Source organism: Juglans regia, chromosome 7, assembly GCF_001411555.2.
Source record: "Juglans regia cultivar Chandler chromosome 7, Walnut 2.0, whole genome shotgun sequence".
Taxonomy (NCBI): Eukaryota; Viridiplantae; Streptophyta; class Magnoliopsida; order Fagales; family Juglandaceae; genus Juglans; species Juglans regia.
Genome location: NC_049907.1, coordinates 42,731,043 through 42,851,805, shown reverse-complemented (window position 1 = coordinate 42,851,805; position 120,763 = coordinate 42,731,043). Strand labels below are relative to the sequence as shown.

General features: G+C 35.2%; 11 protein-coding genes, 2 long non-coding RNA genes and 1 pseudogene across 21 annotated transcripts; 4 read left to right on the top strand and 10 right to left on the bottom strand.

Annotated features, from left to right (window-relative positions):
- Positions 1–15,137: 15,137 nt before the first annotated feature.
- LOC109005428 (dnaJ homolog subfamily B member 6-like) lies at positions 15,138–18,440 on the bottom strand. Of its 4 annotated transcripts, none has more exons than XM_018984366.2 (6): positions 18,026–18,439; positions 17,591–17,684; positions 17,351–17,418; positions 16,749–16,805; positions 15,765–16,016; positions 15,138–15,612 (listed from the first exon to the last, which is right to left on the bottom strand). In XM_018984366.2, exons 1-6 carry the CDS (start codon positions 18,128–18,130, stop codon positions 15,466–15,468), a joined length of 723 nt encoding a protein of 240 aa, XP_018839911.1. In that variant the 5' UTR covers positions 18,131–18,439; the 3' UTR covers positions 15,138–15,465. The 4 variants fall into 4 exon arrangements, with proteins under 4 accessions (XP_018839911.1, XP_018839912.1, XP_018839915.1 ...); XM_018984370.2 differs by having other exon boundaries at positions 15,141–15,616; positions 18,026–18,438; XM_018984367.2 differs by lacking the exon at positions 16,749–16,805 and having other exon boundaries at positions 18,026–18,440.
- Positions 18,441–20,422: 1,982 nt separating this feature from the next.
- LOC109005427 lies at positions 20,423–24,288 on the bottom strand. 4 transcript variants are annotated; one of them, XR_001998466.2, is made up of 7 exons: positions 23,861–24,288; positions 23,303–23,403; positions 22,445–22,636; positions 22,068–22,138; positions 21,818–21,866; positions 21,327–21,375; positions 20,423–20,765 (listed from the first exon to the last, which is right to left on the bottom strand). It is a non-coding gene; the product is annotated as an uncharacterized LOC109005427 (long non-coding RNA). The 4 variants fall into 4 exon arrangements; XR_001998464.2 differs by having other exon boundaries at positions 21,327–21,437; positions 22,445–22,626; XR_001998463.2 differs by having other exon boundaries at positions 22,445–22,626.
- A 4,052-nt stretch (positions 24,289–28,340) lies between these two features.
- On the bottom strand, positions 28,341–31,575 carry LOC109005416. Its single transcript, XR_001998462.2, has 2 exons — positions 31,246–31,575; positions 28,341–28,708 (listed from the first exon to the last, which is right to left on the bottom strand). It is a non-coding gene; the product is annotated as an uncharacterized LOC109005416 (long non-coding RNA).
- Positions 31,576–47,997: 16,422 nt separating this feature from the next.
- Positions 47,998–49,073, bottom strand: LOC109005423 (auxin-responsive protein SAUR78-like). The gene has a single exon (XM_018984363.2). The coding sequence runs from the start codon at positions 48,620–48,622 to the stop codon at positions 48,266–48,268; it is 357 nt and encodes a 118-aa protein (XP_018839908.1). The 5' UTR covers positions 48,623–49,073; the 3' UTR covers positions 47,998–48,265.
- A 2,877-nt stretch (positions 49,074–51,950) lies between these two features.
- LOC109005421 lies at positions 51,951–52,632 on the top strand (annotated as a pseudogene).
- Positions 52,633–53,063: 431 nt separating this feature from the next.
- On the bottom strand, positions 53,064–63,594 carry LOC109005418 (uncharacterized protein C4F10.09c-like). Its single transcript, XM_035692097.1, has 16 exons — positions 62,537–63,594; positions 60,372–60,447; positions 59,832–59,951; positions 59,687–59,762; positions 59,328–59,396; positions 59,115–59,195; positions 58,551–58,622; positions 57,678–57,770; positions 57,215–57,385; positions 56,971–57,054; positions 56,685–56,828; positions 55,575–55,664; positions 55,136–55,218; positions 54,696–55,061; positions 54,175–54,397; positions 53,064–53,990 (listed from the first exon to the last, which is right to left on the bottom strand). Exons 1-16 carry the CDS (start codon positions 63,306–63,308, stop codon positions 53,334–53,336), a joined length of 3,177 nt encoding a protein of 1,058 aa, XP_035547990.1. The 5' UTR covers positions 63,309–63,594; the 3' UTR covers positions 53,064–53,333.
- A 1,037-nt stretch (positions 63,595–64,631) lies between these two features.
- Positions 64,632–67,112, top strand: LOC109005412 (40S ribosomal protein SA). The gene is made up of 5 exons (XM_035692096.1): positions 64,632–64,802; positions 65,246–65,508; positions 65,800–65,997; positions 66,092–66,302; positions 66,788–67,112. The coding sequence occupies exons 1-5, from the start codon at positions 64,661–64,663 to the stop codon at positions 66,880–66,882; spliced, it is 909 nt and encodes a 302-aa protein (XP_035547989.1). The 5' UTR covers positions 64,632–64,660; the 3' UTR covers positions 66,883–67,112.
- Positions 67,113–71,435: 4,323 nt separating this feature from the next.
- On the bottom strand, positions 71,436–72,679 carry LOC109005424 (uncharacterized protein C4F10.09c-like). Its single transcript, XM_018984364.2, has 4 exons — positions 72,669–72,679; positions 72,311–72,379; positions 72,096–72,176; positions 71,436–71,691 (listed from the first exon to the last, which is right to left on the bottom strand). The coding sequence occupies exons 2-4, from the start codon at positions 72,374–72,376 to the stop codon at positions 71,548–71,550; spliced, it is 291 nt and encodes a 96-aa protein (XP_018839909.1). The 5' UTR covers positions 72,377–72,379; positions 72,669–72,679; the 3' UTR covers positions 71,436–71,547.
- A 495-nt stretch (positions 72,680–73,174) lies between these two features.
- On the top strand, positions 73,175–75,842 carry LOC109005425 (40S ribosomal protein SA-like). Its single transcript, XM_035692095.1, has 5 exons — positions 73,175–73,583; positions 74,047–74,309; positions 74,543–74,740; positions 74,832–75,042; positions 75,513–75,842. The coding sequence occupies exons 1-5, from the start codon at positions 73,439–73,441 to the stop codon at positions 75,608–75,610; spliced, it is 915 nt and encodes a 304-aa protein (XP_035547988.1). The 5' UTR covers positions 73,175–73,438; the 3' UTR covers positions 75,611–75,842.
- A 3,127-nt stretch (positions 75,843–78,969) lies between these two features.
- On the top strand, positions 78,970–81,354 carry LOC109005420 (40S ribosomal protein SA-like). 2 transcript variants are annotated; one of them, XM_018984361.2, is made up of 5 exons: positions 78,970–79,325; positions 79,791–80,053; positions 80,287–80,484; positions 80,576–80,786; positions 80,957–81,165. In XM_018984361.2, the coding sequence occupies exons 1-5, from the start codon at positions 79,181–79,183 to the stop codon at positions 81,043–81,045; spliced, it is 906 nt and encodes a 301-aa protein (XP_018839906.1). In that variant the 5' UTR covers positions 78,970–79,180; the 3' UTR covers positions 81,046–81,165. The 2 variants fall into 2 exon arrangements, with proteins under 2 accessions (XP_018839906.1, XP_018839905.1); XM_018984360.2 differs by having other exon boundaries at positions 78,975–79,325; positions 80,951–81,354.
- A 1,958-nt stretch (positions 81,355–83,312) lies between these two features.
- On the bottom strand, positions 83,313–92,391 carry LOC109005419 (phosphoinositide phosphatase SAC2-like). Its single transcript, XM_018984359.2, has 16 exons — positions 92,010–92,391; positions 90,964–91,168; positions 90,714–90,879; positions 89,813–90,035; positions 89,040–89,116; positions 88,502–88,689; positions 88,323–88,420; positions 88,029–88,162; positions 87,809–87,937; positions 87,050–87,419; positions 86,706–86,827; positions 86,452–86,565; positions 85,669–85,848; positions 85,376–85,552; positions 84,638–84,728; positions 83,313–83,959 (listed from the first exon to the last, which is right to left on the bottom strand). Exons 1-16 carry the CDS (start codon positions 92,103–92,105, stop codon positions 83,843–83,845), a joined length of 2,487 nt encoding a protein of 828 aa, XP_018839904.2. The 5' UTR covers positions 92,106–92,391; the 3' UTR covers positions 83,313–83,842.
- A 5,279-nt stretch (positions 92,392–97,670) lies between these two features.
- Positions 97,671–100,576, bottom strand: LOC109022263 (GDSL esterase/lipase 1-like). 2 transcript variants are annotated; one of them, XM_019005124.2, is made up of 5 exons: positions 100,115–100,576; positions 99,809–99,930; positions 98,549–98,773; positions 98,190–98,445; positions 97,671–98,062 (listed from the first exon to the last, which is right to left on the bottom strand). In XM_019005124.2, the coding sequence occupies exons 1-5, from the start codon at positions 100,365–100,367 to the stop codon at positions 97,824–97,826; spliced, it is 1,095 nt and encodes a 364-aa protein (XP_018860669.1). In that variant the 5' UTR covers positions 100,368–100,576; the 3' UTR covers positions 97,671–97,823. The 2 variants fall into 2 exon arrangements, with proteins under 2 accessions (XP_018860669.1, XP_018860670.1); XM_019005125.2 differs by having other exon boundaries at positions 98,549–98,755.
- Positions 100,577–102,371: 1,795 nt separating this feature from the next.
- LOC109005411 (GDSL esterase/lipase 2-like) lies at positions 102,372–104,749 on the bottom strand. The gene is made up of 5 exons (XM_035692093.1): positions 104,385–104,749; positions 104,160–104,281; positions 103,153–103,383; positions 102,786–103,032; positions 102,372–102,701 (listed from the first exon to the last, which is right to left on the bottom strand). Exons 1-5 carry the CDS (start codon positions 104,665–104,667, stop codon positions 102,463–102,465), a joined length of 1,122 nt encoding a protein of 373 aa, XP_035547986.1. The 5' UTR covers positions 104,668–104,749; the 3' UTR covers positions 102,372–102,462.
- A 5,229-nt stretch (positions 104,750–109,978) lies between these two features.
- On the bottom strand, positions 109,979–112,073 carry LOC109020949 (GDSL esterase/lipase 2-like). The gene is made up of 5 exons (XM_035692094.1): positions 111,712–112,073; positions 111,487–111,608; positions 110,793–111,023; positions 110,431–110,677; positions 109,979–110,349 (listed from the first exon to the last, which is right to left on the bottom strand). The coding sequence occupies exons 1-5, from the start codon at positions 111,986–111,988 to the stop codon at positions 110,111–110,113; spliced, it is 1,116 nt and encodes a 371-aa protein (XP_035547987.1). The 5' UTR covers positions 111,989–112,073; the 3' UTR covers positions 109,979–110,110.
- Between the last annotated feature and the right edge of the window lie 8,690 nt (positions 112,074–120,763).

The following is a 120,763-nucleotide window of genomic DNA, read 5'->3' as shown; positions in this document are numbered from 1 at the left end:
CAAATCTATTTGTGGTATGGTTAAATTAACCATGGGGTCGCCGTCGTTGGTAATTTATAACTCCCACCATTAATCTCATCCAGATCTCCATTGTTCGTTAACAACGGGTCAAGATCACAAGCTCTTAATTAATTAACTGCTCGTTTAATTAATATACATGCAAGAAGAAGAATAAGATTAACGTCATACTTGAATTGTGTGTTCAAACTTCAAAGTTTCTGCATCCATTTAATTAATTAATTTGTTTATATATATATATTATATGGATGTTGCTATGTCCATAGATGATTTTTACCGAAATCTTAATCTACCGATCAGACAAAATCTTTTTTTATTTCTTTTATTTTTACTTTCACCATTTTTTAAACTATTTAGATATTTTTTAAAAATAAAAAAATACATATTCATTTAAAAACATTTATTTACTTACTAAGTAAAAAAAAATATTAAAAAAAATTTCGGTGGTCATGCTATTGATGACCACCTTCTATGGAAAAGCATTTTTCTATATATATATATATAGAGAAATAATATTTATAGTTGTGACTGTATAAGCACGCACACTCACTTTGAAAAAAATAAATAAATACGTGATTTACATGAAAAGAAATTAATTTTTTAATAATACACTCTATTTTTTTTCAAAGCGACTGAACGATATTTACACATTCCATAATTATACGTAACATTACTCATAAATCCAACCTCTATCGATCGCCATCATCTTAATTATAGCCATCGGTATTGTAATTTTAGTGGACAAATTTACGCTCATGAATTTTGAAATAACTAATAAAAGATAAATGGAGGAAGTCCACCAAACGAAAAAAAATTGCATATATATATACAAGTCATATGCATGGGTAGTTATGGTACTACATATTAAATAATAAGGTCTCGTTTAAATATAGAAACAGTTTTATTTATTTCATCTTATTTTATTTTATTATTATAATTTTTTTAAATTTTTACATAAAATATAATAAACAATTAATTTTTTCAAATTTTAAAATAATAATAATATTAAAAAATAATATTTTAAAAATATTTTATTTAATTTTTAATTTTTATCTAAAACCATCTCATCTCATATCAATATCCAAACGAGGCCTAATATATCATATACTAGATCGTTTGATAAAGACAATTTAATTTGAATGTAAAAGCACAGACCTAGGTAGGGCTGTACAGGAACCGCCGGAACCGACCGTGAACCGATCAGACCGACCGCCGGAGCACGGAACCGGCCGGAACCGGCAAAGAACCGGTCGGCGGTCGAGAGAAATTGAAGGAAAACCGATATCGGCGGTTCGGCGTCGGTTTGAACCCCTGGAAAACCGCTGAACCGGCCGATCCGGTCTATTTATATATATTTTTAATATATGTATATAAAACGGCGCCGTTTCATTTATTATAAGTGAAACGGCGCCGTTTTAAAGCTTGAAAGTTAAAAAAAAATTAAAATAGAACGGCACCGTTTGGCTTTTAAGCCAAACAGCCAAATGGCGCCGTTTTAAGATGAATTAATAACCCCCCCAGGCCCCTCTTCTTCTTCCCCGCGTCATCTTCTTCCTCCTACCCTCTGCAACTCTCTTCTTCTTCCATGGCAGCGACGGCGAGACAGTTCCTCCTCCTTCACAGAAAACGCCGACGGTGGACCGAAGACCGCGCCGACGCACGTCGAGACCGATATGATCGGTTTTTTATCCCCAAACCATCGATTTCGGCCGGTTCAACCTACCCATAACAGACGTTGGTGGTGTCTCGGTTTTGCACCGAAACCGACATCGAACCCATCGGTGTACAGCCCTAGACCTAGGTTAAATAATATATGATGGCCATCGATATATTTTTAAAAAAAGATAAATTTTTTACGTAGGATATTGACCGAAATATTTTCCATTTTAAAAATAAAAATAAAATAAAAGAAAGAAAGAAAAATTGGGCAGCCAGCCGAAGAAAGAAAGAAAGTCGAGCCGAGAATGAGAAAAGCACCCAGCTAAGCCAAAGTTATCGGAAGCAGGGACTGAGTCAAGTTGTTAGACAGGTGGCCCCCACTAAGCAAATAAATATTTTACACGTCAATGGGATAAGGTTGAAGCAAATCTAGAATCTAGATCCACCAACACTTCGATATTGAGGTCCACCTGATTGGGATGTTGCAATATCCCCTTGTTATTTATTTAAGTGATTATTTATTATTTTTTTAAAATATATATATAATTAATTAATGGTTCCGTGAGTTCAAATATACCTACAAGTTCAAGAAATAATTTTCCTCGTCCTCAAATAGATATTTTGGAATTTTCAAAAAAAAAAAAAAAAAAAAGAGGATATTTTGGGACACATTAATCACTTGTCTTGCTCATTGCTTTACTAATATATTAGAAAGGGCTTCTCTAACTTAATTGGTAAAGTCAAGTTTTTGGCCTTATCGTGACTACAATGCCGAGTTGAAGGCTGAAAAAGATTCAATATAATGTGTCACGTCAATAAATATAATTAATAATGACAAAATTTAAAAGAGAAATAATATTTATAGTCATAAAATATATAAGTGCTGCAAATCTTCATTTAAAAAAATTGAGTAAATATTGACTCGCATGAAAAAATTAATTTTTTTAAAAATAGATCACACTCTTTTTTAAAATAAATATACGATACTTGCATAACCAATAATTATTTCTAACATTACTCAACCTAAAATGTCCTCATGCCCTGAACAATATGATATTTATATGTATGTATACAAATGGTCAAAATGCATGAGAGTCGCTAGGGATTTTCATGCAAAACACTTTTCAATAAATGCATGATAATTGAAACCAATATAAGCATATAACCATACAAAAATTTTATATGCAATTATTTTTTCGTATTTTTTGTGCATTCTACTATTATGATTGGTTGCATCATATTTTTTTAATATAAAATAATTATTTTGATCAATCACATTAGTGAAGTGCGTAAAAATGATTATATTGTAAGAAAATACGACGAAAAAATACCTCAAGCTCAACTTATAAAATTGCTCCACAAATTTCTCCAGATTGACAAATCTCCAATGTTTCCTCTTAGTAATGAAGTGTACTACGTAGTATAAAATTAGAGTAACACTTAATAAATCTACAGCCTAAATATCTTATCAAGAGAGAACAAAAAGAGAGAGTGTTTTTGTATATTTCAGATGATGCCAAAACCAAACTGAGATGAACTATTGATAGTCCATCAACACATGGCTGACCTTCACACTGCAATCAAATTGCAGCCATTGCAAGCTGCAACAACTTGTAACGTATGGCATAACGTTACTCTAGGCAAGAAGGGAGGGGGTTAGCCCACGTGGGAGCCCCTGCTTTACTCTAGACAACAACCGAGATGATCGCAAATCGACCACTGTGTATGTCTTTCTGCTCAACAAAAGCGACATTGTATGGAGCAGCAAGAAACAACCCTGTATAGTTTTATCCACTATGAAGGCAGAATACATAGCTTATTCTGCAGCAGTTCAAGAAGCTGTTTGGTTACAGAGGTTCCTCAAGCATTTAGACATTGGCACGGATACTTTAGATCTGGTGACGATATTTTGTGATAGCATGACAACTCTTGCATATGTTAAGGACTCAAAGTATCAAGGCCTAAGAGAGAATCTGCGGAACAACCGTACTAGATCTGAGATATTTTCAACGAGGTAATATTGTTTCTGCTGTGCATTCTGATCTAATTTTTATAACATTTATATAGCATAATTTATAGCAATATATGTGAGGACGGGACAGACTTATACAAATTTTCTAAAAATCTTACAAACCATGATTGAGACTTGGGTGTAAAATGGGCCAGGATGATTATCTTATTTTCCGTATGAGACATAAATGACTATTATACAAAGAGAACTGGCCATTCGAATATGACAGTTAGCTAGAGATCATCAACTTGCACCTTGAGCTTATAATATCCTAACAATGTTGGCCAACAATATTATTGTTAAATAAATAAAAATTGAGATTTCATTTTTATAAATTAACGTAATTTTATGTAATTTATTAAATCTATTTTATAATAAAATTAATTTTATAATTTGACACACTATATCAATTTACGTGAATTTAATTAAAAAATTTATTCATAGACATAAATAGTCAATAGTAAAGGGAGGGAAAAGAAAACAAAAAATTATATTTATTTACTCTATTATTATTTAATTAGTTGTGATGTGAAGTGCTGGAAAGCAAAAGAGAAAGATACGTATTTTTAACATATATATTAATATATGATAATATGTCATTTTCTATATTTTGTTGACCGGTGGACATATATATACCCACGTAATTTTCCGTTCATAAATGAAAAAGTTACTTTTCTGGGGTAAATACAAACAGCGTGGGTCAGGAGGGAATTGACAATCTATCTCTTTTTAAACTAAATTATTGAGTTCGAGGAAGCGATTAATAGATTATTAGGTTTTCAGATACTTTTAGATATTTTCTTTAAAATATTATTCAAATATAAAATATTTTTTAATTTTAATTTTTGAATTTTTTAATCTAATCATTACAATTTTGTTAAACATCTAAACAAAATAAAAAATAATATAAATTTTTTAAATTTTAAAGCAAAAACTACATTAAAATATTATATTCGTTTTATAATATTTTTATTTAACTTTTTTTTTCTCATTTTTTAAATCTAAATAAAACATCTTAACCCAAACAATTTTATTATTATTCATAAACCGTATCACTACTATTAATAAATAATCTGAAATATTCAATAAGGTATCCAAACGAGCCATTGATCTCATCCCCAGTAGTATTGTAGGATATTAATGGAGACTTGTTCCAAGGGCTTAATGAATACACCATCATTTAAACATTGATCCAAATCATATTTAAGGATATGATGTCTACGTATGTCGTTTTGTGAAATGGGTTCATATTTGACTTATTTTTAAGAATCTTTGAGAAATAAATTTATTTAAAGAAAAAAAAAACTCTTTTGCAAGATAAAATTCTAGATATCAAATGAAGAATCAAATGAGGTGTATAAATATTAAATACGACCACCGAATATAAATAATTATAGAAATTCCAAAAGTCTTGAAAAGTGGAGACCAATGTTTCAAATGGCTTCATATATATATATATATGATCTTTTATGATCATATATATTCCATTGGAGTACTACTCACAACAAAATTATTAAATTAAGATTCCACAAATCTTGAAAAGAACTCGTCTTCAATTAACCAAACCCTAAATATTATTAAAACCACTAAATTTTGCCGAGAATTCTTCAAATTGGATTAATTAAGTAATGGCCCCACAAAGACTTTATTTCCAGGACTCTACATGATGACTCTGAATGAATGTCTTGATCAAATGAGTATAATCTTACACTTAAAATGCACTACCATCCCTAATAATTCAAGTTGGTTAGGTGAAGAAGCGATAGTGAGAGAAAAGGACTGTATATTTGTTTTCAGCAATGTCTTCTTTTGTTGTACATATGTCCCACCCATTTTATTTGTTTCTGGTTGTTTATTAATTATTATGCTGCAGCAGCTAGGCACTAAAATAAATACCAGTTGACAGTACTTAATGTGTAATTGAACATAATTTTTTTTTTTTTTTTAAATGTCATGTTAAAAAATTGAGATAAAATGAGAAGCAAAATTGTTCGGTTTGAGGAGCCTGATTTGTTGGTGTGTCGGTTTGATTTGATGACCCGACCCGACAAGGATACGTTATGTGTGTGTGTGTGTGTTTTTTTAACGGATTTTCAATGAAGTTTGGCCAATGTTCGTTTCGACTTGGGTTGTTGCATAAAAAAAAAATGGTACTGTTTGTGATTCGGGAAGCATTAAATAGAAAATTTGCTCAACGTTCGTGTGACACCTAGCCTGAGTGAAGCTTAGAGAGAGGGTTTGCTCGAGACTTACTCGACATGTTGCTCAAGCGAACATTAGTCAAAGAGTTCGCTCAAATGAATAAAGTAGAAAAGTGAAAGTTAAGGTTTCTACCGTGTGACACTGTAAATATATACTTAATGAACATTATAGTTGGTTCTGAACAGTGAATTTCGTCCCAAAGTGTATTTTGTGATTTCTCAACTAATAAAAATCTATGCAGCTCTGTGGACATAGACACGTTATTGAACCTCATTAATTTTGTGTCGTATAATTGATTTGCTTGTGTTTAATTTTGTTTTATTTGTCATCGTTTTCACAAAAGGAATGGATCCTTTCATGTAGTTGAACCGAACAAAAAAATAATAAAAATAAATAAAGTAATTGTCCGCTTCCCCTTAAAACAACATGAAATGAAGAAGAAAAAGAAAGAACAAAAATGAATAATCATGGATATCAAAAATTACCCTGGACCAATTCATTTGCTTCCAATAACTTTAAAAGTAATAATCGCATTAATAGATAAACATATATACTTCAAATATTAAGAAATTATCTCGAATTATCAAGTACATGTTCTTAAAATGTTATTTATTTTAAGAATAAGGCGGTATTACAATTTTTTTAATAACCCTATGACGAAGAAATACCGCATACATAAATTTCCAGAATCAAACTTATGAGGATTAGACTAGAGAGTTAAAGTAGAAGAAAAATGTTAATATTAATTTTATAAATTATATATAAGAGAATTACATTACCACCCACCACTAAAAACAATTAAAAAAAAAAAAAAGAAGAAAAAAGCTACTTGCACCCTGGGTTGGGGAACCCCCGCATACACGGTCATCCACGTGTATAAAATAAAACGGGGCATTTCGCTTATTCCTAAAACCACAACGATTTGGTTCAAATACGAAGATGAAACACAGGAATGAAGGAGCATAGCTTCAAGAGAAAGCTTTCCTTTCCCACAGAGAACACGAATATCAAGTTTTTCGTGTAGACCGATTTTTTTCGTCTCACTTCTTTGCATCTACTGCGCATCATCTTCTCATCTTCATCTTCTCACTTTTTTCGCAGCACTCTCATTCGTATACCCATGAAACTTAGACGATTTCGGGATCAAGCTTCTCGATAGATGACCAAGAAGACAGGTTCGGCTCATCTACTTGTTCGCATCTTCTAACTCATCTTTTTTTTTTTTTTGGATTTCCCGACCAAGCTGTGGTCGGAAATTTGAAATTTAAGTTTAAACAGAAGCCATTGTTTAGATTTAGGGTTAGGGTTTTCAAATTTCTTTGGTTTGCTTTGCAAGTGAGATCGATTTTGCAAGTAAAATCGATTTTGCAAGTGATGCTACAACTTTTTTCTTTGGTTTGCATTGCAAGTGAGACCGATTTTGGATTTCGGTGTTGGGGGGATCTATAGCAACTAAGACGATTTTAGCGCGGGGGATTTGTAGCTATTGAGACGATTTTGGCGCTGGAAGATCCATAGCAACTTAGACGATTTTGGCATTGGGGATAGGTTTGATTTGCTTCTACCTCTATTTTCATTTTTTTAATATAAATAATATCGGCCACGTCAACGGGTTTCGCAAACGGTACCCAACACCGTGTACCTGTAGCAATATTGAAAAAAAAGAAAGAAAGTGGCGGCCCATCATGGAACCATCCAAAACGGGCCCAAATGGTATCCATAGCCACGGGTCCTAGGGTGGACTACTGCATTTCTAAATGTTTTTTTTTTTAAGGCCATTATATTATGCTTGACACGTCCAAAACTAAAGCACTGAAAAGTTTATTCCTACAAATCGTAAATTCGTAATGAATTAATGAAGGTCTTAAATCTAAGTTTTATTGACTTTGGGCTAATTCTTTCACTCTCACGTTACGTGGGCGATTGGGTCATAATTGGCTGCATTATTTTTTTTATAAATAAAATAACTGTTTTGAACGATCACATCAATAGAGTGCACAATAAGTATACAAAAGTGACTGCATATAAAATTTTTATTTTTGAAATGACTTATTCGAAACTTGTACACCATGTACTCATACAAGCAGTGTTTTAAATTTCGTACCGTACCAGCTGGTACGGCCGAAATTTTTCGTTTTGGCCGTCCGGCCGGTACAGGTATTATATTTGTTCCGTACCGGTTAAAATACCGGCAATTTCGGACTAAATTTCGGCCAGTACCGGCTGATATTTCGGCCTGTATATATATATATATATATTTTTTTTTTCATTTTTTCAAACTACAAAGTTATTTTTTAATCCCTAATTCAGACTAGACTATTTATAATTTATATATATGTATTTATATATAATTTATTTATATATAGATTATTATTTTAAAATATAATTTATATATATATATTTATATATATATAATTTATTTATATATTGACTATCCCGAAACGTTATCCCGAAATGCTATCCCGAAACGGTACCGATACCGAAATATTTCGTTCCAGTACCTTGACCGGTATGACGTCCGGTACGGTATTCAAAACATTGCATACAAGTCCATCAAGCACTGATTCAATATCTAATATATTGTACCTAGCTAGCTAACGCAACAAATATAAAGCACAATCACTATGAAAATATCAATAGAGGAGGAATGTAGATGAATGCACTAATCTTTTCCAAATAGTTGTCAGTATTTTTTAGTGTAGTCTTGATATATTATAATATCAATCTGATGATGTTATGAGTCATAGTCTCAATCAACTCGAATTGGTGGCATTGAACATTGGCATGTAGGATCATTATGATAATGCATTACACATGCACACCATGGAACTAGTTTGTAAAGCAATGCGATCACGATGTTCTCTGGGTTTCCATCGCTTCCCGGGGCGGCATTTTCTGTTCCAAATTTCATATTGTAGCTGTCTTGCATTTCATTTCGAGAAAGGAAAATGCCGAGTAATCTTTTGATTTCGTTCTTTTAGTTTGACTGTTCGTGTGTTTTAGGCTGCTTTTGGTTCCTAAACTCAGCTGAGCTCAGTTGAGTTTAGACTAATTTTAAACTGAGTCTAACATCCAAACACCCAACTCTCAAATACTAAACTCATCTCAACTCAAAACCTTGTTACACGTGGGATCCACAACTTTTTTCAATTTAAAACATCTTTATACGTGGGACCCACAACCTTTTTCACTTTTTCATAAAAAGTAATAGACCCATCTTAACATCGAAGCACACTTTAAACTCAGTTTAGATGAGCCCCACATAATATCATCTACTACTCAACTCACTACTATTCATAAGGAATTCAACTCAGCTCAACATCCAAACGCAGTTTTACTATTATTTTTTCTTGACAGTTAAAAAATTGATTATTAATAAATGTGCATATTTTTTTAAATATTTAAAATATGTTTAAAAAATAATTTAAAAAATAAAAAATAAAAATACACTAGGATGCCCGCCAACTGTACATGCTAAGTAGCCCCTGGCATTGTACTATCCAAAATCTCTGATAATATCACACAATCATCTTATGTTCTTTTTTTCATTTAAAAAAAGTTTTATTCATTTTTAATTAAAAAATCATTGGGCATGAAGTACCAAAGTTTTGAATACCGTACCGGAGGGCGTATCGGTCAAAGTACTGGAATGAAATATTTAGGTACCGGTACCGTTTTGTATACCGTTTCGGAATAATATTTTGGTATCGATATCGTTTCGGTACTAGTACCGTTTTGTGTACCGTTTTGGAATAGTTTATACCTGAATAAATTATGTATACACAAGCATTAACTGTAATCCAAAATAACAACAAAATAAGTCATAAACTCAATACTTCCCAATACAAGTCTTAAGTTTTAAGTTACAACTAACATAAACACCAACATTATCATGATAAAATCATTAACGTCACCACCATCATAAAAAATACTCATCCTCATAAAAAAGACACTAAGGATAAGGATTTGACATGTTACTCAAAATATTTTCATCAATGTCACCACTGTCATCAACATCAACACCAACATTATCATCGTCTTACTCATTTAGTGAAGCTAAGGGCTCCTCAATATTTGCCCAATCAAAATCTTCTCCATCAAGAAGTTCGGATTCTTCACCCATCCATTCTTCCATCAAGTCAATGTTTTCAAGATTGATTGAATGTAAAACATCTCTTCCCTTTTTTATGCTTCTGTTAAAATAAAATCAAATATAAGTGAAATGTTATATATTTTTTAATTGTGAAAAACATTAGTACTAAATTTTTTTTACCTCTCGCAGTTTCAAGTTATAACGAACAAATACTAAGTCATTCAAATGTTTATGCACTAATCTATTTCTCTTCTTCGAATGAATAAAATTAAATGTGCTACTGTTTCTCTCACATCTAGTTGCACTACGACATTGATTTAGTACTTGAACAACAAACCTTTGAAGCGTTGGAACCTCGCAATCAAATTGGATCCACCATGCAACTATAACAATAATGCAATTATAAATTCTTAATTAAATGTAAGTAAAAATAAAATAGGATAAAATTTAAAATACAAAGTCACACTATTTAACCAAGGATATTGATAAATGATAAAAACTGGATTAATCTTATTACGCTGGTGGATTGCTAAAGAATGTCCAAACTCACCTATTGCATTCTTATACAAGTTAAGTTCTGTAATGACATTGTCTTGATTATTGGAATCAAGTTTCATCTTCATAACACAGCTATTGAAGCCTCTTACAACATCTTTTTTATTTTTAAAGTTAGGGCTATAATAAATTTCAGGGTTAAGAAAACAACTCATCACATGTAATGGACTGTGAAAGTTTGAAACTGCTTATTCCATCTATAATCAATGATCATGATGAATGGACTGAATACACTAACTTTATTATTGCATTTTGCTTTTATGTTCTTTTTGGCTCTTTCCATTGCATCATACAAGTATCTCATTGCTGGCTTCTCATCCCCATCAAGTCGTAAAACACGAACTAAAGGCTCACTAACTTTAACAAAAAATTGACATTGAACCCAAAACTCTTTATCTTCTAAAAAGATCACAACTATTTCATTCTCTATATTACTCTTAGAATAACTTGATGCAATTCATTTATCATAAATAAACATTTTTCTGAGTTCTTTCTTAAACAAGAGCAAGCATGGGATACCTAAAAGAATTTGTCACAAATCTTGAAATTGCAAGACGACACAAATCATGACTTTTGGTAAAGTCTTTTCTCATCAATACCAAAATCCAACCATGGTTATAGATGAACTTTGTGATCTATTTTGCCTTTTTTATAGTATCATCAATAAAGGAAAAATGTCTTGAATCAGAAAAATTCTCCAACAATAAGTCTATGCAATGAGCTGCACATGGGGACCAGTAGAAAGAGCTATACTTCTACTGTAACTTTTTTCCTGCAGCTTTATAACTTGCATCATTATCCGTTATGAACTGCACAAGATTCTCGGTTCCAATTTCTTGAACAACCTCATCAAAGATATTAAACAATGTTTCAGCATATTTTCTAAAGCCAGATGTATCAACAGATTTCAAGAACATTGTACATTTCAAACAATAAACTAGAATGTTGATTAATGATTGTTGCTTCCGGTTTGTCCAACCATCTGCCATTAGTGAACAATCGGTCTCATTTCAAATCTTATTAATTTGTTGCAAATAATCTTGAACCTCATCCACAACCATCTTCAACAAATTTCTTCTCAACTCATATAAAGAATGACCCTTAAATCCTGGCCCGATGGCAGTCATGGTATTGATAGCTGATTGATAAAGCTTGGATTGAGCCACATTGAAAGGCAGATTAGCATCATACCGCCAACGTTCTACAACCATCTTTGATTTTACAATTATCTCTTTTGAACACATAAAACTCTTAATTGAAGGTTGGCCCCATGAGTTGTTCTTGGAGCAAAAAATCTACTCAATCCCCCCCACTGACTTTCTAGTTCCAGATTCTTTCGACTTCCCCTTACCTTTTGAAAGCTGAGACTATCCCTCCATACAAATACTATTATCAATATCATCAGACGTTAAATATATATCGCCTCCAATTTCTGACCTTATTTTTCTTTTCTTCTCTTTGCATTTTTCATTTCATCAAGCAATTCCTTCATTTGCCATTTTACATATTCAGAAACCTTTTTACATGCTTATACTTCGCCTAGAATCTCAGCTAGATGATACTTCAACCGAGTGATCCCGCCACCTCTAATTACTTTATTACTATATAAACATTTAGTATTATTTCTTGCCCCTAGCACTGCCCTTGCATGGGCCCATGTTGGATCTTCTGATCTTACATGAGCAAGTGTTGGAGTTAAAGTCATACCACCGGTTGATTAACAACTATACATTTTTAACTATTAAAGTGTAAAAAATTAACACTTATAAGTAAGCAAAATGAAAAAAATAAAAGTCAAAAGAAGTAAGAAACTTAGAAAGATGAACAACAACATTCTGCATTTGAACTAAAATAATTAAAAGCTAATTAAAAGAGAAACAAACAAAGGCCAGGTTTAAAAACTATAAGGCCAATTGCACTACAACATTCAGCATTCTAAGTTTATAAAACGTCAAGTTTCGAGTAGGATACCGTAGAAATAGTGAGATGAACTTTGTTTCGCAATGGATGCAATCCAAATTTCTAACCGAGGCGCAAGGGACATAGACGTTTGGATTCGAAAATGACTTGAGATGACTTGAGATGAGTTGAGATGGATTGTGAATAGTAATGAGATGAGTTGTGAATAGTAGTGAGATTTGTGAGTTAAAGTTGCTGAATAGTAATGAATAGTAGTGAGATGAGTTGAGATGAGCTGGAATGACTTGCGAATCCAAACGTCTCCACGTACACAACATATTTGATTTTCACATTCAGAATTCAAAAGACTCCAAATCTATTAGTGAATAAATTAGAAGATTGGAAGGAATACGTTACTTCATCTACCAATAATGCAACTGGTGCATGCATGCCTCAGTCAAATGTGCAATTCAATCGATGATTCTTCAGTTATGACTTTTTATAATTATTCATGAATATTGAATAAAATTAAAGATCAACGACTATCCATATATATTTTTTAGCTAATTTATTATAACTACAATTGTTGATTGCATCACATCGTATTTAAAAAAAAAAAAAATACATTGTGAGAAAATTGCAATCCTTGACAATCATTCCAAAGCTATAGATACAATGTAGAATTTAAAAACAAACAAACACTATAAAAATATAATCTAAAACATCTTTTTGGTTAATGAAAAAATCAAATTAACAAAAAAATTACTTAAATATCATACCGTCAACGGAAATGACGGCGGACGGCGATGTGCGATGAGACAACGTTGCGAGCTGACAGAGGGGTGAAATTTCAGAGGTCTAGCCATCTAGGACTCGGGTGCTATTGTGCTACTGCCGGTTGAAGGAAGGCTGAAATCAATTTGGACAAAAAAAAAAAAAAAAGTAAACCCTAAGTTATACATGTTACGCGAAAGTCTGAAAAAAATCCCAAAGTATTTACTGAAATTTCGAAAGTGCCATCCAAATAGGCTGCAAAATTACGTACCGGGCGAAATATGTGTTTCGGCCTAGAAATCAAATACTGACCGGTACATCTAGTATTTTGGACGGTATGAAATGAAGATATTACCTATACCGGACCAGTAGCCAGTACGACATATACCAGCCGTACTAACCAGTACGGTACGGTATCAAAAATATTGTAAAATACCCATTTGGATGAAGTAATTTTTTCAATTATTTAATTGAATTGGACGGTTTAAATTTAGAGAAAAAATATATATTATATAAATTTTATAACAATTAATGTGAATTGTGAGAATCTTGAGACATTATGTAACTTAATAGAGAAATGATAGTTGTAGTCGTGAGTGCGCAAATATCGTATAATTATTTTTAAAAAAATAAATAAATATGAGATTTATATAAAAAAAAATTTTTAATAATAAATCTCACTCTTATTTTAAAATTATAATATTTGTATATTTTATAATTATATGTAATATTAGTCATTTTAATATGTTTATTTTTCTTTGAACTAGAGTGTCTAATGGTCAAAGAAGAGAAAATATCTCAATTGGGATATAAGTTAGCTGGATGCATTAATTATGAATGATTTGACCAAATTGTGCATGCATCCAAAATTATTATTATTATTATTTCATTGTTTGCATTCAAAATTTCTGGTTGAACGTGATGGCCCCATGACTTTATTTTTAACAAAAAAGTAGACCAGCAGTATCTTCAACAGATGGAATTTGCCGTGGGTTCCTACCCACGTGCTGTAGGGCCACAGGCCCAAAGTAATATTCCTAGTCTCCAACATTTCTACAATACTGCCATTTTATTTATTCAGAGTTTTTTTCTTCTCTCTTTTTTCATTTCTATGTAAAATATCCATTCGTGTCATTAATTGTGCTCTGGCGTATCTGGTGTAAAAGAAATTAAAAAATTGATTGAGGATGTTTGAAAAATCATATGAGATAAAGAATTTTATAAATAATAATAAAATAATTAATAAATAATAACGAAATAGTTTAAATTAAATATTTATTAAATTTTAAAAAAATAGAGAAAAAATTTTAAATAAAAATATATTATAAAATTTAAATATTATTATAATACTATTTTTGTTTTAGTATTTGAAACAATTTAATTATTTTTTATTTAAAAATTTAGTAAAATTATAATGACTAATTTAAAATTATTTGTATTTAAATAATATTTAAAAAGAAAATAAGATGAGATAATTTTTTTTTTCAAATATCTCCTAAATCGATCGAATTAATAGGTTAAGTCTAATCCATAATCGATCCGGTTTGATATCGGTTTTTAAGAATAAAAACAGGATCGAAACCAATAAAAATCAATTTTAACCAGAGTATATTTTTTGCAATATTATATATTATATTATATGCAAAATTACTAATTAATATAAAATAAACTTTAATGTTATTATTAATATCTATTAATTTTATAACATAAAACTTAGCATGATATAACATATAAATTTTAATCTTATTATAAGATAAAGGTAATATAACATTTGACCGATTGCGCCCCAAGGCATACCGCCCATCCAGCCGATCTATTCGTGTCTTACTTTGAAGTTTGAATACCAGAGAGCCTTTGAATTCGGACCCGTAGCAGGACTATGCATTGATTACCTCTATTGCCCGACATTCAGCATCTAATGACATATACTGAACAATCTGAAGGGAACAAATTCATTGGATTTGACTAAAAATAAAGCCTGGGAAGATCTTTTGAACTTTGCTTCAGAAGGAACCTCAAAAAAAAAAAAAAAAAAAAAAGGAAAAAACTTGAACCCAGGGCATTACAACTAAGCATTAAGATTGAGCACGGAGCATACAGCTACAAATGTTGAAGGGGGATAGAACAATGAGCCATGGTATCACTGGAGGGAGGGGTGTTTTGTCAATTCTGCGTCAACCAATGTGAGCAAAAGGCTATTTCCAAGTAAATCTCTGCTGAAATGATGCATCATCTCTCTCTCTCTCTCTGTGGGTCAAGTCAATAAGCTAAGATTGGATTTGAGCCTATTGGTGTGATCAGATGAAAACTTTAGTTTCTTGCCATACCAACTTCGTCTACCGCCTCCTCCTGGAACTCCTCTTACCCTCCTCTGCTTTCTGGCATCTCGTCGCTGTTCCGCCTGTCTTCAATAATATAAGTACGGAAAATGCATTAGTATGCAGCTGACGTAAGAACCTCTCAGCTCTTAACATGTCTAACCTTTGAGTGCTCTAGAGAGAGGGACTAATAACTACGTTATAACTCCCATTAAAACAGAGAGATTGTACTAACCCCAAAACAGAAATCCTGAAAGTTGGCGTCAAACCCAGAGGCAGAGGTGTCCTCCAAATTTGTCTTCCCACAATTCATCTCTGAGGAATTGCGCTTGTTGCTGGAACCAGAAGTCTCACAATAAGACGAGTAGGATGAGGACGAACTAGAACAAGTAGTAGTCTGTGAGCTTGAGCCGGATGAGCCAATATCGCTTTGAAACAACTCCTCAAACAACTCCTGCAATTCCTCAAAACTCTCCTCCCCCTTTTCCTGTAAAATTTCACAAGCCACGTACAATATAATAAAGATATCCTCAGTATTCGCATGCTAATCCTCTTGTCATTCTCTACAACATAATGTTTATTTCATGGCAACAAATAAAAGTAGCTTCCTGCAAATCCCAAATATCTTGCAACTCAAATTTCATAGGGACCCAACAAGCGTCAAAATCACAGCCACCGGGGGAGATACTTTTCCATCATATGGGTGGGGGGGGCAATCGAAGCTCAGGATAAGCTTAAGGCCAAGGGTTCTATGGGGGTACAAATCTGTAGTGCAGAAATGGGTGGTCTACGGTCATTGATCAATCACCTCAATGGGCACCGGATACCCTACGATATGGAACGCACCCATGGGCATATCTCGCCAAAAGGTTTAGGGGCCCAAATGAATAATAAAATCGAAGTATGTTGGTGAACAATGATACGTATAGTTGTGGAGTGTGCAAGTGCTATATAATCATTTTGAAAAAGAGTGAAATTCACTGTTAAAAAATTATTATTTTTTTAATGTGTACTCATATTTACTATTTTTTACAAATGGATTACGATGTTTGCGTATTCTACAACTGTAAATATCATTTCTCTTTTTACTAAAGCCAGCAAAAGACAGCTCCAATCCCACGTAGGATTTCATAAAAAAGATGGTCATAGTTTCATTGGACTGGAAACAGAAATTTAACCTGGTAAAAAAGCAATGAAAAAGGAAGAGAAAGTAGCTTACATTGGACTTTGTTTGGGTCATCATGACTGCCATTTCATTGAGAAAATCACCCATTCCCTGTGGGTAACCGAGGATCATAAGTTTTTTTGTAACCGAGGATCATAAGTTAAATCATATAAAAGGCGATTCCTTTTGTTTCTTTTTCTTTTTTTGTGTTTCTTGCTAAGGTTCCAAGCATGTTCATATTCCCACCGACAACCACATCCAAAACTTTGACACATATTCAAATAACAAGACAAAGAAGGGTATTGGCCATGTCGAAAAGAACATGAGATTGTCAAACCCCTAATTGGAATGGTTCTATTGCGATCACTATAAAACGCATAGATTGATTCCGGGGACAAATTAAAACCACCAAAAGATGCAAAACCCAGTAGTGCAATAAGCCTAACAAAAATGCCTAGATGCCCACAAGAAATGCTCTGGTTTACGAGCAATGATTGGAGGAATAGCAAATTCACCAAATTTCCACAGCTTCCAATAAATATCGGTCAACAGGTTTGAAAAGTCAAAGAAAGAAACGGAAGACCACGTTTCCAACCAATCACGAACGACGCGACCTAATCCGCATGTTAACAAGGTGGTGGAGAATGAAAACTTACGTTTTCGTCATCATCGCTGTCGTAGATTCCTACATCGTACAGAAACCTTTTATTCGCGTCAGAGAGAACTGTACCCAAAGCACAGAAAGAACAAGACAGCATTTCGTGCATCCAATAAATTATTTCGACCCAATAGATAGAATTAAAAAAAAAAGAAAAAAAAAAGCAATCATGACTTTCGGAACATTTTAAAAATAAATGCTTTTTATGTAACATGAGAATAATCGAAATCATAATTACCAGAATAGGCTCGTTGGATGGCCTGGAACTTTTTCTTTGCTTCTTCCACGAACTTTGAGTTCCCCGAAGCTGAACAACGATCTGGGTGCCATCTCTAGCGCAACAAGCAAAATATGTTTCTTACAGCAAGGTTCTACAATTCACAGAGTTTCTCGCATATCCCAGAAAAAGATTTTCATTTCCGAGTCCTTCTCTTTTTCTCTTACAGGAAATCCCTCCCGTAAGCCAAAATCCTCTTACAGTAAAAAAATTATCATAAAAACAGTAATTTTTCAATGATCCGGAAGGAACCCATATATATGTTCATTTGAGAAACTTATAAGCTCAGGATTTTTGTAGGAGGAGATGTTTTTAGATTTAAAAGAAGACCCATTTGATTGAATCGTGAAGAAAAGCCTTGGAAAAAAGCTAACAAGAAAGGTTTCCAACGCTAACCAGTGCAAGTTTCTTATAAGCATTCCTGAGCTCAGACGCAGTGCATTCCTTTTTCAGCCCCAGGACTGCATAGAAGTCGTCGCTTTTCTCTTCTCCGTTTTCCATTCTCCAACCCACCAAACAAACAAACAGAACTCAGGGAAAAAAAAAAAAAAACAACAACAGCAACACAAACCAAGACACTCTTTCGTTGTCGACAAATTCACACGACCTATTGGCCTAAATATCAAGCAATCTCGTAAACTCCTAAAGGATACGTATGCATATTACGAAACTTGGACTACATCTTTGCGGATTGGAACACGGAACCTTAGCATTTGGTTTTCGTGGCAAAGAAGGGGAGGAGAGAGAAAAAAATCAGGGAGAGAGATCATAATCTATTAATCCTCCCCCCAAACGCTAAGGCTCAAGAACACTCCAGAAACCGGTCTATTTTTATACAAGTTCTCACTTTTACATTTACTGTTTTTTTTTTTTGTGGGTTAATTTCAAAACACTACAATAAATTATAATATCCAGAGTTCAACAGTTAATTCCATGCGTTTCATTATCTGTTGACTGTGTGATAAGGACACGGGCACGATGTGCGGTTGAGATTGCAGGGTGGTGGTAGATATTTTTTTCCAGATTGTGTGTCCAGAAACTTCTGTTTTAACTGTGAGGTGTTTTACGACGGCACACTTTGTGAGACAGATGAGAAGCGAAACCCCAGATTTGGGTCCCTCAATTGGCATGAAAAAGAGGTGGAGGATCCACCTTTGCAATCAGACCCCCATTTTGGAAAATTTTACTGTACTGCCATTCTATTTTTGGGGAAGCAAATTTTGACACAAATTTCTTCAGATTAAATATGTGGCTGTGAGTGACGCCAGGGATTTAATAAAGAGTAATGCTACATATAGTTGTGGAATGTGCAAATGTCGTGCAGTCGTTTTGAAAAAGAATGAGATCTATTATTAAAAAATTAATTTCTTTTCATGTGGATCCCATATTTATTTATTTTTTTCAAAACGACTATACGACGCTTGCATATTCACGACTGCAAGTATCGTTTCATTTTAATAAAAAATGAAATAAATATACAGTGCGAAGAAGGCCTTTTTTTTCTTCTTTTGAAAACTCTATGATTTCTATAAGAATTAGATAAGGGAAATGCTGGTTATCTCGAGGATGGGTCCGTCCGACTTCCGAGGGTGGTTAAAGACTGAAATTTTAATTTTTAATTTTTTTATTATAAATAATTCAATTTTTTTAAATTCTAAAATAAAAATAATATTAAATAATTTTTTATTTAATTTTTTAATTTTAATCTCAATTATCTCATTTTTAAAAACAAATGAGACTTAAATAAATATATTTTAAAATAATATTATGAATTTTTTAAAATATTTAATAGTATAAAAAAGTGAATGAAAAAATAAAAAATATCAAATGGTCTTATAGAGACCCATCCTTGGATTGCAGCACCACTCGTTAGATAATGTTTACATATTAGAGAAAATTTAAGAAAAATGCATTAATCACGAAGAGATTTCATAAATTGATGCTTCTTGATGCAATACGTTAAATTGTAAAATTATTTTTATTATAAAATAAATCTAATATATCATATTTATGACGGTAATACTTCTCAACATTTTAAAATGAAATTTTTCTTAAAAAAGTAGTTACTATTGAGGCAGATGCACAACTTAACTGTTGGGTTTTGTTTGGTTATACAAATAATTTTATTTACTCTCATTTTATCTAATTATTATAAATTTTTTAAATTTTCACATAAAATATAATAAGTAAATTTAACATTTTAAAATCTCAAAATAAAAATAATATTAAAAATAAGATTTTTATAAGATTTTATTTATTTTTTATTTTTTATTTTTTTCTCATTTGTGTAATCAATCAAGGCTTAGTTGGGATGGGCTTCATGCTTCAGCTAGTGGTCATTCATGACTAGATCTGGGTTTATTTCATTTTATTTTTGTTAAAACTAGATTCCTTAGATGTAGAACATGTGTTATTTAACAACTAGGCGGGAGCGACGTGCAAAACACGTTTGCCTAGTTTTATAAAATCGTTATCTTCTCTCCCTTCTTCCAACTCTTATTTTATATATTTTGAAGTTTCAAATGTATTGTAACAGAAGACATGATACAAGTTTTGATGCAATGATGACTTTTATGTTGACTAACAAATTCTTCAAGTAAAGATGAATCAAAAGTCATTTGTAGGTACTTTGTTTAGTGGCAATCACTTAAAACAAACACAATCAGGAGATACAGATGAATACATTCTCCAAGATACCCGCAAGGTTATTCAATTTTGAAAAATTTGAATACTATATGTTGTTCCAGGTCTCAACAACTTACTACCAAAAATAAATATATCCAAACATTCAAGTTGGTGAAGCTGAGACTACCACAATCCTTAACTAACAAGCATGGTTTTACAAGTGTATAACAAGAAAACCAACATCCAGAAAATAAAAGGCAAGATTAAGGCTATTAATGGTGTATTAAATAAGTCTCATGTAAGCATCTTCACTGTATCTTGCCCAATTTAGAAGAACAAATGTTCCCCAATTGTGACAGAAGTGAGACACTATTAGGGCCCATACATGTGGTTTTGACAAAATTAGTTCCCAATGTATTGTTTTAACAGGTTCCTTGGAAATGCTGTTGGAAAGGATCAATTTCTTCTCTTCAGACAACAGCTTAGGATCCTCAATAGGAAAACTATATGCCTGGAGGAACAATTTCAGAGGAAAATAAGTGGTGACATATGAGCATATATAGCTATATTAAGAGTGAGCAAATGAATCCAAAACCTCAATGCTCATAGACATATTTCCATAAATGCAGCAAACATATTACCTTACTTAGCCACACAGAAACCCAAACTATTCCTAGAGAATCAAATGAGTAGAAGACTGATGGTCAACCAAACTAGTGGATTAAAAATGGTGAACAGGTCAGGCCAGTGACTGATGCAAGGTACATCCCACTATACACCAATACTAATGATCTACTTCTCTCTGCTACTAGAACCCATTTTGACAGAATGTTATTCATGGTAGGCATAACAATACCATGAAACAGAACTAAATTGACAAAGCCATATCATGGGAATCTTAAATTATTCATGGGCATATTCAAGATAGGGAAAGTGTCATGATATATACACTATGGATGACTTCATGGAAACACATTTTAAGACAATAAACATGAAAAATCAGTAAAAGAAAGAAAGGAAGAGAAGCGAAGAGTTGAGAAGTCAAAAACACAAAAAGTTTCTAGAAAATCACCTGTAATGGGAGAAAATATTCAGAAGGAAACAAAGATGAACACCGAACACTGCCAAAAATGAACGCCGAACACTTTAATCAATTCTTCACCAACGAGCCAAAGCCCAGCACCTAAAACAACAATTATAACAAATGCAAAAAACACACGACCAACTCCTCAAACAAAAGGCCAAAAGGTATTAAATGGTTTGGTTTCACCTATGAAAATATCAGGCTGTATAGATGAGCAGCTTTTTTTTACATTTTTTTTTTTCAAAATTTAAAGATATAAAAGGCACAATTGCCAATATGCATGCACCCAACTTGCAGAAGAGAAAAGACATACAGAGAGCAGCGTATAGAGAAAAATCATAAAAATGGTGTACTGACACAAAAGTAATCCAGCTGCTGTTAGTGCATTAGAAACCCCAATAACATCACAATCTAACAACTTGCATAAGAGAAAAATCATACAAGACATCATATAAAGAAAAAGAATAAAAATGTTATACCAGCTGTGGTCAGCAACCAGAAATCCCAATAACATCACAATCTAACAACCTGGAGAAGAGAAAAAGCATTCAGAGACAGCAAAATTGTGCACAGACATAACTGGCAAAACATAAAGAAAAAAATAATAAACTCAAAACATCCTAACACTCAACGGATAAAGATGTGAAAAATAAAATGTGAAAAAGTAAAAACTGACTGAAGGACAAAAAAATCACTGTCAAAGCTGCTGCAGCAAGTTAAAGCACAAACCTTACCGATACCCATGAAAGCATGAACAACAAGGAAAGGCAATCCAAGTTTAGTAGCAATGGGAGTGAGAGCTGTAGCAATCGACCACCAAACTACATCAAACTATAGGAATTCATGAAGTTGAGGATAGGCAAGTAGATATGATCATCCCCTAACTTTCTTCAAATGTCAACAAAATATTTCTCTAAAATCTGTTTCAATAATTATGATGTAAAATAGCCTGCCTTCGGTAGCCCCTTAATGCATCCAATACTATGTCAGAAAGAGTTCAAATGTAAATGATAATATTTGATGTTTATGTTATGTAATATAAAATGAAAATGTTATAAATGTTTATGTTAATAATCAGTAACAGCAAGCCTATCTAGCTAATATACCTGCCACCATATTCAGATTATGTCGGTGAAGGCAATCACTTGTAATGCAAAAGTGTTGAGAAATGCCCAAATAATAGTCAGGCCTATGTACATGCATAAGAATAACCACTTTGGAGCAAGATATCCTCCATCCTTATTTGTTTCAGTGCATAATAAAATGATGCTCTTTAGTGTTTGTGATCCTGCATAAGCCTTCCAACAAGTTAAAAAGAAAATTAAAATTAAAATCTTAATGCAGTTTACCATAACAATTCAATGGTAATAATCCTTCTTTTTCTTTTTGGTTGAATCTCGATCGATCTAATTTAAATCAAAAGAGAAGATAAAAAAGCAGGACATAAAGAAGATCCAGTATGTTTCTCTTTTATATTTTTCCATAAAAGACAATGCAAATGGTCCATAAGTCAAAAAGGTATACATAATTAAGTTAATTAATCTATCAACCATGAAGCAAAAAAGTAAAGCATACCTGGATGAAGCAAAAATAAAATCACATCCAAGCGAAAAAGGAACAGATCTTAGCTATCGCAAATCCAACAAACCAGGTGAAGAACGAGACTTACCACCCAACCCCACACAAGACTTGCAGGACATGCATATTGAATGTTTGAACCATACAGTAGAGTAATCCTTGTAAGAATGATCATCGTGAAAACGATATTGCAAGTGTTTTGAACAAAGTCCACATCAAATTAAATGATAAAGGAAATTAAAAAAAAAAAATCGTCATCAACAAGAAAAAGTAGAGGATTTCATATAATCAAACAACGAGGAAAAAGAAAATATATACAATGAAACAAGAACATTGTGAAGGGAAACAAAAAACAGAGTAGTAGGAAATATTAAACAAAGAATAACCATTTATCTTTGGAGTTCTTGCTTGTAACCCAGCTCATTGAGCCGCTTCTCCTCGGGATCCATGGTTGGGATGAAGCAAAAAAGTAAAGCATATCCAGTCCCTGGATGAAGCAAAAACAAAATCACATCCAAGCAACTGCTCGAGCCAAGAAGTTTGGTCCATAATGACGAACGGAAATCCAACAAGTAGGTTTACACCCAACAAACAAAAAATGGAAAAGAAAAATCCAACAAGCAGAAAAATGAAAAAAAAAAAAAAAATACAAATTTTGAGTCGAAGAACAACAAGATTGGAAAGAATTTTCAAACGCTCTTCAGATTCACATCCCACAAAGAGAAGAGAGAGGATCCACACTAAAAACTAAAACATACCTAGAAGAATGAACAAGAAACTCACATCCTTCAGATTCCAAAAAATGGTCCATACCGACAAACAAAAATCCAACAAGCAAAAAAATAAAATAACAAAATCCACACAAAACGGGAAAAAAAAATCAAACCATCCTTCAAATTCACATCTCACAGAGTGAAAAGCAATAGAATCAACAAAAACCATACCCACACAGCACCAACAAGAAAAAAAGACCTTCGCTCTTAAAATCAAATCTTGAAAATCTCAGTAGTTTGAGAACCCCATGCGTTTCCTTTAAACCGTGCTCCGATTGGCTCCCAATTCGGTCGACCGCAAGATTGGCGGGTGAAACTTCTCCCAGTGGGGCACTTGTCGGACAATGGTTGCTAGAGAAGTTCGAAACGGCTACCCCTTTTATTCGGTTGAAAACTTGAAAAAAAAAAACAAAAAACAAAAAAAACCAAACAAAACCACCGGAAACTAAGGGCCGACGAGGAGAGGGAGGATAGGAAGAGGAAGAAGGAGCCGAAGCTCCCCTCCCCTTAGCTGAGCGAGCGAGTTTTTAGAGAGAAAGGGTCTAGTTTTCGACTTGGAGAGTTTGTAGAGGAAGAAGGAGCCAAGCGAGTTTCCAGAGAGTGAGTTGGTCTGGTTTTCGACTTTTAAAATTGAGAGAGATGCTATTAAACGGATGTTAACAGAATCAATTAAAATTATTGTAACTCCGTTAAAACAAGAATATGCGTTAAATAGCCACTTATATAATAATAGAGATATAGTATAAAATACACGTTGTACATTCAACAGGCATAACTTCTTATTTTACTAACTAAACACATGTATATATCATATCATAATTGTTAGTTATTCTCACTGGAAAACTTAAGATTTTGACCTATATTTGCCTATTTGCAGCTTCACAGGAATCATAGATATGTTTATAGGTGTATTTGTTGTTATTTTTTTTAATTAATAAGGTATCTGAAGTTATTTTTTCTCCAAGATACAAGTATTCTTTAATCCATTTCCAGTTCATTCCAAACTTTTTATGAATTTTATATTTATCAGAACTTGGCATTCAAACAGACTCGTTTCCACTCGATTAGTTATTACTTGTTGATGATTCCAAGCCATCTCCCCTGAGCACTTTGCGAGGACCTTTTTCCTCTTTCTTTGTTTCCAAGTAGGAAAATACTAGTTTGTCTGTGGGATTGACCGTTTATTTTTTAAATATTTTAAAAAATTATTACTAATAAATTTGTGTGTTTTTAAAATAATATTTTTTTAAAAAAATCAAAATAAACTAACGGTCATGCCAACAATAAGAGTTGGTCAGTACAGTAGCATGGCCCTTCCAAGAAACATAATTTTCACAAGTTCCAAGCTAACATATTAACAAGATAACCTTATAACAACACATAACAACATGAGAAAATGAATAAGATTAATGCATTATACAATTTTAAAGTGTACAAATTTCATATATTTATTTTGAAAATAAATAAAAATCACCATGAAAAATTAGATATTTCTATAAGGGCCTTAATTTCGTCATTTTTTCAAAGAGAATATATAAGATTTGACTACATAAATAATTTCCCATTAAACAATATTGGAAATCTCTGAGATGGAAGCTGGGGTTGAATAGATTTCAATCTAAATCATTCAAAAAGCTATGCCATAGTGAGAATCAATGGACTTTAGGTTAAGGATGAATGATGTAGGCTCCGTTTGAATGTGTCATCTCATTTTATCATTATAATTTTTTTAAATTTTTATAAATATAATAAGTAATTTAAAATTTTAAAATAATAATAATATTAAAAATTAATATTTTATTAAATTTTTAATTTTTATTTAAAATATTTAAAATTATCTCATCTCATCTCATCTCATCTCACTATTTAAACGGCAGCAACGTAAACTGTGTAGCATCATCCATGTTCGGATGGGACCATTATTCAGGAGTTACTATCCAGACAAATTCAGACGTGGTCCTTTTTATTGCCTTGGCTCGAAATGCCCACGTGATTTTCTGTCATGTCGTACGCAGATCACGTGCCACGCTTTAGATCCGGGCTCTCTTTCTTTACTTACCCCACAAATGGAGGTTGGAGGGCTTGACCTAATATTTATGGAAACCGGATTGCACATCATCTGGGCCCAACAATTCAAATACTGCCACTGCTATTAAAAAGCTTATTTTTTCTCACTGTCACATATTATTCATCAAACTCTTGATGTGAGTGGGAACTTGATGTTCCCTTCCACTCACTATCCGGGCATAGGATTTTTTTCCTGTTTTTGAAAACCATCCAAAGCTGTCGTATTAGAATGAGTGTTCAGATACATTCTGTAGATAGGTCAGATCTTCCGTTGTTGTAAGCATAAAACAAACAAAGTTCATAAAAGCCTAGAAAAAAAAAAATTGATAAAAACCAACAATTATTCAACTTTTACCCAACTACTTCATAAAATATTAATTTTTTTAGAATTTATTTGAATTTAATGTGTTTAAATTTTATAAAATAAATATTGTTTTATAATGGAATTGTGAAATAGTTGTGATTTAGTTATGCCTATCACTTCTCTAAAAAATAAATGAAACGAGAGCATGTGCCATAATCTTGAATGTCATATCTTAATAAAATTTATAAATTATAAAATTTTAGTAATTTGAGCGTACAATATAATAGTTTTTACAGTTTTTAAGTGCACAATGTAATGGAAGGTAAAAAAAATGAAATTTCGCCATTTTTATTAAACAAGTTTCTGGGGGTATAAATGGAGGTAAATTGCAGAAATAAAATCTATCAGAATAAGGGCTTGTTTCGATAGTGAGATGAGATGACATGATTTTAGATGAGTTGAATAAAATATTATTAGAATATAATTTTTTAATGTTATTATTATTTTGAGATTTGAAAATGTTAAATTATTTATTATATTTTGTATGAGAATTTGAAAAAGTTGTAATGATGAGATGAAATGGATTAAGAGTATTTCTGTATCCAAAGAGAGCCGAGATGATCCCCATTAGCTCGCAGCAAAAAAGGGGGGAAATTTAGTTTTTGTCCTATAAGTTTATAACCTTGAGAACACATTTAGTTTTGAATCTGGTTGTGAAGTGAACCAGCTGGAATGCAATGCTGGTTGCCGTCCCTAACCCTAAGCAAAGATCCGCAGGAGGATGATGATAGAGGAGGCTCGAGAGACCTCAGGTTCCTTGCAACAAGGATGGAAGCTAAGGACCTAGGTGGGAATAGTGAAAGAAAGATAAGGGAAAGAAGCGGGATAGAGGAATTGGTCGACTCATGAGGGAACTGATGAAATTCGGAAAAAACATGGAACCGGTCACTATACTTTTAGGGGGGACATGACAGCAACTTAAGATTCCAAGTACCATTGAAAAGACTAAAGGAATGGGGGAATGAGTATGTCCTGGATTCCCGGATTCATTCTCGACCTGATTCACTATGGAATTTTTGAAATAGAGTTGAGAACAATCCTTCTTTTGATTTGAAAAAGAGTGATTTTAGCAAGACAGAGAAGGAATGGCCAAGTTGCTTGTGGGATATGCTTTACTCGGATCAGGGTTTCGAACCTTACTGGTAATAAGAGGTGGGTTCTTCCTACAACCAAGAATTTTTTTGTGGAGGTCATAAGGCAGGAGATTGGGGCATTGGATCATTCTCAAGTACCTTTGCGGTGGGTGCTTTTGGCTCTGCCACCGAGGTTCACTTTTTTTAGTGTCGCTGCAGGGTGAGGGAGAGATGACTATATCTATCCCATCCCTTCTTTGGTTCAGTCTTTGGTAGTAGGTGCGATATTGAAAGAGTTCAGGGATGCCCATGTGTTACACAAAGTACTTATACATTACCTCAGTTGCCACTGTAGTTTGTATGTAGATTATACAGTGCATTTTAATATATATACAAGAGAAACGGGAGAAAGCCATCCAGCTTCGTGTAGCCCGTAGGTCTAGGGGTGGGCAGCGGGGCTTGGTCCCGATCGCCCTGCCCCCGCATGGGCGGGCGGGCTACCCCGCACCGCCTATGCAGGGGCGGGGGGCAGATTGACCCCTGCGGGGCCCTGCCCCACCCCCTGCTCCACACTCCTCCCATTTTTAATGTAAAAATTTATAATTTATAATATTTATATAAGTAATTTATATAAATATATTGTATATAAATATATACAATTTGTTAAAAATTTGAATTTAATTTCAAGTTAATGGATTACCTTGGCCTCCTAGGCCAACCATTATATAGGAGGTCAAGACAATACACATTGCTTAACTATCACTATTGTATTGCCTTGGCTTCCTATATAATGGTTGGCCTAGGAGGCCAAAACAATCCAAAATATATATAACTCTAATGAGTTTGTATTTTTTTTAATGTATAAATTTCAATTTATACTTTAAATTATGTTATAATTTGAGTCTAAAAAAATTTTTAGACAATGGGTTAAGCGGGGGGCCCCGCCCCCGCCTCCCGGGGGTAGGGAATGAAACCCCTCCACCCGCATTGTGCGGGGTGGGGGGCGGGAAGGGGGTGCCCCCGCCCCTCACCATGAGGGTAGCACCCCTACGTAGGTCCAAGGGCCTTCATTCATGCAAACCCCATCCGTCACCTCTCCCAAAAACACCACTCTACGCTTAAAAGCAAAAAACCAATGTAAAGTACATGAAGGTGAACCATGATATCGATTCTTGTGCATCTATCAGTTGTAAATTAATTGTTCTATAAAAGAAAATTTAATAATCGAATAGCTCATTTATTAAGAAAATTTACAACTAATATGGTCCTAATTGCACTTAGTTTACCCATGTAATGGTCGTAAGCATCTATTTTTACATCATATAAAGAATCTAAAGCTCAGTATGAGAGAGAGCTAAGTCTGTAATCAGTAATATTGTGTTTTTAAGAATAGAAGCTTGAGGAAAGGGACACGTGCCTTTGCAATATACCAATTGTCTTTGGGTACCATAACAAAAGATTGCCACGACTTATCTTCCGCTTGTCCAGGTGAGTTACCCAGTTTTCTGAATAGATCTGCATCATAATTTGACAAAGATTAATATCAAACTTGCTAGTTTTGCATAAAAAAGATTAGGAAAACAAACTCTAATTCAAAAAGTTAATGATGGCAGAAAGTTAAGATCATAAAAAGGAGACTCGAGCTCTATGAATCTGTTGTATGACCACCTACAAATTGGCCATACCGAATTAGAGTTTATGTCGTTAGAGGCAGTGTGTCATGAAGACAATAATCATCTAAATGAAGCAACAGAACTTGGAAATGGTTCTAATGGAATTGAAAACTAATTCTTATTGCATTCTTTCATACACTCGTATAATGTTTCTTAAACATAAGTTTCTTAAGAAGGTTACCAGGTCCGTTTATAGAGAAAACAGTATTCCACCAGCCAGTGTGTCTGGTCAAAAGCTCAAGCAACAAACACTTCTTAGGTCAACAATGTCAGATACAACAATGGACCTTATTATTCGCAATAGATTGTTCAAAACATGCATCACGTATTAAAGTTCATTTCTCTTTTCCACAAGAGAAAAAAAATTCCAGGTAATGAGAAGTGGTAATCAGAGCCAACATAACTGGAAATAATAAGCTATCAGGATTATACTGATATGCTACAACTTGTAAAATTAGATATTCAGAAGTACCAGAGTCCATTTTCAGATTCTTTGATCTCCAAAGAGGCAGTGGACAAACTTGGAATACAATTAAACGTTGACATTTATATGAGTCTCAAGGTGTTTACTAAAACAACCTCCCGACAGTATACCAATTGCAATTTTTTTTTTTTTTTATAAGTGTATACCAATTGCAATTATCAAGAGGTAATTGATGAATGATAAGAGCTTCATTGCCAATCAAGAAGTTTCAGTGAATCAAGCCTCATACTTAGCTGGTCATTACAGGTTTGGAAGTTGGCTGATTTCATCCGTATACCAATGCTCTGTTCCATGATCTATCCATTACAGGAAAGAAAATATTGAAAGACTGACTCTGCAAAATTACATGCAGACACCACACAGTGGTTTTCTGAATGCAACAGAGACTTGATCTCATGTATTTAAATACCCCATATTCAGAATCTGAATATAGATGCCAATTCTTTAGTTCTTCCTGCGAATTAAAATTGAATATGTATGTAGGAGGCATCAAGTCTTCAGCATTCCACAAGAGAGCTATAGATTGATTTTGCACAAAAACGAAAACAAAAGACTCATAAATAGCGATCACACATATATCGTGTGTGACAATGAGATTAGACAAAAAATACCTCCAACTATCATAATACGCTTATATAGTGCATGGATTCCAGCATTTACAGAATGTAGCTAACCCTTACATTCTAAGGCATATGGAACAGGAAAAATTGGTACTGCATCATGAAGACAAAGAAGACCCCACAAACATTGCTACAGCACGTGCAGTCTAAAAAGAAGCTTGAGATGATGGTAATCATGTTCACAGTGCTCTAAATCTACACCTCAAGTTCCCCTAAAATGCAAACAAAAATCAAGTCTTTGGGAATTGTCTTCTTGCATGGAAAAAGAAATCAGAAAAAGGAAAAAGCTCTCGTTGGATTTATCCTACACCAATGATTCGATACCTCTGGCCCTGTGGGGTAGAATTGAACATCCCATTATATAACATGGTCACATTTTTTTGTGTCTAACTTTTTAAATACTATACACATGAACATGAACATGTGCATACATATATATGCATGTAAATGAAATCATGGCAAATACCAAATACACCAGAAAAGTATTGGGGCATCACAGCACAATTGTGCAGGCTCGAGCCACAAGAGTGGCCACTTAACGCAAATGCTTAAGGATAAGACCATATCCAAATCACCCTTCCAAGGACCCCACTTAGATGGGACCAGTAGGTAAGGATCCTATAAAATTGCAGCATTTCATTTAATATGAAAGTGTTATATATACCATCAACCAGTTGAATACTTGGTTTGGTTTCATATATTGGATCATTTTACAAGACAAATTTGTAACTCAAAATGACTTCATCCATTCGATTTCCAAAAGGCATACAAGTTTCCAAATGCACTCTTAAAGAAATGAAGTACGATCAACCATTCTAACCAAATGTAAAAGTCATCACATCCATAAGAACATGGACTAAAACTTACGAAATAAGACTATATCACCATGTAAGGTGGAATCATGGTTGCCCATTTGATTCCCACGTGCGTATAACTTAAGCAAACTCTTCGCCGGGGGGGGGGGGGGGGGTCCGAGGCCAGGAATACCCGTTAATATCACACAACTTGTGGAGAATAATATTCAAAGCAATTGCTCGTGTGCTTCTTGGTAATGATAAAACCAATGACCATTTTTCCAACCAAAACAGCGATAAAACATAGTCAACTATAAAGTGTTGTAAAAAATGTCGTGTGTAATTCATTTTCCTTTTCCGATAAGGCAGCCACGAATAAGTCTGATACACGATCAACTTCAACTGGGAACATATTGGATTAAATATGAACTATAATATAAGCTAAATTTCGATTTAGAGAGAGAGAGAGAGAGAGGATTACCTATGTCGTTTGCATTACGTCACCGCCACCGCCACCGCCACCCTGTCCCTGGAGAACCAGAATACTGCGTCTGTCACCGCTCATCGTCAGGCTACGCATAAGCACTCTCCTACATTTGGCAAAGAAGATGCTTCGAGTCTCCCCCAAGGACCATGGTCCCTTCTCGCAACTTGGTCGCTAATTTTCCAATGGGCTGTTCAAGTTGGGGCTCAGATTCTCTGAAGAATTGAAACGCCTTTTTGGTGGATTCAACAGGCCGGTTAGTAGATCCCAATTCCGAAGGCGGTGGCCTATTCGGCATAATTTTCGATCTCTAAAATGGAAGTCTGAAATTTGAAATCCCTCGTGTATAAGAAAAAAAAAAAAGAAAAAAAAAAGGCAATTAGAGTAATTTCCTTAAATGTGAACTCCCTCGAAAAAATATTTTGAAGTTGGGTCTCGAGTTGGAGAGGGGAAGTAGGAAATTTACAAATTCACTTGATTTCATTTTATCTCTTTTATAATAAAAATAATTTTATTATATGACGTCTCACTTTAAATTACGTTAATTTATAAATTTATTTTAATAAATTCTTTTTATAACTAAAACACTTTTCAAAAAGTAATAAACGATACACAACATGTCTCTCTCTCCCTTTTTTTGTTTTGTTTTTCAAGTATAAGTAGTATCTTTCATTTACTATCAAACAATACTAGTCATTACAGTATTTCTCCCTTAACACAAAATTCATAACCTGCAAAGGACCCTCTTCTATCCACATGTATTCTTCATTACAATTGAGTGCCAATTTAGCAAGTAAATGAGTTGTATTATTAGCCTCTCTATAAGTAAAAATAACCAATCAATTCGAGTTGTCAGCAAGTAATCTTCTAATATCATCAATCAAGAATTCATAATCTGCCCATATCTCTTCCTTACTATTAGTGTCCTTGACTATCAACTGTGAATCTCCCTTCAGAACAACACTGGAAAGACCCAACTTTAGGCATAAGACCATGGCTCGTCTCAATACATGCGCTTCAACCATTACAAGCTTCATGACAACATCTATTTTGAATAGAAATAGACTAAAATGTCCCCTTCTAAATTTATGATGATGACTCCAATTCCCACCTTTTTGTTTTTCACATCAAGGGCTGCAGTCCAGTTTACTTTACTAGCCATAGTAGTAGGTCTTTGCCACTAAAGCACATTCTTATCAACATGAACTTTTGTTGCTATAAACTCATCCTTGCTCTACTTGACAGCACTTAACACTTTTCTCGGATTCTAAAATTTCTTATAAAAAATCAGTGAGTTCATTCTCAACCGAATTTGCCTCATGGTACAAGCCACCAGATCTACCTCCTCTTCTTCCAACCACAGATTCAGCTTTTGTCATAAGTCCATAGAATCCACTTCTGTGTTAGCCCATTTATGGATTGGGCTGTCATGTTCTGCGCATACATCCGAGGCTACTGGACAGCACCACAGAATAGTGGTCTCCACTTCTCTCTCACAAATTGGACATAGGTTGGTATCAATGATGTGCTTCTTGAATAGGTTCAATCTTGTGGGGATTAAATCATGACAAGCCTTTCAAATGAATTGTTTCACCACCTAGGGATGCTACTCGCACCATACGGTGCGGGGACACCCCCTCCTCGCCCCCTACCCCACATGGGACAGGGGTGAGGTTTTCTTCCCCGGCACCCACCCCCGCACGATGGGGGCGGGGTACCCCATCTGAGTATCAGGGTGCAGGGGCAAATACCCTCCCCAAAAAAAAAAAAAAGCCATGGGCCCAACAATTAAAAAATATATATAATTTTTTTAATATGAATAAATTGAATTTACAATAAAAAAAAATACAAATTAAGATAAAAAAAGATTAAAGAAGTACTACTAATACTCTTAAATCCTAACTCCTAAGCTATTGCAATTTACAATACTAGAATTTATAATTAAATTATAATAACTAAACTATTACAACAATACAAATTAAGAGAAAACAATTACAAAATTACAAACATAAAAGGGACATTGTGATTGTATCAACATTACAAAGAATTGAATATAGAAAATCTAAATACAATTGTCAATTGAACATAAATGATAAAAGTGACAATGGAGAACTTTGAACTTTGACTTTGACATTTGTGACGGGTGGCCAAGGTGGAAATAGAATTTAGTACTGCCTGCTGTGAGTTGTGAGATCATAAAATTTGAAATATTAACAATTGAATATGAAGATAAATTAGAATTATAAACAAGAAACAAATTAAAAAATTACAAATTAAAACCTGACTAACCAATATGAAATGGGAATTAAGATGTGACATTGAGAATATATCATTTGAATTTCGGCTTGGAATTATCATTGAGCTTGAGGTGCGCATATAACAGAAATTATAAAAACAATTAGATACCAAAAATTATATAAATATGAAAAAAATTAAGGGACAATACAAATTGTACAAACCTATGGCAAATGGCAATGGTGGGTCGGGATCCAATATGGTGATGTCATACTACAGCAGAGGTAGACGTCGTATCATCTATGGCTACAACAATTAAATTAAAAATTAATACTGATGAAATGAATATAAATAAAATAAATCAAAATAATAATATGAAATCAACGATCACCACCTCCTCCTCGTCGGCCTTATTAAAGTTAAGAACATTTGGAACATGAATTTGATTCTCATTGATCTAATTCTACGTGCAAATCAATGTCTCTACAATGGTATGGGACAAAGAACTCCAGAATGAATCCAATATTCGTCCTCCAGTACTAAAGGCCAATTGTGAGACTACGGTGCTAATAGAGATTACCAAAATACTGCAGGTTATCTCTCCAAGAATAGGATACTTTACCGCATTGGTCTTCCACCAAGCTAATATATCAAACACTTCCGTATATCGGAGAAGATCCCTTACCAAATATCGGTCTACCTTTAACTTCGTATCTGTAGATTGACAAACTAGTTGGGGGTTCTGTGAGAGGCTTTTGGCCCACACCAATGTACGTTTTTTTTCCCTGACTTCTAAAGGTGTAGACGTAGGTGCGTTACCATCCCTGATCACAGTAAATTCATCAAACAATCTATCGAGGGTGTCTTTAAGCAAGCCCCCAATAAGCTCAACCCATGCGGCCCCGTGCACAAGTCCCAAACCATATACCATGCCATCAATCTTGAGCTGGGGGTCAAGAACAACAACTAAATATAACAAAATATTTTGTCTACTTAAATCTCTTAAATACTTATCATATTTGACCCTTATCATCAATGTCATTTCTCGCATCCTAGTATAGTCACTCATATACATCTCATCCAATTCTTCTTTCACCCTACATATTTATTGAGTGAACTCATTTGATCTAGGTACAAAGAACTAGATATTTTCAATGTCACATCATAAAAAAGCCTTAAAAAATCTGCAAAGATAACAATCACCTCCTAATCATTATCAATAGGCTTTTCCAATCCCTTGTTCTCATCAAAATATTTGACATATTGGATGTCTTCATTGTCCAATAATTCAAAAGCCGCCTAATATTCTTGGGTTGCCTCCAACACCAAGAAGGTTGAGTTCCATCTTGTAAGAACATTAGTAAAAATGCCATTCTTGGATGTTATGCCCGCATTCATTGCAGCAACTTTGAATTTCTCTAATCTAGTAGGAGAAGATCTCACAAATCTCACATCCATTCTGACTTGTGCAACCGAGTCGTCAACATTTCTCAACCCATTAGACACAATTAAATTCAAAATACGTGCATCACATCTAACATGCAAACAATCATTATCCAAGATTGTTTTATTTGTCTCTGTAAGATAAGTCTTAAGATATCTCAATGCGAAATCGTTAGACGAGACATTATCAACTGTAACCGTCAAAACTCGTGCCAACCCTCACTCTTTTATTGCTGCCTCTAAAGTCTTCACAATCGTCTCACCCTTATGATATGAAATTAGACAAAAATTCACAATTTTCTTATGCAATGTCCAATCGCAATCAATAAAATGTATAGTCAATGACATGTAATTAAAATTTTGGACGGATGTCTAAGTATCGGTAGTGAAGCTTACAAGTTGACCTGCTAATTGGCCCCTCAACAAATCCTTCTCCTTTTGGTAATTGTTTTTAATATCTTTTGCCTCAGTGTGACAAGAAGGAATATTAAATCTAGATTCTAAACAATTGGAATATTCTTTGAACCCTTTCCCCTCCACAAACTGAAAATGTAGCTCGTCCAGAATAACCATACAAGCTAACTTTCTTCTACACTCATCGGGGTCATACTTAGTATACCCCTTAAACGTAGAACTCCCACTATTTCCATCCGCAATTTTTTTTAGTCCAATCTCTAGTCTAGGTTGACTTTTCTCTTATTAGGATCTCAATATTAGACTCCTCTTACATTGTTCTTCTAAGTGCACATTTAAATGCAATGTATTATATTTCCTATAGTGACATCTATAGAGTTTACCCTATTGGTTACAATTTGCTTAAGGGTTATTGGGGTCACCACCCTCTAGTTTGGTAAACTGAGACCAAACTTTTATAACATGTTTCTTGCTTTATGAGGGCTTGAGGGTAGGGAAAGGTTTTGTGGGGTTAGGACTAGGGTCCTTAGGGTTAGTGGTGGGTGTAGAGTTAGGTGTTGGGGTAGGTCCAGTAGGGGTAGAACAACTATTACTAAAATCTGAGGGAATAGAGGAAGATATTCTCTAAAACAAGCAACAAATATGAAATTAAAACAAAAACATGTCTCTAACATCAATAATCAACACATAGGGATCAACAATTAAAACATGTCACTAACATTTTCATTATTATAATTTATGTTATAAAATAAGCATATACAATCAAAATAAACATCATATTATAAGCATGCACAATCAATTCTGAATTTTTAAGAATTTTTTTTTCTATATTTCGATATGCATCACAAGGAGCACAATTCTCTAACAATTCTTCTTTGCAACTTGGATTTCACGTTCTTCGTAAGTCCAGATTTATTGAGTCAAAACTAGAAGCAGACCCCTGATGCATTGATATACCAGAGAACATTTGAGGACCAATGCCAATTTAAATGCTGTCAGACTATATCTTATATGTTATTTTGTTTTAATTTTGTTGACTCAGTTCATAGGAGTTGTTTGAGTTTTTATCCTTTTATGTTTCTAGTCGTGGCTACAACATAAAAAAAGGAATAAAAATGTATACATGTTAGCTTTGCCTCGTGGGTTGATGAATATACCTCAAAATTGTGATTTTTTAGTCAACAAAATACTGAGATTTTATTTGGATTGAAAATAGTGGAAAATAGCATTACTTTTAATACTCAATTAGAATATAACTTTAGGGCTGTGCAAAATTTTGAAATTTTTGACTCTGCCCGACATCCGCTCCGATTCCGACTCTGACGTCAGAATTCAGAGTCGAAGTCGGAGTCGGAATCGGACCTCCAAGGAGCTCCGACTACGACTCCAATTTTTTTTAAAAACAAAAACCCAACTGTTTTTCATCACACTAGGGGGTCCAAAACGCAGGACCCCCATTCTTCATTCTTCGGTCTTCCACTCATCCTTCTCCCTTCTCTCTCGCGTCTCACGGAGTTCGTTTGAACCAGTGAAGCTATCTCGCGTCTCACGTCTAGGGTCTCTGTTGCCAGCATGCCGCCGTTCGTCGTTGCTCGTCTGTTCAGCTTCCACCTACGGTGAGAGTAAGGGGTTCTGAGCCCTCAATTTAATTCAAGCAATTTAATTTTCTATAGCACGTCTCTTATCAATTGGTATTTTATTGTGATTCTTGTGAATTAGTTTTGTAAATTTGTAGTAAGGAAATGTGTTTGATGAATTATATGTTGTGTTTATAAGTTGTGTTGTATGCATGAAATGTGTTTGATAAAATGTGTAAGAGAATCAAGAACAGAACACCTACGATTTTTGCTCTGTTTCTCCACACCAAAGAACAGAAATAAGCTTTCTATATATAGTCCCAACAAATCACGGTGCTCAAAACCTTGAATTTTAAGTTGTATTGAACATTTGGCTTGAGCGAGGTGTCGAGCGCACGTTGTCTTGAACATTGGCTCGAGCGAGATGTCGAGTGCAAGTCGAGTGAATCTCTCTGGAAGAGTTCTGCTCGAGCACCACGTCGAGCGCACTTCGAGCGAACTTCTCTGCATGGGTTCCGCTCGAGCGCTTAGTCGAGTGCACATCGAGCGAAGCTCTCTGGAAGAGTTATGCTCGAGTGCCACATCAAGCACACTTCGAGCTAACCTCTCTGGATGAGTTTTGCTAGAGCGCTGAGTTGAGCGCAATACGAGCGAACGTCTGTGTATGGATTCCGCTCGAGTGCTGAGTCGAGTGCACATCGATGGAACCTCGATGTATTAATACATCGATACAATAATACATTATGATACAATAATACATGTCCTATATGTTTGCGTTGATTTAAATTTTTAATATAGCCTAGTTTATTTTTAAACTAATTTTTTGCTTCTAATTTATTTTTTCAGCTTCATTTATTGTAATACGGATCCTAGACGTAGTGGAGATGATCGTTCACAAAGGGATGTGGCAGATGCCAATGCTACAACTCCTACACCGGTGGGTACTTCCACCCCTAGAGCCACATCTAGAGCAGCTACATCTTGTGCGAGTAGTCGACTCTCACTCCCAGTTGATATAGAGGATGATGATATGTTCAACGAATAGGAGGAGATGCCCATTGAGCAAGATCAAACATCACAGCCTTCTAAAAAGAGGTCATAGACATGAGAGCATTTCACCAAAATTCCTGGTGATATTACGAACCCGGTAGCAAGATGTCATTACTGTGGATCACTTTGTGGATGCTATTCGAAAAAGCAATGTACCAGTGTGTTAATAGCACATCTAAATGGTTGCCAACGATATAAGATAGTGAAGGGATTGCAAGCCACTGATCAGACCAATCTCAGTTACCAAACTTCTATAGCCACTGATGGTACACAGACTAAGTAATTGGTCATCTCTCAATACAGTGAGAATATGTTAAGGGACATGCTTGCAGAGATGATAATTATTGATGAGATGTCCTTTACACAGTCGAGAAAAGAGGCTTTCGAAAGTTTCTAAATTTTGTTGAGCCACGATTTCTCATTCTATCACGATATACGGTGATGCGAGATTGTATGAAGAGGCATGCGAAAGACAAGGCGAAGATGAGGAAGATGTTTATTACCACTGGCCAGAGAGTGTCGTTTACGACTGACACATGGACTTCCATACAGAACGTATGTTACATATGTATCACAGCACACTACATTGACTGTGAGTGGATTTTACATAAAAAAATTATTGGTTTTAAAGATATTGTAAATCATAAAGGTGCATCCATTAAGGCGAAGATGGATAATTGTTTAAAGGACTAGGGAATTTGAAAAGTGCTGTGTATTACAGTTGACAATGCCAATGCCAATGAAACAGCAATTGATTGGTTTAAGCAGAACACGACGGTGAGAGATGATGCCATTCGGGCCCACGAGTTTATTCACGTTCGATGATGTGCTCATATCATCAACCTCATAGTTGTTGAGGGGTTAAAAGATGTTGATGATTCCATAACCCGAGTCCGCAACATTGTACGATATGTGAGGGGTTCCCTTCAAAGGCTTGCCAAGTTTAAGATAATAGCAGAAGATCTTAAAATTGATTGTTCTAGTATGTTGTGCTTGGACGTTCCGACTCGATGAAATTCTACATACATGATGTTGGATGTGGCACAGAAGTACCAAAGAACATTCGAGCGGATGGAGGTCGAGGATGGGGGCATGAGGTATGCTTTGTTTGAGCCAGCAGGACAGGGGGTCGGTGCACCGAACGCACATGATTGGAGCAGTGTGAGCTCCTTTGTTGAATTTTTAAGAATTTTTTATGACATAACTATGCGGCTATCTGGATCTAAATATACGACTGCGAACTCATTCTTCAGTGAGCTCTCAGAGCTTCACTTTAAGTTGGAAAATTGTTGTACTGACTCTGGTGGATTGTTATCTGCTATGGCTACGAGGATGAAGATCAAATATGATAAATATTGGGGGAGTATTGAGAAGATAAATAGATTGCTATTTGTAGCTGTGATCCTTGACTCCTGAGTTAAGTTGGTCGTTCTAGAATTTTGGATAAATTCCGTCCTCGGGACAGTGAAGGCTGCAGAGTTTATTAGATTGCTAAAAAGTGATGTTGATGACTTATATAATCACTACAGTAATAGTTGTCAGCCTTCATCTATAGCTGGTAGCTCTTTATATTCGAGGCCGATGGGATCGACAATTTCCTCAGGTGATACTGACCCATCTGTAAGGGTTACTGCCAATCGTATTATACAGCAGTATCATCAACTCATGTCAATAAGGATTATTATGCATTGTACATATGAGGTTGAACGAAATTTTATGGAAGCTATCGATGCACCTAGTGATATATTTCAGTTATTAACTTGGTGGAAAATTAATTCCACCAAGTATGCAGTCTTTTCTCGTGTAGCCCGAGATGTGCTAGTCATTCCCGTCACTACAGTTGACTCAGAGTCCGCATTTAGCACTGGAGGTCGCGTGTTGGATGCTTATCGGAGTTTATTATCATTGTCAACCTTGGAGGCCCTCGTTTGCACACAGAATTGAATAAGTGAAACGCCCATTGGACTAGATACCGTTGGCATTGATGCCGAGAGCTATAGGCTTGAATCGGGTAAGTTTATATGCTTTTAAATGATGATTTAATTATTTTTACTGTTTCTAACTTCTACTTTTTAAGATTTTATAGATCTAATTGTGAACTCTAACATAATTGCCGATGATTGAGAGTCTGGAACGGACGCCACTTAAGAGTCTTGGTAAGAATCAAATAATACTTTTACCGTGTTCAATTTCTTATTATCAATTTTCTTTTCATTTATTGATTGCAACTTTCTATCTTCATTTCAGGCATCACCAATGGAACAAAAAGCATTTGAGTGAAATCCATGTTTAATTTTTATGTAGTTATATTTCAAGGTTAAGTCAATGTTGTTATTACGTTATAAATGAGACTGTTATAACTTATGGCTACATCATACATGTTATTTACTTTTTAAACTATTGTATTTAAGGTTTTTTTTTTTTTAATCTTTTCAGTATATTTTTTTTACAGATTTGGACTTGGGCTTTGGTAATCATATTTATATAGTTATATTTATGTAGTTATATTCCGATCAAAGACATGGGATAAGTACTCTTTAATTAGCTCGAAGTACTACCTTTGACATTAACAAGTAATTATTATATATTCCCCACCATATAATTTTACTGTCCAAATACATTTCGATATGTTATAAATGTAGAGAAATAAACGGTCCGACTCCAAACGGAGATCGGAGCTTCCATTAGGAAGTTGGAGTTTCGACTTCCGCTCGGAGTTCTGCTCGGAAGTCGGAGTTCCGATTGGAGTTGGACTCCGACTCTAGTTCGGAGTCGGAGGGATAATTTGGCTCCGACTATAGTCGGAGTCAGAGGTCGGAAACGACAACTCTAACTCCGTCGGAGTCGGAGCTCAGCCCTATATAACTTTGTATATAATCATTTAATGTAACAAAAAGTTTCAAATCATACCTCTAGTAAACCAATATTTCTTCTAGTAAAACAATGTTCATTTGTTTTTTTTTCCTTGTATGGATAGTCTCACTACAAAACTCATATATATAATGGCCGGCCAATATTGTAAGGAGTATCATATATAAAAACAATGCTGCCCAAAATTAATCACATGATTAATTTCATATTATTAGCCTCATTTCTAATTAGTGCCAGTTTTTGAAACCTTTTTTCACCATTAATTGGTGAACATATTTATTTCCAATAGTAGCACGCACGAGCCCAAAAGCACAATTGAAAGATATTAAAAGACATTATAGCCCTCATAAGAGAAAAAGTAAAATAAAAACTATTACAAAATATGAGGAAAACCCATAATTAATAAGTTCAACAAAAATTTTGTAACAAATGCATCATCAAATCTATGGTTCTAAGGCTTTATTAAGTAACTAAAATCAACTAAAATCTATCAATATTTACGTTTAATTAGCTTTAGTGGTGGGAAAAAAATTAGATTAACATGTATTGATAGACAACATTAGAATAAAAAGACATACCATATAAAAGAGGTGCCTGTATTTATTGGATTGGAACCCTAAACTAATTTAGGGTTCCAATCTAGAACCCATGCACAAAATCACAGATTCACAAATCACAATAGTTCACATTCACAAATCACATGCACAATTAAGATTCTCCATAGCACATAGTTCACAAATCTCATCCTCCATCTCCATTTAACATCAACCTTCCTCCAATCTTCATAATTCAAAAAAAAACAAAAACATAAAATACTAAAACTAAGAGGTTCGAATTTGGGACTTACCTTCGGTGACGATGATGTGACAGACATAGAAAGCGATGGTGACGGTGATAGACACATAGAGCGACAGAGATGAGTGGACGCCGAACACCCTTATCACCACCCCCAATACATTGAACTTCCATATTGAGTTCCAGCCAACTTTAGCAGCAGCCACAATTGAAGTTTCACATTTTTCAATCCTTAACCTTGAGTGCTCCAAGTGATAAGCACTCTTGACAGAAAATACCCCTTTATTAGAATAATCCCACATCACTTTGTCTTTGCCCCCAATTTATTGAGAGGTATGCTACAAATAGCATTAGCTCCCTCCTTATGAAAGATATATTCAATTAGCTTTGTCTTCCAAGTACCGGTACTTACATCAATAAGTTGTTGGACACATGAATCTTCAGGCAAAGTTTTTGCAGGAGATTGCACCATATGAGATGAGGAAGATGGCAGCCACCCATCTTTCCATATTTTAATTTTACTCCCATTCCCCACCCTCCATAGAAGTCCTTCCTTGATCAAGCCAATAAAGTACCACAGACTCCTCCATATCAAAGATGGCCCATATCCTAGCTTAGCTTCCAACAATCATCCATCTTTAAAATACTTTTCTTTCATTACCCTTGCAACAAGGGAGGAAGGGTTATTGAAAATTCCCCAACATCCCTAAAGCCCAATCTTCCTCTCTTATTTGAATCTCCCATCTTAAACCAGCTCCTCCACTGTATCCTTCTGTCATTATGCATATGCCCCCACCAAAATCTTGCCATAACAGCTGATATTTCTTTGCATAACCTTCTTGGTAGCCTGAAGACACCCATTGAGTATGTAGGTATCACTTGTATGATTGCCTTTAGTAAACTTTCCTTCCCAGCTTGTGAAAGGAAATTATTCTTCCAACTATTAACTTTGAGACATACTTTCTTTTCTCCTTTAGGTTTTTGAAAGTGTTATACCTCGAGCAAGACACTTCTCATAGCTGCCACAAATAGCCACTCCTGCTTCTTGCTAAATCTACAATCTCACTGACATGGGGGTATTGGAACTAAAAAGGATGGTAGTCTTCTATTGATTCAAGCTTTGTCTCGAGGCTTTTTTATAAGTACTTTAGAACCCTTGAATCTTTTACCAATTCAGAGATTTTTTTTCCCTTCCAAACATGATAAAATCATCAGCAAATAGTAAATGATTCACCCTTGTGCCTCCTCTTGTAACTGTTACCCCTTTTATTTCACCTATTCTTTCAATAGGTAGGGAACTAAGCCCCTCAGCACACACTATAAACAAGTATGGAGAAATGGGGTCTTCCAGTCATATTCCTCTTGAAGGCTTTATAATTTTTCCAGGCTGACCATTCAAAAAGACAAAGTATGTTACTAAAGTAACACACTCCATAATCAAGAAGATCCACTACTCCCCAATGCCAAGCTTCCTCATCACAGCCTCTAAAAACCTCCACTTAATTTTGTCATAGACTTTTGAGATGTCCAGCTTTAGTGCCATGCTTCCAATCTTTCATTTTTGTCTTGTAATTTTCATGGTGTGCAAAGTTTCATATGCAACCATGACATTGTCTGTGATCAATCTGCTTGGGATAAAAGGACTTTGACTTTTTGAAATGATGGCTGGAAGGACTTTCTTCAACCTGTTAGCTAGCACTTTTGAAACAAGTTTATCTAGGACATTACAAAGGCTTATAGGTTGAAATTCACTAACTACTACAGGGTTTTCAACTTTTGAAATTAAAATAATATGAGTAAAATTAAGACAACAATCCAACCCTCACCTCCCATTCAAAAAAGAAAGAATACCTTTACCTACCTCCTCCCTGCTACATTCTCTCACGTTAAGACTTCAAATTCGGGTAATATATTTAGTGAAAGTTGATCGCTTTCTCACTGCTTCAATGACCTGAGTCTATGTGCTGCTGTGATGCTTCACGGAAAGCGTCAAGTCACATCTCTGCTATAATCTTAGAAAGAGTAATTTCTCTTAAATCACTCATAAAATCCAGTTTTTGTCTAACAAGTAGTCAATCTGGTGGTATTGGTTCCCAAGCAAAAAGAGGTGCACGTGTTGTATTCAAAGATGAGTGACCGGACAGTAGGATGCAAGAAATAGAGACGTTAATACATTGGATTTGGATCGGCATATACATATACATACATATATATTATATATGTAAAAGAAGTTGAATATGCCCAGTAGTGGACCATTTCTTTTTGTCAATCTCATAGTCCCTACTGACATGTTAGGTCCAGTACGTACCTTTTAGCTGTTACCCCCCACCCACTTATAAAACCAGACCATGTCACGCCAAAACTCAAAGCCCCATTTCCTTTGCGAATAGAACCAAGAGCCAGCAAATTAAGGTTTATTTCCTTAATTTAAAAGCACTCGATCGAGATTAAGTTTCTAGATCTTAGCGTTAAAAGATTTATTGGAGCTCGGAGGATTTCATGGAGTTGCTGTATAGCTCAGGTGAATAATATGGCTTCTGCAATGAGGGATGATGAGAAGGTCCAAGAGAAAAAAGGGCACAAGGTGTGTGCGCACTGTTTGGTCATGAAGAGAGAGTTCTTTTACGAGTGAGGGGAAAAAGACAGCCTTAAAACAAACAGTCCTTTTGCGTACAATCGCGGTGGAAAATCGTAGTGTAATCGCCAATTTGATTTTATGGCACGTCAGACGATTTATAAAAGTGTGTCCACCACTTTGCATTTTTTAAGGAACACAAAGGTCGGCATTGCTTGAACTTCATACTCCTCAGCTACAGTATTGACTGTGGCATGCTTTGCTATAGTCAGCTACAACTCGTCTTCTTGCACCCAAAACAGTGTCCACCACTTTGCCTTTTTTAAGGAACACAAAGGTTGGCATCGTCTGCACTTCCATACTCCTCAGCTACAGTCGTTAATTCATCAACATCAACCTTCAGGAATGTGACCTCGGCCATCTTCTTTGCAATCTCTCCTAGAATTGGGGCAATGGTACGGCATGGCCAGCACCATGAAGCCGTGAAATCCACCACCACCAGTTTCTTAGACTCATTTCCATTCTGCACGTGCAATTTCCAAGCATCAACGATGTGTTAGCTAATCACTTGGTCCTCTTCCGCCATTTTCTCTTTGACTCCTCCTTGCTTCGTTCGGTACTTTCCCAACTTGTAAATCTCGACAAATTTTATATTGCAATGTGTTGTTGGTAAAGAGCAAAGAACAAAATATTAGTGTTGAAGTATGGTTGTGGGCTCATCGAAAAAGAAAACGAAAAAAAGGGATGGATCAACATGCAGCACCAACTCCTGTAGACAGATTCAGAACCCCGCAAACAATTATACGCACCACCATTCCAATGACAGTCATTGAAGAAAAAGAAAAACCTACCATTATTTTCTCTCTCTAAAAGAAAATGAATCTAGAAAAGAAAAAATCTCAACGCTCAAAAGAAAAAAACCCAAAAAAAAAGAGAGAAAGATAGGATGAAAATGGTTGAGAGGGTCATGTGCCTGGATTGCAAAATATGGTGAGAGTGGGTGGACGCAAGCTTGTTTCTTTTTTATCTAAAGGCGCGCCATTTGTGCCGCGTTTACACTAGGCAACTGCAACAAGCATTTTTTAAGAAAAAAAACTGTGACAAACAATGAAAAACCAAGCCAATTACACATTGTTGGTATTTTTTAAAATAATTATTAGGATTTATGAGATTTATTGCTTGAACGTTTTTAAGCTTGCATTTATTCTCTTGATTTGCCAGTAGTGAACATTTTGGTTTAACGTTGGTTTCTAATTAATTTATTGTCGTTATCTTTTTTTACTTTTAATTCTTGTAAAACACTGGCAAAACCGACTTCCTGGCTTTATACGTTTATCAATATTTCCATTAACGTTTAAACCTTTTTCTCTTAAATCCTTTATGCAGGTCGGTTTATTTTTACGTTTTAAGTTGGTAATGAATGTTTTTTGTGCAGAAAAATCTTATTGTAAGCAAGTTTGTGTACCAATTCATGTATTAATATTAATATGTAATACATATGTTTAATGAAACGATGTGAATTAAAGATAAAAATAATTTTTATGATATAGGAGATTTTCTTCTTCTTTTAAAATTTTTTATTTTTTTTTAAATAAAAAAAATTATTAATATACAATATGGTACACGAAGTCGCTTGTATCTAGCAAAATCCGTATACGTCTCAACAATGGGTCATGTACATATATTGGCTAACCCGTATCGATTGCTGTCAGTCAATTATATGATTTTTTTTGTCGGCCTTGCTTTTAAAAAGTCACATTTTTTGTTTGAATTACTCTGATATTTTGCTTTTCTTATAATTAGACAATAACTTATTATTTGAGTTTTTAAATGAGTTGAGATAATTTTAGATGAATTGAATAAAATATAATTAAATTATTATTATTATTTTAAAATTAAAAAAAATAAATTATTTATTATATTTTATATAAAAATTTATAATAATAAAGTGAAATGTATTTTCAATCTAAATGGAAGTGAAGCTAACCCATAAAAACAAGAAAAAGTCAAAGAAAACTGACTTCATTACTAGGCCCACGTGCAGTCTAGTCCAATCTAACACGTGAACGAGATTGTCAGAAAATATAATATATTTGATCATTTTCTATAAAAGTAAAATTTTAAGACAAATTGTGGGTTCGGTAATTGATCTTAGGAAATTTCTTCTCTCACAGAAGGAATGCATTTTTTTTTTAATTTTTATTTGTTTTACTTAATTATTAAGTAATTATTTTAAAATGAGTATATATTTTTATTTTTAAAAAAGAAATATTTAAAAAAATGTTTGAAAAAGAAAAGGACAAAAAAAATTTTACTGTGAGAGTAGACCGTCGTTGATCTTATCCTTTGAGAGCATCAAGTTAGCATTTGTGGACACTAAAGAAAGACAAGTTACAGCACACTTGCATGAATATGGTAAATGCAGCTGGCATTTTTAATTCTAGTTTTTTCTTTTATTAACTAATAATGGATGCCCAGTCGGTAGTGGGACTTTTTTAGCACAGAAAAATGTACATAAATTGTGTACGAAATCAGAGGAGAGGGGACAATCCAGGTGAGAGCAATTTTTGGTACTCAAAAGCAGACCGTATTGGGTCTACTTTCCTTCTCTCTTTAAATCCACGTTTCTGTCACAACTTGTCCTTATTGTTGCCAGTTAGAGGGACCATTGCGGGCCAGTACTTTATGTTTTGGTTGCTTCTCTTCATATTTTATTCCTCCTCCTCCTACCTCCTTTTTGTCCTCCTCTTTGAGCTATTTGCAGTACTCGTAATAATATCATATATAAATATATATATAATCTGGCAGCCAAATGGAGCTGCTAGTGGGCAAGGCCCACTGTAAGCGCACACCGTTTATTGGCCGATTCCCCCCGCATAAGCAGGCTTCTATCCTGCTCCTAGTGCTTTGAACCACTGCCTGTCCAGACCATTATTAACTGTAAAGCAACTTGGGGGCGAGCGGGTTGGCATCATATAAGCCGCTGGTTTCGTTACCGTCTTGGTTGGCTGCTATTAGATGCTGGACCATGCATGCGCCATGCCTTCATCTGCAACTTCTGGGTCGTGAAAAGTGTTAGACAGATTGTAACAAATTCAAGGCTGAACAGTCAGTCACATGCGATACTAGAAGGAAAGTAGTTATGACAGTAAGATGACGTCTTTCGCAATTAGCCCTTACTATCCCAATATTGAATTTTATACCAATATCAGACCATTGGTTAATTCACTTTCACTGTGTTATCAACGGTGTACGTATAATATTGGACACTTCCATTTCCTTCTCGTACGTGTATAGTTTTTTGTTTTTAATTTTCGTAAGAAATTGTACGTTAAACTTGCAAAAGAGATGTATAGAAAAATTCCCAACATTTGAGTAGTATATATGAAGTTGTTGTTTGGAATTTGATGCCACAATGGTTGATCAATCTCACCAGAAAACATATGATTAGGTCCACCATCAATACGCTTGCTCAAAATAATTAAGGAGGTTGACAAAAAATTCATAGCACAGTACCAAATTTAATTTGTTTTTGTTTTCTTATATTGTTATTATAAATTATATATAGTACTTATAATCCAAGTGAGCCGAAGGGTTGTGTGGTTTCCAAGGGGCTTCTAATTAAGTGGCCTGCAATTCAAGCCACCAGTACCCTGTGGGGCTAAGCGTTTGATTAATTTTAGAAAGCTATATATATATATATATATTTACATGAGAAAGAGAAATTAAGAGAGAAATTAGAACGACAATAACGACGAACTAACAAGCAATCACTCAAACAAATTAAAGTGGTGACAAATCTTCAAAATAATGATGAATAAGAGTTCCTTACAACCAGCCTAATCAATTATTGATCTTTAACATCACAATCCCCGTTTATAAAATGAAATGGGTTATAAATATTCATCCAACGGTCGAACAATACACGCATACTACTGGCTACCATCAACCCTACTCATGTAAACTTTACAAACTAATTCCTTGAATCTTGTTGGAGTTTGATCATTCATGATCATGATCATCATTATCATCATCAATATTACTGCAGTACTCGAATTCAGCAAGTGTAGAACTCAACAAGCTCATCCATGGACCCCAACTGAGTCTTAGCATTCTCAAGCATCCACAGCAAGTGCTCAAACAGAACCACTTCACAAGCAACCGCTACCCCATCATTATGTTCACCGGTCGACGACTTGTCCACCAGCTCCTGAAAGAGAGGGTGCTCGATGATTTCGGAGCTTACAAGGTATCGCCGCCGAGACTTTCCCACGTAAACAGCATGAAGTTCCTTCGACGCCTGATCGGATTCGTTAGCCGCAGCCACGGAGCTGGCGGTGCGAGTGAGCTTGGGGAATGAAGGCCATCTTTTTATGGCCGACTTGAGCTTTGTTAGCTTCCCGTTTTTGGCCATCTTCGAAAGTGTTTGATGGGGTTCTGAAACAGTGTACCGAATCTTTGAAAGAAAGTGTTTGATGGTTTTTGAATATGGAATTATATAAGAGAGGGAAAGAGATGTAGATCAGGCTAGCTAGCTAGCTACCTAGGCCGGGTCTCTGTTGTGAATGCTGTGGGGATAGAGGGAGGGAAGGTACGTATATAAAGCCATGGAGGAGAGGGAGAGGGAGAGAGAGATCTAGAGAGGGGACAAACGTGCATGGCCCACCGTTCGACACCAGCTAAGAATGAGATATGAAGCAGCAAAACCAGTTGCTCCTTATTTGGCATCTGGTGAGAGTGGGACTACTGCAGTTACTATCTATCCATAGCTTGTAGAATGATGTCTGTCTTTGTTGTGTATGTACGTAGCTATCCTTCCCGACACTTGAATTTCTTTTAATTATTCCGAAAGTAAACAATTATCATGACCATTTCATATACTGTCTGATCTTTCTAATGGACCCAAACGTCACGAGTATTGTAAAAAGGAGAATTATTCGACCATCTCGAGATAAACAAAATTTGGTACATCGATCACAAAGATGGACATACATGATGAGGTAAAGCAACGAAGACGTAATTAGAGTAATCACGCAATAAGTACAAGGTGGTATCATTCATTCTAGGTGGTTGGTTCTTGTTCTTGTTCTTGTCTATACTTCTACCATGTTTAACAGCAACGAAGTTAATTAAGCTGTTGGTTGGTGAGCAGCCCACCAGCTTCCATCCGAAAAAACAACCGGTTTTTGTTTCCAACAAAGAATATAAACTAACTTTTGACATCTTTCACCTCTATACTTTATTACCTGCATTGTATTCGCTACACCTCTTGTCTTTACTTTTGGATGCGTTATTAGTATATATATATATGTAAGTCGAGCTAGCTAACCTTTTCATTTTATTATAAAATAGATTTGTTGTTGAAAAAAATTAAAAATTTAATCGTATCATGATTGTATCCTATTTATTGTTATAATATTTGATTTATTCCTAATTAATAAATTAAACAAGAATGTTAATCTATCAATTAGTATCAAACCAAACAGAAATGCTTCATATATAGCTTTTAATGTTATTACTATATATGGGGATGTACTTAATGTTGAGTGAGAAAGAAAGAAACAAATTGCAATAGAGCAACACAACTTTTCGGTCTGTAGTAATGCTATCTATAATCTTAAAGTGTACAAGTTTTGTGCAGGTCATTACGAGACTTATATATTTCATGAAACTTGCACAAATTATTGCTCTTTAAACATTTAAAACCGCTAATTAGGTGCATATATACCCAGGCCGGGAGATCCGGCAGGTCCAACATTCCAGCAAGTAATTCTGCTCCAACGGACCAACAGTATTGCTTCTTGCAATTAGCAAGCTCGAACAAGTTAGATATATATATATATATATATATATATATAGGATGCCTAACAGCAAGCCACGCTTAATTTGGTTTCTTGTACTCATGCCCTGGCCTTTTGCTTTTGCTAGCTGATCTCGTCTTGCAGGTGGGCCTCATCATCTTATAAATTAGCTATAAGAAATTAAATTACTAAATCATAGTTATAATCAATATAAAGCAGGAAATATAAGTTCAGGCTATGTTCTTTGTCGTCCTTGAAGAAAAAAACATGCACAATAATTTGGTCTGGTTCATAATCGAAAATGATTATTAAGGAACATTCAAATTACTCTTGTTGGAAGGTAATGAAGGCATTATATATGTTGCAATGCAGCTCCCACATGTTTGTTGTTCTCTCTTCCTCGAGCGATCGATATACGGCTCAATGAATAAAATATTCCTAAAATCTCGAGTATATTATATGGTTGTTAGGAATATTAGCCGCTTAGGGGGCATGTGCTCGGGGACATCAGGTTGTGATCTATATATAAATGGAAGATTTTGAGAGCTTGAATCATGTGCTTAATTTACAAGAAACATCATATATAAATAATCAATGCATTTTTAAAGAATCGATCGAGTCGTGTAATTAATAAATTGTAGGATTAATAATCATGTTCGGTTCCAGATTAACAATCTAAGCAAATTATTTGGTGAATGAGGGATCGCACATCCCATGTATGGTTCTCAGACCTTCTAAGATTATTTTACTATTATTTATAAACAGTTTACTATTATTTATAAACTATTTCAATAATAGTATTAATAGAATATATGAGATACTCTTAGAATTTAAATAGAGCTTAAAAGAAAATCACATAGCTTTAACTTGTGTCAGATGGTCAACAGAAAGTCCTCGTGTGTTTGTTGAAAAAAATGAAATTTTCCACAAGACCAACAACTCCTGTTTTTTATTGTGGCTTTAACAACATAGTTATCTTTTCTCCTCATGCAAACCATCTCAGTTAATTCAAGTTCTCTTTTTTTCTTTCGATACATGTGCCTCCAAAGGGCCTCACAAATCCAATAACTTGCTCAATCAAATCAAAGAAATGGTGAGAGTCCAATGTATCGCAGACATGTTAGCCATGCAACATCAAGGACTTAAACTGAAAGAAAAGAGCCATAATCATGGGCCTGTTCGAAGAGCTTCAGAGCCTGAATGCCCTGACCACCCGCCATTTGATTGGGCTAGACGGTAGACTTGCCGGTTAATAGCCTAATGAGGGGCTTTAACTTCAAAGACTATAGTTTGGGGCCAACTTAGTTGACACGACAACACACAGTTGATCGTTAAACGATGAGAGGGTTCCACACTACCCTGGAGAAATACATGTGTAAGCACTCAACCCCTCCAAATGCCAAAGCTCTTTCCAGACCCTTCGGGTGACCCTCGCGAACTTTCCTACCTTTTTGCTTTCATCCATTTATAGCAATCCCCACATTTTCTCGACAAACAATCTGGTTGCTTGGACTTACTTTTTTCGTCGCGTAATCCTCTTCTTGCGTTAATCAGGAAGTCCATTATTTAGGCGTCAATAGGTAAGCCGTAGGGGCTTCTCATTTTCGCTGAAAACCAAACAGAAGACGGTAAGTCTTTTATCTTTCAATTTTATTTGGTTACTTACTGCTGAACTCCTAAACATGGATCGACATTAATGAGAGGCTCACACTCTTCACTCGTTGGATTTTTGCTTCACTTTCTCTAATCTCTGCCTTTTCCCTTGGGAAAAATAGAGTCTGGGCTCCTAAATTTGGGACAACGTGATTATGTCATGGTACTGGTCTTCTCCATCGACTGTTGTAGTTTCTTGCTGGAGGTTTATATTTTCTATAGGAACTAATGTGGTAAATGTACTTGTCTAGGCTTTACAGGGCATCTGCGAGCTGTTGAGGAGTGAAAATGAGTCGTGTTGTTGCGAACTCGAATGGGTTTGTTGGGGACTGGGCGTAGGCGGTGAGCCAGCTGTTCAATTTCCCAGAGAGTGGTGAGAAATTAATGCTTACTTACTTCACGGCCACCGCAGTCCAATGAGAACAAGGGCGTGTTGAGCATTCCGACTGATATTTTAGAGACTCCCAAGGAGTACATTTTTACATGGGCGTGCCTGGCCTGTCCAAGTTTGATATTCAGGTGCATCTTTCTATCCCAACTTCTTATATAGCCGGTTTTAAATTTCGCGTAGCGAATGCGAGATGGGAGGCTGGTTTTTGAAGTAGTCTCCTCTTTGTATTATCCCGTGTTCATATTGTGTACTTCTCCATATCATAATGGTTGTTGAAATCTCTTTGTTGGTATTGTTTGTTGTGCATCAATGAATTTGTTGCAGGTGACGGTCGAAGATGAGAACACACTTGTGATCCGTAGTGGTGGTAAGAGAAAACGTGAAGATGGTGAGGAAGGCTGCAAGTACCTCAGGCTTGAGAGGAGGGTACCCCAAAAGCTCTTGCGGAAGTTCCGCTTGCCCGAAAATGCGAATGTGTCGGCCATCACGGCCAAATGCGAGAATGGGGTTTTGACTGTGGTGGTTGAGAAGCTTCCTCTGCCAAACAAGCCCAAAATTGTGGAAGTTACTGTTTCCTAAAAGGATATGGGGGGGTTTCACAGAGGGAAAAGACAGCTTTGAGTTTCAAGTTGTAGACCTCAGTTTTAGTTTTAGGTCTTGCTTTTGGATGGGATGAGGAAGCAATGTACTGTCTCAAAAACAATGTTCGTATTCGTGAGTTTGTGATCATCATGGACTTATGATTCATTTAATGGGAGTTTGATTAATCTTTGCAATAGCTGGTTGATGGGTTATCTTATGGTCCTCGCTGTGTTTGCCGGAAAGTAGTATGGATTTCCGAGTGATACGGGGAGACAAACCAATGCTAGGAAGTTGACTGTGGTATTTGGCAGAGCCTCGTGGTCTCGGGTATCTGAGAGTCAATTCTATATTATATATTAATCCACATAAACCATATTTTTATGCGAATTAATCAATTTTTATGCGAAATAATCATATGAGAGCCCACATTTTTGCGCTCAAATTCTGATTACCATGTGATAGCAGGCTTTAAACTAGTACTTTGTTTGTATGGGGAACAACGTTCTACATCCTTTGGTCATACAAACATCAAAGTAAAACTTTTAACAGCTAGTCTGCAAACTCAAAATTTTTAAGCCATGCTGCTTGATCATGAAGAAAATAACAAAAACGTTTCTAATAAACATGTTGTTGGGTAAAAGAAAAGGGAACTAAATTATGTTTCCTCGGAGACAGCTACAAGGATTGTGAATGAGATGTCAAACAGGTTCGTCTCGGGAAGATGACCTCTTCTTCTTTCGTGATTTGGGCTTCTTTTTCGTAGATTGCTCATTAGCAGGACTGTCCCCGCTTAACAAATGCTCATAGTCCTCTAGACTTGCAAATGGGGATGCCGTGGCCTTCCCACTGGGCTTCCGTTTTCTTCTTCTCTGGTCAAAGACCTCATCTTCATCATCACTACCATCATCTGCATCCCCCATGTCAATGTCATCATCATTGTCACTTGGACCATTATCAGCAGTGGCATCAAAATCTTCTCCCTCGGCAATATCTGAGGGGGCGTCGTTTTCTGCATCACTAGCATTACCGACCAAGTCTTCATCATCTTCATTGGCAACTTCGTCCAAATCATCATAATCATAGTCACCATCTGCTTTCATGGAAATATTAGCCGAATCCAGCATGTTCTCAATTTCTTCATTATCACTCTCATCAGCTCCATCCACACCACCGTCCACGTCAAACAAATCTTCCGCTGCCTCTTCATCTGCTGTTTTTTTCTTTTTCTTCTTTGGTTTCTTTGAAGAATTCATTTTATTCATATAAAACTTGTGGAAGACCAGATCTTCTGGAGGTACGTCAACTTCAGCCAATGAAAGAATCTCTTGCCCAATTAAAAGGTTGTTCATGTCAAGCTGGGGACATAAAAGTAAAATCAGAAAAATAATTAATTGGCTTGATAGTTTGTCAATGTCCACTGAAACTGATTCAATCACTCGAGCAAGATGCAGGAACTCTACATCCTGAAGGGAAGAATTTTTTTTTTTTGAAAAAAAAAACAAAATAGACAGGTCTAGAAATTCCAGTATGTAAGCTAACCTTCCTAGCAGGTTCAATTTGAGAACCACCATGCCATGCGCTTGGCTTTGGTTTCTTCTCCATGAACTTGTCCAGAAACGCGGTAAGTGATAAGTCATTCAGTGGGTTTCCGTTGTAGACGATATTGGCCCCAGAAAGAAGAGTATTAGCCATGGTTGCGACTGATGGATGCACATGAGAAGCAAGTACCACCAACTCCCACCAGCTTACTCGGTCCGCATTGCTGAAAATGCATTAAAAGGAAAGATAAAAAGGAGAAACATGTTCAAAAAAGAATTTGACAACACAGTCAAAAAGGTTGTTCCTGCAGCGGAGCTGTTCTATCTTCCTCAAAGTTTGAAATAACTTTATTATAATATATATATATATAGGTAACGTTTGAAATAACTTACATGGAACGAATATATAGATTAGTTTCTGTCAAATCTATTGATGTTGTCTTTAATTGGCCACCTAAATGTGTTCCAAGCAATGGAAAGTGGGAACCATAAAAAATAAACTGGGAATAATAGATGACTGACCAGTAAGAGGGCTCTCTGTGCCGTGGATCGTACCCTCCAGGCAGCAAAGACTTCTTAGAAGATACTTGAGGTCGCTGCGCATTAAGAGGAGATACTGTTTTGGATTCCTCAATATCTTTTGAATCATTTCTCATAAGAAATTCCTCTGCTTCATCAGAAACATCATCTTCAGAATTAAAAGCTGGAGATTCATCTTCATCTTCTGAAGATTCACCATCTGAGTTGGTAGCATCAGTGCTGTGAACCAGCCCACCATCATTTTCCTCTTCCTTTGCTGCAGTGCTTGGTTCCTTGGCAGTTTCTTCAACGACATCTTCAAAATGTTCTAGTTCTTCATCAATTGACTCATTCTGAAGCACCATGTTCCTGCATAGTGATGGAACTCTTAATTTAAAGGTAATGATAAGGGGACCAAGCCAGTTCACAAAAATCTGACTTACCACAAGGGTGGCCTAGCTTTAAAAACTTCAGAGAGGAGAAAAAGGCATCCACAGGCATATTGAGGGGGCTGCTGAAGTGCAACCTGTTGGTGTATTTGCATATGTAAATCTTTTTCAAAGTGCAGGACAAGCAAAGCCATAGATTATTTAATTGACAGAAAATGCCCACAACCCTCAAGGATATTATAAAACTTCAAAATGCTAAAAGATAAGAAAAAAGAAAGACCGATTCCCCGCGATTTAAAAAATTCCTCTTTCTTCTAGGTAGTACCAAAACAGCATAGATGAATGTTATTTAAAACATAACTTCTCGATTTAAATTAGCAGGGTGCATTACAACAGCGAATGTGTGCAGAGCTATCCATGTAGATTGTTTCTGTCAGACATCTGTGTGATAAACAAAGGTCTAACAAGAGCAAGAATGCATTTTCTTACTAACCTGAAGCACACGCTTCGCAAAAGCAGCTACACGCTTCAAATTCACATCACTTTTCATTGCTCTAAGAAGAAGTCCAATAAACATTTCTGCCTGTAGAACATTTTCTTCATTAAAGAACCACTTCCCTTTATACACCCATATACTAAGGTGCAAGTCAAATTGGAAGAACGATAAAATATTAAAAAGATTGATCTGGTAATGTTAGCATCAGTATCAGTTCATTCATGATAATTATTCATCTGATAAAATAAGAAATTGACTCCACATTCTCAATGGTCAAGTTGAGTCCTGCCAACTACCATGGAATTCAAAGATCTAACCCAGACACGCTTATTTGAGAAAATAATAAATTCACAATAGGGACCTTGAATTTGCAAAAAATGGGAAAAGTGATCTCATAATCTGAAACGTCCAACATCAGCAACCAAAGAATCCAGATCCATGGACAGGTTGGCCAGCTGAAAAGTTTGAATAACCTATACAGAATTAATAATCCAATTTATCCAAAATTCCATTCTAGTCTCTACCCAAGCCAGAAGATATCTTGGAAATTGTAAGGAAGTAGTGAGCCACAAGGCCACAAGGCCACACGGCCAGGAAGTAAGTCTTCCCTTTTACGGATGGTATGATAAAGAGGAGCCCATTCACAGCCTTTCCTTACGTCAAGAGCGTCTTACTACGCTTTTTTAATTAGGCTCTTTCCCTCCTTACATTAAGGAAAACCTGTACACATGAATATACAGCAAAACCTCCACAACTACATTCCCAGATATATATAGATGTCAATGAGGATCACAGTAGGTAAACTAGGAAACATAGATCTGAATCAGTCTAAATGAGTAGTGGAATCAAAATAGCCTCACCAATTCCATATCATAAGCTAGTTTAACCAAATGGCATCAATCAGGATAACAAAACACCCAAATAATGTGATAATAAAACCAAAAAAAGATTAAAGATAATAATAATAACAATAAAAAGAATAAATAATCCTGCATCACATTAATATAAGCTCATGCTTATGAACAGTCTAAGAAATTGAAATAGAATTTGAATTTGGAGGATGTGCAATCAAACAAAACTACAGCACATCAACCCATATTTACTTGCCTTGGAAGAATTCAAGGCAGCGGGAAGTAGAAGTTTTGCATATAAGGCTCGGTAAAACCGGTCACTAGCAATTTGATTCTTAGAAGATATCTTATCGAGAAGCATTAATGCTTGAACTCCTACATTGAAATTCTTTGAATGAACCTGCAGGGTGAAAGGTTTACATTAACATCCAAACATCTGATAAGGACACTGATTTTTTTTAATGAACGTCCACATTACAGTGCAAAAAATGAAGTTTCCTCTCAACGGATTGCAATAAATTGACATCAAGCATTACACCTACCAGTTGGAAGAGCATGGGCGTTTGGACCTCAATAATGTCATCAGCCTCATTGCTCAAGACATAAGGAAATGCTCTATTTACTCCCTATTAGAATGGAAGAGAGGGAAAGCACAAGTAGTTAGAAACATTTCAGAATAAGCTTTTCCAAAAGCCCAAAATTAGAGCATAACTATAACTGGGAAGCAAACAAAAATATCCTATTCAGAGTAACATTGACATAAAATGAATAAGCATTTATACGAACTGTTAGAAGAGCTGATAGAAGTCGTGAATCCAATTCAATGTGAGTTTCTGAAGAACTTTTCACTCTACTACCCTTACTATCCTTATGGTACCCCTGAGCCTTTTTATCAAGAGCCTTGCCACTTTTATCTATCTTTTGATCAGCACCAGTACCAGCCTCTGTAATCAGGACCTGAAATTGTGAATTGTAACTATAAGGTTCTTCTATCATCCTCACCAAGTCAGAAGAATAGTGCATTGTTGAAGTAAAACAACAATGTCCAACGAAAAAAATTGTAGTCAGTCAGGGAGATGGTCTCTTAATATACATATTTTTTTTTAAGTATAGGTATGAAACTGTATTTAATTCAAAACTACAATAATAAAGACGAAACTGTATAGAAAACGTGTAAATTTAATTCAAACGTGATACGAAAGCCATGCACTATAAATGATACAAATTCAAAACAGGAGTGCAGCCATACCTTGAAAAGTCCAAAATACACGTCTATTAAACGTTTAGCCACTATTGGCCCATCTCCTTTTTGACTAAGTCGAACTTGGCTTAAGAAGTTAACCTGCATTTGTATAAAACAGAATGAAAGACTTGCTGGTCAAAACAAACGAGCCTGAATTGGGTGCACTATGGTAAGGAGAAAAGTTGAGCAATAGAAATAGAGATTTGTGGTGCAATACAGGAGCTGAGGAACACAACCCTTCAGAAGTATAATCAAGGTTTTGGAACCAGTTCAGTAGTTTTAGAGAGGTGGTTTCAGTGAAGAAAAACAAGTGGTTCCAAATAAGACAGACCCATACTAAATGTATATGATCATGAAAAATTAATTAAGAACGAATAGAATCTAGTATATGGAAGTTCAAGCTCAAAAGTATCAAGGGGACTTGAATCAGTAAAACAAATGTAAAGAGGCATATCAGTACAGAAAAACACATGAACACTGGTTGACTTTTACTGGCAAACGCGGTTATTGCCATCAGAATACTTTGGTTGCCTAAGGACAGTGGCAAAAAACCATAAATATCCATGCCAGTCTGGTCATAAGATTCCCAATCAGTCTGGAAAAAAATCTGCTAACTAATCTGGCTCACAAGATCGAATGATACTTGACTCTTGAAAGCCAATCATGGCAACCATATATTTGGGGCAAACGAATGCAAAGAACTTCATTAAATCTCTTACCACTCTGTGTGTACGCATTTTGTAAGCACAAGATCACCATTATTATACAAGCTACTGGCAAAATATACAGGGCAAACTAATATTCAAACTACGCAACAAGTTTCCTCCAAATTACATAGTAGAGACTAAAATTATCAGCAGTAAAAATGAAGAGCCATACAGCATGGTACTTCGCTCGTAACCCTAAATGCGGCCGAAAGAGGAAAGAATCCACCTCATCAATAACCACCACCTGTAAACGGTAGGTCAATAATTAGATCAAATCACCATCCACAATAGCAACCATGACTTTCAGTAAGTACATCCTAAAAGCCAGAAAGTCGGCAGCAAATTTTCTTTTCCCTGTTTTTGGTGTGGGAGGGGGAGTGTGAGGATGGAAGGGGATTCATAATGACAAAGGACCATGAGCATGAGAAATCTTACAATATTTGACATATGACCTGTGTACATACCCTTTCAATAAAAAAATGCAATGTTCTATGCCCTATACCCCAATGTTTATGAAGTTTAAACTTGAATGTGTCATTGGTTAAAACAAGCAGGCTAAACCAGTTAAGCAACACATAAGCCTTCACATTATACACAAAGCAAACTCTCATGTATACTCCCTGTGTACTTGGGTTTTGCCTATTTCTATGAATAAAACTTCTTGATTACGTATAAAAAAAAAAAAAAATTGTACACAAAGCAAACAATTAGAATTAACTACACCAGATGGCCATACCTTCATATTGGGATGATCAGACAAAAGGTTTGCCAAGTGAAAATCAGCATTGGATGCACCCTTGTTTTCAGGATCTCCCAGCTGTAAGTAATACAATAATTGAAGTAGACAAGGAAACAACTTCAAAAGTTAAAGCAACTTCAATTAAAATCTTCAAGAAGGATTTTTTTTATAGGTAGTTTCCACATGAGGCAGACTTCAAGGTGAACTTACTTTGTTGACTAACGCAGAAAGCAATCTGCGCTCCTGCTCTGGTTTACTCTTCAGCAGCGCATACATCGTCTGAAAAAAAAAAAAATTCCATGAGATCACAATCACTTTGGCTAAACACCAACTTTATATAATTTAAGTTTTAATCCACAATACTCATTAGATTTTAATCTTTCTCACTTACTAGTTACGTATTGAAACCTCTCACATTCGATTTCAATTCACATGCAGTCAATCAAAATCCACTAACTTTGTAATTTATTCAATAACTCAATTAGCTGCATGATTCTTGAAAACACACTTCCGATCTACAAAAATACCTATGCAAAGTGCTTTGATCTGATAATAATGACCGGACTAACCTTCAATGCCTTATGTTTCAATGCAGGTAACATATCTCTTGATGCTTCCTCAAGTGCACAAATAAACTGTTCATACCTAGAATAAAAAATTACTCATGCATAACTGGAACCAAAGCTCATTTAACGAAACAGAAATAATACCTACCTCTGCTTCAAGCATTCCTCCCAATACCAGAAAAGAAGAAGGGAATAACCATCCTTAGTCTCAGGAAGACTATCTACTGGTCGCTGTAAGAGGCTCTTCAGCTTACGATCAGGTAGTAAACTGGTAAAATAAAATTATACAGGATAAACCAGTGCAGCAATGAAGCACAATTCACAAATATGAAAATAAGAAAAGTGTTGAATGAGAGTTATGATACAAGCAGAAGTGTTGAAGCAAATGTAATTATACACTCAAAGTGGACCAGCTTCTTATTGCCAGATCATATAGCATAACACATGCCAAACTAGGAATTGAGCCTCTCATACGCTAAATTGACCATTGAAATAATGGGAGTCTAAAGGATATCAAGAAATAATAAACAGTGTGAACAGTGGCTACTACAGGTGGACACCACCAATCTAGGACACACCACATACAATTCCTTGTGCCTTGTGCCTCAAAGAGGGCAATAAGCAACTACAAAGGGGTCATTATTCAGGTTGTTAGATGTCATGAAAATAGAAGAGAGAGGGAGAGAACCTTGAAATAAACAGTTCTTTCAGTGCTTCAAAACCTGTCAATGCATGGCGCTTCCCAACTTTTGATGCTACCATTCCTGCAAACAAATAATCTGTTCCATTAAAAGCCAGTTCAAAGACCCAATATAACATCAACATGCACAACAACTGAACTAATGCAAATATAATGTCCTTGGATGACAAGAGCACTCAGATGCATAACATTTGACACAATTGGCTCACATTTTTCTGGCATAATCATAGTGTTTCAAGCCACAGTGAAATGCAATATATAGACAATTCCAGAAAAGTTTGGTTATTATTACCGCTCCCTTTGGCAAATATATCTATAAGGATAAACAATGAAAGGTCAAGAATCCGTATCAAATTAGCATCTTGAGTGAGGTCATAGAAGAACCAAGACCTTAACATTCATTTTTTTCGTAAAGCAATATCATTAAGACATGCAGTGAGTGTAACCCTAGTATATAGGAAGTATACAAAAGAAACATCCAACTATTAGGAAGATGAAAGAGCAAACATAGTTGAAATATAAAAAGCTACAAAGTTGGTAGCTGTTGTGAGAAGTCATCCAATTTAACTGTTGTCAGAATGTGCCTCTTTCTCAAGTTATCAGTTGCCAGAACCTTTCCTATTCACCCAAAAAACAGCTAACCTTAAAGATCTTAAGATAAAAAAACAGTGCTTTACAAACAAAGATTCCACAGAAAGAAGGATATATCTTTCAGGAGATGTTTTGCTGAAAGCTAAACCAAATGATTAACAGGATGAGAAACATAGATGTAGAAAGATTTAGAAACCAGCAAACACTATTGTCTGTGGCATCCCAATCCCCCAATATATATAAGCCATCTTTATTACAAGTGCAAGGAGACAAAACGAAATATGCATGCTGTATACAAGAGGAGCGCCTGAATAGAAAGGTGAGAGAAAACAAAAAGACAAAATCTTGATAACTAGCAAGGCTATAGCTATTCTGAGCTGACATCTAGCCAAAGAATTTCTAGCTCCATGGATCTAAGGTCATCCATCGCATTCTCAAAAAATCTTCAATCTCCACTCATTGCATTCCTTTCAAATGCACCACATTACATTCAAAGAATCCATCCGCCAAGTTTCCGTGCTACATTGACATACATACTGGGGGTGGCAATTCGTGCCGTCATTCGGATTCGTGTCAAGTTATTTGGGTCGTGTCATAAAAGAGCGAACCCTAACCAGACTCGAATGACAAAATGAGTCATTCGAGTACGTGTAATCCAGGTTTGTGTTGAGTTAGCTGGATTCATGTCAGATTAACCTATTTTTCTTAGTCTTCATGCTCTTACATGCATTTTCCAATGAATTTATTTAAAAACATAATTATCGTATGCTTTAAGTTGTTACAATATATGGAAAAAAAATCTACTTTCTACAGTAGCACTTATTGATTAATATTTTTTTTGATAAGTAACTTATTGATTAATATATAACTGAAGGAAAATAATTAGTCCATAAACAGCTTCACAAAGTGATGTGCCGTAATGTGGTACTTTAGATTATAAAGCTTTCTTTATTGTAAAGTAAATCTGATGTACTACATCATGCCACATCACTTTGTAAGGTATTTTTTGTGAATCTCTTTGTGGGCATAACAGTTCTCATAATTGAGATTAACAACAAAACATAAACTTTTTATTTGAAACCTTACAGCATCCTCCTCCTCCTCCTTCTTAATTGAATTAATTGAAAGGCCCATTGATCAACAAAGACCACTGGGCCTATAGCCTTGCTTGAGGTGTATATAATATGCAAGGAAGAACTTGAACATTTCTAATTTTTTTCATGGATTCCTCAATAAAATTTTGTTTACCAATAATTAAAAAAAAAAAAAAAACAATACTTACCAAATCAACCAGAAAAAAGAAGAAGAAGAAGTAACTTAAGTTTCACGCCTAAATTGCATAACTTTTATAAACCTAATAAGCTTATTCAGAGTCCCTAGTTCAGAAGCATAACCAAACCTTCTTTAACCACAGTTGTAGAATTTCTCATTTTCTATTTTCAGAAAATAAATTATTTTCCAATTAAACAAAAAATGGTTGTGGAAGAAACAAACTAAACAAAATACCCTTTTGTTGTACAAATCATGAAGTTCAAAGATTTCATTTCCAGAAGCATATTTACCCAAAAGCGCATCGAGTGACCGCAAATTGGCAATTGGATTGTCCCCCACCATAACCGAGAATGCCGAGACCTTATCGGCTGCAGTACCAGACCTTTGTGTGACTACCAACATCTTAATATCCCCGCTCTGCCCTCTCGAGGTCTCATAATCCTTCGTATACTGTGCCATCAACCGTTCCCCGAGCTCCCTCTTCTTCTCCACCACAGTCTTCAATTGCTCCACGTTCCTTGCTTCCGATCTCTTCCCCTCTCCAACCATCTTTGCTTCTAGTTCCGCAGCATCCACATACCACACTCCTACCCCACTAGCTTTCACTAGTGGCAGTTTTGGTAAATTCTTGAATTTATTAAAACCCTGTTGCTTATCTTGATCATCAAGTGCCAATACGGGAGCCTTGGCCTTCTCGTTTTTGTTCCAGTTCTGGTCCTTTGGCTTCTGGTTACTCCAGATTTTCCCGTTGGGATTTAAATTCTGAGTCTTTGGGTTGTGATTGCCGTTGGGTTGTGATTTGTCAAACCCCTTACGTTTGGGTCTTTCTTTATCCTCATTGGTATTGTTGGTGTTTTGGGTCTTTGGCTTATGTGGTTTTGTGGGTTTTGGTTTGAGAGGACCTGTTTTCCGAAAATCGGAATCGTTGAAGCCTGAGTAGGACGAAGGTGGGAGAGAGGAGGAGAGGCCGAGAGAAGAAGCAAAGGAGGCTACGTCGGATTTGAGAGTATCTATATCTTCTGGGGCCTTCGAAGGTTTCTTCGATTTCAGTGAAACAGCCATTGTCAAATAAGGAGCTTTGAGATGAGGGTTTAAGGTTTTGAAAATGCCTCAAGCATTTGCAAACTCAGTCATGAAATTTGAGCATTAAAAGTTAAAAACAGACCCAAATCGGAATAAAAAGAAGATAACAAACGTTGGAGTCACGATGATGACGGGGACGACGACGATGGTGGGGTCACAAGGATGATGGGGTTTCTTTGATCATGCAGTTCGGCACTGAGGAGGGAGGCTAGGGTTCCTTAACGAGAGAGAGAGAGGGAGAGAGAGAGAGAAGGCTTGGTGGGGAGGGGTGGGGTGGGGTGGGAGGGATGATACGGGAATGAGGGTTTTTAACCCTTGTGCCAAAACGATGCCGTTAAGGGGGGGGATGATACGGGAATGAGGGTTTTTAACCCTTGTGTCAAAATGATGCCGTTTTGATGCTGGGTTGAAGTGGAAAGTTTGAAGTGGAAGATGATAATCTACATAAGAGGTTAGTAGGAAGAGTTCCGCAGAAGCCAATAGGACCATTAAAAAAACAAAGGAGATGAAGAAGGCAAACACAATAAAAAATAAATAAAACATAAACAAAAACAACATAAAACTAATCGATAGGAGACAAAAAAAGAAAATAAAAAAATCAAAGGTTTTACAAGTAACTCCATATATATACATATATATATATATATATATGCAAATTGTGTGGTAAACGTTACAATCTACTTACAGAAATTAGGAAAAAATCGATGAGAGGAAATATCGATTTCCAATTGCGACCCTGTGCTCTGGCTGAAGTAGAAGATGGGTTCCAATCGCTTTTTGTGCTCTGGCTCAAAGTTATTTTATATCACTATACAATCCTCAGTGTGCAACTAGAATTGTCCAAATGTAAAATTACAACGGCCAAGGGGTATTTAAGTTAACAAGAGTTAGGATTTTTAAGAGGATTAGTTAAAAATTCAAAACTTAAGATTTGAACTATAGTAAATTTTAAATCTTCTCTAAATATAAGTAATTAAAAGTAATATTTTTTATTTTTTTATTTTTCTCTCTTTTTAAATGATAAAACATGCATGATATGTATATTATTTATTCTATTAATTATAAATATTGATAAAATAAATACATTATTTTTACAAAATATAAAGATTTAAGAAATATATAAAAAATTAAAAAATATATATAATATTATATTATTATTTTAATTTTAAAATAATTAATCTAATATAGATTCATTTAATCAAAAATTAATATTATAATTAAAAGTTAACATTCTAATTAAATTTTAAACTTTACAATGGTTACCCCATTGCCAACCCGATATAAATACAGAGCTACACGGTTTTACGGTGTTCTCCTCAGCACCTCGAAGCATGGCTGCCGCTGCCGCCCCACCTCGCCTGCTCTCGCAGAAGGAAGCTGACATTCAAATGATGTTGGCTGCGGAGGTCCACCTAGGAACTAAGAATTGTGACTTTCAAATGGAGCGATACGTATTCAAGCGCCGTAACGATGGTATTTCTCGTTTCATTTATCAGATCGCGCACTTTCTTTCCCTTTTGCCCGTGTGTGTGGTCGAACAATGAGAAACATGAATTGGAAGTAAAAAAAAGAAAGAACGGTTTTCGAGTTTTTTTTTTCAATTATTTTGGTTTTGTTTCGAATGATTGTAGAGGAAAGCGGGAATGATGGCCTTTTTTTCTGCGTTTTGTTTTTGGATCATCAAACAGGAAATTTGTGGTTTTGTTGGGTTTTATTGAGAGACCTAATATGCTCAATGGCTTGTTCGTGTTTTTTTATACCGATTTATGTTTTCGGCACGCATATATTTTTTCTTATATGAGTTTTCATGAGCAAAGGACGTATTATGTTCCATCTGCATATGTGAAAATGTCATTTACATGCGTTGGTTACAGTTGAAATTTTCTAGGATTACGAAATGGTGTTTTGATGCTTAGGTATATACATAATCAACTTGGGAAAGACATGGGAAAAACTTCAGCTGGCAGCCCGGGTTATTGTTGCAATTGAGAATCCTCAGGACATCATAGTACAGTCTGCAAGGCCTTACGGTCAGAGAGCAGTCCTTAAGTTTGCTCAGTACACCGGTGCCCATGCAATTGCTGGAAGGCACACACCCGGTACGTTCACCAACCAGCTGCAGACATCGTTCAATGAACCCCGTCTCCTCATACTTACCGATCCAAGGACAGATCACCAGGTGAATGCTGCCTTCCTCAATTTAATGCGATGCCTAGTTTTTGGTTCTGTTACCGGTTGGAAATTTGTTTGAGATAAATTTTAATGCAGAAGTTCACCCCCGGGATTATTTGGGACCTGTTACCGGACATCCGGTGCCAAGAAAAAAAAATTATTGTAGAAGTTACTTGGAGGATATATTTTGTTATATATTGGAGGATATATTTATTGTCACAATTTTTTTAGCATTAATATTTGCTTGTTCTGCACTTCTTTAGCTCAATTTTTCCTCACCGTGAAAGGATGCTTGCAGCCTATTAAGGAAGCTGCTCTTGGAAATATCCCAACGATAGCTTTCTGTGACACTGATTCGCCAATGCGGTACGTTGATATCGGGATCCCCTCCAACAACAAGGGAAAGCATAGCATAGGATGTCTCTTTTGGCTGTTGGCAAGAATGGTTCTACAGATGCGTGGTACTATTCGTCCTGGGCACAAGTGGGATGTGATGGTGAGGAGGAAACTAGACGGTTTTGTATGGTGGACTTCTTGCCAGAGAGCTAAATTGCTGATTTTAAAAAAAAATTGGTCATCCTTATGTGCAGGTGGATTTGTTTTTCTACCGCGAGCCCGAGGAGGCTAAGCAACAAGAAGAAGAAGAAGCGGTTGCCATCCCAGATTATGGTCTTACTGATTATTCTGCTGCTCCCCTTGCATCTGATCAATGGCCTGTTCAAGGTTCTGATGCCCAGTGGAACCCTGACGTTCAGCAACCTATTTCAGCGGTTCCTGCCGCTACTTGGGGCTCAGAGCCAGGTAGAAGTAATTTACCTGCTTTTGTTATAAACTATTGAACATATTTGACGTATTGTTTAAACATATTTGACTGATTGTTGTATTTGACGTGGTCATCTAAATTATAAACTATTTTCATTTACAACTTTGTGCATTTGCTTGTTTTTCTTGTCTGGATTAACTGCTCAAGTCCTGCCTTCTTTTACTATCTCGTCTGTCAGCATGGAAGAATTCAACTATTATTCGAATGTTCGAACCTCTAAAAATTACTATTCAAATTTCTTTGGATACAATTCACATGCAGCATCCTTGGCTGTTAGCCTGTTAATTTAAGAAACAACCCGTGCTTATAATTTATTAACATTAAACTTATAAAAAAAAAAAAAAATCATTTGTTAACATGTAATGGTTAATACAGAAACTTATCTAGTATGGACCTATGCTATCTTTTATATATGCCAACATTTTTTCGAAATTATTTTTGATCCTTAGTTGTTCAATTGCAGTTGCTATGACAGGGGAATGGGATGCTGCTCCAGCGCCACCATTGACTACCCCTGTTGTTGAAGAGGCTGCTCCTGCTGCTTCTGGATGGGAATGAAGTTTGAAAGCTTTTGCATTCATAATTTTATTTAAAAATCACTTTAGTTAGTTTTTTGAAGTAGTTCAGTTTGCTGTTGTGAAACGAACTTGCTTATTGGCACACTTTTACTCTATTGAATTTCAAAGATTTTTTCACTTTGCTGTTGGTACCTATAATAGAGTTGTTTTATTTGATACGTGTTATGGTTTGATAGTTTTCAATCAATACAGGACTTGTATTTATGGATCTCCCGAATGCTCTACAAATATAATGATTACATCCTCATTTTCGCACTGCTTTTTGGGTACCCTATAAAGTCTTTGTGGGTTAATTATGAAAATGGGGAGGATTTTCTCTTTTTTGCATTGTTGATTGCTGGAACCACTTGTTTATCCAGAAACACAAAAAGAAAAATATGTCATTAAGCATCACACTTTTGTTTTATTTCTGCATACATTTCCAGTCTATGATCGTTGCTACTGATTTCTCCATGCGACATGCATTGTTAAGTGCTCTGTAATCTTTGATTTCTCCGCATAAAGACGTGTTTGAATGTAAGAACTTAATTGAGATATGTGTTTAAATGTATGAAATAAGTTAAGACCTGTTTAACTTTTTATGAAAAGTTCAAAAAATAATGAATCTCATCATGATTGATTTGAGATAAATTGAGATAGAGTAAAATCTATTCATCATCCTTTTTATTATCATATTCTCATTATTTCATGATATGACATTAGACAATAAGTTTATAAATAAAATATAATAAATAATATTCAATTATCTAATATTACATGATGAGAGGATGACAAGAATTGAAGTGATGAGTAGTATTACTCATTGAGATAATCTTGATATCTAAAGATAACACTGCTTTAGTTATACTTATTATAGATTTACTGGACTACCATTTCAAGATTGAGGAATTCTATTTGCAGTCCTGAGTGGAGGATTGCGAATGCAATCCTATTGATGAATAGGAATAAAAGGAGAAAATACATCATTTTAAAAAAGATCTTATTGTAATTTTAAATTTTTTTTAAATATAACTATATAAGTTTGCATGAACAATCTTTATTTGGAGATCGTATGTAAACTAACTTTTCAAGATTACTAGGATCATACTTATCAAAAAGATTACTAGGATCAAATTCAATTGAAAATCTCAATCTTTTTATGGTTGTGCTGGGTATCCTTTAGAATTCACTGGGCCATCAATGATCATCTAACGCAAAAATGGGAAGACTTAACAGACATTAAGCCTTCTTAGTTTTCTAATATGAGATGAGTTGAAATAAAAGTTGAAATTTGAATAAAATATTATTATAAAATATTATTTTTATTTTAAGATTTGAAAATTTTGATTTTTTTTAATTTTATTTTGTGTAAAATTTTAAAAAAATGGTAATAATTATATTATATGAGAATGATTGTAAAAATAAACGAGACCGACCTTGTTTGGTTATGTACTTCAAATGAGATATTTTGAATAGTAGTAAGATTTTTTAGTTAAGATGAGATGAGATAGCATGTAAAAAAATGTGTGTTTGGATAATGAGATGTGTGAGGAGGAGAAAATAAAGAAGACCATACGAGCCCAGCCACCACGCCTAGGTCACCTGGAGTAGAAACTAGGGGACAAGAGGGGGGCAAGAAAAGTCAGGAGGTAATGGGGGTGTGGGGCTGTCAGGAGGTAACGTGGGTATCAGGGGGTCTAGGAGGTAATGTGGGGCTGTCCGGGGGGGGGGAGCGGTCAGGCATGCAAAGGCTGGGCCTTGCTTGCAGGGGCGCACGCAGGAAAGGGGATTCAGATAAATAGAGGAGGAGGTTGTTCTTCTCCGGGGTCTTATTCTTCTTCGTCTTCAACCTCTCCAAATAACAGGGAGCTCCAATGGATGCCTATTCTCCAGTAAATTTATATACAGCATCACCATTGTATAATGATATATGAGGGAACATGAGAGACTGTAAACAAAAATATTATAGTAGATTTCTCCTCCCCAAACACCCAAGGACGTAGGTATATGTCGAATCACGTAAACCTATGTGTTCATTTATTTACTTTCTCTGCACTTATATTTTCCATTCACCGCCATGGACGTACGCATCGTCACCGTGCATTGCGCTAGAACTCTGTCAGGGGCTCCAGAGTCCAAACAACACCGAACGAGACCCAAGTCTCCCCAATAGGCCGAGAATGACTCTTTGGAAGGCCCGTTGAGCAATTTTTACAACATTAACAAGGGCACCGTCTGCAGGATTAGATCACTTTCTAAGCCAGATGTGAGAGAAATATGATTTTCCAGTGCGCTATAATCTCCGAATGAACAAGTGAAACTTACTCCAGATAAGTAAACTGTTATGCTCTTATTTTTATTAATGATGCCATGGCAGAATCGGGACTTACCAGTGAGGGCCGGCACAAGGTACGTACAGTTTGAATGCTCGGGCCGCTCATCTCCCCGACTTGGGAGAGTGTAGTCTATGCTCAGGGCGCATGCACTTGTGGGGAATCACTGTGCACTTAAGTGATTACCATGCGAGCCCACATTTGTGCCCTCCAATTCTGATTACCATGTGATAGCAGGCTTTAAACTAGTACTTTGAATGTATGGGGAACAACGATCTACAGCCTTTGGTCATACAAACATCAAAGTAAAACCTTCAAGAGCTAGTCTGCATACTCAAAATTTTTAAGCCATGCTGCTTGATCATGAAAATTACAAAAATATTTCTAATAAACATGTTGTTGGGTACAAGAATAGGGAACTAAAGTATGTTTCCTCGGAGACAGCTACAAGGATTGTGAATGAGATGTCAAACAATTTCGTCTCGGGAAGATGACCTCTTCTTCTTTCGTGATTCGGGATTCTTTTTTGTAGATTGCTCGTTAGCAGGACGATCTTCGTTTAACAAATTACCATCATCTGCATCCCCCATGTCAATGTCATGATCAGCAGTGGCATCAAAATCTTCTCCCTCGGCAATATCCGAGGGGGCGTCGTTTTCTGCATCACTAGCATTACCGACCAAGTCTTCATCATCTTCATTGGCAACTTCGTCCAAATCATCATAATCATAGTCACCATCTGCTTTCATGGAAATATTAGCCGAATCCAGTATGTTCTCAATTTCTTCATTATCACTCTCATCAGCTCCATCCACACCACCGTCCACGTCAAACAAATCTTCCGCTGCCTCTTCATCTGCTGTTTTTTTCTTTTTCTTCTTTGGTTTCTTAGAAGAATTCATTTTATTCATATAAAACTTGTGGAAGACCAGATCTTCTGGAGGTACGTCAACTTCAGTCAATGAAAGAATCTCTTGCCCAATTAAAAGGTTGTTCATGTCAAGCTGGGAAATAAAAGTTAAATCGGAAAAATAATTAATTGGCTTGATAGTTTGTCAATGTCCACTGAAACTGATTCAATCACTCGAGCAAGAACCATAACCCATACACTAAGGTGCAACTCAAATTGGAAGAACAATAACATATTAAAAAAGTCCAATAAACATAACCCATAGCTCTAAGAAGTCCAATAAACATTTCTGCCTGTAGAACATTTTCTTCATTAAAGAACCACTTCCCTTTATACACCCATATACTAAGGTGCAACTCAAATTGGAAGAACAATCACATATTAAAAAGATCGATCCGGTAATGTTAACATCATTATCAGTTCATTCATGATAATTATTCATCTGATAAAATAAGAAACTGACTCCACATTCTCAACGCTCAAGTTGAGTCCTGCCAACCACCATGGAATTCAAACATCTTTTTTTATTAGTAAGAAGAAATGTATTAAATCAAGAAAAGGGCAAGGCCCGAGTACACAGGGGGTATACAGATGTATTAATTCAAACATCGAACCCATACACGCTTATTTGAGAAAATAATAAATTCACAATAGGGACCTTAAATTTGCAAAACATTTGAAAGGTGATCTCATAATCTGAAACTTCCTACATCAGCAGCCAAAGAATCCAGATCCATGGACAGGTTGGCCAGCTGAAAAGTTTGAATAACCTATACAGAACGAATAATCAAAACAAATGAGCCTGAATTGGGTGCACTATGGTAAGGAGAAAAATAGAGCAAAAGAAAAGCTGAGGAACACAACCCTTTAGAAGTATAATCAAGGTTTTGGAACCAGTTCAGTAGTTTTAGAGAGGTGGTTTCAGTGAAGAAAAACAAGTGGTTCCAAATAAGACAGACCCATACTAAATGTATATGATCATGAAAAATTAATTAAGAACGGATAGAATCTAGTATATGGAAGTTCAAGCTCAAAAGTATCAAGGGGACTTGAATCAGTAAAACAAATGTAAAGAGGCATATCAGTACAGAAAAACACATGAACACTGGTTGACTTTTAATGGCAAACGCGGTTATTGCCATCAGAATACTTTGGTTGGCTAAGGACAATGGCAAAAAACCATAAATATCCATGCCAGTCTGGTCATAAGACTCCCAATCAGTCTGGAAAAAAATGTGCCAACTAATCTGGCTTGATACTTGACTCTTGAAAGCCAATCATAGCAACCATATATTTGGTGCAAACGAATGCAAAGAACTTCACTAAATCTCTTACCACTCTGTGTGTACGCGTTTTGTAAGCACAAGATCACCATTATTATACAAGCTACTGGCAAAATATACAGGACAAACTAATATTCAAACTACGCAACAAGTTTCCTCCAAATTACATAGTAGAGACTAAAATTATCAGCAGTAAAAATGAAGAGCCATACAGCATGGTACTTCGCTCGTAACCCTAAATGCGGCCGAAAGAGGAAAGAATCCACCTCATCAATAACCACCACCTGTAAACAATAGGTCAATAATTAGATCAAATCACCATCCACAATAGCAACCATGACTTTCAGTAAGTACATCCTAAAAGCCAGAAACTCGGCAGCAAATTTTCTTGTCCCTGTTTTTGGTGTGAGGAGGGAAGGGGATTCATAATGACAAAGGACCATGAGCATGAGAAATCTTACAATATTTGACAAATGAAGTTTAAACTTGAATGTGTCATTAGTTAAAACAAGCAGGCTAAACCAGTTAAGCAACACATAAGCTTCACATTATACACAAAGAAAACTCTCATGTATACTCCGTGTACTTGGGTTTTGCCTATTTCTATAAATAAAACTTCTTGATTACCAATAAAACAAAATTATACACAAAGCAAACAATTAGAATTAACTACACCAGATGGCCATACCTTCATATTGGGATGATCAGACAAAAGGTTTGCCATGTGAAAATCAGCATTGGATGCACCCTTGTTTTCAGGATCTCCCAGCTGTAAGTAATACAATAATTGAAGTAGACAAGGAAACAACTTCAAAAGTTAAAGCAACTTCAATTAAAATCTTCAAGAAGGATTTTTTTTTTATAGGTAGTTTCCACATGAGGCAGACTTCAAGGTGAACTTACTTTGTTTACTAACGCAGAAAGCAATCTACGCTCCTGCTCTGATTTACTCTTCAGCAGCGCATACATCGTCTGAAAAAAAAAAAAATCTATGAGATCAAAATCACTTTGGCTAAACACCTACTTTATGTAATTTAAGTTTTAATCCACAATACTCATTAGATTTTAATCTTTCTCACTTACTAGTTACGTATTGAAAACTCTCACATTCGATTTCAATTCACATGCATTCAATCAAAATCCACTTACTTTGTAATTTACTCAATAACTCAATTAGCTGCATGATTCTTGAAAACACACTTGCGATTTACAAAAATACCTATGCAAAGTGCTTTGATCAGATGATAATTACCGGACTAACCTTCAATGCCTTATGTTCATACAGGCAACATATATAGCTTAGAAGACATTGCTTCAACTTTTATACAAGTAATATAATTAATGGAATATTATAAAGGAACTTTAACAAACAAATTAACTACTACGATCAGTACTTTAACAAGATGATTAAATTTGCATCATCAAGATGATGATATTTAATATCGTGTTTTGGGTCAAATGAGATTTATTTCTTATTTTTTTGTATTATATTTTGCTGGATAATTATATAATCTCGTTGAAGATATTTCACTGTTATGGTTATGTTCATAAAATTCAAGTACTTATGATTACTAAGTTGGAAAATTTAGCTTCTTATTTTAATATATTATTATTATTATTATTGGACCATTCTTTTTCGGACTGTACTTGTTTTAGTGAGTTTTATTCTCTTTTAGGCCCAGTCCATTCGAATTTGAAGCCAAGTCCGTAGCTTGCGGCCCAGTCCGCCCTTTATCTCTAAACGGCGCCGTTTCGGCCATAGCCCTTAGGGCTTTATTTCTTTTCCTCCTGCGCGCCGTCCACTGCTTCTTCTTCTTCTTCTTCTTCTTCTTCGGTTTCATCTTTCTTCCGAAATCCCGATCCACATCTTCTTTTAGGACTGTTTAAAAATAAAAAAAAAATCGTTTAGGACAATTAGGGTTTTAGCACCATATAAATTCCATCATTGGCCTTCTTCAAGCTCTCTTGTTCTCTCTCCCACCAAGTAGAGGCGGCTAGGTTCTTCTGTTCTTCAACTCCTCTCCTCGAAGCATGGCTAACACCGCCGCCGCCCCACCTCGTCAGCTCTCTCAAAAGGAGGCTGACATTCAGATGATGTTGGCCGCCGAGGTCCATCTGGGCACCAAGAATTGTGATTTCCAGATGGAACGCTACGTCTTCAAGCGCCGTAACGATGGTATTTCTCGTTTCATTTCTCAGATCGGAATTTTAGTCCCTATTGCCTGTGTCTTAGTGTGATCGGGCGATGAGAAATTTAAGTTGGAAGTAAAAAAAAAAGAAAGGAGGGGTTTGGAGTTCTGTATTTTTTCAATTATTTTGGTTTTGTTTGGAATGATTGGAAAGGAAAGTGGGAATGATAACCCTTTTTTTCTTTCTCCGTTTTTTTTTTGGATCATCAAACAGGAAACTTGTGGTTTTGTTGGGTTTTATTGAGAGACCTAATATGCTCAAAGGTTTGGTCGTGTGTGTTTTTTTTTTTTAATGACTTGTGTTTTCTGGACGCATATATTTTTTCTCGTATGAGTTATCAAGAGCGAAGAACGTAATGCGTTCCATCTCTGTATTTGTGAAAATGTTATTTACATTCTTTGGTTAAGGTGAAATTTTCTAGCATTACGAAATGGTGTTTTGATGCTTAGGTATATACATAATCAACCTGGGAAAGACATGGGAAAAGCTTCAGCTGGCAGCCCGGGTTATTGTTGCAATTGAGAATCCTCAGGACATCATAGTACAGTCTGCAAGGCCTTACGGTCAGAGAGCAGTCCTTAAGTTTGCTCAGTACACCGGTGCCCATGCAATTGCTGGAAGGCACACACCCGGTACGTTCACCAACCAGCTGCAGACCTCGTTCAATGAACCCCGTCTCCTCATACTTACCGATCCAAGGACAGATCACCAGGTGAATGCTGCCTTCCTCAATTTAATGCGATACCTAGTTTTTGGTTCTGTTACTGGCTGGGAATTTGTTTGAGATAAATTTGAATGTAGAAGTTACTTGTATAGAGTTTTGATATTTTTAATGTTTTGATATATTGGAGGATATATTTACTGCCACGATTTTTTTGCATTAATTTTTGCTTGTTCTGCACTTCTTTATCTCAATTTTTGCTCACCGTGAAAGGATGCTTGCAGCCTATTAAGGAAGCTGCTCTTGGAAATATCCCAACGATAGCTTTCTGTGACACTGATTCGCCAATGCGGTATGTTGATATCGGGATCCCCTCCAACAACAAGGGGAAGCATAGCATAGGATGTCTCTTTTGGCTGTTGGCAAGAATGGTTCTACAGATGCGTGGTACTATTCGTCCTGGGCACAAGTGGGATGTGATGGTGAGGAGGAAACTAGACGGCTTTGTTTGGTGGACTTCTTGCCGAGAGCTAAATTGCTAATTTAAAAAAAATTGGTCATCCTTATGTGCAGGTGGATTTGTTTTTCTACCGCGAGCCCGAGGAGGCTAAGCAACAAGAAGAAGAAGAAGCGGTTGCCATCCCAGATTATGGTCTTGCTGATTATTCTGCTGCTCCCCTTGCATCTGATCAATGGCCTGTTCAAGGTTCTGATGCCCAGTGGAACCCTGACGTTCAGCAACCTATTTCAGCAGTTCCTGCCACTACCTGGGGCTCAGAGCCAGGTAGAAGTAATTTACCTGCTTTTGTTATAAACTATTTGACGTATTGTTTAAACGTATTTGATTGATTGTTGTATTTGACGTGGTCATCTAAATTATAAACTAATTTCATTTACAACTATGTGCATTTGCTTGTTTTTCTTGTCTGGATTAACTGCTTAAGTCCTGCCTTATTTTACTATCTTGTCTATCAGCATGAAAGAATTCAACTATTATTCGAATGTTCGTTGAACCTCTAAAAAATACTATTCAAATTTCTTTGGATACAATTCATATACAGCATCCTTGGCTGTTAGCATGTTAATTAAAGAAACGCTTGGAACCTGTCCTTGTAATTTAGTAACATTAAACTTATAAAAAAAATCATTTGTTAATATGTAACGGTTAATACATAAAATTATCTAGTATGGTATCTTTTATATATGCCAACAATTTTTCGAAATTATTTTTGATCCTTTGTTGTTCAATTGCAGTTGCTATGACAGGGGAATGGGATGCTGCTCCAGCGCCACCATTGACGACTACCCCTGTTGTTGAAGGGGCTGCTCCTGCTGCTTCTGGATGGGAATGAAAGTTTGAAAGCTTTTGCATCCATAATTTTATTTAAAAATCACTTTTTGTTAGTTTTTTCAAGTAGTTCAGTTTTCTGTTGTGAAAAGAACTTGCTTATTGGCACACTTTTACTCCAGTGAATTTCAAAGATTTTTTCACTTTGCTGTTGGTACCTATAATAGAGTTGTTTTATTTGATACGTGTTATGGTATGATATTTTTCAAGCAATACAGGGCTTGTATTTATGGGTCTCCCGAATGCTCTACTAATATAATGATTACATCCTCATTTTCGCACTCCTTTTTGGGTACCCTATAAATTCTTTGTGGGATAACTAGGTCTTCTTTGTTTTACGATCATTTTCATCTTATCTAATAATTATAATTTTTTAAAATTTTTACATAAAATAAAACAAAATAAATAATTTAATTTTTTTTAAATTTTAAAATAAAAATAATATTAAAAATATATATTATAATAATATTTTATTTAACTTTTAATTTTTATCTCAACTCATCTCGTCTTAGAAAATAAAGGAGGCTTAATGCCTGTGTTAAGTGTTCCCAATTTTGTGTTAGATGATCACCCACTGAATTTCATAAAAGGTTAAACACATTTTAATTTATTTCAAACATTTAAACACATATCTCAATTAATTTCAGACATTTAAACATATTTTAATAGGATCTATAAAATATTATTATTCACAAATCAATATTACCTTAGCATCCAAATGCAGCAAGCTATCACTTAAAGATGGAATCAACATGCGGAGAAATCAAAGATTACAGAGCACTTAACAATGCATGTCGCGTAGAGCAATCAGTAGCAACGATCATGGACTGGAAATGTATGCAGAAATAAAACCAAAGTTTGATGCTTAATGGCATATTTTTCTTTTTGTGGTTTCTGGATAAGCAAGTGATTCTAGCAATCAACAATGCAAAGATAGAATCCTCCCGATTTTGATATCCTTAGGCCTTGTTTGCTTATACAAATCGGACGATATGAGATGAAAAATTTATAAATAGCAATGAGATAATTTGGAAATAGTATTGAAATTTCTTTGAGTTAGGAAGTTTTGTTGAGTTTTAGGAAATGAGAAAGAAAAAATTGAATAAAAAATACTATAAAGTTAAAATATTATTATAATATAATTTTTTAATATAATTATTATTTTGAGATTTGAAAATTTTGAATTATTTTTTGTATTTTATTTGTAAGTTTGAAAAAATTGTAATAATTATATAAAAATAGTTAAAAAGTTGAGAATTTAAAATTAAAAAATATTTATATTTGAATGATGTTTAAATATTGAGATAAGATGAAATAAATTGAAACTATCTGTAAGATCAAAAGAACCTTAATCTTTGATTATTCTGTTTGTATTCTATTTTACAGGGCTCCGACTTCCCCTGCGCATGTTTTTACTTTTGTTTCCAGGTCTACCTAATCTTTTTGGTTTTTTCAACTCATATACATACACACATATTATTCTAAAGAAAATTAATTCATAAAGTTATTAAGTTTTAAATGTAATTAAGAAATTTGTGATTGCTGAATTCTTATAGATACACCTTATGCTAGAATTTTGAATTCGAGTCACAGAAATAGAAATAAATATGAATTAGGTTTTACTTTTAATATTTAATTGAGAAATCAAATTCCAATTGCCAAAAAATGCTTCTCCTGCATTCCCACGTTGAAACTAATGTGGAAAAAAAATCCTTAAGTATGCCAATAAGTTTTTCAGCACCCGAAATGCAATAGGAATTAGGTTTTGCTTTTATTATTGGATTGAATTTACAGATCAATCAAGCAACGAGAAGTGCTATCGATAACTTTTTTTTTGTTGTCTATTATTTTCTATTATGATTTTAAACAATTGAAAATTTATTTATCTCCTGTAAAAAAATATATTTATTATCCATCATTTACTTGGAATTAGGAGTAGGTAATAGGGCCCTGCCTCGCCCCGCTTCCTCTCCGCCCCCGCATGGCGGGGCGGGCAACCCACTCCGCCCATGCGGGGGTGGGGCCCCCCGCCCACATCTAAGGCCCCTAGCTGGGGCGGGGAGGGCCCAACCCCACCCCGCATTTCTCTCGCTCCACCCCTGCTTACATTTATATATATATTATATACATATATAAACATAAATATATATTTATATTTTACAAATTGTATATAAATAAATATATATTACAATTTGTTAAACTTGTTCACAAAATATGCATCGGTAAATTTAAAAACTACATAGTTTAAAAATTAATACACTACAATTTATACAAAATATGCACTATCAAATTTAAAAATTACATAGTTTTTAAATTATAGTCATATTTACAAAATTTAAATTTATAATTTGGGTTTAAAAATGTATTTTTAATTACTTTTACACTTAGAAATAATTTTTAAATCAAATAAAATGTAGTATTTTTTTTTAATTAGAAAGAGATGGGACGGATTGAGAATCTGCCCCACATCTTGCCCCCGCATCCCGGGGCGGGGGATGGGGATGGGGGTGAAAACCCCACCGCCCCGTAGGGGGCGGGTAGCACCCCTAACTTGGGTTGTGCCTCAATTGATTATGGGGATTTAGGTAGTGAGTTGAGATGAGATAAAAATTGAAAATTGAATAAAATATTATTTTTAATATTATTATTATTTTGATATTTGAAAAAATTAAATTATTTATTATATTTTATGTAAAAATGTAAAAATTATAATAATAAAATAAAATAAATTGAAGGGTCTTTATAATTTACTAGGTCAAAGCAACGTGCTTTGCCTAGTTAGATAAAACAATTATTTTACAAAAATAATATGTTTTTTTACAAAATTTGTAAAAATAGTTCATGGCATATATAGTTTAAAAGACATTGCTTCAACTTTTATACAAGTGATATAATTAATAGAATATTACAAATGAATTTTAACAAACAAATTAACTATTACGATCAGTATTTTAACAAAATAATTGACTTTGCGTTATCAAGATAATGGTATTTAATGGCGTATTTTGGGTCAAATGAGATTTATTTCTCATTTTTTGTATTATATTTTGCTGGATAACTGTATAATCTCGTTGAGGAGATTTCACTGTTGTGGTTCTATTCATAAAATTCTAATACTTATGATTACTAAATTGTGAAATTTATTTTCTTATTTTAATATATTTGTTTTATTATTATTATTGGACCCTTCTTTTTCGGACTGGGCTCTTTCTAGTGTGTTTTATTCTCTTTGAGCCCAGCCCATTCGAATTTGAAGCCAAGCCCGTAGCTTGCAGCCCAGTCCTCCCTTTCTCTCTAAACGGCGCCGTTTTGGCCATAGCCCTTAGGGCTTTATTTCTTTTCCTCCTGCGCGCCGTCCTGCTCGCCGTCCACTGCTTCTTCTTCTTCTTCCGAAATCCCGATCCTCATCTTCTTTTAGGACTGTTTAAAAAAAAAAAGAAAAAAATCGTTTAGGACAATTAGGGTTTAGCACCATATAAATTCCATCATTGGCCTTCTTCAAGCTCTCTTGTTCTCTCTCCCACCAAGTAGAGGCGGCTAGGTTCTTCTGTTCTTCAACTCCTCTCCTCGAAGCATGGCTAACACCGCCGCCGCCCCACCTCGTCAGCTCTCTCAAAAGGAGGCTGATATTCAGATGATGTTGGCCGCCGAGGTCCATCTGGGCACCAAGAATTGTGATTTCCAGATGGAACGCTACGTCTTCAAGCGCCGTAACGATGGTATTTCTCGTTTCATTTCTCAGATAGGAATTTTAGTCCCTATTGCCTGTGTCTTAGTGTGATCGGGCGATGAGAAATTTAAGTTGGAAGTAAAAAAAAAAAAGAAAGGAGGGGTTTGGAGTTCTGTATTTTTTCAATTATTTTGGTTTTGTTTGGAATGATTGGAAAGGAAAGTGGGAATGATAACCCTTTTTTTCTTTCTCCGTTTTGTTTTTGGATTATCAAGCAGGAAACTTGTGGTTTTGTTGGGTTTTTTTGAGAGACCTAATATGCTCAATGGTTTGGTCGTGTGCTTTTTTTTTTTTAATAACTTATGTTTTCTGGACGCATATATTTTTTCTCGTATGAGTTATCAAGAGCAAAGAACGTAATGCGTTCCATCTCTGTATTTGTGAAAATGTTATTTACATGCGTTGGTTACGGGTGAGATTTTCTAGCGTTATGGAATGGTGTTTTGATGCTTAGGTATATACATAATCAACCTGGGAAAGACATGGGAAAAGCTTCAGCTGGCAGCCCGGGTTATTGTTGCAATTGAGAATCCTCAGGACATCATAGTACAGTCTGCAAGACCTTACGGTCAGAGAGCAGTCCTTAAGTTTGCTCAGTACACCGGTGCCCATGCAATTGCTGGAAGGCACACACCCGGTACGTTCACCAACCAGCTGCAGACCTCGTTCAATGAACCCCGTCTCCTCATACTTACCGATCCAAGGACAGATCACCAGGTGAATGCTGCCTTCCTCAATTTAATGCGATGCCTAGTTTTTGGCTCTGTTACCGGCTGGGAATTTGTTTGAGATAAATTTGAATGTAGAAGTTACTTGTATAGAGTTTTGATATTTTGAATGTTGTTATATATTGGAGGATATATTTACTGCCACGATTTGTTTGCATTAATTTTTGCTTGTTCTGCACTTCTTTATCTCAATTTTTGCTCACCGTGAAAGGATGCTTGCAGCCTATTAAGGAAGCTGCTCTTGGAAATATCCCAACGATAGCTTTCTGTGACACTGATTCGCCAATGCGGTATGTTGATATCGGGATCCCCTCCAACAACAAGGGGAAGCATAGCATAGGATGTCTCTTTTGGCTGTTGGCAAGAATGGTTCTACAGATGCGTGGTACTATTCGTCCTGGGCACAAGTGGGATGTGATGGTGAGGAGGAAACTAGACGGCTTTGTTTGGTGGACTTCTTGCCGAGAGCTAAATTGCTAATTTAAAAAGAATTGGTCATCCTTATGTGCAGGTGGATTTGTTTTTCTACCGCGAGCCCGAGGAGGCTAAGCAACAAGAAGAAGAAGAAGCGGTTGCCATCCCAGATTATGGTCTTGCTGATTATTCTGCTGCTCCCCTTGCATCTGATCATTGGCCTGTTCAAGGTTCTGATGCCCAGTGGAACCCTGACGTTCAGCAACCTATTTCAGCAGTTCCTGCTGCTCCCTGGGGCTCGGAGCCAGGTAGAACTAATTTACCTTCTTTTTGTGGTTCATTGAAATGAAATATTATATATCATTCTCTCCTTGTGCAGTGGGTTCTGTACTTGCATTTGCGTATTTGGCACAGCATCTAATTTATTTGTTGAAATGCCTTTGTAAATCATTATTAACAGCTTTTTGTTCAGCTGCAGTCCCTTTAACTGGTGAATGGGATCCTATTCCAGCGCCAGCAGTGCCTGTTATTGAAGGTGCTCCTCCGGCTTCTTCGGATTGGGAGTGAATGGAGTTTGAAATTGTTTTTACTAAATTGCTTATTGCATTCACAATTTTGAGTTAGTTTTCTATCATTTTCAATTTTCTGTTTGGAAATGAACTTCTTTATCGGCACATCTTATCTTGAGACTGAGTTCCTGCTATTTTTGACCCACTTGTTGGTGTTTTTAGGGAGATGCCTTATCTTGATATATTTTAGTACGGAATATTTTTCCACCAGTGTAAGACATGTTTTATATGTCTTGTGAATGCAATTAATAGAAGGATGTAATTTTCCCGTACAAATTCAATTCTTTTGGGAAAGGAAGAGTTAAAAGGTGGAATTGATGCGTAGGCTTTTCTGAGAATCGAAATAATATATTAAGTTATTTTAGAGCCTAAAATAACTGAAGGTTTGAGGTGCCTGTGGTGTTTCTACATTTTCTATTAAAATATGGCCCACTGGATTCTAATGAGGATCCATCTACTGTATTTTCGAGATGGACATTTTGAAAGGGACTCTGATTGGCAAGCTGAGTAGTGTTATTATTCATTTATTGTGTTAGTAGTTCTTCCTTCACCTCGAGGAGTAAGATAATAACCTTTGGTATCCCACTACGATTGGGTAACTTTGTTGGTTTTGATTCAGATTCGCAGCCTAAACAGCTCGTGATGATTGGCAATTGTAGCTGTCACATATGGTTTGAGAAATAGAAGGGTTGGGAGCTAAAAGTTTGTCATTGAAAGTTGGTATCGTCCCACAACTTTTAAATATGATCGCCCAAAAAATAAACAACTCGTTTTGGGAGACCAGAGGTTATTTATTATCTCACTCATCTAAACCTAACTATTCTAATATCGGCAGTTGTTAGATCATCCGGTGCTTAGCCCTAAGCCTAGCCTTTCTTAAGACAAGGTTGAGGAAAATGAGGGTGAGTCTTGTTTGTGACTGTTCATATCAACGGTTTTTCATCAATCTTATAGGATACAAGTTTAACCCAATCCTGTATATATGATAGAAGTTTAATTGTAGGAGACAGGCAACTTAATAGTTAAGCCAACCCTGTCTACATGACTGAACTTTGATCAGGTCAATTAGTTTAAAAATAATGGTAAAAGCCAGGAATGGTCAATAGAGAATTTAGGTCAATAGAAAAAATTTTCCAAAAGAAAAGGGATAAAAAAGGGATGGAAATCCATTCAATAGATGAAGTAAAAACGATTGTTGAATTCATCGGTTTGAGGTAAATTCTAGGGGTGAAAACCGACGTTGTCGGCGCGATTTTTGGGCAAAATCGACGCCGACCGACGTCTGGAAAAATGGATGAGGTGCCGACCGTAACCGGTCGATGGCGAGGAGGACACCGATCGAGGCAGTTCTCTGCCGGTTCTCGGTCAGCGTCGGTTCTTTGGCGGTTCTAGTGAGATAATTATGAGAGAGAATGAGAGAGGGAGAGATGCATAGGAGAGAGAGAGAGTTACAGAAGAGAGAGAGAGAGAGGGTTACAGAGGAGAGTTCGGGAAAAAGAAGATCGGGGAAGAAGAATACTCTTAACGAAACGACGCCATTTCACTTAAGTTTAAGTGGAACGGCGTCGTTTCAAACTTATTATTTTTTTCTTACGTCCTTAATAAAACGACGACGTTTGGTTTAATGCCAAACGGCGTCGTTTCCAGTATCAGTTGCAGTACTTATTAATTAAAACGGTGCCGTTCAACTTAAACTTAAGTGGAACGACGCCTTTTTGATAAGGGTATATTAAAAAAAAAAAAAAGATTTTATTATATCAGTCGGTTCAGCGGTCCGGTCCAGCTTCAAACCGAAACCGAACCGCTGAACATCGGTTTCTTGAAATTTCCACCACATGCCGACCGGTTCTCCACCAGTTCCTGACGCGGCCGGTTGGTTCGCGTCGGTGGCGGCCGGTGCTATCGATTTCTGTACAGCCCTAATAAATTCTATATTGCTATTTTTTCTCAAGAATCTCAACCCCAAGCATTCAAAAAGAGTTTTTCACGATTAAGTTCATTATTTTTTATTAAGTACTTGTACGGAACTGATGTATTTGTAAGTTGTATATATCGTTTCTCAAAAGTAATTAATCCTCGTTTAGGTCCGGGCATTGCTGCCACGCCGACCACAATTGATCAAACTTCAAACGCATCTGGAGACAAAAATACGGCAGTGTTCACATATTTTACTGTATTGTGTTTTTTATGGAACAAGGCATTACTTTTCGCCTCCAAGACCCACCGCAGTTCTCAAAAGGATGCATCATGCAAGAGCCACAGTAATTCGAGGTTAAAATCCCTACCGACCCATAAATGGGACACCATTATCTGCTTAATATATAAACAAAAAAATCACAAGAAATTATAATCTAACAGTGTGCGCTTGAGATCTAATGGAAAAGTTCTAACCTTATTCATGAGCATTTACACAAGGTCAAGAACCTTCTGATCAGAGTTTAAAACCCAGAGGAATTAGTGGAGTTAAGAGCTCTTCATATCATATTTACAGAATCAAGTTCGTGAGTTTAGAACCTAGAAGATGCTGTGGAGTCGAGAGCAGCAGAAAGAATTAGCCGATGATATTTACCCTTGTACTTGATACATCATGCCCAGGTGGAAGATTAACTCGTGATCGAATTAATGCTGGCAAATCTTTAAACGACTTGAGAATGAATTGTCTGTCTACAAGAATGCATCCGCTACTAATGCCATTCTCTTTTCATTGCTATCTTCCGATTTATTCTGTACGGCAACCCACATCCTTCGGATGGGTTGAATCGGACGACGGTGAGAATAAATGTAGTGACAGACTTTTAGGTGAACTTTAGTGGTAACAGTACTCCCCCATCAGTTACCCATTTCGCAAAACTTACAGAAAAACCAGGATGGACACCATCATCCGTGATCTCTGTTCCAGTCAGCTTCCTTTCCTAAATAAGTACCAATGGAATTCATTACCCGTTTCCAACCAGCAACATGTAGTATTAAATTCATTGATAGGTCCATTTAGAATTTTATCGTTTCATCAGGGATTTACTCGGTTATGTGCATTTGAGTGTAATTGTATGCATATCCATGCAACTGTACATATGATGGATATATGTATGTGTATGGGTACATATGTACATACCAGGAGTGATATGAACAAGGTCATAAATTCGGGGCCCAAGTTTAGAGAGACTAGGTAATGTTGCAGTAACATCTCAGAGAATAGAATCGTGCAGAAAGAGTAATGCCATATACAGTTTGAGTGTGTAAGCCCCGCGTACTTCCTTTGAAAAAAAGTATAGTCTACCATTAAAAAAAATGAATTTTTCTATATAGATCCCAAATTTACTCAACTTTTTCAAAGAATGTGTGCGGGACTCGCACACTCTAAAACTGCAGATATCATTTCTCCATGCAGAAATGATGTTTCCATTTTCGAAATTCCTTGCGCATATTGAAAAATAATTAAAGTCTTTGTCAAACATTATGCAGCAACGCCAATCATTTTTCAATCCTGCAATGATTGCTTTGGGGAAAATTCTATGCTCTAAACTCTTTCTCGATAAAGTCCAAATGCAACTTTGGATAAAATTGCCAGTACCAAGATGATAAAGACTTACCCTCATGCTGGAACTAGTCTCGCTTGCAGATGTGGTAGTGTCAAGTTTCAGTCCATCCCCAAAATTTTCTGATGAAAGGCTGGTGCTGGACCTGCAGCCAAATAAATCGGTAGTCAGTTGCCAGTGAACTCTTAACTCAAATGACGCATTCTCAAGTAAGAAAAAGGTGAAGGGTGAAATCACGGTTCAAGACCTAAGATTCCCAACAAGAACGAAAACAAAAACAGCAGAAAGAAAAATATTTCATTCATTAAAACTTCACAATTGAACATTCTCTTGTTGCATCTAACCCAATATAAGGCCTAGGGTCAGGCAAAGAAGCTAAGACAGGGAGTACGACCAAGTACTGATTGACTCCACCTAAGTACACATTCTGATTCTTTACAAGCTTTCTTCATAAAAAGATGTCCAATTCAAGGAATTGATTGGTTCGGACAGGGCTATCAAGTGGAGTGATTTTACTTACCAGATTGCCACCAAAAAATTCATCTTATTGTTTTGATTTGAAATCAAGGTAACATCAACTCACATACACCACGGGTAAAAGTGTTGCATAAGAAGAGAAATTTCTTTTTCTCAGTGTGTAAATTTAACATAAATCTTCTTCATGTCACTTGAAGATTATCACTTCAGTGGCTAACGATAATGAATGCGCATATAAGATGCAAATAATGAAATGTTTTGATCCTTGCATTCTGTGACAGAGCAGAAGGCACAAACCAGATACATGAGAATTACCTTTCATATATTTCTTCTTCACAAGAATTTCCAGATGAAGAAAGCCAGTCCACATCAAGCAAATTTGAGCAGGTACATGCATCACCATGGTCATCATAACAAAGGTTACCACTTTCAGGGCTTTGGTCCTCTAGCATATCTCTAAAGAGCTGCCTGCGAGACATTGAAGGAGTAAACCTACAAAAGACAACCAACATTTACTGGATGAGCTGTAGATGAAGGCCCATAGTTCCAAAATAATCATTAGAGCAGCTTCACATGGAAGCAAGTTAAAAAATGAGAAATCAACAGACCTACAATAGGATATAGCACTTTCACAACTCGAGATCTCTGGCATTGACTCTGAATGACCAGTGTTACTTTCTTGGAATTTTTCAGACAAAGGCTCCTCGTGTCCAACATCTGTGCTTACCACAGCTGAATCCCTTTCGCAATGAATATTGCCATCCGATAGTGATCTTTTAATAAATGATCTACAAATAAAGCAATAGGACTTGGTAAGTTACTTGAGAACAAGTAAAATCTTTTTCTTCAAAGAAGTTCTATCATTTTTTTTATCAGTAATTCAAAGAAGTTCTATCGTTACAAAAAAAGAAGACAAACTGTACATTTATTCCCATCCCTACAAAAAAGATAATTGAGTACAGTACTTCCAATTATATCATCGAAGCGACAGAAATGCATTCTACCCACAGAAAGGGGAAAAAAAAATGTTTCTGTGTTTTTGATGGGGAAAAGAAGAGGAAGAGGGTGGACAGAAGAGTGAGGGGGTGGTTGGGTAGAAAGGGAGGGGAGGGATTCCCTTCCCAGTAGGCCCACTATTCTTTCCCTTCCAATTTGGATGATGCGACATAGAGACTAAGTTTAGTTTTTAATGGTTACGGAACCCAAGTAACATAATTTTCTTTCCATTCCCTAATTCCTTGAAGCAATCAAACACCTAAACGAAATCCTTTCCATTCTGACTTAAAAGAATACCGTACATACATTTTATTGTTTATCAGCATATGAAGTTTCTCTCAAAAGTTCCATCAAATTGAAATGACAGAATAATGGCAACACAAAAAAGTACATACCTAATATTCTCGTCAACAAAATTAGGGGCATTCCTGCGAACACTGTGGTGCTGGTCCGAATCCATCTCCCACAGCTCTGGTTTACCTGGTTGGGGCTGAAAATAACCCAGGAACCTGCACAACCACGTGGTCAAATTATGCATTTCGACTCTCATGCCAACTCACCAAGTATAATGGATTCAACTAGAAAGATCCCCAGATAGTCTTTTACAGAAATAAAATAGGGTTCTGACTAAGGGGATAGTTTGACTTACAAATTAATGGCATTTTGCTTCTCAGGATCCATGCATGTATTATTATAAAACCTTTGTAGTGTTCTAAAAAACTCCTGCGACTGAGTTGCGGGTTTCCACTGGCCTCGCCTCTCGGAAAATATCTGTTTAGCATTACATATCCACAATCATTGAATGACGATAGTGCTAAATCTAATCAGGAACTAAAGTAAGTTCCCAGCTTTAACAAAAAAAAAATCAACTGATATGCCAAAGGCCATTAGTTGGGGGAGGTTTGAATTCTTTCTGTCACACTTTTTCACACTATTATCTATACAACCATCCAACATTGATTTCCGATTTTTCCAAACACAAAATTAATGTACCTTATTGTGCGCTGCAGAACCACCGTATTGTAATGCAAGTGTGTCACCCATAGTTTCATAAACTCCCATTAAATCCTCTGCCAGAGGGTTATCTAGATCAATGTCAGGGGAATCTAAAAATCCTAAAGCATGCAGCTGACGGCCAAGGGCAACTAGTCCGTAGGCATATTGTGCTACGTTTGTGCGATCCAAACAATCAATGCAATTGGTTCTTAGGACTCCTCTTTGAAACATTGGGGTTTTGACAAGGCGGTCCCTGTTTGCATCACCACTATCACTGCTATTTTTAGCTTCTTTTCCCAAGTCATAAGCATTGTCATTTCTACTGGAAAGCTTCTCCAGAGAGCAGTTACCTCCATCATTTTCCCTCCTGCAACAATTCGGAGGTGTCAGCAGTGTAATTGAAAAAAAAATATTTTTACGCAGTATTGGCAAATATTGAAACGAAGCCTTATAAGATAGCCTCAGGAAGCTATGGTAGCTTACATAGTAATGTGATCCTGCAAAAAATGTTTTAACTAAAAGCATATAATAACCTTTAGTAAAAATGGAATTTTGTTCCACTCCATTGTCTCATCTGGATTGTACAAGCTAGAAACAGTGAGACCCATGGATGGGGGAGAGACATAATATTTGTCAATAACATAAAGTTGTTAGACAGAGGAATTTAGGCACGCTAATATGGGAAGACTGAAATGTTGTAAAAATAGATCACAATAGCAATTTCAGTAAGGTAGCATCTTTTTGTTAAGAACTTACTCCAAGTAGGAACAATTTAATAAACCCTCTGGCTTTAAATCTGGTGTTATTTGACAATAGAAGATGCCGGTTACATTCAATGCATAAGCAGCCACTTTCCCCAGTTTTGTCAGCACATTTGTATTTTTACTGCAATAATACAGGTTCTATTAATGTCAGTGATGATTGAAATAACAAGAAAACTTGAAGCTTTTACATAAGCCAGGGGAAATCGAAGCACCTTGTAGAGTGTTTGTGTATATCCCAATGAAGAAACCTAAGGCGACTTTCCACAGTTAAACTTTTATTAATAAACCTGATAGCATTTGCAAACTCAGCACGAAGAATAGTTTCTCGAGGTTTCTTCTCACGAGTCTGTTAGTAACCAACCATTATAACAAAAGGCAAAGAAAATGAATGAAGAGCTCAGAAATCATACCTCAAAAGTCATTAAAATTCAGATAGATGAGCATATAATATGAGCATGGATGGAAATATGATGACAGGATTTCTCAATAAATGCAGAAAGGCCTACCTTAATCAAGTTCAAAATAAGTATGGGATTTCCATATCTTTTGGCAAGATTTTCAAAATGAAGTCTTGTAGCTACATAATTAGGGTCCCTCTTTGATACTGGAAACAGAAAGAGATGTCAGCAAAGAATGAACAGAACTTAAAAAGTTATCCTGACAAAGAAATATGCCAAAGTCATACATATAATGTCAGGCTTGATATTCAATCGCGAAGTTTCCTGGGACCAGAAAAGGGGTATTGAACCTCGATTTTGCACAACCGAACTTATTTGTGAAGAGTGTCCTTCAATAGAATCTTCAAAAACAATCTGCTCTGTCTCAACATCATTAGCTACTCTACCCTTCTCGTTGACACCTCGTTTTAAATATCTGCTCCAGGAGATGGGAAGACAAAGTGAGAGTTATGTCTAGAGGAGAAAACCTTATTCTGGCAAATGGAAAGCATAACATGTGCAGGGAAAATCTCCTCAGTGGCCTACTACAGAGCTCGGGTGCATCCAGAAGAAGCCAGAAAAGATCAGAATTTACTGTCACAAGTAAACTAGAAATGACAAAGAAGCGGTTATTAATGGTCACGTGGCACGTTAGACCATTTATAGGTGTGTATTTGTGGCAATAGGTCAAGGAGGTGAGAGTCAAAATATATCACATGCAATATCAAGAGAATGTAGCTTAACCAAATAACTACTTGAGAAGGTATTCTTGAGCAGTGGCCAAACCTGGTGCCAGCATAATGACGTGAGCGCCTAGCAATTAGGGTCAAGTTCAAATCCCTGCCAGATACAGAAAGTTTGACCTGGAAAACCGAAACATAAAAGAGTAAAATAAAACCAAACTTTTCAATTTTCATTCTAATACATGATAGCATGCATAAATCCAGGAAAAACAATTGAGGAAGGTGGCAAGTCTGTGTATGACACTACACTGTCCAAGTTTTAGCACAAGCAAGCAGTTTGACTTGCTACAATGTGTATTCCTAAATTGACTTTTTTGCAGTTCAAATAAATATCAAGAAAAATACATGTGCTCCCAACTTCGGAAACATGTAAACACTAGTAGCCTTTAATCCGTCCCAAGGGTAAGCCATTTAGCTTTCCAAAAAGAGTATCCTTAACTGAATTATTCTCGCTTTGAATAATTATTGGGAGTGGACAACATATATGCCAACGTCCTGGATGGCTCAGCAAGAAAACCGCTATATGTGAATAAAATAAAAATTAAACAAATAAGAACTATCTGTATTAATGCTCAGTTCTGAAATCATTTTAAACAGCCTGTCCTGACCCCAGTGACAGCAAAATGAGGATGGTTGTGGTGGTTTTAAGAACAATTTTCAAAGATGAGCATATTAGACAAATAATTGAAATAAATAAAAGAGAAACAATGGCCAAAAAAGGTTCAACTATGCGTGCATCCTTCTTGGTGGTGACTTGCCAGAAGTAAAGAGATAAGAGAATCCCCATATAAATTAGTCAAGTCACATATTCCATACCTGTTTAAAGAAGCCATACACTAAGGCGACCGTCCATAGTGTGTTCTTGAGGCTATGACGAGTTCCACGAGTTAAGAACTCATTCCAAACAAACATTGATTCATAAAGAGATTCTCCTGTCTTATTATCACACAAATTCTTTTGAAGACTATGCATGACATGATACGAGTAGCTGAAAAAGAAGTCCTTCGTAAGATCCACTGTGCCTAGGAGCTTCTTGTATCTATGTCCACCAGGAAAAGAAAGGCAACAAGTATCAATATACATCTAATAACTTGAACAAAGAGGGAAAAATGCCATGAAGTAATTGTTTGAACTATACATTAACCAGGAAATAGATGAGAAAAAAGAAAGGAAAGAATGTGGATTATCCCTGCAAAATCCTGATGATACCTTGTCTCATTCAACATGTTATATTTACATCACAACAGCAATGAACTTTGCCCCTGTACATTTTCAGGAAACAAACTGGCAATAGCCTGCCTCTATCGGAAAGTATAAACAAAGAAGGATCCAACAATAACATTCAGTTCTATATAACTCAGGAAACAATGGAGATGCATCATTGGTTTCTTTTTATAATTACTATAAACTACCAGAGGAACATGAGATAAGTTTGAATCAAAGAAGCCCACATCATTGGTTTCACACTGAGTGGTGAATACAAATGTGGTACACAGATTAGCTCCAAAATGCAGAGCTTATATACTGTTAAAAGATGGGACTAAGAAGATTACTTGCCCCCAGAAAGAATTAATTGAAACTAAGAGAAAAGAACAACACTATAACAAAATTCTCATCCAAGTACAATGGAAAATCTTTAAATCTGATTGCTACCCTCTTAGGTCTCCTTAGAAGCACTAAGGGCATATTACATTTACATGCAGGATGGACAAAAGACCTGTTCTCATTCTTAGAATAAGTCATTTGGGACAGCACAGTAGAATTTGGAATTGGAATCATCCTGCTGTTGGCAATGGCATAAATTGCTTGCCCACAAATTGCACCGATCTTCCTTCTTTTTGTAATAAGCAGCATGTAATAAGGTCCTAGAAATTTGATGAACCCTATTATCAAAAGAAACACCATGAGCGCTCAAAGATTGAGAAAGAAAGTGTGCACAGTTTTTAACTCTTATAGACGTAACATACCAACGATTCCATAACAAGTGGTGACAAATTTAAGTCCACCCGTACACTGGTTTCCTTCATGAATCCTCCTTAGCAGGTCATAGCATTCAATTTCTGAGTACGTTGTACAGTCTTCAAGAATGTCTATCTCAGAAGGGTCCAATCTGTCAATCTTTAGCACCCTCCAGATTGTTCTGCTCTTGTCTCTTCCTACCATATAAAAGTTCTGTTGCATGTAGATGGCATGTTAACAATTGCATTACTATTATTCAAATATGAAAAACTAATAATCGAAGTAGGATAATAAGTTAATAGACAGAGCAAAAAGGAACAATTGTTTTATTAGTAAAAGCCAATATAGAATCAGCATTGCCCAAATCCAAGATCGTGGTTGTTAAAAACCAGTGTCAATAGTCTGATAGTTCATAGCAGTGGAATATCTATATGTTTGCCAGTTAACACCAAAATATGAATTCCAAAATATCATATACGAGAAAACGTAGATCTCTGGAACGCTGAGGATACTCTAAACGTGAAAAAACACGGAGAAAGACAACAATTAGAAACGAACACAAATAATCCATCATCTTCCAGCTATACACGGAAAAGTAGCAAATATATAAATCACGCTTCGAATTGGATCATTTCCACACACCGCATTCAAGCCAAAATCTAACTCTACTACCATTGCCAAATCATGCCCAAAGCACGAATCATTAAACCAAAATTCCTTTTCGGCCAAAAATAATTGCAAAAATAATAAACCAAGCATATATCATATATGACTTCAAACATATAATTAAAATAATAACACTTCAGTCGCGTAGATTCACACATCAAATTCAAATAAATCAAGTCCAACGAACAAGAGTAACAGCATAGGATTTCCAAAATACCATGCACAACACAATAATTTAAAAACTGCATAAAAGATCTTTTTATATATATATATATATATAAAAATAAATAACTAAACTATAAGGAACATGAACTTGACCCACACAGCCGTGGAAACAAATAAAAATCGCAAGCCAATGCTGAAGAAGATGTATGTATATAGTATATACCGAGCGAGTCTCATAGAGTCGGAACTTCTGCAAGTAGCGAGAGCTGTAGTCGGCCTCCTCATCAGTCCAGTTGTGGAGCTCTTTCTCCGTCGCCATGATCCGGATCCCCGAGCTTAAGGAGCTCGGGTTCACTCTCAACACTCAGACAAACAAATAGAAATCACCGAAAACAACAAAAAAAAAAACGCAAATACAGTGGAAAATACTCAATCCGTTGTATACATGTTCAAATACATATACAGTGAAACAAACACGCAATAGAAAGAGCAAAACGAAGTTCAGAGGCGATAGATCGTGATGAAGGAAGGCAGCCACAGAGAGAGAGAGAGAGAGAGTGAATGCCCCTGTTACTGCATCCACATAAATTAGATTAATAATAACAATAATAATAATTACTTCTTCTTCTTTATATATATATATATATATATAGTTTGGCCCCTGATCTCTATCTGACTGTAATTATTTTCTTTCATTTCTTTTTTTTTTTTCTTTTCAATAATTGATGTTGACAAAGTCCAATAATGAATGTCCCTCTTGAAAGAAATATAATACCACTTGGAAAGGAGAATATGCTAATATATATGCCCTCGTCTTGATTAGCAGCGCATCACATAATGTTCTAATTTAATTACGGATTTTATATAAGCTTGGAATTCCAATCTTTACAATCACACCAAATACGAACCTTGCTTTTTATAAAAATAACATTCAGATGATTATATTCTCCATTTAGAAGTTAATTTGTATTTATTTTTTTAAAAAAATAATAAATATTTTAGTCAAAATAAATATTATAAAATTAAATTTATAAACTGACATAATTTAATGTGACATATTACTTTTGGTCAAAATGAATACAGAGATCGCGAGAAATTGATTAGAGGATATAATCATGTTTTTTTAATGGGTAATCGGATTGTATCATTGAAAGGTTCCTCAGCATTGCCGTGTTTACATCATTAAGCGTGTTGGGCCAATAATATGATGTTTAGTTTGTTTAACCAAGGTAGAGAGAAGATAAGGCACGTTGTATAAACAAAGACTAATTATTAGGTAGTAAATTGTCTGGTATATATGTTTGGAGCTCAACAGTGCGAAGAAAAAGTTATCACCATTCACAAGCAATACAATGCAGACAAATTTTAGAATTTCACGTGTCAAATTATAAAATTTTTTAATTTTTTTTCTTCTTAATTTTACAAATCAAGCCTTCCAAATGTTAGTATTTATAATGTATAGTCTCTAGCACTTTTCGCCCGACCCGAAACGGGACATCATCCAAAATTTTATTTATCTATCCTATATTTTTGCAGAGGATTATTTGTAAATAAAGATTATCTGTCCTACTATTTTTCATAAAGTTTAAAATTTATTTAATTATAACATATGTGATTTGGTCAAATACGTATGAACACCTTCCAATTTTCACACTATAATCCGATGCAATAAACAAGTTGATATAAGGTATGACTTTCTATATGTACCAATACCATACTTTCTGTAAAAGTACGTTTGAAACCATTTAAGAAACGTACCAAACAAAGAATAGTAAAAATGAGTACCATAAGAAATAATAATGTTGCAATACATAGTAACATAAGGCTTTGCTTCATCATTATGTGGCTTTGCAATATAAAAACATATTAGAAAGGTCTTGTTTGCAAGCATTCAAAATGTACTTGTACGACATGTTACATTATTTTTATATAAATTAATTATATAAAAATAAATTTATAAATTAGTATGACTTAATATAATACGTCATATTATAAAATTATTTTTATTATAAAATAAATTTAAAAGATTTTATGAAATTATATTAATTTATAAATTTATTTTATATAATTTATTTATATTTATAGTAGTTTTTTATTTTTTTAAATAGAAGATAATTAATTGAGGTAGACTGATCCATCCCCTTTGTGGAGGACGAAATTTAACACCCTTACGTGGGGCAGCCCTGTCCTTCATGACATTCTGTCTTTCAGTAGTTCAATAGAGCGAGAAAAGAAGGGATTACAAGCCGTGATCGTACGGCTGTGGAAAGAATGGAGAAGGATGGCGCCAGTTGGCAGGCGGCTGCCCTCCGTCACTGGTCTGAGATTATTCAACGTGGCTAGAGCCTAAACGTAGCTGGAGACAACTGGCATAATGACGTGGACGTTTCATCTTCACCCACCCACGTTATTGGACTTGTGCAGGGTACCTCATTTCCTTGAGCCGAGTCCCGACATCAACGCCACGCCCACGCGGCCTTGTGTCTTCCACAGGTCAAAACAATCATTTACCATGATGGAGAATCCGAGGGTAAAACCATAATAAAACTCGCTAGTCGTAACAAACACGTGGCAACTAATAATTGTTATTAAAATTTTGATAAATATATCGTATAAGAAACGAGTTATTCAATCTTTAAGTCTACAGTGCACATCATTTACAAGACCACATCAATTAAATAATAATATAATATTTATAAGATGGCTCTTTCAAATTAAATTATACTATATAAATATTTTACTATACCAATTTAAGAAAAAAAATCTGATGAGAAACATGACATATAAAATAAATCTTATAACATTCACTTTTTTATATAAATTTTGTTAATAAATCAAAATACTCAATAATTGATATAAGACTTGTGATAACTCAATATGTTTATAGTAATATGTAGAGGGAATAATGACTAAAATAATAATAAATAATATTTTGTAACAATATGAGGAAGCGAGTAAATTGGTAATATTTATTTTTATTATTATTAATTGTTTGGCATAAAATGCGTTTCGTTAGATCCAACGACAACATCAGCAAACATATGATGGGCAGGGCAGCGAGTTGCTTTCCTGACTCGGATCCCGTGAGATTGTCTTACGTACTGAAAAGACAGAGAGTTGAAAGGATAAGTAAGTCTAGAGAGAGAGAGAGAGAGAGCCCAATAATTGAGAACGTGGAGATCACAAAATGGTGGCGTAAAAATTGTCAAAGAATCCCTTTTAAATGATTCTAATCAATCTCGATCTCAAAGCGCCTGGCCTTAAACTTCTTGGATTCGATTCGATACCCACAGCTCTAGAGAATTTTGCAGCTTACCTTTCTCTACCTTATCAGAATAATACCACTTTCAATCATCTCTTCATAAAGTAAAAGTTAAAACCACGAGTCTCCTTTTCTTCATCCTCCCTTGCCACTTTTGCGGCGTAGAAACTGCCACCAATGTTTTTAATATTCTCTTTTATCCCCAACTCCTCAAGGTCCTTTTTATGTACATAGCAACAAAACCAATCTTCCGCGTTGATTAATTTGTGGTCTAAGTCTTTATGTTGGCGTTACAAATAATTACACGACCGAAACTTCTGCTCCACTTGCTCATACTCTTTTGTCTTTTTCATGGATTGAAAAATACTGTACATTGGTTGGAAATTTGAGGGTGGAGTAGTTGTAATTTGCTCGTACGCTACCTTCGCTGGCCCTCGGCCTCACTTGTTGCTTTCGCCTGTCCTCTTTCGTATGGCAGACACCATGACATTTCAATATTTTTCTTGTGGACTAAACGAAGAGCAACATCTTTTTCTTAAGGCCCTTGTGTTCCTTATTTTGTCATATTAAGGTCTCGTTTAGATTCATAATGTGCTTGATCTTATCTTATTATTATAATTTTTTTAAATTTTTATATAAAATATAATAAATAATTTAATTTTTTTAAATTTTAAAATAATAATAATATTAAAAAATAATATTCTAATAATCTGAATTCAAACCAGCCATAAGAATATAAGGGGGAGGACATGATTGTACAGACACGTCACATAATTGTGTACAACATTATTGTGTTTTTTAAGTTTATGCTTCTCAAGTAGACACGGTTTGGTACAACAAACACAACTACTGTATTAGTTAGGCATGGACATTAAAATCTGGGCCAAACCCAAAGTCGTAGAATGAGCGTAGTTTGGAGTCGAGAGTTTTCGGTTCTATTTCCAGGTAGCTAGCTGCGTTTGAGGAGATAGGACAGGGCTATATATGTTGTTCATTTCGGCTATATATGACTGTAGGCTCAAGGGCGCAACCTTTATATATATACATCCTATTGGCCCCAAGTTTTGGAACCCAAATTTACTTACTTCCTCCAAATTTATACACACACTGAAAAATTAGTAGCAGGAAATCATGTTGATTTAGTTGTTTATACCCATATCACTATTTTCAAAATAGCTTACTACCAATTTAATTAAGGTTTATCTGGAGAAACACAAGAAAGACAACAAATGAAAATGAACTGCAGGGACGTGATAGATTGAGTGGGTCATGTATTGGAAATTTGGATGTATTAATTGTTATTGTGTTAGATCAATGCCTGATTTATTTTGCCCAACGAAACATGGGCCCACTTCAAAGTAGCCCAAACCAAATGATTCTTGTCTAAAATTATTGACGATTTATTTATTTAAAAATTTCAAGAATATTAAACTCTGGTTTGGATTAAAAATTCATCTCATCTTATCATTATAATTATTTTAAATTTTTATATAAAATATAATAAATAATTTAATTTTTTTAAATCTCAAAGTCAAAATAATAATAATATTTTATTTAACTAATCTAAAATTATTTTAACTCTTTTCAACTCATTTCTAAATATAAACGGAGCTAAATACCTACCAAATATTATAAGATTTGCTTTGCTCAACATCTCTAATCTACGCATTCTGAAGTTTAGCATGAAAGATAACGCAAGGGAGTCAAAAATTAGTTTTTTTTTTTTTTTTTTTAATTTTAATTAATTTTATTTTTGTTTTTATTTTCAGGCACCAAAGTGGGTTAAAAAAATAAAAAAAAAAACTCCGTCACAAAATCCACTTAAAATTTATCGTTTCACAACAATTAAGATGAGAAAAAAAGTATTATTCGTAAACAGTATCTATAAACGGTAAAGTATTGAGGAAAAGAAAAAAAGAAATTTAAAAAACAGTTAACAGGATACAATATGAACAGTAATAATTCGCATATGCCACAATAACGAGTCAGTGCGTGAAAATGGGACTGTGATGATGGATGTATCACAATAACAGGACCACCATGTGCTCTCATAGTCTCATTAGTCACTTACTCGAATCCGAAGAGTTATTTGCACCACGTGATGGATATATCACGTGAATATTTGACTTTTTATTTTATCATTATTACTATTATTGTGTATTTAAGAGTTTGCTTAAGCAGGATATTGCTGGCTAAATCCTTTTGTAATTCTTGATATAAATGGAAGAAGTACTTGACGGTTCTGATGCAACGAAGTGTAAAGTTTCCCATAATTTTCTTGTTCCCTTCCATTACTAGATTTTTGGAGAGAATTGCGTCTAAGAAATGCAATTTGTCACAAAAGTTTAAATTAATGTGAAGAGGTAACTTTAATAATTCATATTTATCTTATCACTCTCCCTCACGTATAGGTCAGACTTTTCCTGAACCAAACATATGGAATATTTAAATATGAGGTGAAGTGTAGAGTTATAGTTCAAACTTAAAACCTTTGTTACGATACTATGTGATTTCGCCACTTGTCCCAAAAATCAAAGTTGATGAGAAGAGATAAATTTAATAATTTATATTTAATTGAACATATATTTGCTAATAGTGACATAGCTAAGATTAGCCACAAACTTAACAACCAACCCCTAATTCATAATCTGATGAAAACATTAGTAAGGTTAAGGCAAAATACAGATGTTTTGTGGTTTTGGTTCACAGGGCCCTATGACTGCAACTTCCTTAAACATCATCATAAGAAAGGACTAGTCACAATATGGTACTTTCTCATGGATGCTCGAATAGCTGTTTCACATTGTACGGCCCCGAGAAACGTGGTCCTCCACTCCATATCAGCTCTGCTAACTGCCGGTTAGCTCTTTCAGTGGTATGGCCACCATCAAACCACACATACTCGCTAGGATTACTGCATAATTCGTATGGTTCTGTTCCATTTCTTCCTCCTCCACAATTCTGTCCCTTGTACGCTCCACTGCCACAACACGCAGCCTTTCCATTCTTGAAGCCTGAAAAACAATGATAAGAGTTGCAAAAAAAATTAGCGTAAATCTAGCTCTATAGGCACAAGCATATAGAGGGGATGGTGAGCTCTATAGGCACAAGCATATAGAGGGGATGGTGCTCAAAGCCTACCATATTTTGAAGGGTTTTGCACCCTGTCTCCAAGGGCACTGTAGTAATCAAATATGGAATATTTGAATCCCGGTAATTTGTTCTCCAGCTTTTTTAGCGCATTGGCTAGAGCTCTGTTGTGCAGCCTCGCTAGAGCCGAGGGTTCTTCAGCACATTCACTACCAAGTTGGGGATCCCTTGCCTTCATGGCCGGTAGGCAACCCAAAGGCCCTGCATTCTGAAATGCGATTTTTCTTCCTCCTAAACCATATATTTCCTGCTCAAAGGAAATTGTTAAAAATTAAGATAGACCAAATTGTTAAATGATGCCTGCGTAGTACAATACTTGCACAAATTTAATTTCTCAAAAGTGAACTTACTTTGAGCACACTAGTCAGGTTGCCGATCACCATACCCACATATTGTCTTCGATACGGCTGAGTAGCATTTGGGTAATGTGTGTAAAAGCTAAAGTAATCGTTTCCTCCAATGCTAAACAAGTATACAGCTTTCATCAGCAACTTCTTGGCTGCTACATCACCCAGTTTCTGCCTCAGTGACTTCACTACAGCCTTGAAATAGCTTAGCTGCATTGGGAGACTTATCTAAAATAAAGAAGGTCAATCTACGTTTGGATGTTATGATGATCTCAAATGATCTGTGAATTGTAGTGAAAAAGTATTGAATAATTTGTAAATAATAGTGACTTAGACTACTTCACTTACCAAACACAGCCTTAACCACTAAAAGTAAAATCTTATTTTGCACAAGTGCTTCATTATTGGATCAGAAGATAGTTGTTGGGAACAATAAGAGAAAAAGTAAAGCAAAAACGAAATCAATCATACACGATACACAAGATCTACGTGGTTCGACAACGTGCCTACGCTCACGGAACTACAAAAGATTTTATTTCAGATGATAGTCCAATACACAGTGCGGCCGTACAAGAATAGTGGATTATAGAGTAAAACCTTAATTAGCGGTCATACAAGAGTTTAATATAATATATGGTAAACCCTAATCAGCTAGTCGGGTCAGTTCAAGAGCCTATTGGCCCAAGATTGCGCTCCATGGCCCAAGCCTCATTGAAAATTCTCCAAAAAAAAAAGGCAAACGAATTCTTGTCGGGTCAGTTATCAAGTTGGGCCGCACACAAACAAAATCAGGCTCCACACAAACAAGCCAAAAAATAATGAAAAACTTCAAACAGAGCATTCGAGAGAGAAGTCCTCAACAATCAGATGACAACAAGAAAGTTATGATTTATCTAACTACAAAATAGAAAGCAATTCAATTTGTATAATTTTTATCCATGAAATGTGCATTCAACACTTAAAAGTCGCAAAGCGTGAGAGTTTTAATAAGTATGTTTTCATTCAGATGTATGTTTAGCTTCTTATCAAACATTCAGAGTGCTTACGTTTACATTCATTTCATAGTTTTAATAAGTAGCAAAAAGCTGCAAGCATCTACGAAGCCAAAATTTCTTTCGAGGCAACATGCCATGAGAAAAAGATTCGCCTTTCTGTAATTTTTCATTTCGACCAATTGATGCCATTCCCCCCTTATTTCTAGGAGCACCATTCTATCAAGTCTTAATCCAAAAACAAGTCGTACATTGGAAAATGAACACCTACCGTTCCAGGGTGGGTTTGAACGAGAACACCTCCTCCAGCTGAAGCAAAGTTGGCCCCATCAGTGAATCGATGTGTGATTGGTTGCAGGTACGGTGGAAGTATAGGCAACTTCGCGAACTGAGCTGCAGCCATTTCCCATATTAGAGAGTTACAATCAAGGTCTATCACTTAGAGCCCTATCTAGGATTTTCAAGCAAACAAATCAACTAATAGATTACGTTGAGATCCACACGCATTTCACAGACACGGTTTGAAGCCCCTGCAATTAGAGCATCTGTGAGAGAGAGTGAGATATGTGGTCGTTACCAACGAAATCGGGAACTAGACGGCCATCGGAGAGTCTCCCAGTGGAATGACCGAAGTAGGTTTCCCCATATGGCCATGGAAGTGCTCCCCCTTCTACGCTATCATTGAGGTACTGGTTGTTGCCTGGATCAAAAAGGGAGTCGCCGAACACAAACAACGTCTTGTGTTCTCCCTGTGCCTTGGGCTGATCATTGCAGCTGCCTGAGTGGAGAAGGCTCACTAAAACACAGAAAAGGTGGCCCAGATCCGCCATGAGCCAATATTTCTTAGCTTTCACCTCGTCTCTTGCACTGGCGCCCTGCTTGGATTCCACTTCACGGGAGATTCTTTTTCTGCAGTAGTCCCAATGTGCAACACGGGTGGGAATCCACCATTATGAAGACGAGGGTCAACACTATCTGGCCCATAAACGTGGTCCGCATTGGACAATGGAGAATAAAGCAAGAAAAATTCTTTCACTATTCAGTACTCCACGCCTTGCATTTTATAAAATATATATGTATATGAAAGGATTGATAGAATTCCTCAGCAAGCAAAAGGAGTACGAGGAGGGCGTGGGCCGTGGAGCTACTTCCTGTTACCTGACGCACGAGGCAAGAAAGGCAGATAATATTGACTTTTACGTATCTCGTTTTAACGGTTTAACCATGCAGGTCCACACAAATCTACCTATCAAAGAGGGTGTGTGGGCCGTGGGCCGTTGTGCAGGCCTAAAACAATAATCTACCTATCATCATTTTTAGCTATGATATTTCTAAATCACATTACGATTTTATTTTCTCATAGCAATCTACCCATCATATTTTTTAGGATGATATTTCCAAAATCACCAACTTTTTTTTTGGTAAAAAAAAAAAATCGTAAGCTGGTTTTTATAGACATTAGGTTGGCATCTTTACATCTCTACAAGCTGTTTGGAATGAGCCTTGATTTGACTATTTCAGAGTAGGAGTGAAAATCGATCCATTCGACACGACTTTTAAGTAAAACTGACGCCAACCGATGCTTCATTTTTGAGAGAGAAAATCGGCTGAAACTAGTCGATAGAGAGGAGAAACATTGGCCGACTCGACGCCAGCAATTCTCTAGAAGTTCACAGTCGATTCATCGAGCATTGTCTGAGAGAGTAGAGAGAAAGAGTGTTGCAGAGGAGAAAGAACGAGACGATGAGAACTGAGAAGTGAATCAAGAAAGAAGAAGTGAGGAAGCAAACGACCTTATTTCAAAACGACGCCATTTGGTTAAGTAAATTGGGGAAGAAGAAGTGAGGAAGAAAATAATCTTATTTCAAAACGACGCCATTTGGTTTAAACCAAACAACGTCGTTTTACTTAAATTTTGTTTAATACGTTATGAATAAAACGACGTCGTTTGGTTTAAAACACAACTACAGGTTTAAAACAACGTCGTTCCACTTAAACTTAAGTAGAATGACGTCGTTTTGAGTACATAATATATATAAAAAATTATATAATTTCTTTAATCGGTTGGTTCAGTGATTCGAATTGGCGCCGAACAGGTTGATATCGGTTTTCTCTATTTTTTGCCGCACGCCGACCGGTTCTCTACCGATTTCGCCCGATTTTGAGCTCCGGCGGATGATCTGATTCGGTCTAGGTCGTTTGTTGGTTTCTTATACAACCCTTTTTCAGAGGTTGTTTAATAGTTTCCTGCTTTTGACCGACATTTTCAATTGCATTATATTATTTACAAGTTGTGTATAATGGGACACTATATTAATATAAAAAAATTAAAGTACTAATTATTCTTATGTGTAAGCTGATGTTTAAGCCTGCGGCATCCCTGATGTATTTCGTATATTGATAAAGAGACTTACAAATAGATTTATTCATTTTGACTAACTATATCTTGTAGTCACTTAAAACTGCTCTATTCCATAGACTGATGTTTCGGTGGTGCTTGCAAAATAATGATACTAGCAGAACCTAAATCCTGCGTATTTTCTCAAACTTGCTCTATCAACGTAGAATGAGGTTGGCAGAGAACTAGGAATTAGAAATGGGTGAAGCAACTTCAAAAGAAATAGGAAAATTCTCAGGGCTCATTCTAATGGCGGAGATTTAGGAATTGATGGTCCTTCTCTATTTGATGTGCCTTCCCTGATCTCTCTATCAAGGAATAGTAAGAAAAGGAAACAGTGCAAGAACAATTCAACCTTATTACTTCAATTCAACTTCGAAAACCCTGATGAGCATATTTAGATTATCGCAAACACTAACATCGAGAAAGAAGAAAATGAAAACTCGTTTATGAAAATGAAAACTCGTTTATTTGGTGAACAATGTGAGTTTGGCAAATTGAACAGATGGCTAAAGAAAATCTTCATTTCACCTCTGCTCAACAAGTGCTTTTACATTGTAAGGCCATGTAACACTTAGGTTTCCACTCCACATCGACTTGGCTATTAGCAAGCTGGCCCTTTCAGTAGGATGGCCAGTGTCAAAGAACACATAGTCACTGACTTTTTCACATAATTCATACACTTTGACGGATCTCTTCCCTCCACAACTGTTAACTCCTCTGTATGGACCAGATCCACAGCATGCCGCCTTCCCTTCCTTGAAACCTTCACAAAATAAAACCAGAATTGGTAAATAATTATAAATTGCACCCTGCAGTACTATGAAATTGAATAGCCATCATGACATACCATATTTTATAGGGTTATTCATTATTTCACTGACTATACTGTAGAAATCTGTAATTGAGTATTTGAATCCTTTCAGCTGGCTCTCTAGCTCCTGGAGGACATGTGGAAGTGCTTTGTTGTGCAGTTTTACCAGTGCTGTAATTTTCTCCACGCATTCACCTGCGTTTATTACCTTTAACAATGGTAAGCAACCCAATGGCGCCGAGTTTATAAACGCAAATTTCCTTCCTCCTTCCTTGTGTATTCCCTATATAAGAAATCATCAAAGAATGTTTGTGGCCGAGTTAATAATCGAAAAAGAGAGAGAGAATAATATAAAACAATTTTTATTTCAAATATCGGGTACGAATAATGTAAGTGTTGTTACTTTGATTACAGTTGTCAAGTTGCCAATAACCATATCTACATACTCTTCTGGAGAGTAGGATTGAAACAAGCTTGAGTTTGCAGTATAAGGGGCTACGTAATCGTTGGTTCCGACGGTGGTTATGTAAATAGCTCTTGACACCAATGTCTTGGCTTCTGCTTCACCTATCTCTTTCTTCAATAGCGTCTTCATTCTCTTGAAATTACTGAGTTGTGTGTGCAGGTCTATCACCTATTAATTACAAGGGAGAGAAAAAGAAGAAGAATAAAACTCAAGTAAATCTCAACAATGTCATCATATAAGGCTGTATTTATGTCATAGGAACGCAATCTATTTCAAGAAATGATAATGATACATCCCACAATTCTTTTACAACCAATTTTACGATTAACGACTACGAGCTGCATGCTACTTCATCAAAAATAAATTTCAGTTTTAGTTGTACAAGAGTTATTAGATAGTAATTTCCTTTCGGAAAATAAGATGCAGGGATGATAAGAAGATCAGACGTACGGCTTATATTTCGTGAGCTAAATATTCAAGAACAAACAAAACAATAGCATACGAGGACTATAATTACGATCTTTTGAAAGAGTTTGTAAATTGTAAATGCAACAAAATTGAAAGAGAAGGAAAACATGAAATATAATGAGACAAAAAAGAAGTTTCTAGTGGTTCGGTACGTACAAGATCACTCGTTTGTTTTTATAGATGAAATAAGATCATAAGTTGAGATTAAAATTAAAAAATTGAATAAAATATTAATAAAATATATATTTTTAATATTATTTTTATTTTAAGATTTAAAAAAATTGAAATGTTTATTTTATTTTATACGAAAATTTAAAAAAATTATAATGATTAAATGAAATGAGATGAATGGAATTGAGTTGAGAAGATTTGTGAAAACAAACGAGGCTGCTATCTATGCTATAGTTAGTTGTATTTCAATTGCATACCGAGAAGCCTAATATTGAAATTCAATGATCAGGTAGAAGCATATATACCGATCCTAGATGAGTTCCGACCAGAGCACCAGCTCCGGCAGATGCAAAGTTAGCCCCATCTGCATATCGCTTATAACCAGGATGTAGGTACGCCGGAATCAATGGCAACTTCGCAAACTCAGCTGCAACGTCAGTGCATGCTTTCAAAACTTAGCCGACAGAAACAGACTTCAGGTTCTAAAGAAAAGAAAACAATGGCATGATGAGTGTGCGTGTATATTTTACCTATGAAATCTGGAATTGTACGGCCATCAGAAAATCTCCCAGTTGGGTAGTTAAAGAAGGTTTCCCCATAGGGATAAACATTTGCCCGGAACTGGTACGTGGTGTTGATGTAGTTATTGTTTCCTGCATCAAAAAGAGAATCTCCGAAGATGAATTGGGCAACATGGTCATTCGGCAGGCATATGTGACTGTGACCAAGGCTTGGGGTTGGTATGATACTAAGGCTCGCACACATGAAAACCAAGAAACAGATACGAATCCTCGAACTCATCATCATGTTCATAAATATCTTGTTCACCTTGTGTTTTGTTAACTTCTTTAATTAGTCTCAGCTTTGATTTATTTATAGGGTGCTTTGTTTAGGTGAAGGAGATCATGCATGGTCTCTGCATTTCTTGATCTGTTTAATTTCAAGACATTTCGGTTTTTAACATCTTTTTCAGATCTCGGACCGACGATTATTCAAACTATTGGACCAAATTAAGTATTTTTATGGCGTTCAGGGCCGGGGGTTAGGTAGGCAACGACGTTTCTTATTTTGAATATTCCTGGCTGCTGAGCAGATGCTTGATATTTTATTTTTTTGAGGTGTACTAATGCTGATCATCTTTATATCAATTACTCAAAGTATCTTATCTCCATTCCATGTAGACTTCAGCGTGATATTCCAACACTATCCGCTCCATGTCCACACATGAAGATATTTACAGTAAGAAATCATGTTTTAATAATAAAAAGATTCTATAAAAATAAACTTATAAACTGACGTGATTTAATGTGATATATTAGATTATAAAATTATTTTTATTATATTATATAAAGTCATATCAGTTTATAGATTTACTTTTATAAAATCTCTTTATATTTTTGACTATAACACTTCTCATTTATCATTCCTGTTTGCATCAACCAAAATTGAAAAACTTTGAAAAGCATTTCCACAGATCTAGGGCAGATGTACTAAGAATATAATCCAGGATATGGTTCTCAATTAATCCTTATTTACTACTTTGAATGCGTTACTGGTCTAGACTTTACCCTAGGAAAGTGATCGAGTGATAGAGAGAACCAATGTTTGATGCGGACCGTCGATTGGATAAAGGGCTGAGATAACGCCATAGTTGCAGTGTTACGAATGGGCATCTATTTTTTTTTTTTTTTTGTAGTGTTACGCCAGAGTTTATATTGTATTTCCTTATTGCATATTTTAATTATCGAATATTTTAATTAATTGATATCAAAATATTCTGTAGTGGGACCCATGGGTCAATAGTCAGTTTACAGTTTGTTATGCATCCGTATAAGGGACAATACTCGTGTAATGTTATTGGATGATCAAGGGCTGAGATAACACCAGAGTTGGAGTGTTAGAGTATGCTTATTGGCTTGATCAAATTCATCTTTAAAATTTAACCAATATAACACTTTTTTATATTTGTCTATTTTATTTAAATTCAACTTCCATATTGGATTATCCATTCACTTTTTATATAATAATAAAATATTATTAATTTAATAACTTTTTTATTTAATTTACTTTTATCACATTTTGTATCTCTACCAATTAAATGTTAATAATAATTATATTCTAATTAAATTAATATTAAAAAAAATCATATTTTCAAAAGTTATTTAATGCTAATAAAAAAAAATATTTGATTAAACTCATTTAAAATTCTATCTAAATTTTTTAATTACAAACCAAATAGTATTTTTTCTTGAAGTGAAAAACTAATATTTTAATGTTTGTTTGGAGTGAGAAATTAATATTTTAATATTTGGTGAATCAATTGTAGTTCTCCATATTTGGCCAACCACTGTAGCAAAAATCTAAATTATTTTAGATTTGCCTAATTTAATGTGGGATGTTTTTTACATCAATTATGCAAATTTTAGCCAACCTCCTCATTTGGCCAAGCCAATGAGGATGCTCTTACGAAGGGGCTTATAGAAGTTTATATTGTATTTCCTTATTGCATATTTTAATTACCGAATATTATAATTAATGGATATCAAAATATTTTGCAGTGGGACCCACGGGTTAGTTGTTTTACAGTTTGTTATGCATCCAATTGGTAGTGGTTTATACATCTTCATATGCAAAATCATCTTTTTTAAAGAATGATTTTGCATATGAAAAAAAACTCCCATATTGATTTATGCATCTTTGAATCAAATAATAATAAAATATTATTATTTTTTTATATTTTATTTGTTTCCTAAAATTATTTTTTTATATATATTTTACAATTAACATCCATTTTGTATTATCAACTAAATACAAATTTTATGTATCAAAATAATCTTAATATAAATTCTACAAAGTTGATTTTAATGGGAAGGAGAGAGAAAAAAATAGTAAAATAATGTTTGAAGAATGAATAGTACTTCTTTAAATTTGAAGAAGTACTATTTATAGCTATGCAAAAATTTAGAGATGCATAAGTCAATATAGATGAATTTAAAGATAAAGATGGAGATGGAGAAACCACTACCAATACTCATATAGTGTTATTTTCATCCTGAATATTATTACAAAACTTTATTCTTCTACCTTTCTTTTGGATGTCTCTCCCCTCAAAGGGAGAATCCTTATTTTTTCTTACTTTGTGTTACAAAATGCTTATTGGAAGATTCTTAGAACATTTAGTGACGTCTTGAAATGTGAACACGGGCTAGTTTGGATACATAAATAAAACACAAATCATCTCATTTGAATTGAACGACTCGTTTTATGTATGTATCCAAACTATTGGAGTACTCAAAGGATGAGGTTTGTCCATGTAAAAGTGCTTCAAGACATCTTCTGGATATGTTGACTAATGGACAATAACTCCATTTGAAAAATGCTCAATTTGTTTTTCTAATGTCTTCCTTTTCAAACTCTTTTTTAAATAATTTGTGGTTTTATCAGCTCTTCTAGAGTTCTAACCAGATTTAAATCATTTACATATATAGTAATAATAGCAAATCTAAAATTTACTTTTTATGAAAACACACAGGTAAATCGGATTAATCTCAAATCCTTCTTTTATTAAACATTCACTTAGATGATTATACCACATGCCTCTAAATTGTTTTAATCCATATAAAAATCTTTGTAACTTAATAGAATAAATAATTCAGGACTTTGAATTACATGCTTCATGCATTTTATATCATTAAGGGATTTTTATAGAAATATCATTATCTAGAGAGCCATATAAATATGTTGTAATAACATCCATTAAATGCATATCCAAACTTTCTGTGACTACCAAGCTAATAAAGAATTTTAATATAATTGCATCCACTACAGGGGAATATGTTTCTTCATAATCAATCTGGGTTTCTACGAGAAACTTTATGCAATAGTCGTGCCTTTGTATCTCACAATTTTATTTTTCTCATTATGTTTACAAACAAATACCCACTTATATCTATCAAACATCACACTCTTAGGTATTTGGACTACATGTCCAAATACTTCATGTTTTGCAAGCAACATCAATTTGGCATGAATTGATTCTTTACTTTTTGGCCAATCAATTTCTATGTCGACATTCATCGACGACTTTTTGTTCATTTTCATTATCATTTCTGGTGATATCAATAGCAACTCTAAATGAATATAGTTGTCGACAACAATTTTATTTTTATCAAATAATTCTCCTGTACTTATATAATATATTACGATCTCGTTATTTTAAGGTATATTTTCTCTTCAAGAGATTCATCTTCAGGAGATTCCACTTCAAGGGATTATGTTATAGGATAATTTTGTACAAAAAGACAGAAAGTCTGGATGGATCTATAGCTATTGTTGCCTGTTTTGTGGGTACAATATCTTCAAGAGCACCGATTTATTTTCTTTGTGCTTTTCTCTTCTAGAAAGTGTTATATTTTGCACCAATAGGTCTTCCACGCTTAAGGTTATTTTAGACTCATTAATTATTGCATTATTTGATCGTCCTACCGAGATATCGATATTTGCTAGAGTATTAGCAGTTGGAATGTGAGACTTTATTATTTTCTTGTTGCTAGTAATGATATCTGATAATTAATTTACTATAGTTTGCAAATGAATGATCTTTTAGGAGATGTTTGGATTCAGAGATGAGTTGAGATGGTTTGTGAATAGTAGAATAAAAGTTGAATTATTTATAATATTTTGTATGGGAATTTGGGAAAGTTATTTTGGGATTTGAAAAAGTTGAATTGTTTATTATATTTTGTGTGTAAATTTGAAAAAATTGTAATGATGAGATGAGATGAGTTGAGGTGGGTTGAGGTGAGTTTTGAATCCAAACCTCTCCTTAAACTTCTAGTTCACATTAATTTATACGTGGATCATGATGAGATAGAGTCAATGTATTTCATGTTATTTACTTTTATGCTTCTGACAATGTTTTTCCCCTTAATAGTAGGAAGACTATTTCATAAAAAACACAATCTTCAAAATGAGCCTTAAAGTTTGAAGTTAAGAGTTTGAAGTATTTAATGATAGAGGGAGAAGCAAAATCAACATAAATTCAAAATCTACATTAAGAACTCATCTTAGTGCATTATGGATGGGCAATTGAAACATAAATAGCACAACAAAAAATACGAGGATGGAAAATGTTTGATGGTTGGTCAAATGTAAGTTGTAATGGAGAATATTTATTATAAACAATTGGTCTTATTTAAACAAATGATGCAGTATGCAAAATCACACAAGACCACCATGTGCTCTCATTAGTCACTACTCGAATCCGAAGAGTTATTTGCACCACGTGATGGATGTATCATGTGAATATTTGATTTTTTATTTTATCATTATTACTATTATTGTGTTTTTAAGAGTTTGCTTAAGCAGGATTGCTGGCTAAATCCTTTTGTAATTCTTGATATAAATCAAGTCGGGGCAAACAAAATGGAAGATGTACTTGATGATATTGCCAAAATCACCGACATTTGTTTTTTGAAAAAAAAAAATGGTAAGCTGGTTTTTAGACAATAGGTTGGCATCTTTGATTCTTTACGTCTCTACAAGCTGTTTGGAATGAGCCCTGATTTGACTATTTCGGAGGTTTTTTAATAGTTTCCTTCTTTTGACTGACATTTTAAATTGCATTATATTATTTACAAGTTGTGTATAATGGGACACTATATTAATATTAAAAAAAGTTAAAGCACTAATTATTCTTATGTAAGCTGATGTTTAATCCTGCTGCATCACCGATGTATTTAGTATATTGATAATGAGACTTACAAATAGATTTATTCATTTCGACTAACCATATCTTGTACTCACTTAAAAACTGCTCTATTCCATGGATTGATGTTTCGGTGGTGCTTGCAAAATAATGATACTAGCAGAACCAAAACCCTGCGTATTTTCTCAAACTTGCTCTGTCAACGTAGAATGAGGCTGGCAGAGAACTAGGAATTAGAAATGGGTGAAGCAACTTTAAAAGAAATAGGAAAATTCTCATGGCTCATTCTAATGGCAGTGATTTAGGAATTGATGGTCATTCTCTAATTGATGTGCCTTCCCTGATCTCTCTATCAAGGAATAGTAAGAAAAGGAAACAGAGCAAGAATAATTCAACGTTATTACTTCAATTCAACTTCGAAAACCCTGATGAGCATATTTAGATTATCGCAAAACACTAACATCGAGAAAGAAGAAAATGCAAACTCGTTTATTTGGTGAACAATGTGAGTTTGGCAAATTGAACAGATGGCTAGAGAAAATCTTCATTTCACCTCTGCTCAACAAGTGCTTTTACATTGTAAGGCCATGTAACACTTTGGTTTCCACTCCACATCGACTTGGCTATTAGCAAGCTGGCCCTTTCAGTAGGATGGGGAGAGTCAAAGAACACATAGTCACTGGCTTTTTCACATAATTCATACACTTTGACGGATCTCTTCCCTCCACAACTGTTAACTCCTCTGTATGGACCAGATCCACAGCATGCCGCCTTCCCTTCCTTGAAACCTTCATAAAATAAAACCAGAATTGGTAAATAATAAATTGCACCCTGCAGTACTATGAAATTGAATAGCCATCATGACATACCATATTTTATAGGGTTATTCATTATTTCACTGACTATACTGTAGAAATCTGTAATTGAGTATTTGAATCCTTTCAGCTGGCTCTCTAACTCCTGGAGGACATGTGGAAGTGCTTTGTTGTGCAGTTTTACCATTGTTGTAATTTTCTCCACGCATTCACCTGCGTTTATTACCTTTAAGAATGGTAAGCAACCCAATGGCGCCAAGTTTACAAACGCAAATTTCCTTCCTCCTTCCTTGTGTATTCCCTATATAAGAAATCATCAAAGAATGTTTGTGGCCGAGTTAAAAATCGAAAAAGAGAGAGAATAATATAAAACAATTTTTATTTCAAATATCGGGTACGAATGTAAGTGTTGTTACTTTGATCACAGTTGTCAAGTTGCCAATAACCATATCTACATACTCTTCTGGAGAGTAGGATTGAAACAAGCTTGAGTTTGCAGTATAAGGGGCTACGTAATCGTTGCTTCCGACGCTGGTTATGTAAACAGCTCTTGACACCAATGTCTTGGCTTCTGCTTCACCTATCTCTTTCTTCAATAGCGTCTTCATTCTCTTGAAATTACTGAGTTGTGTGTGCAGGTCTATCACCTATTAATTACAAGGGAGAGAAAAAGAAGAAGAATAAAACGCAAATAAATCTCAACAAAAATAAATTTCAGTTTTAGTTGTACAAGAGTTAATTAGAGAGTAACAAGTTAATAATTTCCTTTCGGAAAATAAGATGCAGGGATGATAAGAAGATCAGACGTACGGCTTATATTTCGTGAGCTAAATATTCAAGAATAAACAAAACAATAGCATACGAGGACTATAATTACGATCTTTTGAAGGAGTTTGTAAATTGTAAATGCAACAAAATTGAAAGAGAAGGAAAACATGAAAGATAATGAGACAAAAAATAAGTTTTCAGTGGTTCGGTACGTAATTGAATTGAGTTGAAAAGTGTTGTGAAAATAAAAGAGACGGCTGCTATACTATAGTTAGTTGTATTTCAATTGCATACCGAGAAGCCTAATATTGAAATTCAATGATCAGGTAGAAGCATATATACCGATCCTAGATGAGTTCCGACCAGAGCACCAGCTCCGGCAGATGCAAAGTTAGCCCCATCTGCATATCGCTTATAACCAGGATGTAGGTACGCCGGAATCAATGGCAACTTCGCAAACTCAGCTGCAACGTCAGTGCATGCTTTCAAAACTTAGCCGACAGAAACAGACTTCAGGTTCTAAAGAAAATAAAACAATGGCATGATGAGTGTGCGTGTATATCTTACCTATGAAATCTGGAATTATACGGCCATCAGAAAATCTCCCAGTTGGGTAGTTAAAGAAGGTTTCCCCGTAGGGATAAACATTTGCCCGGTACTGGTACGTGGTGTTGATGTAGTTATTGTTTCCTGCATCGAAAAGAGAATCTCCGAAGATGAATTGGGCAACATGGTCATTCGGCAGGCATATGTGACTGTGACCAAGGCTTGGGGTTGGTATAATACTAAGGCTCGCACAAATGAAAACCAAGAAACAGATACGAATCCTCGAACTCATCATCATGTTATTAATATCTTGTTCACCTTGTGTTTTGTTAACTTCTTTAATTAGTTTCAGTTTTGATTTATTTATAGGGTGCTTTGTTTAGGTGAAGGAGATGCATGGTCTCTGCATTTCTTGATCTGTTGAATTTCAAGACGTTTCGGTTTTTAAAATCTTTTTCAGATCTTGGACCGAGGATTATTCAAACTATTGGACCAAATTGTATTTTTATGGCGTTCAGGGCCGGGGTTAGGTAGGCAACGACGTTTCTTTCTTTCTTTCTTTCTAAATTATCAATTACTAATTGGGTAGATGCTTGGGCAGCAAGATATTATTTTGATAATCTTGAAAAGTACGAGGTCATATATCATCTTATTTTGAATATGAGTTACTAGGTACAAGCGAGTTCGTGCATATATCGCGTACTGATAATTTTTTTATTTAAAAATAATTAAAAAAAATATTTTGAAAGAAGAAGAAAATCTCTTATATCATGAAAATTATTTTCATATTCAATTCATATCGTTTCGTTAAACATATGCATTATATATTAATACCGGTGCACGAATTGGTGCACGAACTTGCTTGCAAGAAAATTTTTCTTTGTATAATTACTCAAAGTAGCTTATCTCAGGCCATTCGATGTAGACTTTAGCGTGATATTCCTAACACTATCCCCTCTATGTGCACACATGAAGATATTTACAATAAGAAATCATGTTTTAATAATAAAGAGATTTTATAAAATTAAATTTATAAATTAACGTCATTTAATATAATATATTAAATTATAAAGTTATATTTATTATATTATATAAAATCATATCAGTTTATATATTTATTTTTATAAAATTTATTTATGACTATAATACTTCTCATTTATCATTCGTGCTTGCATCAACCAAAATTGAAAAACTTTGAAAAGCATTTCCACCGATCTAGGGTAGATGTACTAAGAATATAAACCAGGATATGGTTCTCAATTAACCCTTATTACTACTTTGATTGCGTTACAGTTCTAGACCTTACCCTAGGAAAGTGATCGAGTGATAGAGAGAACCAATGTTTGATGTGGACCGTCGATTGGATAAAGGGCTGAGATAACGCCAGAGTTGCAGTGTTACAAATGGGCTTATATTTTTTTTTTGTTTTTTTTGTAGTGTTACGCCAGAGTTTATATTGTATTTCCTTATTGTATATTTTAATTATCGAATATTTTAATTAATTGATATCAAAATATTCTGTAGAGGGACCCACGGGTCAATAGTCATTTTACAGTTTGTTATGCATTCGTATAAGGGACAATACTCGTGTAGTCTTATTGGATCAAGGGCTGAGATAACGCCAGAGTTGGAGTGTTAGAGAATGCTTATCGGCTTTATCAAATTCATCGTTAAAATTTAACCAATATCACACTTTTTTATATTTATATATTTTATTTAAATTTAACTCCCATATTAGATTATCTATTCACTCTTTATATAATAATAAAATATTATTAATTTAATAACTTTTTTATTTAATTTACTTTTATCACATTTTGTATCTCTACCAATTAAATGTTAATAATAATTATATTCTAATTAAATTAATATTAAAAAAATCATATTTTCAAAAGTTATTTAATGTCAATAAAAAAAATATTTGATTAAACTCATTTAAAATTCTATCTAAATTTTTTAATTACAAACCAAATAGTATTTTTTCTTGAAGTGAAAAAAAAATATTTTAATGTTTGTTTGGACTGAGAAATTAATATTTTAATGTTTGGTGAATCAATTGTGATTCTCCATATTTGGCCAACTACAGTAGCAAAAATCTAAATTATTTTAGATTTGCCTAATTCAATGTGGGATGTTTTTTACATCAATTATGCAAATTTTAACCAACCTCCTCATTTGGCCAAGCCAATGAAGATGCTCTTACGAAGGGGCTTATAGAAGTTTATATTGCATTTCCTTATTGCATATTTTAATTACGAATATTATAATTAATGGATATCAAAATATTTTGCAGTGGGACCCACGGGTTAGTTGTTTTACAGTTTGTTATGCATCCAATTGGTAGTGGTTTATGCATCTTCATATACAAAATCATCTTTTTTAAAGAATGATTTTGCGTATGAAAAAAAACTCCCACATTGGTTTATGCATCTTCGAACCAAATAATAATAAAATATTATTATTTTTTTATATTTTATTTGTTTCCTAAAATAATTTTTTTATATATATTTTACAATTAACATCCATTTTGTATTATCAACTTAATACAAATTTTATGTATCAAAATAATCTTAATATAAATTCTACAAAGTTGATTTTAATGGGAATGAGAGAGAAAAAAATAGTAAAATAATGTTTGAAGAATGAATAGTGCTTCTTTAAATTTGAAGAATTACTATTTATAGCTATGCAAAAATTTAGAGATGCATAAGTCAATATAGATGAATTTAAAGATATATTCTTTAAATTTAAAGATAAAGATGAAGATGGAGAAACCACTACCAATGCTCATATAGTGTTATTTTCATCCTGAATATTATTACAAAACTTTCTTCTTCAACCTTTCTTTTGGATGTCTCTCCCCTCAAAATGAGAATCCTTATTTTTTCTTACTTTGTGTTACAAAATGCTTATTGGAAGATTCTTAGCACATTTAGTGACGTCTTGAAATGTGAACACGGGCTAGTTTGGATACATAAATAATATACAAATCATCTTATTTGAGTTGAACGACTCATTTTATCTATCTATTCAAACTTTTGGAGTACTCAAAGGATGACGTTTGTCCATATAAAAGTGTTTCAACACATCTTCTGGATATGTTGACTAATGGACAATAACTCCATTTGAAAAATGCTCAATATGTTTTTCCAATGTCTTCCATTTCAAACTCTTTTTTAAATAATTTTCAGCTTTTATCAGCTCTTCTAGAGTTCTAACCAGATTTAAATCATCTACATATATAGTAATAATAGCAAATCTATAATTTACTTTTTATGAAAACATATAGGTAAATCGGATTAATCTCAAATCCTTCTTTCATTAAACTTTCACTTAGATGATTATACCACATGCGTTTAAATTGTTTTAATCCATATAAAGATCTTTGTAACTTGATAGAATAAATAATTCAGGACTTTGAATTACATGCTTCACGCATTTTATATCATTAAGGGATTTTCATAGAAATATCATTATCTAGAGATCCATATAAATATGTTGTAATAACATCCATTAAATGCATATCCAAACTTTCTGTGACTACCAAGCTAATAAAGAATTTTAATATAATTGCATCCACTACAGGGGAATATGTTTCTTCATAATCAATCTGGGTTTCTATGAGAAACTTTATGCAACAGTCGTGCCTTTGTATCTCACAATTTTATTTTTCTCATTATGTTTACATACAAATATCCACTTATATCTAACAAACATCACACTCTTAGGTATTTCGACTACATGTCCAAATACTTCATGTTTTGCAAGCAACATCAATTTGGCATGAATTGATTCTTTACTTTTTGGCCAATCAATTTCTATGTCGACATTCATCGACGGCTTTTTGTTCATTTTCATTATCATTTCTGGTGATATCAATAGCAACTCTAAATGAATATAGTTGTCGACAACAATTTTATTTTTATCAAATAATTCTCCTGTACTTATATAATATATTGCGATCTCGTTATTTTAAGGTATATTTTCTCTTCAAGAGATTCATCTTCAGGAGATTCCACTTCAAGGGATTATGTTATAGGATAATTTTGTACAAAAAGACAGAAAGTCTGGATGGATTTGATCGTCCTACCGGGATATCGATCTTTGCTAGAGTATTAGCAGTTAGAATGTGAGACTTTATTATTTTCTTGTTGCTAGTAATGATATCTGATAATTAATTTACTATAGTTTGCAAATGAATGATCTTTTAAACTTCTAGTTCACATTAATTTATACGTGGATCATGATGAGATAGAGTCAATGTATTTCATGTTATTTGCTTTTATGCTTCTGACAATGTTTCTCCCCTTAATAGTAGGAAGACTATTTCATAAAAAAACACAATCTTCAAAATGAGCCTTAAAGTTTGAAGTTAAGAGTTTGAAGTATTTAATGATAGAGGGAGAAGCAAAACCAACATAAATTCGAAATCTACATTAAGAACTCATCTTAGTGCATTGTGGATGGGCAATTGGAACATAAATAGCACAACAAAAAATACGAGGATGAAAAATATTTGATGGTTGGTCAAATGTAAGTTGTAATGGAGAATATTTATTATAAGCAGTTGGTCCTATTTAAACAAATGATGCAATATGCAAAATCACACTGGACCACCATGTGCTCTCATTAGTCACTACTCGAATTCGAAGAGTTATTTGCACCACGTGATGGACGTATCATGTGAATATATGATTTTTGATTTTATCATTATTACTATTATTGTGTTTTTAAGAGTTTGCTTAAGCAGGATTGCTGGCTAAATCCTTTTGTAATTCTTGATATAAATCAAGTCGAGGCAAACAAAATGGAAGATGTACTTGATGATATTGCCAAAATTACCAACATTTGTTTTTTGACAAAAAAAAATGGTAAGCTGGTTTTTAGACAATAGGTTGGCATCTTTGATTCTTTACGTCTCTACAAGCTTTTTGGAATGAGCCCTGATTTGATTATTTCAAAGGTTGTTTAATAGTTTCCTTCTCTTGACTGACATTTTCAATTGCATTATATTATTTACAAGTTGTGTATAATGGGACACTATATTAATATAAAAAAATTAAAGTACTAATTATTCTTATGTGTAAGCTGATGTTTAAGCCTGCGGCATCCCCGATGTATTTAGTATATTGATAAAGAGACTTACAAATAGATTTATTCATTTCGACTAACCATATCTTGTAGTCACTTAAAACTGCTCTATTCCATGGATTGATGTTTCGGTGGTGGTTGCAAAATAATGATACTAGCAGAACCTCAATCCTGCGTATTTTCTCAAACTTGCTCTGTCAACGTAGAATGAGGCTGACAGAGAATTAGGAATTAGAAATGGGTGAAGCAACTTCAAAAGAAATAGGAAAATTCTCAGGGCTCATTCTAATGGCAGAGATTTAGGAATTGATGGTCCTTCTCTATTTGATGTGCCTTCCCTGATCTCTCTATCAAGGAATAGTAAGAAAAGGAAACAGTGCAAGAACAATTCAACCTTATTGATATGAACCCGCAGGAAATGAATCCCTTAAACCCACAATCAATTTGAAAATTTTTCAAGAAAGTCAAAATCAAGTCAAATGATGGAGAATCTAGACCCGATGAGAACTCGTTTAAAAAACCTAGATTATATTAAAATCTAGACCCGTTGAAGAACCCGTCTCAAAAACCCAGATTAAAAAGGAAGAACGCCATAAAGGTTGTGATTTACCTTTGATAAGTTCAAAAGTTCAATTAAGAACAAGGGGAGATAAACTTAACTCAAAATGAACAAATTCATCAAATTTCATAAACTGATTAAAATGAGGCTACATAGAGTATTTAAAACTACATAGAGTATTTAAAACAAAACCTAATAAAACCCTAGCCAAAATAAACCCTTATCTTCCAAAAGTGCCCCTGTATGAACAGTGCGTGGCTACAGTAACTCGGCTACAGTAACCCTAACCCTAGTTCAATAAAATAATAACTTTTCCAACTTGCCCTTGCATAGGCCCCCTTAAGTGCTTCCCATAATAAACTCAATTATTCTAAACTAATAAAATAATTTCTTTAAATGAATTAAATAAGTTAAAACCCTTCAAGAGCTCAAAGTCTTTAAGTCTTGTCGTTGCCCTTGTCCATAGTTGATCAAATGAATCAAAACTAGATCTTCATCCTTCAAGCTCTATCTTGAATGTTGGGCTCTTGCTAAACTCATTCCAAGTGGATTGCATCAATCCTTGCATTGTCTCCATGATCTTTAAGACTAGGCCCATCTTGGTTCCCATCATTCCCCCTCTCCTCAAAAAGATTCGACCTCGAATCTCCACCTGGATCAAAGGGAAATTGGTTAGTAACTTTGAAAATAGTAGAAACATGATACTTACCTGGAAGATTCATTAGATATGCATTTTCATTAATTTGTTCAAGAATTTAGAATAGTCCATCCAAGCTACTCCTATCATCAACTGGTAAAAACTTTAAATCTAAAGGAGGAAATGGATTAAGTCTATAAACAATTTCAATTGGTGAAAATTTAGTAGTAGTATGAACACTCCAATTATATGTAAACTCAATGAATGACAAACAATACTCCCACAAATGTTCATGAAGCACATCTAAAGTCTTCCTCGAACCAAAATGACCACTCAAATATGCAAACTTAATGAATGACAAATGATACTCCCGCAAACATTTATGCAACAAGTCAATGAATGACAAATGATACTCCCACAAACATTCATGCAACACGTCTGAAATCTTATTTTCACAAAAATAACCAATTCAATTATATGCAAACTCAATGAAACGCAAATGATACTCCCACAAACGTTCATGCAACACGTCAATGTATGGCAAATGATACTCCCACAAATGTTCATGCAATACATCAATGAATGACAAATGATACTTCCACAAACGTTCATGCAACACGTCTTTGAATGGCAAATAATATTCTCAAAAATGTTCATGTAACACAACAAAAGTCTTCCTTACACCAAGGTTACCCAACAAACCAGCATGTAGGGCTGCAACCCGACCAAACCGTCTAGTTTTTGGCCCGATCCGACCCGACCCGCAAGTTTGCTGGAAAGAACTCGACCCGACCCAACCCGACCCGATATCGGGTCAACCCGTTTAGATTTTCCTTTACACGATTAGTGGCTTCAATCGCAAGATCAGAATTCTTTTGTGTTCTTGGCGGCTTCGATCTCAAGATCAGAATTATTTTGTGTTCTTGGCATACCCAAACAAACAAAAATCAAGATCAGTGGGTTTGATTTTAGGAACCACAGCACCAACCTCAGTCTCGCGACGAAAGTCTGATGGGGGCGACAACACGAAACCAAAATAAAGAAAAGATTGAATCGGAAGCAGATATCTTTCTTTTAACTTTTGAGCAAGAAACAAAAAAATGCAGACTTGTAGTCAATGAGTCATGCCAAAAAAAAAAAAAAAGCAAAAGCAATAAAGTACTAACCACACGCTTATGTTTTTTTTTTCCTATCATGATACAGGGTATGTGGTCCATTTAAACATGATGATAAGGATGAAGTAGTGTTTTTCAATCCTCTGGAAAACTCACCCTTTAGTATTTCTCTCAAAGTTGAGGGAGATGGAGCAGGATTTCAGCGGCTTCAATCTCATTGGCTGAACTCGTTGTTGCTTGGGAAAGGATTGGGTTGGGAAGATAGAGGAGTTGGGTTGCTCCGGCAGTGAACTCGTTGTTGCTTGGGAAAGGATTGGGTTGGGAAGATAGAGGCGTTGGGTTGCTTCGGCAGTGAACTCGTCGAAGAACATGTTGCTTGGGTTGGGAAGACGAGAAATGAGGAAGAGAATGGGGAGGCTAGCTAGGGTTTCTACATTCGGATTGCTTATAACACGACTTGCGGGTCGAAACCGGCATTTCACGGGTTCGACCCGAAAATATTTTAAACCCGCATTTTATCGGTCGGGTCGGGTCGGGTCATTCGGCCGAATCAGATATGAAGGTTTTCTGCACAGGCCTACCAGCATGTCTATCACACCCAAGCAACTTACGCTAAAAACTAGTACGCACACAAAATCTATTCCTTCTAAATAAGTACCAATCTAGTTTATAGAACTTACCGAACGATATTTTCTCACTTGTTCCATACACACTAGCAAAATCATCATTATTAACATGCAATTCCTTATTATATTCAAGTCTCAACAATCTTGCATCTAAAATGAAAACAAGGACATATCTTCCTGCTAAAGCATCAATCACAAAATTTTTCATACCTTGTGTGCATTTGAATACATGAGGAAAAGTCTCAATACAGTCCTCCCACTTAGCATGCATTCTACTCAACAACTTACCTTGTCCCTTTAAGTGTGTCAATGACTCATGTTCTTCAAATAAAGGTCGGTTAGGAATTGTCGCACCTGGCACAAGATCAATGTAGTGCTCTATCTCCCTAATAGGTGATAATCCACTAAACACACCGCTAGGAATCACGACCTCATATTCCTGCAAAAAAGAAACAACTACACTAGGCAAAAAGTCGTTAAATTCGTTAGCATAAAAGCTTGCCTTAGCATAAAAACTCACATTTGTCTTTTTATTTCTCTCTACAATCTCTCTTTCTTTTTCCTCTTGTGGCTCCACTCTTTTTTCTTGACTCTCAATCACCTCTATATTTTCTTTTTCTCTCTCTTTCTTTTGATGTTTCAGCCTCATTCTCTTTTTTCCTCTCACTCTCTTTGTTCTTTTCACTCTATGTTTTTCTTTCAGTCTCCTCTTTTTTTGAACTCTCGGCCTCACAATTGTTTTTCAACTCATTCTCTATTTTTCTTGAAGTTTCAGCCTCACCCAAATCTTTTCCCTTTGGTGGTTCGATCTTCCCCTTTGCTACAACTTGATCATTTTTGTCCCACTTTGGTTTCCAATGAGTACTAGAAACCGAAGTATACCTTGATGTACCCTTTCCTTTTAGCCGTCTCTCCACCTTCATAGCCATGTGCACCATGTCCTCTACCTCCTCATAATGTTGCAACTCAACTACATTGACTATCTCCCTATTCAACCCCCTCAAAAATCTTGTTATTGTGGCCTCCCGATCCTCCACTACATTAG

Coding starts and splice junctions, on each gene's coding strand:
- LOC109005428 (XM_018984366.2), bottom strand. CDS start 18,130: ATGGAAAACGGAGAAGAGAAAAGCGACGACTTCTATGCAGTCCTGGGG. Junction 16,806..17,350: donor ACAGCGATGATGACGAAAAC/GTAAGTTTTCAT, acceptor GGTTACCCACAG/GGAATGGGTGATTTTCTCAA. Junction 15,613..15,764: donor TTCAGGATTTCTGTTTTGGG/GTTAGTACAATC, acceptor TATTGAAGACAG/GCGGAACAGCGACGAGATGC.
- LOC109005423 (XM_018984363.2), bottom strand. CDS start 48,622: ATGGCCAAAAACGGGAAGCTAACAAAGCTCAAGTCGGCCATAAAAAGA.
- LOC109005418 (XM_035692097.1), bottom strand. CDS start 63,308: ATGGCTGTTTCACTGAAATCGAAGAAACCTTCGAAGGCCCCAGAAGAT. Junction 60,448..62,536: donor GTCACTCGATGCGCTTTTGG/GTAAATATGCTT, acceptor ATTTGTTTGCAG/GAATGGTAGCATCAAAAGTT. Junction 55,219..55,574: donor TTGCGAAGCGTGTGCTTCAG/GTTAGTAAGAAA, acceptor ATACACCAACAG/GTTGCACTTCAGCAGCCCCC.
- LOC109005412 (XM_035692096.1), top strand. CDS start 64,661: ATGGCTGCCGCTGCCGCCCCACCTCGCCTGCTCTCGCAGAAGGAAGCT. Junction 65,509..65,799: donor ATCCAAGGACAGATCACCAG/GTGAATGCTGCC, acceptor GGATGCTTGCAG/CCTATTAAGGAAGCTGCTCT. Junction 66,303..66,787: donor TACTTGGGGCTCAGAGCCAG/GTAGAAGTAATT, acceptor GTTCAATTGCAG/TTGCTATGACAGGGGAATGG.
- LOC109005424 (XM_018984364.2), bottom strand. CDS start 72,376: ATGTATGCGCTGCTGAAGAGTAAATCAGAGCAGGAGCGTAGATTGCTT. Junction 72,177..72,310: donor TTTCTGCGTTAGTAAACAAA/GTAAGTTCACCT, acceptor TATTACTTACAG/CTGGGAGATCCTGAAAACAA. Junction 71,692..72,095: donor CTGATCATCCCAATATGAAG/GTATGGCCATCT, acceptor TATTGTTTACAG/GTGGTGGTTATTGATGAGGT.
- LOC109005425 (XM_035692095.1), top strand. CDS start 73,439: ATGGCTAACACCGCCGCCGCCCCACCTCGTCAGCTCTCTCAAAAGGAG. Junction 73,584..74,046: donor CTTCAAGCGCCGTAACGATG/GTATTTCTCGTT, acceptor TTTGATGCTTAG/GTATATACATAATCAACCTG. Junction 75,043..75,512: donor TACCTGGGGCTCAGAGCCAG/GTAGAAGTAATT, acceptor GTTCAATTGCAG/TTGCTATGACAGGGGAATGG.
- LOC109005420 (XM_018984360.2), top strand. CDS start 79,181: ATGGCTAACACCGCCGCCGCCCCACCTCGTCAGCTCTCTCAAAAGGAG. Junction 79,326..79,790: donor CTTCAAGCGCCGTAACGATG/GTATTTCTCGTT, acceptor TTTGATGCTTAG/GTATATACATAATCAACCTG. Junction 80,787..80,950: donor TCCCTGGGGCTCGGAGCCAG/GTAGAACTAATT, acceptor CTTTTTGTTCAG/CTGCAGTCCCTTTAACTGGT.
- LOC109005419 (XM_018984359.2), bottom strand. CDS start 92,105: ATGGCGACGGAGAAAGAGCTCCACAACTGGACTGATGAGGAGGCCGAC. Junction 90,036..90,713: donor TATTCTAAGAATGAGAACAG/GTCTTTTGTCCA, acceptor TGGTGGACATAG/ATACAAGAAGCTCCTAGGCA. Junction 89,117..89,812: donor TGTATGGCTTCTTTAAACAG/GTATGGAATATG, acceptor TCGGTTTTCCAG/GTCAAACTTTCTGTATCTGG.
- LOC109022263 (XM_019005124.2), bottom strand. CDS start 100,367: ATGGCGGATCTGGGCCACCTTTTCTGTGTTTTAGTGAGCCTTCTCCAC. Junction 99,931..100,114: donor TCTAGTTCCCGATTTCGTTG/GTAACGACCACA, acceptor AAATGGCTGCAG/CTCAGTTCGCGAAGTTGCCT. Junction 98,774..99,808: donor TTCAAACCCACCCTGGAACG/GTAGGTGTTCAT, acceptor TCTTTATTTTAG/ATAAGTCTCCCAATGCAGCT.
- LOC109005411 (XM_035692093.1), bottom strand. CDS start 104,667: ATGAACATGATGATGAGTTCGAGGATTCGTATCTGTTTCTTGGTTTTC. Junction 104,282..104,384: donor TACAATTCCAGATTTCATAG/GTAAAATATACA, acceptor CTGACGTTGCAG/CTGAGTTTGCGAAGTTGCCA. Junction 103,033..103,152: donor ACTTGACAACTGTAATCAAA/GTAACAACACTT, acceptor TTTCTTATATAG/GGAATACACAAGGAAGGAGG.
- LOC109020949 (XM_035692094.1), bottom strand. CDS start 111,988: ATGATGATGAGTTCGAGGATTCGTATCTGTTTCTTGGTTTTCATTTGT. Junction 111,609..111,711: donor TATAATTCCAGATTTCATAG/GTAAGATATACA, acceptor CTGACGTTGCAG/CTGAGTTTGCGAAGTTGCCA. Junction 110,678..110,792: donor ACTTGACAACTGTGATCAAA/GTAACAACACTT, acceptor TTTCTTATATAG/GGAATACACAAGGAAGGAGG.